Here is a 142899-nt window from a genome sequence, read left to right on the forward strand (position 1 = left end):
CTTTAGAACGCAGATGGCGAAACTTGGTGACGGCCGCGCAAACCAGAGTGTTTCCCAGCAAGGTGGTGAGGATGAGCAGCGAGAGAAAACAGCCAGTTAGGACACGACTTGATGGCGCCTCATCCAAAAACCCATTGTCGATGACAGTTGTAAAGTTCATGGGATCCATCCCTGAAAGTGAGTGTGTGCTTGGGGAGGAGGGGGTTCTTTGCTTATGTCATACTGAAGAGTCTTGCTACATTTTATCCACTAGTTTCTATGAGGCTCCTGTTCTCCATTACTGCGAAAAGTCTCCATCAGTTTATCGTCTGATAAATCACGAAAGATGAGACATTTCAGGCAAATGCTCTCTGGGACAGTCATTTGCCCTCTGACCCTGTAAAATAGATTTGACATCATCTGAGCTGCACTGATGGAGAGGTAGTTGTACCTTAATTCCTCAGTGCAGTGGTGTAGTCACTGATTCTCTTCTGCTTGTTCTGTTTTAGCCCCAAACCCAATGTAATCGCAGGAATCCTCTGTCTGCTTACAGAACACATCAGTAGCCCTGGGGATTAAAAGAAATGAATTAGTCTAGAAAAATTCAATATTGTGTAAGATAAAAGTAATCATAAATATGCATGATTTTCTAAATGTTATATATCTTTTTTGTGGTTTGTTGTGTTGTGGTTTATATAATAGCTCTGATTGTTAATATAGCTGATTACGCAAAAGAATATTAGGGCTATTTTAAGTAAAAGGTAAAAAGATTTGGGGGGGAAGGGGCTCATTCAGCCTCATCACACCCCAAGCACCATTAAATGGCCCATGATAGAGCACAGTTTGGACAATAATAATCAATCATACCTTTGCATATCTCTTTGTAGCTCCTGATGCCCCAAATTTCACCTCATCAAAATCAGTCTCCTTTTGAATAGTTTCCAGTTATAGTTATGTATTTGTAGAATTCGGATACCTCTCATAATGTGGTAAATCCGGGCTGAATCAAGGAAAGACCTATTTGCATAAATATAATTGTAAAGTATTATATTTAATCAGTGTTCTAATTACTATTCCAATCTTCCTCCACTAAATTTATTACTTTATCATTATTATTATTATTATTATTATTATTATTGCAATGGCCCCAATAAACCCTCGTACAGCTGTAATTTGTATTGCCAATGATCCGATTTAGAATAACACACTGTCTGGCTGGAGCTGTGAGAGCAGGATTTTCCCGTGAGCGGGCTGTAATTATTAAGACGTGACTCAAAACAAGAGTCACATCCTCCTACATATATACAAACTGTGTTTGCGGTTTCTCTATTTTACTGTTTTAGCACCAAATTCACTTCTTACTTACAGATAAAGTGTGCGGTCAGCTGCAGCTTGATACCACATCTAAAAACAAACGTCCCGCCGCTTCCATCCGAACTTCCCAGTGTAAAGTCCCTCCAAAGAGCATCCAGACCCCATTTCCTGCAAACACAAATAAATGCACAGTCCTGTGTCCTCCCTGGAAGCCAGCTCGCTGACTGTTGCTGTGATTTAATAGTACACACCACCGGATTCAAATGTCACTCAGCGCTCTCGCTGCGTCCTCCTGCAGCCACAGTGCGCATCTGCGGCCAGATCCCGAAGACCTCTGGCTCGCTTCCACACCGGCGCTCTGACGTTGTCCCATTCAGGAGAAAGTGCGATGGGGATGAAAGCGCGTGACTGTGGGCCTTTGGCGACCGATCTCGGTCACTGCTTTATGACACAACAGGTTTCACGAGAAAATCATCACGCATCCCGTTCCCCGTTAAGCCTTGCTGTAGTTATTTTCCAGAGTCTTATTTAAATCTGGTGAAGTTTATTCAAATGAAGAGGTAGATTATAAAATCATTGCAAGGTCCGTTCAAGTACATTGGGTCGCTGAGGCCACCTGTTGGAGAAAGAAAAGAAATGCGGGCGCAGCATCCTGATAAAGATTTTTTTCTGCATTCTTTCGTCACATTAAGATAAAGAAGTATGTTAGTTGTATATTTGCTTTTAAAGTATATCCATTTTTGTTTAAACTGACCCCAAATCGATGTAGATAAATCAAATTCTGACGTCCTTTCTTTTCTCTATTATCTATGATTATCCATATATTAGTATTAGTTCATGGGTGGCTAATTTAAAAACAAATCATTTCGATTAGGATATTTTAAGTGTATTCCTTTGGTCCTTTCTCATCTCTTTTGAGGCTCAGGCTCTCTGCCTGGCTGCCAGGAAATTAAAGACACAACAGGCAGGGGTAAGAGTTGAAAGGGTCAGAGAATAAATAGACAAGTTGAGGTGCACTGTTGCCTACATTTCTCTCTCACTGCATCCTCCTCTGTTGGTTTTCTGTGTTCAAAGGTGCACCTGCTACTCATCTAACTCATGTATACTTCAAAGACACCACTCCAAGGTTGCTGCTGTCTGTACTGTGTGATTTCCCACACGTGACAAGTGCCACGATAACCTCTTTATCTTACTTGTCTTTTCTAGCAATATAATGAGTCACTAAGTTACTCTTCAGAAAACCTGATGTGACTAAAAATGTGTGAGACTAGATTAGCAGAAGTCATCTGTAGATCTCCTTTTCGCAATCTTGATGTGCTCTTGTGGGAACCTAAGGAAATGTAGTTTTCAATCATGAGATCTTGGGTTAAAGTCTTTTTAAAGTTGTGAGCTTTTTTTTTTTTGAAGTCGTGAGAAGGCTCCAGAGTGTTTTGTTCCTTTTTTTTTTTTTTTTTTGCTTGGTGATGACCCACAAAATATGCAAAAGCGATAAGTAAGATGGCTAAGAGCAAAAAACAAAACAAAAAAACTGCCATTTTAGGAAGCCAAAAAACCCCCAGCCCTCTTATCACACTCCTGTGTGTTAGTGTGAGTGCAGTGTTTATCAGACATGCCTGTCTGTGCAACTTCATGCCTGTGCGTGCGTGTTTTGTGCCCTGCCATGCAAGCTTGTTAACTTTTACTTCTCTAAGGGAAGTTAAAAAAAGAGGCACTTCTGTCATGCTTTTCCCACTATGCCTTTCACCGAGTTAAATGGGGGTGGGGAACTTTCTGCATCTTCTATCCTCCAACACATCCCTTCCCACTCTTCTTAATTAGTCTTTTATCATCTATACTTGCAATATTTTTTTTTCTTACACTTATTTTACAAGAGGGATTATGAGACTGATTATAAGATGAGGATAGATAAAATTTTATTAATAAATGTGGCAACTCTTTGCAGCAAAGTAGCCTAAAGTAGCTTTACTGATTGCTTAACAACTGGCTTAACATTGACAGGGTTAAACCAGGTTTATATGGTAAAAATGTACTCTGTGATGCATCTATAATCATTATTTCAGTTGTTATAAAAAGGTTGAATCAGTGGATTCACTTTGTTAGTGGTTGAGTTACACCAAAATAACTGGGTTAGGTTTTGGAAATGATTGTGCTTAAATTATAATATGATAAGCGAGACTACACATTTGAACCTATGCATGCGTCATAGGATCAATGGTATGGGCTGTGGGTTTCTGTGACAAACCAGTAGCCTTTGACAGAGTGGTATTATCTAAGGACCTGGCCATGAGAACTGACTCACTGATCAGCAATAAACCTTTATTACGACTTTGTAATATGAAATGCTAAGTAAATAGCATTAAGAGTTTTTACAAAATAAATTACACCAGAATTCTTTTAATCATTAATTGATTTTTAAAAAGTGTAAAATTGTGTCTTAAATGTTATACATGCAGATGCCATCAGAACGTAACTGCTATAGTGTACAATACATAAAACATAGCGATCATAAAACTGTACTGTGTGTATAGTTTGACTCATACCTAAAGATGTAGTACTACTAATGATCCCAATGGGTCACCACAGCAGAAGGCATTTTAATTTTGACTGGATGCCCTTCCTTGTTGTTTGGTCAGAATCCACTTGTTTCAGTTCCTCTCACCACTGCCATTGCTGCTTCTACACCATTGACCTCTGCTGTTTCCTGAGAAGGGCCCCTCATTCTCTCTGCCCACTTCACCAACCTCTCCGTTGACACCTCACAGCCCCCTGAGCCTCCGGAATGAGCATTATCCCCACCAGAGCCTTTCACGAATGAGTTAGTAAAGGCCTAGGGCTTTCTAACACTATGCTGGTATATAAACAGTTCATTAGAATGTATGCCTCTGATTAGATTGCGCTTGTAACTAATCTGAAGCAAGGCAGAGCTTTATTATGGGCACAGGCCAGAGAAGAGTTAACTTACTGAATTACTGAATAAATTGAAATGTATTTTTGTTAAGGGAACCAGCGCTGATGCAGCTCAATCTGTAAACTTAGTGTGGCTGATTATTCAGTGAATTTCTGGATACTGGCTGAGGAGAGATGCTGGGAGGAAAGGCACTCAGAGAAGCTTTTTTTTTAGTTAGTAACTTGATCTGCTCTAAGTCTGAAAAACTTAAATGCAAATGTTTTATGCAAAGACCTTGCTCTTTCTTTGCCTCCCCCCAGATCATACAACTGTGCCATAGATGCCTTACCTGGTGTTCCTCCCCCCACTGGTTGTCTTTACAACAATGGAGAAATACTTCCACGAAAGCAGGTATCATTTGGCCATCTTCTTCTCCTTTGGCCACTACTCTTTGTAAAGAAAAAAGATGGAACACTCCATGCCTGCATAGATTGCCGCAGTTTAAATCAGATCACAGTAACAAACAAGACTCCGGCACTTTGCTCCTCTTGATGCCCCTGTGGAAGATGAAGTGATCTTACTTTCCTCATGTGTCATTGGGTCTCTTACCTGGGAGATCGAGACCCTCATCCAATCTGCACAGAAAAAACAAACCTGATCCCAGAGGAGGTCCACATAATTGTCTGGGGTCCAGCAGACCATTCGTTTTTTTGCAGTGGCACTTATGGCCTAATCTAGAGACTTCTGGGAGTACATCGGTGAGTGCACCATGTGCGCCCAGAATAAGACTGCCCACAATCCATCTGCAGCACTCCTAAAACCTTTACCTTTATTCCCAGCAGGTCCCTGAGGTCATGTGACCAGGGCTTGCTTGCTGTCCAACACACGAGGCTGAAAACAAAAGGCGACAAAGCTTTTGGAACTGTGGCCCCCAGATTGTGGAACTCTCTCCCTTTGAGCCTGAGATCTGTGGACTCAGTGGTCGCTTTTAAAAAACAGCTAAAAACCCATCTTTTTAAACTTGCTTTTAGTTGATTTTTATTTTTAGGTTTTAGCTTCTGTGAAGCACTTTGTGATTTTTATCTTGAAAGGTGCTATATAAATAAAGTTTTACTTACTTACTTACTTACCTGCTCCTAGGCGGCCATGGTCCCACATCTCTTTGGATTTCGTTACCAGACTTCTTGACAGGTAACACTGTCATTCGAACAATGACCTTACACTTCAATGACTAATATCATGGCAATGAGTATGCTGTGTGATATGCACTCCAAACTGGACTTTCATTGTGATGCATTAACAACCAGGTTTTAGGTAGTCTATGGGCGATCTTTAGTTTAAGTGTTATCATTAAAAAGTACAATGTCAAGTTAAAACCAAACCAAACCAGTTAGAACTACCTCTATATCGTTGTGACTGTTTAAGGCTTATAACAGCTCTGGCATCATGATGTCAAGCTAGACACTGCAGCATACATGTCAGTGTTCACCCACAGTATTATTTCTCTCAATAATTCCTTTTATAAAAGAAGAGACGGCCACTGCAAAGTTTTCAGAAATGTTCTATTCGTAAACGCTCTCAGCTGGAGGCGGTAAATCTCAGAAAGACAACTCTTTGTTTCTAAACTCTTTATTCCACAAAATTTTCACTATTAGTTCAAGGAAAACCACAGACCTCAGTGCTTAAAAAAAAAAGACAAGAAAAGGCAAAACAGCAAACAGTGTTACATAGTCAACTGTTACCATGTTTTAAATAAAGGCTTTTAAACAAACTAATTAGTTGAATAAATAAATAAATAAATAGACAATAAAGTATAGACAAGTTAATTTACTGAAGACAGCAGTGCAGTCCTTTCTCTATACTATTTTCACATGGTGAATATTACAACAGTATCACTGGGAGGTAAGGTCGTCAGTTGCATACAAAACAGTAAATTTTAAATAAATAGATATAAATATGATGAAATAAATACATAAATATATGGAAGCGCTTTTTTTAAATATTCAGAATTTGAAATTTGGAAAGTTAATACGTCAAGGGTTAGGAAGGAAAACTTCCTGGACTCAAGCTACCTTCACTTGAGGTGCTGTTGTTGTGCTTTTCAAGATTTTAATATTATTTGAAAGTACCTTGGTGTTTTTGGATAGTTTAGACTATATTTCAGATATATTCCAAGTTGCCATCATTTTATGTTAAAAGTTGACCTGCATGTAAGCGAAATCAGGTTTAGATTATTCTGTTCCATTTCTTGAAGAAGCTTTTGTAGAAACGAAAGGTTTGATTGGACATGTGTTCAGCTTTCATACAGCAACTGGGATTCTGGAAAAGGAAAAAAGAAGCTATTACATTGCATGTCATCTGGATGGAGATGTTGACATAAACAAGCTGATCTAAACAGATCTTGTTAAGAGTTGTTCTGGTTGTCTTACGTTGGCATCATTGTGACGATGTGGCAGAATATTCAAGTTTTTCAGAAGCTCTTGTATATAGTGTTCGTCCTCTTCTTGCACAGTCACGTTGCTGAGAAGTTTCTCCAGTTCTTTAATGACCACACCTGAACAATTGTGCTGCAATGGTAAAATGATAAGGCATAGTTCATTTATCATAACAAACGTAATGCATCTATCATCTGAGGAGATGATAATGGGCCTAACTTACGGGCATTTTTGATGAACATCTTGCAGGGACTTTAATGGTCGCACTACCATTCTGAAGAAACAGAAAAATAAATCAGTTAATTGCATTATGAACTGAATATTATAACATTGTAATAAACATCAGTGAAGCCACGGTACACTTTGTAACATAGTGCTGCGAGTGAAATAACGAGTTGCGATAAACATTTCGAGTACTTACATATGTGAAGTTGACTTTGCTGAGACTTTCGAGTCCATGTATGATCTCAGTAATCAAGTTAGTGTCTGACTTAACACTGACACAGAAATGCAACAAGGCGAGAACAAGGACGCACTTCATCATACTGCAGCAGCTTCTCTCTCTCTTCCTCAGTAGCGTCGTTCAGCTGTAACACTGATGTGATCAGCACCTCTGCCCATGCGTTTTATAGGAGGAAAGCGGAAGAAACCCCATACACACCTACGTAAAATTACCTTTCTTTTTTTTCATAGAGATGCGACCGTTTAAAAAAAGATTACTGTATGCCAAAAGTTTTTTTGTTTTTTTTTTTCAAAATAGCGCCCCAAAGTTTCACTTCTGTCTCAGTATTGCAGACAGATTGTTATCTTTCAACTTTTGTAAACAATAAATTCATGAAGTAAATACATTTACTTTATGAATTTATTTGCATTTGGTTTAGCGAGTAAAAAGCTACAACTTGTGTAATGCAAAATGAGCATAGCTGTCTTCACAGGCTTGGTGCAGTGTATTGCATGTGGTCTGGAGGTGATGCAATTTATCTATAAATAACCAGTATAAAGAACCAGCTTTATTATCATTTCTTTCACAGCCCTCATATGTAGAAAGCTGACATCATAGTGAGAAATCAAATGCATGCGTTGTTTCTCTGTGTCAGAGGGTTACTACATTTTAAATTCCACTGGTTGGTGCAGGTGGTCTTTTGACAAAAACAAATGTAACCAATAAGATGACTGCAAATGACACCAAAATATATAAGTGGTAGGATGGAACTGTGATGTGGTGTCCCACTTGGCAGAGACAGGAAATAATGTGTCTATCTATCTATGTATCTATATGTATATATATATATATATATATATGTGTGTGTGTGTGTGTGTGTAGAGAGAGAGAGAGAGAGAGAGAGAAAGAGAGAGAGAAGAGAGAGAGACTGAGAGAGTTATATACAGATATAGCAGGTTTCATCAAGTAAAAGGAAGTACATGCTTGAAGAGTCAAGGAAACTGATATGGGCACCCCTCCTTTTTTTTTCTCTCTTTAGCTCCTGTCATCATCAACACACACACACACACACACACACACACACACACACACACACACACACACACACACACACACACACACACACACACACACACACAAATAATACATATGTATATATTTATGTCAGACTATTCCTCAGCATTTTTCGGTGACCTCACAGTTTCTGTGTCGCTTAGATGTGTCACTAGAAGATGTGTGACTAGGAATTTCTTAAACGGGAACTTTCTTAAAATGTTGATGTTAAAGAGGGGCCGTGATGTGTGGGGGTGTTGCCTCTTACCACTGACGTGGTTGTCGATAAGGTTCACGCTTTTCACAGGGAAACTCCTCTGAATTATTTAGGGTTTCGCTGGTTTTTGCACATTACACACAGTATTTGAAGATTCGAAGGTTTGAGAAGGTGCAGGAGCTGAATACTACAAAAATAACAATAAAAAACAATATAAAGGTCATGTATTATGGTTTACCTGGTTACTCTGGTTTGACTATTTTACAGCTTGAAATTAGTTAATTGCTAGGATCAAGATTTCAACCAACTAATAACAACATTTAAACAACTTTGTGACCATGGTGACTGAATTAAATAAGTTAAATTCAATTTTATTCATATAGAGACAAATCACAACATAAATTGCCACTAGGTGCTTTGTATTTTAAGGCAAAGACTCTACAATAATAAAAAGAAAACAGAGAAAACCCCCAAAATCAAATGACCCCCTATGAGCAAGTTCGTTGGTGACAGTGGGAAGGAAAAGCTCAGTTTTAACAGGAAGAACGACGTTTAGGGAGAGGCGGGCAACTCAGTTGCCTGAGGGGAGGACGACGGGACAAAGACATGCTGCAAAAGAGAGTCAGAGGTTAATAAGACCTAGTGATTAAATGTAGAGTGGTCTATGAACACATATGAGTGAAAAAAAAGTTGAGTGAATAAGAAAGACTCAGTGCATCATGGAAAGCCCCCAGTAGCCTGGTCGACTGTGTTATAACTAAGGGTCAGCTTATCCAGCCCCAACTATATGCCTTGTCAGAAAGGAAAGTTCTGTCATGTCACTAATGAGTCACTAATCACTCACACTATTAGTGAGGTATTAGCAAGTGCTTAATTCATCATGCATGTGTCATTGTTTCTCCTTAGTATGTCATTTACAAACACAGATATGTTTATCCATCTGTTACTGTTACAACATGTACAGCTATCACTGCCAGTAATAGTCATAATCATAGTCATATTCATATATATGTATTTATAAAATGACATACAAAGGAGGAATAATGCTTTATGATGAATTAACCCTTTCATGCATGAATTATGACAACCTCAATCTTGATTTTTTTCTTAAGTATTTTTATTAATCTTTAGGCATGAAAAAAGATTTTTTTTTACTTAATTTTTTTTAAAAAGCATGTACTTTTTAAAGAGTTTTTTACATGTCCACTTAGGTGGACAACTGATGCGTATGAAGTGATACATCAGTGTCCAATGTAGTGGTTTATGTGCAAGTATACCATCAACCCTGACACAAATACAAGGAAACAGCCTTTGAATAGCTGTCCACTGTAGTGACCACTGTGCGTGAAAGGGTTAAGCACCTGCCAGTACCTTGCTAATAAGTTCACAGAGACACTGGAATCAGTGCTCTCCAGCAACTCTACTTTCTGAGGAGGCTGAGGAACTTTGGCATGAATGCCAACATCACCTCAAATTTCTACAGGTGTGTGATCAAGAGTTTGCTGATGAGCTGTATTACAGTTTTTATGGAAGCTGCTCTGCTAGCAGCCATAAATCACTACAGAGGGTGGTGAAAGCAGCAGAGCACATCACTGGCATGAGGCTTTCAGGACATCTATCTTCAACAGTGCCTCCGTAAAGGACACAGCATCATCAAGGACCACAGCCACCCAGCACATCGGTTGTTCTCCTTGTTAACATCTGGGAGACTTTATAGGAGTCTGTCTGCTTGGACTAAAAGACTTAAAAGCAGTTTTTACCACCAAGCCATTGGCCACCTCAACCACAACCCTTAAACACACACCACAGGATGCACACAGAAGCTGTCCTACAGTTTCACAGGTACATACTACACTCTGCATTGGTCACCCCATTTTTATTAGTATTTAAATAAAAATAAAAACCCTTACTGTGTGCAATACTGTATTAACTGCCACTCTAAAATCGTGGACTCCAAACCATCAACGTGTCTTTTAGACCCCATTCCTACAAAACTGCTCAAAGAAGTCCTGTCATTAATTAATGCTTCAATCTTAAATACGATCAACCTTTCTCTAATAATCGGCTATGTACAACAGGCCTTCAAGCTGGCAGTAGTCAAACCTTTACTTAAAAAGCCATCTCTAGACCCAGCTGTCTTTGCTAATTATAGGCCAATCTCCAACCTTCCTTTCATATCAAAAATCCTTGAAAGAGTAGTTGTCAAACAGCTAACAGATCATCTGCAGAGGAATGGCTTATTTGAAGAGTTTCAGTCAGGTTTCAGAGCTCATCACAGCACAGAAACAGCTTTAGTGAAGGTTACAAATGATCTTCTTATGGCCTCTGACAGTGGACTCATCTCTGTGCTTGTCCTGCTAGACCTCAGTGCAGCGTTCGATACTGTTGACCATAATATCCTATTAGAGCGATTAGAACATGCTGTAGGTATTACAGGTACTGCACTGCAGTGGTTTGTATCATATCTATCTAATAGACTCCAATTTGTGCATGCAAATGGAGAGTCTTCTTCACACACTGAGGTTAATTATGGAGTTCCACAGGGTTCAGTGCTAGGACCAATTCTGTTTACACTATACATGCTACCCTTAGGCAGCATCATTAGAAGACATAGCATACATTTTCACTGCTATGCTGATGACACCCAGCTCTATCTGTCCATGAAGCCAAATAACACACACCAATTAGTTAAACTGCAGGAATGTCTTAAAGACATAAAGAGCTGGATGGCTGCTAACTTTCTGCTTCTTAATTCAGATCAAACTGAGGTTATTGTACTCGGCCCTGAAAATCTTAGAAATATGGTATCTAACCAGATTCTTACTCTGGATGGCATTACCTTGGCCTCCAGTAACGCTGTCAGGAACCTTGGAGTCATTTTTGACCAAGACATGTCCTTCAATGCACATATTAAACAAATATGTAAGACTGCTTTCTTCCATTTGCACAACATCTCTAAAATTAGAAATATCCTGTCTCAGAATGACGCTGAAAAATTAGTTCATGCATTTATTACTTCCAGGCTGGACAACTGCAATTCATTATTATCAGGATGTCCTAAAAACTCCCTGAAAGGCCTTCAGCTAATCCAAAATGCTGCAGAGTCCTGACAGGGACTAGAAAGAGAGAGCAGATTTCTCCTGTTTTGGCTTCCCTTCATTGGCTTCCTGTTAAATCCAGAATTTAATTCAAAATCCTGCTCCTCACATACAAGGTCTTAAATAATCAGGCCCCATCTTATCTTAATAACCTTGTAGTACCATATCACCCTATTAGAGCACTTCGCTCTCGCTCTGCAAGCTTACTTGTTGTTCCTAGAGTATTTAAAAAGTAGAATGGGAGGCAGAGCCTCCTTTTTGCTAAAGCATATAGTTAGGGTTGGACCAGGTGACCCTGAATCCTCCCTTAGTTATGCTGCAATAGACATAGGCTGCCGGGGATTCCCATGATGCATTGAGTTTTTCCTTTGTAGTCACCTTTCTCACTCACTATGTGGTAATAGACATCTCTGCATTGAATCATACCTGTTATTAATATTTTTCTCTCTTTTCCACAGCATGTCTTTTATCCTGTCATGGCAGATGGCCCCGCCCCTCAATGAGCCTAGTTCTGCCAGAGGTTTCTTCCTGTTAAAAGGGAGTTTTTCCTTCCCACTGTCACCAAAGTGTTGTTGTATTAAAAGAATATTATGCTAGATTAACTTGAATACTCATATAGAAATGGAGGTCTCAACATACTGCAGTCCCTCTGGCTGAACCAATACAAAACAGTTATCTGAAACACACAACACATAGTACGGTATGAGTTATGATAAATCACAAAGTAAAGAGGTTTTAGTATGCAGGTTAACTTGAATACTCACCTTACTCAATGTTGGGGGATAAGTATTTGTTCAACAGGTCGCTTTTTTCTGCAACTCTGTCTATGACCAAGTCATTGTCAAGGGACATGAGGATGTCTTTCTCTGTAGTCATAAGCATGAAGGCCTACAGGTGTTCTTGCAACTGTGTGCTTCTTATTCTACTTTTTATGTGTTTGAGAACAGAGAAACTTCTCTCACATGCTACCTGTGTCACAGGCAGAGTAAGGAGGTACCTGTATCCCCAGCCAAGAATATGTTAAGTATGTGTGAAGAGGTTGTATCATTTCAGAATCTGATAACAACAGACTGGGCATTCCTTGCAGGATTTGCACTGTTTGTTTAGTACATCTGTGTTCTCTTCTTCGTCACCATCACAGCCAACCTCTACCATCCTGACCTTGTACTCTTCACAGCCGCGTTTTGCATCGTTTCTTTCCACCATCTTCGCTTCCTACTCCACTTCTTCTTCTCCTTGCCTGGGGGCCACAGCCAATGCAGCTGGCATCCAACTTAGAGGTGCAGTGCTGCCCCCTAGAGCAGCGGTCCCCAACCTTTTTTGCGCCACGGACCGGTTTGTGCCCGACGATATTTTCACGGACCGGCCTTTAAGGTGTTGCGGATAAATACAACAAAAATAAAACTAGTACCGGTACCGAAAAAAATAAGATATATTCATAACACACGTGAAAAGACTCAGGAAAACCGAGTTAACAAAAAAAAGATAACAAAATAACGCTAAAAACCGATAAAAACCCTGAAAACCATACATTTCACACCCGAGTGTCACTCTCGCAGCCCGGTAAGCATGCGTGGAGAGTGTTGTTGTGCGCATGCGCCGAGTCTGCGCAGAAACAATGGGTAGGATGTTTTTTCAGGTAGGGTGGATTCCCAGATTACCCCCCGGCCGTTCTGTGATTCTCCAGAATCCACAGATGCCCAGTCCGCGGCAGCTGCTGAGTGACTTGTGTTCTGCTCGTCAAATACATGTCATTGCAATGTTGACACTGTGCTAACTTGCATATGACAAATAAAACTGAACTGAACTGACCTTAATATTGCGTTATAGTGTAACATTATTATAAAGCGCTACCTAATTTTAAACCTAATCTTAAAATTAAAGAGGGTGTCTTATGCCTGAATTTCAAATGGGGAGCAGAGAAGGGACCTGAAAGCTGAAAGCTCTGCCTCCCATTCTACTTTTAAATATACTAGGAACCACAAGTAAACTAGCAGTCGGAGAGTGAAGCGCTCTGTTGCGGTGATGCAGTAAAATAGTAAAATAAGATATGACCTGAGATTAGAAGTGTTTGGCCCCTTTTATGTTTATATCCGCTACCAGTCAAAAGAATTTGTACACACTCTGCATTCAGACAGCTATTAGATACAGCTGCTTGTATCAGTAAATTCAAAGCAGCTACACCGCCAATTTTAAGCTCTAAAAAAAGCCCAATAGGAGAGTTATTTAAAAAACAAAAAACAAAAAAAGGAAATCAACTCATCAAATCCTGGCATTATGAGGGGTTAAAATAGCAAGAAACCAGGTTGTAACATTGTTCATTTCACTGCTGAAACTTGACATTTTAATGGGGGAGTTACTTAGTTTTGGAGACACCTCAAGTCTACATTGTAGGAACTGAGTTCTGGCCTTTCATTCCCTTTTTCAGCTTTTCAGCTTTTTCAGCTTTAACATTAAATATTTTGTTTAACTCATAGACTAGGATCTTTTGTTTCTTTGTTAACAATGGTAATATTAATAGTTGCACGTGGAAATGTCAAATGAACTGTCCTCTCTTTGGATACTTTTTAAATAAAGTGAGTGTTTCCCTTGATAATTTTAGGTTTTGTTCAGCAAACCGTGCTTTAAAATGACACTTTTGTTAAGAATTTGCTCCTGTTTTTATTGCTTCCACATATCACATGGATACTAAGACAGATGTGGTCAGACTGTGATATACTATTAAAGTTGTAACTCAAAGCTATTTAATCATTTACATCATTACATTGTATGTTTTCAGGTCAACTGAAAATTGACTGACATTTTTCAAGTTTCACTTCCTTCGGTAATTTAGTCTATATACTGTGACAGAGGCCACAAAGACCAGTTAAAATCTCATGCAAATGGTGTACTCACATGCATGTTGTGAAACATATTAATAGCTTATGAAACATGCATGAATGATTGCATGATATGATACTGGACAGCACAAGTCCTGGCAAATTCATCTGAGAGCAGTTGTGGTTGAAAAGAAAGATAACAAAAGATATAATCAAAGAAGAAATCACGGTTTGAAGAATTCACATCGTCTAATTTCCAAAAAACATTTATCTACAAAATAAGCATCTTTCAAAAGTTACATGTCATATCTTTTTAGATCTTTGTACTGCCGCAGCCTGATATGACTCATTGCATCTAAGATGTGTGATGATGCTGCTGCAGCGTTTTGCACCTTTCATCATGGAAGTTAATGAGGCGCCTTTGTCTTAACACCATCAGTGAATTAACATTGAGATGACTGTGCAGGTGTCAGTGTGAGGAGCACTGAGGGGAACATAAGAGCTCTTTCTTTGCACAGGAGGGGAATCTTTATGCAGGGCAAATTAAAATCGGCACTCTTGGTTTACAATCAAAATTCCCAATTCCGCAGAATGTTGTTAACGGAAGCGGATATAAGCATTGATAGTTAGGCACTCATAGATCTGATGAAACTCATGGCTGTCCTCTCAGAAGTGTTCTAATGTCGTTAATCCTAACAGTCGATCCTGAGATGATATTCACTGTATCATTCACCAGGCAGTTTCTTCTTTAACCTCCTAGGACCTGGCGTCCACATATGTGCACATCACATTTTGGGTTATTTAGACCAAAATAGTAAATTTTGCTCTACAAGGGCCTACTATCCACTTATGAGGACATTATACTGCTACTGTCCTATCGAAGTTTTAAACGAATATGCTTATATGTGGCTCTCATTTTTCTTAGAAACAAAAATCAGGTAAAAAAAAAAAAAAAAAAGAAATCAGGTAATTCTTTGCTTTTACATTCATCAGGTCCCAATCAGCCCAAATATCAAAGAGAAATTAAAAATGCAAGCCATGAAAGAGTCCAGGTCTTAGGAGGTTAAAGCAGTATATTTAGAGTGAGGATGCGTTTCGAGATGTCTTTCAAAACCATGAAATGAAATACATAAATTGTTGGCTTTCGAGACTCATTGTTCCAATTCATAAACAAATTGTGTGTCAGTAGTGTGAGGAAAATAAAAGGTTTGTAGCAGGTTTTTTAACACTGACCCATGACTTCATTCATGATCTGTCTACCTGGTTCTCCCCTTTTTTGTGGTGTGGAGTTTCAGAAAGGAAAATATTGCCAACGCTGCATTTGTGTGTACAGTATTTACTAATGGAACAATTCACTTGTGTCTGTCATCTCAGAGCGGGACCTTTATGTTGCGATGGCGAAGTTACTGTGGGTGAACTTGAGACTGCTGACTGCGAGCTCGGAAAACCTTGGTTAGCTCATGAAAAGATCGTGTGCTGATAAAAGGTGAATCTTTCCGTTGAGACAACATTCCACCTTGAATTTGGCACATTCAAAGCTCATTACACTTTCAGAAAGATGGCGGGGAAAACTCACTCTCTACCATCTTCTTGAAAATGTAACGAGATAGTGGTTAGTGAAATGAGTTAGTGGCAGTTAGCTTTACATTACCTGTCTGCTCTGTTACAGCAGGCCCAGCACCATCGATGACAGTGTGATCCGTATGATCTGAGCGCCTGGGCGTCTTCGTGATATCAAAAAAGGATTAGCTGTTGACGTGTTTATATAATAGGTCACCAAAGGGTCATTTTAAGATTGTGTTTGATATTCCTGAATTTTAAAACTTGCTTTGATGACTGTTGCTTTGAGGAAAAACACAGAGGTGACAAATGCAATGTAAAAACGTACATGTTGAATGCTAATGCTATAATTGATGAATTATTGTGGCATGACAGTTGATTTGTCCCCTTATGATAAAATAACATCATAATAAGGCAGTTTTTTGTCCCTCATTTGTACTTGCAACAAAACTGAACCTGTCTGAAATAATCACAAATTGCAGGCTGCTATGACAATTCAGCTAATTCTTCTGTTCAATATATGGTTTGATCCACGAAAGATTGCAATAGTCATTCAAGGTTTCATGAGCTCTATCCATATCTATTTTCTGCTGCTTATCTGGGTCTGACTCATGAAGGCAGCTGACTGTGTATTTAGGCGTGTATCTGTACTTTTAACCCTGGCATGAGCGAAAATCCAAAATAAATTCAAAGTTGTTCACACAGTGCTTTTTTAAAGGTCACTAAATATATACACTGTGTAATCATTCCAACCCGAAAAAAGAACAGTTCAAAGAAATTACTAAAATAAAATCCCTAAATTCCCATTACATTCACGCCTATGACAAGACAATCTAAACTTCTGACCCCAACTGTAATATTTCCAGCTTGTGCTGGGTTTGTCCTGATGCCTCCTCCTCCTGGTAGGAAATGTCAAGAATTCGTCACTTAGCTTAGGGCTCAAATTAACTTAACTTAATCAGAAGTTAATAGTTTATTTCTTAGACAATGACCGACTCTAAAGTATGAAACCCATTTGGACATCCTGCTTTGTAGTGTTTTACCAGACCTATACTGCAGTTGTCGTCAGCTGTCTTTCTGTCTTCAGTTTTGTCCTCAACAAATAAAAAGGTAATTTGCTCAGCTTGAATCAGATAATTGACTTGGCTACTGCAGAATAGTACATTTCTTTTCCTTCAGCAACAAAAGGAGGTTGACCTCATTATCTGTCTAAAGATTTTTCTGGCTGTGACAAATCTGCCTGTCCTGTTTTTTAAGCTGATTGTGCTTTTTTTTGTGTTGAATCTTTCCATATTAATTTCTTAAATGATGATTCTTTTGGAGATTGTGATTCACTTCACTGGATGGTGAGAAGTGTTTTTTTCTTTCTTTACCATGGAAATGTGATCATCAGTCCCTGCTGTCTTCTTCAGACTTCCTTAGAAAGTACCGAATGATTGACTTGGCCACTCCTATTATTTTGGAGCTCACGTACAGTCTGTTTCACTTGCGTCGATACCGCAACTGCTTCCATATGCAAATACCAAACCAGCTTAATTGTTGAAGAAATCGTTTTAAAAAAACACACTATAATAATCCAACTGTGGAGAAATCAATTGTCTAAAAATGTGAATTATTCCACTCTTTCAGCCTACAGAAGAGGGGACTATGTATAAACATGGTGGTAACTCCTTAACAATTAAGGAGTTACAGACTGCTTTGAGCCGATATGAAACACCCAGTCGTTACAGCACAGTTATGCCGAGATTTTCCTCTGCACAACTCTGTAGTGACAACTTAGTTGCATGCCTTCTGTTGTAGCCCATCTGCTTCCCACCTTGATGGGCACTACATAAACAGAAGACTGGGTGCCACTGCTTCTAGCTAAGAAAAGAAAACCGAGGTTACAGTTCACCCACAATCACCAGTGGTGAAAAGTAGACCATTGGAAAAATCCAACTTTCAGATGGTAGGATCCAAATTACGCGTAAACAACATGAAAGCATGGATCCATCCTGTCTTGTATCAATGGTTGAGGCTGGTGGTGGTAGTGTAATGGTGTGGGAGATGTTTTCTTGGCCCACTTTGAGCCCCTTACGGCTAATAATAATAATAATAATGGATTGGATTTATACAGCGCTTTTCAAGGCACCCAAAGCGCTTTACAATGCCACTATTCATTCACTCTCGCATTCACACACTGGTGGCTAACTGAGCATCATTTAAACAAACTTCACAGCTTGAAGATTTGAGTTCAAATACCTGGGTTCAACTATTCAAAGGAACAAGAGAGGTAAAGAAGAGAATGCAGGTGGGATTAAATGGGTGGAAACGAGTCTTTGGGGTGATTTGTCATATACAGTGGGCCAAAAAAGTATTTAGTCAGCCACCGATTGTGCAAGTTCCCCCACTTAAAATGATGACAGAGGTCAGTAATTTGCACCAGAGGTACACTTCAACTGTGAGAGACAGAATGTGAAAAAAAAAATCCATGAATCCACATGGTAGGATTTGTAAAGAATCCTACCATGTGTATTTTTTTGTAAATTTTTGGGTGGAAAATAAGTATTTGGTCACCTCAAACAAGGAAAATCTCTGGCTCTCACAGACCTGTAACGTCTTCTGTAAGAAGCTTTACTGTCCCCCACTCGTTACCTGTATGAATGGCACCTGTTTGAACTCATCATCTGTATAAAAGACACCTGTCCACAGCCTCAAACAGTCAGACTCCACACTCCGCCATGGCCAAGACCAAAGAGCTTTCGAAGGACACCAGGAAAAGTATTGTAGACCTGCACCAGACTGGGAAGAGTGAATCAACAATAGGCAAGCAGCTTGGTGTGAAAAAATCAACTGTGGGAGCAATCATCAGAAAATGGAAGACATACAAGACCACTGATAATCTCCCTCGATCTGGGGCTCCACGCAAGATCTCATCCCGTGGGGTCAAAATGATCATGAGAACGGTGAGCAAAGATCCCAGAACCACACGGGGGGACCTGGTGAATGACCTGCAGAGAGCTGGGACCAAAGTAACAAAGGTCACCATCAGTAACACACTACAACGGCAGGGAATCAAATCCCGCAGTGCCAGACGTGTTCCGCTGCTGAAGCCAGTGCATGTCCAGGCCCGTCTGAAGTTTGCCAGAGAGCACATGGATGATACAGCAGAGGATTGGGAGAATGTCATGTGGTCAGATGAAACCAAAGTAGAACTTTTTGGTATAAACTCAACTCGTCGTGTTTGGAGGAAGAAGAATACTGAGTTGCATCCCAAGAACACCATACCTACTGTGAAGCATGGGGGTGGAAACATCATGCTATGGGGCTGTTTTTCTGCCAAGGGGACAGGACGACTGATCCGTGTTAAGGACAGAATGAATGGGGCCATGTATCGTGAGATTTTGAGCCAAAACCTCCTTCCATCAGTGAGAACTTTGAAGATGAAACGAGGCTGGGTCTTCCAACATGACAATGATCCAAAACACACCGCCCGGGCAACAAAGGAGTGACTCCGTAAGAAGCATTTGAAAGTCCTGGAGTGGCCTAGCCAGTCTCCAGACCTCAACCCCATAGAAAATCTGTGGCGGGAGTTGAAAGTCCGTGTTGCTCGGCGACAGCCCCAAAACATCACTGCTCTCGAGAAGATCTGCATGGAGGAATGGGCCAAAATACCAGCTACTGTGTGTGCAAACCTGGTAAAGACCTATAGTAGACGTTTGACCTCTGTTATTGCCAACAAAGGTTATGTTACAAAGTATTGAGTTGTATTTTTGTTATTGACCAAATACTTATTTTCCACCCTGATTTACGAATAAATTCTTTACAAATCCTACGATGTGGATTCATGGATTTTTTTTTCACATTCTGTCTCTCACAGTTGAAGTGTACCTCTGGTGCAAATTACTGACCTCTGTCATCATTTTAGGTGGGGGAACTTGCACAATCGGTGGCTGACTAAATACTTTTTTGCCCCACTGTAGGGGACAGCAAGTATGAAAGGGAAGGTTTACAAGATGGTAGTGACACCTGCTATTATGTATGGTCTGGAGACTGTTGCACAAACAAAAAAATGGAATTTGGTTGCGGAGTAGAAGGTATTTAGATTTTAATGATGAGTACACCAGTGGTACAGGTCCGGTTGAGCAGACTAGAGACAAAGTTAGAGATTTGAGACTGAGATGATTTGGCCATGTGCAAAGGAGGGATAGTGGATATTTTTGACAAAGGTTGTTGAATACGGAGCTGCCAGGCAGGAGCAAAAAAACACTGAGAAAATCCATGTATCTAGTGAAGGAGGGCATGCAGAGGGTTGGTGTGACAGAAGAGAATGCTAAGGCTAGGATGAGATGGAGGCAGATAATCGACTGCGGCAACCTCTAAAGGGAGCAGCTGAAAGAAGAAGAAGCATACTTGAGTATTGTTACTGCTACTGTATGACCACAGTGTACCCATCGCCTGAAAGCTGCGTCCAGCAGATAATTTGCCATGTCACAAAGCTTAAATCGTCACAAACTGGTTTGTTAAATGTGACAATGAGTCCAGTGTACTCAAGTGGCCTTAACGGGCAACAGATGTCAATCCAGTTGAGTACCTTTGGGATGTGATGGAACAGGAATTTCACGCGATGCATGTCCAGTCATCAAATTTGCAACAGCTGAAGAATGCTGCACGAAGAATCACCCACTACTAGTGATGTGTACCTAATGAAGTGGCTAGTGAGCACATGACACCAGGTTGATGTAATAATGTTGCGCACACCTTAATAACACAAAATAACATGACTTTGAAAGCGTCAAATAAAGTGTGAGCATTATGAAGCTCCTTATTATGATTTTTTTTATATATCGAATCTTAGATATGCGGTTTCACTTTATTTTTTTTCTTTCTTAACAGACACGATCACAGGAAACACAGCGTTCAGTAGTGCCTGCTCGGTATAATGCTGAGACAATGAAGGAGGGTGTTGCTATGTGTGCGCTCTGCCAGTCAGCACTGGGCTTTCTGTTACTTTTGAATTTGAACGTTTGATTAAAACGTTCAAATTAAAAAGTAACAGAAAGCTGAATCAGTGCCGTCCCAGATTACAGCTTTTACCCACAGCGAGCAAATGCTTTAGGTAGATCCTAGCTTTTCAGCAAATATAAACACCACACTTGCGTTGCCCTTTTTGCCACCAATTTTTCATGCTGCCATATTTGGCTCACACTTTGTTTTTCTTTTCGCTGCCAGTATGACTAAGCTACGAATGACATGTAAGATGAGTGAAGAGCATTTGCATGTAAACATCATTGCTTAAGCATTGTGACTGACAGGAAAAAGACGCCTTAAAATCTTCAAATAACGTAAATGGCGTGCGTCACAGGACTTTGCGTGGATTCGGAGATGGAAAAAAAAAATACCATAATATTTTTAATGTCAGTTACTGGTTTGCTGCATAGTCAGTTTTAGCAAAAACAATGAGCTCATTGAGTTGAACACAGAAAGATAAGGAGCTCTAACATTCACTGTGGGGCCTTTTGAATCCTGAATGCAATCAAGTTTAAAGTCGCGCACCGAGTGATGATAATAATGTTTCCTGGCAGGTCTTGCGTTATTTGCAGACCTTTGACTTCTAAGCAGTTTACCCATTATGTCTCTTTGCAATTCCTGCAATATTTTCTGCGCTCATATGTTATCATGGTTAACTTTATGACCAGCATCATGCACCACATACTTCCTCTGAACAAATGCGTGCCATATAATGAAGCAGAGGTTAAGAAATAGCTGGTAGAAAGGCCGTGTCATTTCACATATATTATGTAATAACACAAAAGACAAAGCATTGAAAGTAATAGGATAAAGACACAAATACACAAACAGATAGAAGCCTGATATTGAAAGTTGTGTATTAACGTTTAACATCCACTTCCAAATGTCCACTGCTGCTTTTGGAAAGCATTCAAAAGTCATTGCTGGTGTTTCATCCTCCATAAGAAAACAATATCAAACTGCATCTACAAAATGTATAAAATTGTAAAACTTCACCTTCACTTCTGTGGCCATAATGCATCACATTCATTCAGCATTTATCACACAGCTGAGCAGCCACAACACAACTATTTGTTCTCTTTAGCCCCACCAAGTGTTTTGAACATCATCCAGCAGTAAAAGGAACTTATTTATCCCAAAAGGGTCTCTTATGGAGGGGAAATGTGCTATAAGACCGCTGACAGGAGGCCTCGCGTCCTTTTCAAACTGAGGCGTATAAAGCTTTTATCAAGCCAGGCACTTTTAAAATAGGTTCAGCGTCAAAGGTCCTGTTATTTAACACTGTTTTATTTTAACAATGCATTGTCTCTTTACCCCTTCTCCTTCAGCACTTTCAGTGTAATGGTCAAACCTCCAGCATCGCAGAGCTGAAACTCTTCCACCAGAGCTTCATCGTGTGGCTGCTGAGCAGCGTCAGCGTGCACACAGTCTCCTTCATCATCGTCCTTGTCCTCAATTTCCTCAAAGTCATCTGGATAGTCAACTTGTTCTGAAGTGTCAGGGATCGCTGGAAAAAAAAAAACAAGATTCAAGGGATGACACACGTTTGGTTTTAATAATGGCGTTGTAAGTCGGTTTATTCTCAACAGACCTGATATAGGAGAGCTGTTAACATCTTTCACACATTGTTTTGATCACCAGTAGTGGATTGTTTCATTTTCACACATCACAGATGAACAGAAGGTCCCACTGGAAAAGCAGGTTTTCCCTCAGTTTATCAGTTGATCATTCTGTTCATCTATCCCTTTTAGCAGAGGAATCAGCTATTTAACACAATGTTGGTAAGTAGCTGAAAAAAGTCTAGCATCTTTCTCAGAACACATTGTAGTGTTTTCATTTCCCCCCAAACTGTCTACATTATTAATCCATCCATCCATCCATATTTTTCTTATCCCAGCTGTCACAAAGACCTTTTTGGTGCATGGCCACACTGCTAACCACTGTACCACCTCTGACATTATTAAGTTGGAACAGATAACGGTAGACATGTTGCACTTTGATGCTGCTGCTGTAAAAGATCTGTAATAATAACTAAATAACTAAAAATGGAATTTCACATTTTTCTGGCCTTAAACAATAATCACTGTATTGTTTGGTAATTTCTGGGTTATTCCACTTTTACTATGCTGCTGTCATGAAACTACACACTGACTATTGATCCCTAAAGTGCCACCAGAAATTCTCAGATTTAAGAAGCTGAAACAGTTGAAGAAATAATATTTTGCTTGATAACACACACACTTCTACATAAATGTTACAAATGTGTTTTGACAGTGTTCAGACAATAACCATAGCCCCAGATAGTTCTTACGTTAGGCTAATCAGTTCACTATAAGAGCTAACAAAAAAAAGTTTAGGATTTGATAGAAGTTGCTCAATGAACAATTAACAATATGTGACTGAAGTGATTCAGCTTTAAATCAAGAAATTTAGCCACAATATTACCATTTCCAAAGGCCCAAACTAACTTTAAATATAAGGTTTACTTTTAATACAGCCAATGAGTACATGAAGTCCATAACCTGTGAATATCATCATTGAGGTGATAAGTGGGTTTATCTGCATTCAGCTTTGTCTTCATTAACTGAAAAGCTGCTCTACTGAGTTGAAATCAGGTGACTGAACTCTTGGGTTGCTTTTGCACTTTGCTTTGGTTTGATTTGAACACCTGCAGTTCATCCTGCTACTTCCATTAGCAGTCACAGCATCAATAAACCCCTGAGACCCGATTCCACCGGCGGCCACATGTGTCAATGCCATAACGCTGCCTCCGCCATGCTTGACAGATGATGCGGTATGCTTTGGATCATGAGCTTTTTCTCTCCTTCTCCGTAATTGATCCACAGATTCCTTTTACAGAATTGTGCAGACTCGTTTAGATGGGGTTTTTTTTTGACAGACTCTAATCTGGCATTCCTGTCCTTTAGCGTAAAAGGTTTTCAGCTTGTTTTACACCTGCAGTGTTTCCATTTACAAAGCCATTTCTTAATTGTAGATTTTGGCAGTGACACACCTGCCCTCTCAAGAGTATTCTTAACGTCATTCAATGTTGTGAAGTAGTTTTTCTCAACCTCAGAAAGACCTGTGTGATCATCCACTTTAGTTTTCTTTGTGGTCTCTCAGGCTTTTTCTCATGCTGAGCTGGCCAGTACATTAATTCTTGTTAGGACAGTACTACATAACTGATCTGGCAATTCCCAATTTTTTGTTTATAGACATATTTTGGGTTTTTTCAACCTAATGACAGCCTGTGAATCTTTTACGTCATTTATTTGTCATAGAATAACACAAAGCCTCACTGGGCTATTAAATTACTCATCGGTGAATTTTCCAGTTACTTTCAAGCCTTTGAAAATGGAAGACTGTTTATAAAAATGTTTCTAATTCCTAAAGAGTTAATGTTTTTTGTTAAACTCTGATTTAAACCTAAAGTTGGCCTGTCAGTCACATCATGATTGCCGGATATAAAATCCACTGTGGTGTTTTAATGTTTTTTTTAAATGTCATATGCCCAATGTCTGAATACTTATGGACATTGGAGGGACGCATTACCAATGGACTCAGCAGAATTGCTCCTCATTGCCAACCCAGATTGTTTACTTTGTCCCTCCAGAGAAGACAAACTTCCATCATCATCAAAATCCTCAGGATAGTGGGATTGGTTCTGTTCATCTTCCTCCTCTACATCTGCAGAGGAGAAACTGACATCCATACTTTGTTCTTTCTCTTCCCAAGAGTAGGACTGACTGGCGAAACAGGGTTGAAGTGTTGTGTTGATGTCTTCTTTTCTAAATTCCACATTAATGTGAGCCACAGGCGTGGAGCAATCTGTCTGTGTGTCTTTGATAGATTGCAGGTGATCTCGCACATAGGCACTGCTAAGTATACAAGCAGCACTGGGCCTGTTGTCCGGATTGAGGTTGAGCATGCTCTGGATTAATGAGGAAATACTATCTGAGAACAAGTCAGGCACCGGGTGGTATTCTCCTTTGGTGATCTTATTGAACAGACTCAGGAGATTTGTGGCTGCAAAAGCAGGCCTGAGAGCACAGAGCTCATACAGGAGACAACCAAGAGCCCAGATGTCAGACTTGCAGCTGTACGGGATGTCCTGGCAAAGCTCAGGACTTAGGTAGCTGGGTGTCCCAACACATGTGGAAGCCATATCGGCTGTGTTAGTCATTATTCTGGATATGCCGAAATCCCCTAACTTTACCACACCTTGCTTTGTCAGCAGCACATTAGAGGGTTTGATGTCCCTGTGAAGTATTTTGGCTGTGTGTATGTAATTTACAGCCATAGCGACCTGGACAAACCAGCCCATCACAGTGTGCTCTGTGAAGAACTCCCCTGGCTTCCTCTCCTTTACTCTGTCATCCAAAGTCCCTCCATCGCAGTAGCTCATCACAATGTAAACGAACCCATCGTCGGAGTTCACAAAGGCCTCGCTGCATTTCACAACGTGAGGATGCACCAGCCTTTTGATAATTTCAGCTTCGTGGAGAATGGCCCTCTGCGTTTTTGCCCTCCTCGTGGTCTCCGCCTTTATCCTCTTCACCGCGTACAGGCACTTCCGCTCTACGTGCCTCATGAGAAACACGTCTGCCGCTCCTCCGCTGCCCAACCGCAAGACCCTCTCGTACTTCTCCATATTTGTGTCATAGAAACAAAAACACAGAGGAAACACCCAGACTGCAGCCCGCACGTCACGAGCCGTTTGTGTTCATTACGTTTCCATAGTGACCCATGACGCTGTGAGAATGGGTATGGGGCCAGTCAGCGGCGTCGGGGTGTGAGAGTTACACATGCGAGTCCAAGCATTAGTGTGGTTTCTAAATGGACACACTGTTTTCTTTATTTAGCACCTGTTTCATTACCTCTGCCCTGCACAAACTTTTAAAAAAAACCTTTAATGTTAAAACTATTTAAACTGTGGTTCGACAATATGAATTTATTAATAAATCAAAATATTAAAGCTCGCTGTGCATGCGTGAGCCTTTATGTTGGCAAAGGGGATAACATTGAGTGCCGTCAAATGACTGTAAAAAAACAGTCATTGGTACTGTCTCATAAGAAAAGGAAGAAAGATCTCATTAGCTTGTACATGAATGAACCGCGTTTATGGTTCTATACAGTAGATGGCGGTATATTGTGTCAAGAATCTTTGATCTACCAACGAGTGGCGAAAGAAGAAGAAGAGTTTGGGTTCTCTGCGCAGGTTTATGCGCATGCTAATCACAACATAGCAAGTGTTTGATCTGTAACTGTTATTTCTCATTGATTATTGTTGAGTTATAAGTGCACGTTAGCCTGAAATGCCACCAAAGGGAAAAGGGGGAAAGGGTGGTAAAGGTTAGTGTCCTATAACTTACTAACTGTATATGTATTCTATAATTAAAGTCAGCTAATAACTTTTCCATGTGATCCCAGAAGCGCCTTTATCACAACGGTTACTACTACAGTGCAGTTTTAATGGGTTTAACGGGTGCTGTGGTGTGTTCATCTGCCACCTTGTCACTATGTAGGAGCTGCTTCAGGGAGTGCAGACACCGACAAGAAAGAAAAAGGCCCAAAAGGAGGGACCGCTGTCAAGGTAACGTTACATTGAAGACAAAGCTTAACTGCAACATTAATGACAGATTTCATTCCCTTCCCAACAAAAATGTGACTTTTGGGGGAGTTGAAAGGAGAGCACAGATGAACGAGTCCATGTCGCGTGCAGTGTCCCGTACGATGCTATTTTAATAATCCAAACCTTCCTGCTTTAACAGAAATGTCTGAACAATTGTTGCCTTTTCTTGTCTTTTTAATAATTATCCTTTGCACAGTATATAATTCCCGCCTTATTTAGGTACATTCAGAGAGACTGTTGTTAAACGTTTTTGTTAAAAAAAAAAAAAGGTTTTCTGTTAAGAAATATTCTGTGAAAAAGCACTTCATAAACTTAACTAAACATCAAAATTTAGTACCAATAATATCAAAATCTGAATCTTTTGATGTGGAGAAATCTCTGTGCACAAGGGCTGCGATCTTCGAGCCCTCAGGAGGCATAACGTTGAAAAAAAGGCTTGATTCTGTCATGGAAATCACTGGCTCTGTCATGCAAAGAAGAAGTCATGTGAACATGATCCAGAACTTCCCTCGCTCGCTTAAAATGGACCGAGGGAAAGTGGAAAACCGTTCTGGGTTGAGACGAATAGAAACATGAATATTTTTTTTATTTTTGGAAAACATGGATGCTGAACTAAAGACAAAGAGCGACCATCCAGCTTGTTATATCATCACTCGTCTCTAACACTAGCTTCTCTGATGGCTTGGGGGTACAACAGTGCACTCCTTGGGAGCTCGCACATCTGGAAAGGCACCATCAATGCTGAAAGGTATATACAGGTTTTTAGACCAAAGTGTGCTTCCATCTAGACAATGTGTTTTCGAGGGAAAGGCTTGTGAGAGAATGCTAAACTGCATACTACTGCAAACTGCAAAACATTTAACACATTGTGAAATGAAAAATAAAAAAGACTCAGGGCTATCGGGCAGCTAGAATCATATATCAGACAAGAGTGGGACAACATTTCTCTCCCACAAGTCAAGCAGAATCATCTGTTTTTGTTTTTTTTCCGCAGGTCCGGCATATCCTGTGTGAAAAACATGGAAAATGCATGGAAGCAATGGAGAAACTGAAGGCTGGAGTTCGTTTCAGTGAAGTAGCTACACAGTATAGTGAAGACAAAGCCAGACAAGGAGTAAGCGCTTGCACTCATAATCAGATGTGCGGTGTTAGTTTCCCTTTATTGACAGTCTGTTTGTTTATAATGTTTAACTGAAATCATCCCAGTCAGAAGTAACGTAACCATGGAAAATTTGTCATATGATTCCTTAGTTATCATATTACACAGTACGTGGCTTAGATGAGGTCATTGTTGAGAGTTTTTCTTGGCTCTGGCAGAAATCTATCCATTTTAGTCCTTTCTCTTAACCATTTGATAATTGACATTTGGATTATATTAGAGCAAACGAAATCCAAACTAATAGAAATGTTTACAGATTGCTTTTTGCATTTCCCCAGATGCATATCATGTGATCTCTTCATGACTTTTATGTTTGTTTGTCACAGGGTGATCTAGGGTGGATGACGCGAGGATCGATGGTCGGACCTTTCCAGGATGCAGCATTCGCCCTCCCTGTCAGCTCCATGGATAAACCAGTCTACACAGACCCTCCTGTCAAGACAAAATTTGGGTACCACATCATTATGATAGAGGGGAAAAAGTAACTCGGGCCAGTTCAACACTTGAAATCAAGACATGTAAATTCCCCAATGTGCTATATTCCTAAACTTCTGATGATTTTCTTATATTTTTCAAAACACATGAGAATAAAAAAACATTGATGTAGAATTCTGTCAGATTTGTCTGTGATAAATGTGCTTGCCATACTGAAAATTTAACTTGAGGGAGAAGATATGCATTTATGTAATAAAGAAGTTTACTGGTATGACTGAGAGGGTATAACAAGACTGCTAGAAGTTAGACTCATTATTGAAAAAGATCTAATGCCTTATTATCTTTTAGAAAAGGGGATTTATTTTTCTTTAACGTGATGTCTTTTAATTCTTCGCTTCCATAAATAAAATTACCATAGTAAAAAAGGAAATTCTTCAGTGGGTGTGAATATTGGATGATTGAGTGTTAATGTAGGAGTTTCTATTATTGTGTATCCCGAAGAAGAGTTTCATTATAGAGAACATTTTAATTATAGAGAACGTCACATGAATTATAAATCATCAGAATTGTGTAAAAATGTATAAAAGATGCATGCTAAAACACGAACCCTTGAAGCAGAGTTATTACTGTACTGCACATCAGTAATGTATATGGATGGACAGTCTGGTAGACTCCCACCTTATCATCAAGAATTGGACTGCATGCTAAATCTCAAGTGAACAGACTGTAAATATATGATATACAGTCCAGGGCGTTTCTTGGCTCAAAACAGGCTGTAAATTTTCTTGGGTTTTTCAGAAGGATAGGGGGCAGATGTTCACCAATCTTCAAAAGACTTGAAAAGAAAAATTGTAAAGACTTTGAATATTTTATCATCTGCCGTGCATAATAAGGTCTTAAAAATCAAAGAATCTGGAAAATCTTTGTGCAAAGAACAAGGTTGAAAATCAGTATGGGATAGCCATTATCTTTAAGCTCTGCATCGACACTACATTATAAACAAGCATGATCATTAGATGGAAATCACTGCATGACCTCAAGAACACTTTCAGAAATCACTGTCTCTGAACACAGTTCCCTGTGCCATGCACAAATGAAGGTTAAAGCTCAATCATTCAAAGAAGAAGCATATGTGAACATGATCCAGAGACAGCACATTCTTCATTGTGCCAAATTACATTTTAAATGGCAAAGCAGAAAGGTGTTGTGTGATTAATTGAAATTTCAAGTTTCTTTTGGAAAACATGGATCCAGCGTCCTCCAGACTAAGGAGAAGAGCGACCATCTGACTTGTTATTGTGCATTAGTGCATATGGAATTGGCTAAGTTATTACTGTACTGCACATCAGTGGTGTATGTTGATGAAGAAGTCAGTGAATTTTAGTATTTTATAAACAAATAAATGGAATAAAGCTTGAGTAAATGAACATTTTTGTACTTTTGATTGGTTTTTTGCTTTTCCTTTCAATGGAAAACAAAAACTTCTTTCATGGGTGACATAATGAGGGGCTCAAATACATCCAAACCGCTAGGCGGCAGCAGCCCGCGCAGCTCGCGCCTGCACGGCTGGAATCAGGAAAAGACAGTTGACGTTGTTAGGCCTTGCTAGATGATTGGCGAGGTAAGATGGCGGCGCCAGAGGAGCCAGAATTATCCCAGGCGCAGACTGAAAAACTCCTCCAATTTCAGGTAGACAGCTGATATTCCGCCTCAACTCGTGCCCGTTTGAGACCTCGTGTGGCGATGCTCTGTCGTCGATAGTAACAGGGTGTGAACGTAGTGTGGCCCGCATGTTTCAACGCTTTTTTGCACAGTCAACTTCGATAACGTTACCCCCAGCCCTCACCCGTCAACTTGAGTCAGAGCTAACGTTAGCGAAGCTAGCGAACACTAGCTAGGCTGGCTAACAAGTTAGCAGACTTTAAACGTTTATATATTTGTCGCGCGGCTCTCACGCGGGTATAAACACTCCAGCTAGGTCAGTCCGTTCCACCATTACCTGGTGTTTAATGTCATTTTTGACTCAACGTCAACTTGGGCTGAGGCTAGCTTTTCATTGACGCTCCCTACATAACACTTGCTGAGTTAACATTAGCACAGCTGCCACTGAAGTTTCTGAGCCACACAATAGTTGTAGCTACGCGAAGTCACTCTGTCATTATATGATAATAAACCAAATACATGCGATATTGCTCCATCTCCATTTGTAGCCTGCTCTAGCTTTCTTTGGCCGTTGGTAAGCTAACTGTTGGAACCACTTGAATTAACATTACATACCATCGTGCTTTGTTCTCTAGATGATTTATCTTGTTTTCGAGGTCAAATTCCTCCCCAAACCCCGTTAAAGGACACTAAATAAGATAGGCGATTCAGACTATTATTGTGTCATTGTTGCTCATTCTTAATGAAGAATTTGTGAGAGACAATCCAAGCTTAGAGACGACAATTTTCTTCTTTTATAGTCCACCTATGGTCTTTTTAATCTTTCGGGGTTTTTTTCTGTTTGTTTGTTGTTGTTTTTTTAATAGGATTTAACCGGTTTGGAATCAATGGACCAATGTCGTCGAACATTAGAGCAACACAATTGGAACATAGAGGTACAGGAGACATGCTTTTTTTATGATTTTCTATTGACTTAATATACATATGACTGCTGAAATAAGAACAACTGGCTTAAACATTTGTTTATTTCAGGCTGCAGTACAAGACAGGCTTAACGAGCAGGAAGGAGTTCCCAGTGTGTTTAACCCTCCACCATCCAGACCACTTCAGGTCAATACAGCAGATCATAGAGTATATAGTTACATCGTGTCAAGGCCACAACCCAGGGTAGGTCTGGAGACTGGTATCTATTGTTTCACTATACAAAAATGGCATACTAGATTCTTTTCAACTCTGGCACATACTTCACCTGTTTCTCTTGGAAATAGTGCTACTTATATGCTGTGTGTAATATTACGTGTGTAACCTTTAAGTGTCTTTGAACAAATGTTCAGTCTAAGTGATTTTGTAGTTTTTAGTTGTGTTTTATAGTTAAAAAGATAGAGAATCTCTCATTTTGGCAATGTTTAAGGTGTGATGGATTGCACTGGTGTTTCTTTTCAGGGGTTACTAGGATGGAGTTACTATTTGATAATGCTACCATTCAGATTTACATATTACACACTTCTGGACATATTCAGGTAATTAGAGCCTTTAGGTTTTTAACTCACAGTTGCTGCATAAAGCAAAATTCCTGATTGCAACTATTATATAAAATGTTTTTTGTTCCAAGGCTCGCCCTGCGGTTCATCAGGCCTGATCCTCGTGGTCGTGTGACAGACCCCGTTGGAGACGTTGTGTCTTTCATTCATAGTTTTGAGGAGAAGTATGGGCAGGCACACCCTGTCTTTTACCAGGGAACATACAGCCAGGTGAGAACATGGATATGGATGATAAAAGTATATTTTCGTTTCTGAAGTGATGTTAAGACAGCTTAAAAGATAAAACCGCCTTTGCTTATTGTGATACTTGTAGGCACTGAACGATGCCAAAAGGGAGCTCCGCTACCTATTAGTGTACCTTCACGGAGACGATCATCAAGACACTGACGAGTTTTGCCGGTATAGTTTTTTTTTTTTTATGCCCACATCACCTGTAGCCACTATAGGTCCCATACTGTCTGATGCATGTGTTGTACAGTTGCTGGTGTACAGGTACATCTGCTTGCTTTTTGCTGCATGATGTAAAGACACATCCTTTCTTTATTAACAATTAATTAACAATTTATTTGTTCTAAGCATATACACATAAAAAACATGTTTTTATGGTCCTGATTTGTCACATTCCAGCTCCACATTATGTACTGAAGAGGTCATTACCTTCCTCAACACACGAATGCTCTTTTGGGCATGTTCAACAAGCAAGCCTGAGGGCTACAGAGGTATGCATGTTTGTTGCTTATTACTGAGTTGCTGTGATAAATGGGAAATAAAGTATAAAACAGGTTGAAGTGAGGAAGTGCCCTCCTTGTTTTTGACTTAAAGAATGATAAGAAAAGAGAGCACCATCTTTGTTGTGTGGAGGCGGTCTAGTTGTAATAAAAAAACGCTCAGTTTGAACATCCATGTGCAGTTTTATTAATCATCATTAATGGAGATGTTGTTTCTAGAAACGGTCACATGCTGAGTCTGTAATGTCATTTTTGATGCTTGGAGAAGCAACAAAATCCCTTTTATTGCTTTGAGCTGGCAGTGAAGGGTTTAAAGCCTAATTTGAATAGAAATGATTTGCCTGTGAGCTGCCACATGTTCGATGAGGTAGGATTCGTTTGTCCATTTGTGCTTGGTGTGAACTGACTTTTAATTAAAATGTAGTGTCACTGTTATTACAGGAGATTTGACAGTGTAATTTCTTTTTAAGTGTCCCAAGCGTTGCGAGAGAACACCTACCCATTCCTGGCCATGATAATGCTGAAGGATCGCAAGATGACAGTGGTCGGCAGGCTCGAGGGTCTCATTCAGCCAGAGGACCTTATCAACCAGCTGACGTTCATCATGGATGCTAACCAAACATATCTAATGTCAGAGCGCCTTGAACGGTACAGAAAATTGATTAACTAACACTGACTTGCATGACTTTAAAAGATCTTCTCGACACTTAAAAAACCCCATTATGTTTTGGGGTCTTTGCCTTCATTCGACAGTGTAGTAGTGGAGAGTAGACAGGAAATGAGAGAGAGAGTAAAGGGCTCTGGGTTGAACTCAAACCTAAGCCGCTGTATTCAGCCTTGTGACATATGGTCGTCCATTAACCCCGTGAGCAAAACTGCTCTCTGTTTATGTTTAACTTTAATTGTGTGATAGTTTTGATTGAAGTGTGACCATCACAAATTATTTCATCACTTTCTTTCCCCTGATTACTGAAGGCAAAACTGACCATTGTGATGTTTGTGAAAAAAGATAATAGGCAACTAGTTAAGCTCATCGTAAAAGCTAATCGAAGCCCTGTGGGCTCGCCTTTTGAGTGCTGATTGGTTGTTTGCCAACTGTCAGTCACTTGTGTGTGAAATGTCTGTGAAGGTTCTCAGTCATCCAGGTCATCGTAGTCAAAGGAGCTTGCAAAGAAAAGCGTCTGGACTTCTTTAAGTTGCTTGAAGACGTTTCACCTCTCATCCGAGAAGCTTCTTCAGTTCTAAGGTCAAATGGTGGGGAGTCCCAGATTTAAACCTAGTGGGAGCATCCCCCCAAAGAGGGACAAAAGGACCCCCTGATGATCCTCTAGTCGCCTTAGCCAAGGTGTGAAACTGGGTGTGGGTCCCAATCAGCCAGGGTTTCGGGTGAGCTCATTGTGAAACCTGGCCCCACCTTATCCCCACCGAATTCCTGAGGTCAGATGGCCCAGGATGTGAGTGGGCGTTCAGGCGTCTGGGGAGGGAACTCAAAACTGGATTATAGATGGCAGACAGTTGGAGTCGTAAACCCCCGCCTCTGTTCAAAGATGGTTGCTCACAGTGGACATAGATGACTTCTTTCACTCCTCTTTCAAACCATCTGTCCTCTCTGTTCAAAATGTGAACATTGGCATCCTCGATGCTGATGGCTGCTTGGGACCCACACCCAATTTCACACCTTGGCTCAGGCGATTAGAGGATCATCAGGGGGTCCTTTTGTCCCTCTTTGGGGGGTTACTCCCACTAGGTTTATATCTGGGACTCTCCACCATTTGACCTTAGAACTGAAGAAGCTTCTCGGATGAGAGGTGAAACGTCTTCAAGCAACTTAAAGAAGTCCAGACGCTTTTCTTTGCAAGCTCCTTTGACCACTGGTGTGTGAAGTACTTCTGCCTTAGACCTAGTCCACACATACACTAATATTTTTTTTAAAACAGTTTCCCCTTTCTCAAATAAGTGTGCACATGAGAATCCAAAAACACAACTTAGATGTTGTTCAGAGCATGCCCAACCAGTAGGAGGTGATATAACCCCAAAATATAATATTAATACAGAGAAGTGTACACATATTTTTGCCTTAGAAGGATTTCCAAAGGTCAGTTTTGTTAGTAGATGAATGAAAATGGAAAAGTCCAATTTCTGAAAAACACCCATGTTTGTTTTGGTAGGAGGCCCATATTGTTTAATTTAATTGAAGTGCAAGGACAAGGACACAAGGCTAATTTAATGACCACAGCTTATTATGGCATGGACAATGATGTGTAGATGTAGATGTGGTAGTCAGAGATATCGACATGGCCGGCATTTGCGGATATACACAAAACAATAGTATATCATTCACTGCTTAATGCCTCACTTTGTGTCGGATAAAGACGTCACCTTTTTGTTTCAGCGAGGAGAGGAACCAGACCCAAGTGCTAAGGCAGCAGCAGGATGAGGCCTATCTGGCTTCGCTCCGTGCCGACCAGGAGAAGGAACGAAAGAAAAGGGAGGAGCAGGAGCAGAAGAGGCAAGAGGAGGAGAAGGTCCGACAGAGTGCTCTTGCTGAAGAGCGGAGACGACGAGTGAGTCCTGTTTTGCATTGATGGAAATAAGAGATTTTTTTCATGTTTGCATTCTGAGTTTATGATTAATGTTGTCACTTTTCCAGACACTTGAAGAGGAGAAGGAGAGGAAGTCGGAATGTCTTCCTCCAGAGCCTCCTGCAGATGATCCTGAAAGTGTCAAAATAGTGTTCAAGCTGCCCAACGATACACGAGTAGAGAGGCGATTCCTGTTTGGCCAGTCTCTGACGGTGAGCATCACTCCCATTTGCCCTTGCTTAATTTATCTACTTTTAATAATTGTTTTGGCAAAGTGTCAGGTTTCTAGTAAATGATGTTTTGTAGCCACATGGTTTAGCTTCCTTATTTGGTTTTCTCATCTAATTGCAGTAATTCAGTAGTCAACAAATTAATTTTTACATAATTTCATGTTATTAGAAAAAAGTTTCTTCTCTTGTTTCATTATGAAAGCGTCATTTTGTTATTTTTCTTTCACAGGTAATACACGATTTCCTATTCTCTTTGAAAGAAACTCCAGAGAAGTTTCAGATAGTTACAAACTTCCCTCGCCGAGTCTTGCCCTGCCTTCCCACTGAAGAGCAGCCCAACCCACCCACGCTGAAAGAGGCAGGACTCAGCCGCTCCGAGGTGCTTTTTGTTCAGGACCTTACGGACGATTAATAGAAAACATACCTCTTCTACAGCGAGGAAACATTTTCCTCTGACACCAACCCATCCTTTTTTTCTTTTTTCATATTTTGTTCAATGGCCATTATGCATAAGGGATCATTGAGATAAAACCCTAACCTGGAAAAAAAAAATTAAACCACCCTACATCTCTAGTCCTTGTTTGGTTGTGTTTACAGGGTTCCCAATAGCCTGGAAAGTCTTGAATTTTATCAAATAAATATTTCTTGAAGTCCTTCCTTGAACTCATCTATGTGTGGACAGAGTTTGATTTCCATCACTTGTACTTGCCCCGGTTAATTCGTGTTCTTTCACACCAGTATTTGTTGCAGCACCAGATTAATCATCTAATGAAATGTTCTGAAACAGCACAATAGCTTTGTGCAACACCAGAATCATAACCCAGTCGTTCTTTTGTGGGCATTTGACCCACCAGAATGTGTTAATAGTTACATTGAGGATGCAGAATGGAGATTTCTATGATGGTGTGTTTCCTTAGCTAACTTTTTTTTTTGGTCAAAGTTTTGATGTTTGATCCTTGTCCCCATCCAACATCCTTTCGCCTTGAGTTTGTTTCCCCTCACACTGACTAATGAGCACAACAAAATCAGTCTGAGTTGGGTTTGTTACCGCTGTGATTGTTAATCCATGTGGTTTGAAGAACAAATGTACCTACTTCAGGGAGCAGGTTAGTGGTTTTGGACTTTGAGGATAAATGGGAACCCTGTTATAAATGAGCCATGACCTGTACATAAGTTAGCTATTTAAAATCCCTAAATTTACCATATGTTTTGTTTGACTCCTTTGTGTCATGAAATGACCAAATGCAGATTGGTTACTATGTAAAGCAGACTGCCGCAAGCTCATGAAGTTCAAAGATACATTATTTAACAAGAAGCCACAGCTTTTACATGTGGCTTTATCTAGTATAGTGCGAGTCTGCTCATAGTGTGCCTGTGGTTACTCATAGATGCCTGTTCGCCTGTAACATCTAAATGGGCTCATGTAAAGATGTAATTTTCCAACTATAAATTAAAAACATTTTAAAAATGTGGGTTTATTGAGAATGAACAACACTTGCATGCAGTGATGAGATCTTATTTCTCTCTTCTTTTTTTTTTTTTTAGAATGACCTGATGTTATTTAAAGTACAATGAGCCATATATCCCCCCAACCTTGAATAGCGAGTCAGATGACAGTTGTGATATTGGTATACATCATACATTTATTAGTGAACAACCCTCTCAAATCAGCCACAACAATTAAAAAAAAATATGATTGCACTACTTGGTAAAGCATAACTAGCAACTTTTCATTTAAAAAAAGTACAAATCTTAAAAATTTCAAACAGTATACAGATGTGTATATATATAATACACTAACTAGTTATGTTAAATGCTACAAACAATATGATTCCAATGGAATGAAAAATTATAACATTAATAAGAACCATTTCCTATATATAATATATATTAGTTGTTTTCTCCCCCTCCCACCCGCCCCAATACAAACATGGAAAAAATGAGGTAACTGTAAATGTGCAAGTACCAAAGCAAAATATCTGCCTAACACAGAACACATGCCCCTGGCTCTGTTGGTGGGTGGGTAGTCTGGTGTTCAGGCGAGGGCCCCTAGAGGCCAAGGAGAGTAAGAACAGTAAACCACTATCCCACCACAGCAAAAAAAGAAAAATCATTGGTAAACAATAAATGGCGTCTACGGAGCAATCGATCACAAATCCTAAATAAATTTTAGCTGCTTATTGGAACACAGTTTTCCACCACACAAGCTGTGAGATTATTCAATAACTCTTAACAGAAAGACTACAAGACTCTATTCTCAATTGTCGTTAAAAATTACTTCATTACCTAGGCCTTAATGGGAGGTTCTTTTTAATTAATAGGGTAACTGGATATTGTCAATTAAATATTTACTCCAAAAAGAACAGTGCTAACATTAACATGAATTAAGGTAATCTATATGTGAACAATATATTTTTAAGATATTGATACACTGAGAGCAAGAGCCTGATAGGCAGGTACAGTACTACACTGAAATAAGTATGACAACACTTTCTTTTTTTCCTTTTTTCTTTTTTTTTTTAAATCCCTTAAACTATATTGGTTTTCACTTACATTGTTTAGGGGTATTGGTATAACATGCTTTAAGAATACATGGGATCCATGACAAACTATTGCATTCACGCAAGTGAGTTTTCATACCTAAAAGCAGAACATCTAGCACCTTTTCACTATGGCTTTTGATAAACTACAGTAGTTTCAGAGCATGTAATTTTCAGTCGTCAGGGCAAGAACAGTAACACAATGTATGTAAGAATTTCTGGATTCAAGACCAGTCTTTTTTTTTCTCTTCTTCTTTTCTATAAAATGAAATTAGCGCAATAAAATCTTGTAGTCATTCAGTTCTATTACAAATGTGTGCAGTACAATGCATGGCAGTTATCAGCTGAGCGTTAAGATCCAAACCCCCAGAACCCGAAGCCAACTAGAGCTAAAAATCAGTTGGGATCTGGTTGACAAGCATGCATATTGTGCACCATTAAATAGGTCCCGACCAGATTTTGAGAGATCCTCCACTATAACACTTGTTTTTACTTTTTTTTCCTTCTTCTTCTTGTTTTTTTTTTAAAGTCATGCAAAACACCTCTGAAATAGATCTGGGAGTGAATTAGGTAGGATAGTGTGCACTGTGGCACGTTTAGAAATGGGATCACAACCGCTATGTCTGAACATATGGTTTGAGTACAAGAACAAAAGTCAAACAGGTTTGAATAATACACTTGTAAATGAGTTGCAGTGTACATTGCCTCTTTTCAGTGAATATTATTAACATATTTACTGATCTTTTTTTCTTGCATGCCTGTCTTTAAATGATGTAATATCTACTATTTCAGACAAAACTGAATATTATAATTGATTACATTAAATTATTTATGGTCTGAGGAAAATGACCAAACTAAATTCAGATATACCCTTTTCATGGCATCCTTTCCATCTGAAATGGACTGTTCTCCTTTATTTTTATATACTGAGAGGCCCTGAGTGATTTTTTTTTTTAAACTTACAATATATGCCAGCGAATAGATATGTACACATAGGTTAATTCTCAAAGCTGTGGGTTTAACTCATTAAATGGCTTTTTTTCTCTTGAAGGTGGCACACATCAACGACTCACATTCACGTAAGAAACAAAATTAAAAGGAAAAAAAAAAAAAGGCAAGATCCCTTTACACATAAAAGCAAAGGTTACAACCGCCTGTTAGTGCTTAGTGGGGCAGTTAGGAGGCAAGAGAGAATTAAAAGCAAAAGTTCATATGTTGCTCTTTTCCCTCCCACCCCTAATAGATCCTGTTTTCTTTTTTTAGCATCAACGCAAGCAGGGAACTAGAAGTCAAACAGTGTTTCTACACTACTGAACACTCCAGCTCCGTGTCATTTGAAGCCCGCTCTGATCACTGTAGAGCTGGTGGAGTGTCATCAGTGACTTCTACAAGGTTTTGTCAACATTCTTCTGTCTTCAAACGTTTATCTAAAAGCATTCACACTGAAGCTATACATACAGTTGGCTCTTTTACAAACACCATTACCATGGCCTAAGACAATGACCTGACCGAGTTACCAGATTATAACACTTACACAAACATTGTTAGTGCTCTAACTGTTTTCTTCAATGCATTTTCTCTAGAACGTAAAACCAATAAATAAACCTTAAAAAAAAGGAAATAAAACAGCATACTTTCAAAACAAGTGGAAATGACATAGTATTTTCAGGATTAGTAACAGGTTTGTGCTTGTCAAGGTCATAAAAAGGCAGATCTGAAATCTTCAACAGTAGGCTATATATGTATATAGGATTTGGCTCACAAACAATGAAATAAAAAGCCCAGTCTTCCTAAAAGGGGAAGAAAAATGTTCATTTAAAACTCGCCACTCACTGCACATATTGCTTTCTGCACAGGTCTCCAGAGCACTATGGCATCAGCATACCCCTCAGAAGAGTACTCCCATACTTTAAATACACAGCCATGGTGTATTCATTCACATGCTAAGTCTTCTCTCATGGCGCTTTCTGAACAAGCAAGCAATTCATTTAGTATGCTTCTTTGTCTTTTCTATTTCTTTAAAATTTGATAATTTTGGTGGCAATGCTTGATTAAAATATTGCTAGTCTGAATCAACAGTTCATGCAAATCCTAGCATGCTGCCCTGTATCCAGTGGTTACACAATGCATTGGCTCTGTGAACAGGACAAACATACACGCACAATATGCACACACGCGTACACACTTTGCCAGAGGAACAATGCTGACGTGGAGAGTGGATGAAGCACTTGTGCAGTTATGCCGGATGACCTCGAAAAGACGCAGTCCATTAATCTACGACTGCTTTTTGTACAGATCCGTGTTCCAGAGTGGATTATCTGGGGTAGAGGATACCCCATGGTTGCAGTCCATAAACCTCAGGCTTAACAGAATCTGCACTGAACCACAGCAAGTCACACTTTCACAATAGCATCGGCAAAAAAACTAAAATAAAAACAAACAAACAAAAAAACAACCCTAAAAACAAATAATGGATAAAACCGTTAAAAGGATCAATACATTATTGCAGAACATACATTATTAACAAGTCACTTTGCCCAACACCTACACAAACATGCATCTATGATGGTTAGGTGTCGCCTCCAAACACAGATACCCATGTTGAAGTACTCCTATTATTTTTCTGCTAATTGCACACGGTGTCCAGCCATCATTATCCAGGCTTCCGACTCACCTCTTCCAAAGCAGGACCCCCACTTTTCACAAACGCCCCAACCAAATCCATCAAATTTAAAAGAAACCCTGTAAACAAAAGCAGCAAATAATGCATTGTAGGGAAAAATCTTTGGAATCTGCAACGAGGGGGCAGAGAAAGAACTGGCTGGCGATCCCAGATCTCTGGCTATAGGCTGCGATAGGCAGTGGGTTTCATGTGACTCGGGTGATGAAGCACAGCAGAGGTACAACAGGCTCCAGAAACAATCCTGGATTGCTTTTTATTTAGGAAGGGGCAGGAGTAGTGGGTTGGTAAGCAATAATTACTGGAGGACGCAGGGGCAGGTGTCCCCAGCTTTGGGGCAGACTCTGGTGTGTGCAGCTTTCCAGTTCAGCACTCAGAGACAGTTCTCACTCCACCTCCCGGTGTACGTCCGAGGCATCGGCTCGGCAAATAGGACAAGTGCGATTGGTCTGAAAGCCAAACAACACTCAGTGTAAAGACAAAGTCTTCTAAACAAAGTGCTAAAAATATGCTTTTTAAAGGTTTAAGCAGACATCCGCTTACCTTTAACCACTTGTCCACACACTTGGCGTGGAATTCGTGGTTACACGGTAATACACGAAGTAGCTGCCTACACTCAAAGTCACTAAAGCACACAACACACCTGAAGGGATGGAGGGGACTGGTTAGTATCATTAAGCCAATCTACACTTACTGAATCCTACTGAAAAGTGAGAGATGATCTTACAGCGTTTGTTCAGATAGATGATTCTCTGAGTTGAATCTATAGGACGGAAGTTGCTCTATATCTGCTTTTGTGAGTCCTCGTGGTTTTGCTTCACCCAACCTCTCTGCCAGATTCAGTAATGCCTAAGAAGAGAGAGAGAGAGAGGGAAATTATGTTGATGTTTTTGGTGTTCCTTCTAGGTTTTTGATCCACATATAGAAATGAGAATTGTATTTTATAGGTGTTTTTCAGCACTTGTACATGAAGTCAGAATTCAAGAACAATGAGCGCTATGATGCATTTGTATTACTGCAACCCTTTGCTATGTACCGTCAATTCAGCGTGGAAACAAGTTTACATGTGACAAATGAGCGATTAACAAATTCACTAACTTCATAGTTCTCCATCTCCACATCATCCACATCCAGGTCTAAACTGATGGCTGGGCCCACTGCTGTTGGAGGCACAGGAAGCATTGACCTGAGCATGCAAACACACAGAGACAACAGGTGTAAGAAAGAACTGAACCCAAACACATAATTTCTCCTTGTCAAAAGGCAGCACATGCCGTGCAAATACTAGCACTGAGTGGCAGCTACATTGAACCTCCATTTATTTTTAGACAGCAGAGATTCAAAAGTCATTATCATCATCAATATCTGCATAAATTTAAAAAGGATATGAAACACTAAACATATTCCTGTTTGAGTGCAGCTAGCCAAACAATGTAGAGCCACTTACAGCTAAAGAGTAAGTGGGTGAACATGGACAGTATATCCTAAAACACATTGTTGCAGCCAGAGCCAGCTGACTTTTACTAATAGTGTCGCTAGTTTCCTCTGAGTTATCAAATCTGTCACTAGTTCGCTAATATAAACGAATGTAAGTCTATTAATCCACAACCAACCACATGACTTCACACTCCAAACTGACAGAAGATGGCGCTAAACATGTTTTTATAACTTTAAGTACTTGTTTCTGAAATCCAGCTTCACAGAGTTGCATCTATGTTAGTTTTTGAGAGCAGGGCTCCTTTATATGTGTAGCATTTCATGTCCCCTTTAACCCTGATGTAGCTGCAGTCAATCATCAAGCCCATGCACTAAAATCAGTGTAATCAGGCAGTTTTTATTGAAAAAAAGTATATGATTAAAACTGCTATATTTCATCAAGAGGTGTGCTTTTCCTGCAGATACTCACAGGAAGTAAGGGAGGAAGCCTGGGTAGTAAGATGGGGGAGGGGGAGGTGGGGGGAGAGGCTGCTGCAACCGGTATCTCTGTCCACTCATTCGCCGGGGCAGCATGTGTGGATATGGCTGCAGAAAGACACACAGTGTCAAACAATTCAGTGTTTAAAGTTGTACCTTTTCTTCCATTTTACCTTCAAATGACAGTAAATTCAGTATTAATATTTTACAGAAATTAATTTTCATGCTTTGAAGTTGATGTAAAGCAACATTTGAAACAGCTGGAACAGAATGTGACCAGCTACTTTTAAGCACAGTAATAATATTACATTTTCTATGTTAAATAAATAGGGAGCCAATTATTACAATTTGCAAGTAATGTGCCTAAAACTGCTGATTATTCAGAGAAATTGTTCTCATACCAGTCACAAACGTGAATCACATGAATTACTATACAGTGCAAAATGCTTGAGCTACACCCCATTTCTTTATATTTCACTAGGAAAATGGGAAATAGATGCAGTGATTTATTAAAATGCGCAAACATATGCTGAAAAAAAAAGTTTGTACAATTCTAACAGGCTTGAAAGTCAATATTTGTTTGTAGTTACAGTGCATATGGTGAGTTAATATCTGACAGTACTTTTCTCTGTTCATAATTCCATCAGTTAACAAGATTACCAACATCACAGGCTCAAATGCTGCTCCAAATGACAACAGGGCTTCCACTGTGTTCTACAGATTGATGTAGACACTGTACTGCTACTCTTCTGACCTCCGTGTACGTATTATACCAAATCTTTCAAATTTGGGTTCACTCCATAAGACCTGTTGCCACTGATTTTCAGTCCAGTTCTTGTGTAATTTGGCATACCTCTGTTTTTTCTCCCCATTTCGCTTCCTTAAGAATGGCTTCTTGACAGCCATCCTTCCACTGACACCATTTCTGATGACGCTTATGTAGATGGATCAACTGAAGGGCCAGATGCGTCTCTCAAGTGTCTGTTCTTTGCTTTTCCCTATTTCTTAAGGACACAACTTATCCTGTTCATCTGCTGCAGATAGTTTTTTAGGCATGACACTTTTTTTGTCCTCCAATTACCCTTAATTTTTAAGGACACACTGGACAACATGTCAAGAAATGCCAAATGTTCAACTAATAGCTCTTTGCATCTTGTTGGCACAAGTGCTATTTTATGCCTGTCAAACTGTGTTTTCATTCTGCGACAAGCTGCTAGTAACAAAATAGCTAAAGATAAAATTTAAAATTGGTTCTTTGCCAAGTTTTCTATTATGTGTATTGAGTTAGGTATTTTCCTTATGCTTTAATGTTTCATAGGTCAAAAAAAAAAAAACTCATCTGAAAATAGTCAGGTACAAGGAATGGACTGAAAACGAGTGAAAAAGGAGCAGCTTTGAAAGACCTACAGAAAATACAATTTACAAATTTGTGCAAAAATGTGTTCAGTATTTCAAAAACTCAAAAAGGATTGTTTCAGTTCAGACTCTTACTTTGTAGATATGAACACAATGTGTCTGTTTTTTCATATATACATGAACACATTGTAACCAATATAAGTATTACTACTTTAGATTTCTAACTTCAATTTCACACCTCAAAAATCTTAATCTTCTGTAAAGCTTCTGGCATACTTAAATGCATCAGTGTGTATGCACCTACTCAGATTAGAGCACACTGGCGTGTGAATTTGAGACGCTTTCCATGCTCTCTGCTCAACCCAAAACCACCAGGGCATGTCAAAAACTAGGAGATCATTCAGTGGATTCATATTTTCAAAGTGGGAAAAAAGTTTTTCTAAACAGACAAGTTAGTTCTAACTCAATTGGAATACACGCATTTACCAACTACTGACTTTATCTTGACTTATAAATATAAATATAGCTGGTAAAGGCAAAAAGTACATAACGTTCAATCAAGACAATGTAACTGTAACATTGGAAGGACTCATCCAACTTTTTGCAGCAGTAAAGCTAACATTAATGTTAGTTCCCTAAAAAAATAGAGCTCCAGTTGTTAATCTGTTTAACTGTGCGAGTCACAGGCTGTCTTACCACTCCAAAGGGAAGCTCCTGATGCAGAGGCTCTTGAGGAAGATACTGAAGGGGCAAAGAAGGAGGCAGCGCTGGTGGGTGATGAGAGGGAGGGTAGGAGAAGGTGCCTAATGGGTGCTGGTCCCCTCTTAGGTCAACTTCATTGTCTACCCTCTGTAGAGGCTGCCAGGAGACAGAAAAGGTCAGCATCGGGTTAAGCATGCAGACTGACCAACAAGCGACAATATTCTCTCTTTTTCTAGATTTTTATTATAGAACAAAAATATACAGTGCAGTACTCACCATGCGTGGGTGCTGAGGCTGTAAAGGGACAAACTGGCTCAAAGGAGTAAGGTGCGGTGGCTGGTGGGGTGGTACAGATGGGGTTGGGTGCAATACAAAATGTTCGCTGGAGATCAGGGGTGGGAAGGCTTGATAAGACACCGGTATATGCTGCATGGTACATGCCTGTATGAGCTGAGGAGAGAAAACACCACAAGAACAAACATTTAAGTCAATTTAGAATCAAACCCAGTATTTTGAATAAGCCTCCACTTAACCAAAGCAAATTTGCTCCTTATATTCACAATAATGCAGCTATAATGAAAGCGTGTAGTGAATAGAAGCAATGTGCTGCATAAAGCCACACCACTGACATTACTAACACAACACCAGTCTGCTTAATAACAGTTAAAAAACAACAACAACAAAAAAAAAATTAAATATGCCAAAAATCTTATTTCACACTGCCTGACTCATTTTTATGCTAACATGAACACTAATTTACAAATCCAAGAAGCTTGTTTGCTAATCATGAACAGTGACAGATTGCATGGCTGTTATGGCGTGCTACATGGATGCCACTGACATTTGGGCTCTTCCTTTTCAAACTCACAGGAGGAGGAAGGCAGCAGAGCAGAGAGAGCTGTCCGCTGAACATTACCGAGCATGCTGGGAGCTGCTGAGTGTTGCACCCTGGAAGGGGCTGCCCGGTGTGCATGGGAAATCCGTGGGTCGTCACCGTCGTAACAGTGTATGATATAGGAACCGATCCCTGGTGCATCTTTTAAGGGAACAAAGTAAGGGGGCAAGATGAGGCAAAACAAAAAAAAAAACAGATGTCTGTCTGTTAAAAAACATTTATTACATATTAACCCACAAGAGACTTAAAATAATATATTACTGTGAATACATCCAGTTAGATAGCACAGCTTAACACATTTAACAAATGGTAGAAACAAGTTACTCTCACTGTTACCTGGTCATGTAGATCCACCATGATGGGGCTCTGCTGGGGCAGGTGAGCAGCAGGGTGAAGCATGCGTGGTGCTGTGCTGGTGTGGCTGTACTGTCTGGACTCATCTAAAGGAACCTGTTGGTGGTGTTGGGAGAAAAGCAGATGATGGAAGTTCTCATCCTGGACCGGCGAAGTGTGCAGTACAGGTCTGTCTCGTCTCCCCCACTGGCGTCTTATTGGTGGGCTATATGTCCATATAGGGAAAAAACAAAACAACAACAAGTGATTGCTACAAACACTGAGTACATTGTATGAAGGTATATGGTCTGAAATTGTTCTAGAAACCATTTGACATGCTTGATGCAAAACTATACTTCAAAAATAACTCAAAACAACAATCCTGGAAGGAAAGACAGGGCTGAGAGTTTACCTTCTCCTGAGGTGCACTGGGGCGTTGCAGGGCTCTCCAAGGAACCTCCTCGGGTTTAAGGGGGCTGTTGGTGGCAGCCTATTTACTGCTATTTCCCATGGTCGCATTGGTGACGTCGTGCAGACGAGTCACGCTCTGGGAAAGGAAATCGTACAGTGGAGGCACTTGTATGTTGCCTCTGATTGTCTTAACCCTGCAAAGAAAAAAAAACACCAACAACAAAAATGCCAACTGTCACGTTAATAATCATGATTATGCTGCAGTGCTTATTGCTGTGTCTATTAACTGAGCATGCACCAATGATAAGTGAAGTTTATGGGTAGAAAATAAAACGAATATTAACCTTTTTAAAAGGACCCTCTATGTAAGATTCACAAAGATTTCCAGGATCTTAACCCAAATTGGATCAAAAAAGAAGGCTGATAACAGGATCACTGACACTATCTGCACACTGTTTTGGTTAGATTAAATATGAAACAAGAGCATTTTTATGAACTAACCTGTAAATTTCATAATACAAGCAACATAACAAGATATGTGACTTAAGAAAGTGTCTGTAACTTCATGTTTTACTAAGGCACAAGAGGATTTAATTGCTCCTAGGCCCATATCTCACTGCTTTGTTTTAATGACCTCATTCAGGACTCAGAATTTATGAAAAAGGAGCTAAAGTATATTCACCGCAGCTCCCTTTATTTAAGTGCTAAATTTAAAGGGAAAGCCAACATAGCAGGGTGTTGGGCCACCACGTGCACCTTTGGTGACCATTCTACAAGTCCCTGAAACAAATAGATTAATGGAAAACCATTCCTCCAAAAGATTTTCCCTCATCTGGTGTTTTGATGATTTTAGTGAGAGAGCTGTGTAACACGCATTCACTGTGTCGAGATCTAGTGTTTGCAAAGGCCAAAGCTTATGAGTCATATCATTTTCATACTCAAACCATTCAGTGATCCTTGTGCCTATTGGATGTGGCCATTGTCAGGTTGGCAGCACAATAGAACAGTGCTTTTCCAGACTCAAAATGGGCCTTTGGTAGATAAGAAAGCCCACAACCCACAAAAAAGTATTTTACCCTCTTTTTGTCAAGAAAATTCATCTTTAATTTGCAAGGCCAGATAAACCTACACAACAGATTCCACCAGTTAATAGCAAATGTAACACACACAAACACAGTGTTGTGTGAGGAGGTGCAAAAGTAATCATCAATTTCACTGACAGTCATTCTTGATGCTAAATAAATCAGTATGTTGTCCTCACACACACACCAAATTATTTTTCCTCATTAATTTCCAACTTAATGACATCAATGTATGACTTTAAATTTGGATTGTTAGCCACTTTTTAAAAAAATACCTAGAACTGTCCTATGCTTTCGCAGGCACTGCCATCTGACCAACAAGGTTTCATCCCAGGATAAAAGATATTATTCTGAACAACTTTATATTGATTTTCAGCAGCCCTACCTTCCAAGTGAACAAGCAGAGCCAAAGGGGAAAAAAAAAAATCATATCAGAATGCTCAGATCCCTTTCATTTAAAGTAAGGCTCAAGGTTCCTTTCCTTTTCCCCCTTCCCCTTTAATTTGCTACCGGGCTGTAAACTAAAACTGACAATTTCTATAACTCATTTATACATTATCGAATAAATATCACTTGAGCTAAAAAATAAATAAATAAAATCTGTATAAAATAGTAAATTCTAAACTACACCTCTTCTCTGAGGGGCCTCCTGTCTGTTTCACTTACTGTTGCCTACTCCGAGATATGAAAATGTAACAAACACATCATGTTGCTATTTACAGGTGCCTAACTGGACTAACAGGAACTGGATAATTACATCCAGCGGTATTGCCACTAATAATGAATTGTTTAAAAAGCCAGGTCGATAATATACACTACTTTATTCCGACTTTACTGCATTGTCTGTATTATACGTGGACATGACTTGAGTTAAACTACAATAATGCAATATCAACAGCTAAGGAATGTGCAAGCGGTGGTGTAACTGATGCGATTACATTGTGGGTGCTGATAAACAGGGGTCGCTGCAGCGTGCATGAACAAAAACATGGAAAGCCATGTGCTCATAAGACAAAGCAACAACAAAAGATGTGGTAGGTAAGCGGGTAAGCTCGCTACTGTGCAGCTTGTGAGGCCACTGCACCACAACATAATTTCACAACGACATTAGGTAAAAGCCTTACACGCATTGCTGCAAGATGAGAAACAATGATATCGGGGCATCCGCCAGTTCCTTATAACCAGGGCAAATCAGATGTCCCCTGCTGAAGGAGAACAGCTAACTTTAGACGAGCTAGGCTAACGCTTTGTCCAATGATGCAGCTGCTGCAAATAACGTTTGTTAGCTAGCATGCTATTACAAGATTTGGATAGATATTATTACAACTGCACATCTAAATCCACATAACAATTCTACACCACAGACAGACACAAGTATTATTCAGCAATGAGTTTGGTCACAACACACTGCCCATATCTTACTTTTTTTTTTTTAGCTAGTCTGCTTGTTCGACGAGAAAGGGAGATGTCAGGTGTTTCAGCCTTCGAAATGTCGTGTCCCATCAAGTTATCCTTGCACGTAACTGCCTCTAAACGACCACCACCATCGGCAAAAAACAAAAAACAAAACCCAACGTTAACGGACTTTCAATCTTCTCTGTTCGACAGCTTTTTTGACACTGAGCCCGACGAAGCTGCTATTAGCTTGCTAAAGTTAGCCAGCTAGCACACGCTTTTAACAACTGCATAAGGAGTCCGTCTCTCCCCAGAAGCCGCTAAAATGGCCCGTCGGTTAACCGGAGCGTTTACCTGAGCAGGAAATACCGTTAATTGTGTAACAAAGACAACGTTAGCTACCATAAGACAGAAAACATTCCTTGGCGCGTGTATGTTCCTTGAAATGCATTGTTATGGCGAAACCACGCCTCCTTCGCCGAGCGGCCAATCAGCATTCAACAAACACAGACGGCAGACATCCTGACAGTCTTAGCTACAATGTATCAAAACAAGCAGCCGCGCTTCTTACTTGTAGCTTATAAACAAAACGCCGCCGGAGGGGTCGCAGGGAAAGTAGTGCAGATGACCGGAAACATTCAATTAAGTGTTACAATTAAGTGCAATTTTGAGGTTTTACACTATACTTTCAAAGATTTTTTACATATAGATTGACTAAAAACTATGATGTATTCATTTCTATTTGTTAAGCTACCCACCAGTAAATACAGAAACCCCATCTCGACCTCCACAAGTTGCTCATTCAATAATGCATTCGCAATAATTCAGCAATATTCGGTACATGCATCGACCTGCTATTATTTGTTAATGCGTATTGCTGACTTTTATTCTTATTTTTATTTATTTATTTATCTTACTCAAGTAGTAAGAACCACTAATTTACATACGTCAGTTTTCCACTTTTCTCACTTTTCCTCACTTAAAAATGATTGAATATTTAGAATCAAATTACAATCAAACTTAGTCTACTAATTTTTTTGTTTGTTTTGTTTTTGTTTGTAGAGCACACTTTTTGAACTCAACAACAGCACTGTTGCACACAGTCTGTTTTGATTCTCATTGGAGGCCACCATGTCCTACTGTAGACTACCCAGCCGGTTATGTAATATTGCACTTGCATGATCAAGTCAGACATAATAAGGGATTTTATGTTTCTGTTGGCGACTGAATACAGCTGCAAAACATTTTACGTGATGCTGCACTTTAAGATTACCAAGCTTAAATGGGCTCACAGGCTACCTATTAGGCCCAATTTGTCCTGTAAGAATAGTAAATAATACAGGGCGTTTTGGGTGCTTCAAGGCACAGTACCGGAGCATTTCTGACATTTTGCATGCATTCGAAGGGTGCACCTATGCAAAGCTGACTGGAGAGTGCAGTGGCCGTATGCAGCATAGACTAAATGTAAACATTACAACATCGCACTCGGTAGCAGCAAAACAAGGAGGGGCTGGAGGTTGAGCAGGATGACAGCCCCAATAAGCCGTCTAACCATCTCCCGTTAAAAAAAAAGCAGCGCAAATCTTCAAATTTGAAAGCAATAAGAAGAGGAGATGTGTCGTTACCTGATTGTTAATATGCAACCATCTAGTTATGACTGATATTTCCCTTGTAATGTTCACATCTCGTTAGGCTAAGTGCGGCATCCTGTGGTCAGCTGTTCCCGTGTGGAACATTCCGTGGATTTCACCACTGCTATTAAAAAAAAAGGTGCTAAACATTACACTCTCACATTATCGGCAAGTTCTGTGTATATATTGTGCGCATTTGTGGCTTCTCAGCGGTCGAGACTGATTCCGTTGGAGCCACCTTTTCGTTTTGGAAGTGGCAGTCCAGCCCCGTGTCTGTTTTGACTTTCTGCAGTTCCCTGTTACACCCCCATTTTTGCGTATTTCAAGAGCAGAGAGCACACGGCGCGCTGCCATTTTTACCGTAATGGACAGAAAAAAGTGTGCCAGTCTGACTAGGAAGTTCATAGTTTCCCTACATAAAGTGTTTTATTTGCCTTCTGGGATTTGTGCGAAAAGGGGGGAAAGACATCTTCATCATCTTACTGAAAAAGGTTAATTAGTTACTTAAGATAACTAATTAACTCTATCCTTCAGTTTTTACATAACCTAAGACATCTTAGCCTGGGGCAAGCAAAATTGCCTAGAGAAGTAGTATGGAATAACTTTTTGTATATAATGTACAAAAAGTTGTTCATTATGTACAGCATTTTGCAAAAGTCTTGACTCACCCATCTTATATTTTCCTAGCAAAATGAAAATAGGTGAAGCGATTTATCGAAAGGTGCAAACACATGAAAATACAGGTTATAAGGCAAAAACAGAGTTTGTACAATTCTAACACTTTTGAGAGTCAGTATTTAGTTTGACCATCTTTACGCTTCAATGCAGCCTGAACTGTCTTAATAGTAATATCCTTTAGTAGTCGAATAGTAGTGGTTCACTGTGTGTTTTTCTATCCAGCTATGCTTTTAGCCACTAATCAGAAGGTCGGTGGTTCGATCCCAGGCTGCCTCCTGGCTGCATGCCAAATATCCTTGGGCAAGATACTAACCCCGTGTTTGCCTACTGGTGGTGGTCAGAGGGCCCGGTGGCGCCAGTGTCCGGCAGCCTCGCCTCTGTCAGTGCGCCCCAGGGCAGCTGTGGCTACAATGTAGCTTGCCATCGCCAGTGTGTGAATGGGTGAATGACTGAATGTAGTGTGAAGCGCTTTGGGGTCCTTAGGGACTAGAAAAGCGCTATACAAATGCAGGCCATTTACCATTTTAGTGCAGTGAGAGTGTGTTTGGGATCATTGCCATGCTGACAAATAAGGCTGCTCTCAATCTGACAATATTGAACCATGATCTGTGTTTTAAAAGTGGCTGTAGACACTCTCCTGATCTCCTTTGTACATATTAATGATGATTTGAATAAATAAAATACAAATTAGGATTCATCAGTCCATAAGACCTGTTAGCACCTATGTCTGTCCAGTTCTTGTGTAAGAAGGCATACATGAGCTTTTTTTCCCCTTGCTTCCCTCCCTTAACAATGGCTTCTTGACAGCCACCCTTCTACTGACAGTATCAGTTCTCTGCTGGATTTTCCCCCAATGTTTTAAAGAAATGACTTTCATGTCCTGCTGAAGTTAGGAGATGACCCGAAGCTAATAGGTCTTTGGGAATCTTCCAAATGCTTGTACCAACAAGGTGAAAACACCTATCTCCTGACCTCCTCTGTACACATTGTCTGCAATGCATAACAGACACCTATTTCTTCCCTAGTGCTGTTACTGAACTAGGGAAGAAATATGTCTACACATGTAGGCACAACACTAGTTCATTCTTTGAGTTCTTTGACTATTTTATACTATAAATTGGCTTAACAAACAAACAAACAAAAACAAAATTATTGAAAATTGTCAAAAAGAAGTACTGGACTAAGTGAAAATCAGCCAATGCCCATGGAAATGTTTGAAAGACCTTAATAAACCTTTGGGAACTTATTGCTCAAGACCATTTTAAAAAACTATCAAAAACGTCTGGCTTCTGGGAAGGAAAATATAAATAAATGAAGGGTGGCTTGATGTAGGAACTAAATAGCATGAAATCAGATATATATATTTATATATATATATATAGTACTATGTTTTAAAGCATGTGCAGGGTTGTTATGAAAGCAGACATACATACATGATTCAGAACTGCCAAGTATTGCACAGGGATCAAAAGTTGTATTAATATTTACTCAATTTATGACTCCATCTGTGGAAAGAGGAACCCTTTCACTTTGTAACTATGAGCCACTAGAGGGACTATTTTACACTGAGCATGAGGCTTGTGTAGCCTGTTGTTCCCGTTTGGTTTGGCTGCCTCTGATCATGTTTTTGTGACTCAGAGCTCTTAATCAATGGTTTAAAAAGACAAAACAGGGGAGAAATCCCACCTATTAACCACAGAACAACACTGCTGGCTGACCTTGACGTCCAGTGCTCTGGCTATTTCTTTATCACAACAACCTGCCAACCTGGGCCGGACTTCCAGATAACTCATATGTCTTTTCCCAGTGTCTTTTTGAATTTGAATTTTTCATTCACATTTTTTCTTTCCCTCCCTATTGCATTAATTCCAGCAATTCTCACAGTATTCTCAGAGTCCCCCCAGACGATATATTCCCAGGACCTGAATGTAAAATTTGGTTGCACCAGATGTGAAAATATGTTGCAATTACAATAAAAATCCTTAAAAACACACACACACACTCACATCTGTACCTATCTTGTTTTTTTGTTTGTACCCAAGTGTTTTTTGTCCAATACCCTGAAATCACAATTTGTCTTATTCCATTTTTAAAAAGTAAAGTTATTAAAAACATACACAATAAAATCAAATAAAACAAACTGTGGTACATTGATCTTGTTTCTTGAGAAAACGAGGAAACGAGAAGTCAGAAAAATGTGGGGGGAAAAATAGGACACCATTCATCCAACAAGGAAGGTATCAAATTAGGTGAGAAGAAAGGGCTGATTTGTCCAATTTTTATCAATACTCATATAATTTCCTAGAAACCTGTCACTGCAAATCGATTTTTTTGTTTGTTTTGGAATTCAGTCATTCTCTTGTCCATTTTGTTACACAATCATATGCCTTAAATCATGATCTAGTTTATCAACATTTATCTTCTCAGTATTGGACTGTGTGGGTTCAACAGTTTGCGTAACCCTGAGATCACTCTTTTTTCTTTAAAAAAAATTATGTTTCTGTTTACTGGAATTGCTAAGGAAGAGTTTTATTCTGTTACCGCCCATTCATATATTTCTATTGCTGCTCAGGGAGTGGCAGTGCTGTGTTAAATGCTGTAGGTCATAAACCAAAGTCGAACTGGATAAGAGTCTTGGAACAAATTCTTTGTCGCCAGTATCTTGTCTTAATCACTTTATGTCAGCCTGTGAATTATAATATTGCTCTATTTTTTTCTGCATATCATCGTTTGACTACACGTTTGCTTAAATGAAGAGTTTCACACATTTTTCTTCATCATAAAATAAATCTTCACATTTATATCTATTGAGAACAGCTCCTGGAGGACTGATTCTTTTTCAGCCTCTGCTGACTGTCCGCTGACTTCCTGTGACACTATCAAGAGGCTGACATTTATGTTTTCTGTAAAAAAATAAAAATGCAAAGTGTTTCTTTTCTACCAGATTTGGCTTAGCCACTCTTGTGGCATACAGGATAAACTTTGTGAACCTTTAAGCTACCACAAAACTAACACCATGTAATAATATGACGAAGACAATACCTGCTTAGCATTAGCATTTTTAGCATCACTATTGTCACTGGCATTATCATTTAGCTCAAAGCAAACCAAGTATTTGGAATAATTTTTCATCAATGTTTTTATAGTTACTGGTAAGCATCAGTAATTCAGTGGATCCAGTGGATTAATAGTAGACACAGACAGTGAGTTTAGGGACAGTACTAGCATGATAACATGCCAAATCAATATGGCGGCCGTGGTAAGCTTCTTGAAAAAAACATGCATTCAGGACTTGGTGGAAAGCTTTTCTCCTTTATATATCTTAAAAATTTCAGTTGCTGTTTATTTTAAAATGTTACTTTTCAAATGACTCTTGGAAAGCTGTAGCAAACTTCTTTTGTACTAATATGCAAATATTTATTTATTTTTTTGCTTATTCAGTAAACCACTGAATAAAGTCAGTGTTACATTAGATATTACCACAAGTAAGATATATCTTTAGGCTGTGTGTTTCTTTTTCTTTAAATTTAATTTGTTTTTGACAGAAATAAATAAGAAACTTGTCTGATATATATAACATGTATATCAGGAATTTTCTTTTGAGCATTCTGCACATTTGTTCATGCTAGTGTTTTTCAAATGTATTTTTATTAATAGCCCCATTCTCAACACTTAATTTACTGGCATTTGTTTCAGTCACAGTGAAGATGTTGTTTTCAGTATATTGCCTCATTATGAATGAAGCCAGTGGATACAAGAGAGCATAATCCTTTGTGTGATACCCTTTAATGAGTAGAGTAGACTGGATGGGTTGTGGAGCTTCACTGGGAAGAGCTCATTAGGGCCTGGAACTGTAGTTTCTGGATAAGGGACTGAATCTCTGATTGGTTCTGAAGGCATGGGCATTAGTAAGCCCTGGGTTTCCAAACCTAAGCAATCAGAAGAGTATTGTTGCCATGACAGCAGCACCACTCATTTAGACAAAAGGGCATTTCAGATACTTGTGGGGTTCTCGTTTGGACACTTGTGGCCCAGTATGGCTCAGTGCCATTTGTTACTGGTGAGGAGCTTGTTTCTACGCTTAAACAGCTAGCGTGAAGTCATAGTTGAGACCAGCTTCAACTGTGTGAAGTTTTTCTGTTTTACTTATTAGAAAACAGTTAAAACATTTTTTTTCTTTTTTAACAAGCAAACAAGGAAGTGGATTAAAATGCTATCATATTTGCTGGACGTCACTGGTGCATGTTAATCATTTATATTTACTGCTGCGAGACGACAATCACTAAGAGGAACAAGAGTCAAAGGTCTCATCCAGACATCAGTAAAGAAGAAGCCCTCTGTGAATGTTGGCTGGTAAGTTTGTCTTATGCATTTGGATTTATTTTTTAGAGCATTAGTATATGTATTTAGTTACTATGTAATTACTATATAATGTTTAGATAATTAAGAAAAGAAGAAGATAATAACGAACAATACGTAATATCAATCCAGTGTGTTGCTTCGAACACCTGAAACCTGAAATAAGCTGATCAGTTTTTTTGGTGTTTTTTCTTTCCTAGAACAGTAGCGAAAAAAAGTGGTAAAGCCCTTAAAACAAAGGGCTTACATATTCAAGTAAAGACTTGTTTATATGAGGTCATTCTTAATTTTTATATCTTAATTATTCAAGGTTATATATATATATATATATATATATCATCATCATCAAAGTGTAAAACTGCCAACCAAATTTTTTAACAGTTGAAAATGAACTAAACTGTCTTTACATCTTTTTTTAAATGTATGTAAAATTACTTAAAGCTTAATGCAAAGTTCCAAAGTAGGTTTTTAAAAAATAGTCAAAATACGGTGTCCACTTTTTTAAGTTAATATAAGGGGACAGCAAAAATGTAAATGTTTGAGGTTTCATATTATAAAAAGGTTCTGCTGTGTTCTCTCTGTAAACAAAGATTTCCAGGTGTTTTCACCACCTGCTATGCCGTGAACAGTTTGGGTGTGGCTGTAATAACAATTGGCTGCTGAATTTCAGCCTACAAAAATCAGGACAAGAGCTGCGTACTACCAGCGTCATCCAGTATGTGATTCACCTTCTTATATTTCTGTTTGCATCATGACATTTAATGATTTTGTTGTTTTTCTAAAGATTAAATTTTTTTTTTGCCTCAGCTAGAATTTGCGATTAGAACTAATAACTAGTAAGGTGGTCAGTGTAAAAACCAATAACTGAACATTGTCATTATGAACCTGTTAGCATACTGATAAGTGAACTGAGCAATTGTCTTTAAGGTTTTACCATTTCATGGTGACACTAAGAACAAAAATCAAATATTTGCTACTTTTATAAAATTGTCTCTTTTGATTCGCAGGCATGGAGCGGATTGCAGGAAGCATACTGTTATTATGCCTGATCAGCCTAACTAATGGTGTGTGTTCATTTGATGTTTGATGATTCATTTTTGCTTTTCTTATCTTCATGTCAACATTTAATCTTCAAATCTTATGCAGCAAATAGAGGTCCTGAATTCACCGAACTTGTTTATGAAGTGTGTGAAGACACCCCTGTTGGTATGTTAAATTTGTTTTAACTTCTTTTTTTTTAAACATGTTTGTAATATGTCTCTTTTGCCCATTTTCTTTTAATATATGTTTCCATGTTGTTGTTCTTCAGATCAACCGGGATTTACTATAACTGCATCAGATCCAGATGGTGACATACTGACTTACACACTCATTGGGCCCAATGCTCAAAACTTCAGAGTTGAAGAATCTACAGGGGTTGTATCTGTTGCAAGGCCTCTTGATAGAGAGGTGTGGCAGACATAGAGCAGCGACCCTTTATTGGAAAAAACACAATTTCGGTTAAGCATGTGCACTTATACATTTGATCAATTCTCTCTTCTAGATTTCTCTAGGGTATTTGACACTTGAAGCTGGTGTTTCCGATGGCCCTAATTATGTAAGTGACATCTAACTTAGTAAAATTTATTTCTTTAATGCCAGTTTGTCCATTATATTCACAGAGTGCATCATGTGTTACAGAGAACCGGAGACTTAACCATAATATTACTTGATGCCAATGACAACGCACCCATCTTTCAGAGGCCTTCTTATGACACAAGTGTTCCAGAAGTAAGGCAAATATATTTAAATGAATTACTATACAAATGGTTTTGTGATTTTTTTTTCTGTCACAGCATCTTACTTGTTAGTAAATAATGTCCATTTAACCATTTCATGTTGCTGTGAGAGAAAAGCATTCTTTGGGGTTATTCTAGCTCAGGAGGGAGAGCAGGTCATCTCCTAATTGGAAGCTTACCGGTCTGATCCTTGGCTGCTTCAGGCTGCATGCCAAATATGCTAACCCCAAGTAGCTCTCTGATTCATTCATTTGAGTGTGACTGCACTGCAGCATAGGAAAAAAGTATTTGTATGAATGGGTTGCATGTTTTATAAAGTGTTTTGAGTGCTCAGATAGAGTAGAAAAGTGCTATGAAAGAAGCAGTCCATTTACCACTGGCTCATCATCAAGGAAAAAATAAACACAATCATTTGTTTACGAAGTGAATAATTTCTGTTTTTATAATTCTGTTTTGTTTTTCTGTTTTATCAACAGAATACTCCTGTAGGCACAACTTTGTTTAAAGCATCAGCCACTGATGCTGATACAGGAACTGCTGGCATTGTTACATACGCCATTGATGAAGTAAGCTTCCTTTAGGAAAACATAAAATGTAATGATATTCAATAGAGGTGTTCCATGAACCTGTAAAGCACTGTTTACCTGTTTTTTCCAGGTAATCCCAAATGATGGGTTTAGTCTGTTCAGCATTGTAAGAGAAAGTGGTGATGTCAAACTGATCAAGCCCCTGAATTATACCTCACTGAGTACTTACTATCGGCTGAAGATCAATGCCAGTGTAAGTATGATTGTTCAAGTTTAAACATGCGTTACCTTATGATACTAATATTGGTTAAAGAAAAGTGTAAATAGCAAAGGTTGCCCTAACGTTAAAGCAGCTTTGTATATTCTTGTGGTTCCTAATTTCTTAAAGGAAAAGTTTGGCATGTTGTGAATTTCCCTTCCTTGTATCTGTATCAGCCAGTCTTTTGTTCAAATGCTGCTTTTTATTTTTACATTTTAGATTGTGGATAGTAGATAAATAAATATAATTAAATACATTGTAAATCATTAAATTATAATAATTAAATAAGTACACAATTTAAGTGACCTTTAGTGTGATGGGTTGGCAGTTTTGTGACCTTTAGACCGCTACTGGTTTAACGAGAAGCACGCTAGCTGTTTCCTTCTGCTTTGGTTCTTTGACCCACTCTGGTGCTGCTGAAACATCATAATAAACAGATATATGACTGGCGCCATTTTTCTTATATAACTGTTTGATAAGAAATCGATTAGAGATGTTTCCAAAACAATTGAAACATAACTTTATATGTGTCCTCCTAAATAAACCTGCAGCTAAGAACACTAAAACAACTAACCGCTAACGTAACATAACACACGGGGGCATATTGTAACATCCAGAGTCAGATTTTTGTTTGTTAAGCAGTGAATTGCGCTGTTATTTACTCCTAATAAGAAAGTGTAAATGAAGCTAGAGCATTCAGGCATAAAAAATTATGTTGCTTTGTCAGTTTGATAAAGAGAAATGATGAATATTCACTATTAATTTAATTATGTGAAAGTCACAGTCACAAGCCTTTGCTTATTGTAACAGTGGTCATACTATTTACTTACTTTGTTTGTTTTTTATAATTTGATAGCCCTGTCAAAAGTGAATAACACATTTTCAGCATCTTTGAGTTTAGGTGTCATGTTTATCTGTTATATTTAATCTGTTTTAATGTATTCTAGATTTATCTGATCATCAAAAAAACTAAGAGATTTTTAAAAATGTTTTCTAACAGGATGGTGGAGGCAAGTGTCATAAATCTGATACAGAATACTTGTCGAACACTGTTTATTCCTTCGTTACTGTTGAGGATATCCCAGATCTTGACCCTCAGTTCATCGGCGTTCCCTATGTTGGAAGTGTTAGAGAGCATTCACCTGTGGTGAGTGCTGCTAAACCTGACCAATGATTTCAAAGAATTATTGTAAGGCAAACAAAGATTTTTCTGATAGTACAATATATGACCCAGTGTATACAAAGACTTTGACAACTTTTTGTTACAGTTTGTTTGTTACTATTACCACACTTCTGTGGTAATAGAAGGCACTGAGCCTGCTTTGAGTTGACATATTTTTTATAAAAGACTTTCAAATGCTTCACATTTCATAAACATTTTCTTTCCTTTGATAGGACACATCTGTGCTTAAAGTGACTGCTGTGGACCCAGACATAGGAGTCAGTGATGCAATCAGCTATAGCATTGAAGGTAAGCTACAGTATTTTTTTTGCTTTTAGCTTGTGAGTGGTAGTATAATATGTAATTTCCACATTATTTTACAGAGTCATCAGAAGCTGGCCTGTTTAAAATCTCAACCAGTGATGGTGTCATATCTGTACTGTCAGAAATTGACAGAGAAGTTATTGGTGACACTGTAACTCTGACTGTGAAGGTACATTTTTATTTCATTGTCAATTTCCTTCTCTCTGTGTGTGTTACTACAGTAAGCTTGTCCATTAGTACTAACTAAAGTTATCACATGAAGTTCATACAGATTACAGCACATTACAGTTTCACTGTGACCAAACTGAGCTTTCTCTGACATTTTTCAGTCACTCATTTTTTAGTTTTATGTATTAAGATTTAAAGGAATAACTCAACATTTTGTCAAGACTTAACACAGAACAAGACCACTCCCTAGAATCATTATGACGTATTGACCAGCAAGTATAAAATTCTCTTATCTTAATAAGACCTAGCAGCAATGAAAGGCAGGTTGAACCTCTCTGTGTAGCACCAGAAACTTCCTTAAAGACGGAGCGTCTTTAAGAACCCAAATCAAAGGTTGTTTTTACAACTCAAGCAAACATGACATAAACTGTGATAAGACCATTTTGAAGGTTGAGGAAGACAAATCTTCACAAAACTCATGAAACTAATGGTGACAATGTTTTCTCATTGTTTTGGGGGGATTTTTTTTTTAACTTTGCATAACAGTTTTTCACCAAAGTTGCACTAGTAGCAGTTTTTGAAGGTGTTTACAGTGACCTTAGAGAGCACATTCAAAATACAGATGGGAACTAGTGTGAGCAGAATGGGAGGCTGAGCTCAGGGTCGCTGAAAACAAAGAGCAGATGGTGTCATGGTGGAACCCACCATTACACAGGAGCAACTTCTCAATGATGCAAGAAAACCCCCCACAAAAACATTTATGATCTTCTTCTTTAGACCATTTAATTTAATATTATTATTATAATTAATCATAAAAAATATTGAGAAATATTAAATATATTTAATCTTTTTAACAATATCTTGAATATTGAAAAAATAAAATTCATTTTGGCCTATTTAAGGCCACTGAGTCTAAAGAAAACATCCACGGGGTTCGTGCCAGCATCACAACAACTGTGCAGATCAACATCCTTGATGACAATGACAATAAGCCAGAGTTTTACAAGTGTGGAGACTCAGGGGACGACTGTGTAACAGCAACTGAATTCACTGGTGAGATCTTGGAGCACTCACTGGGATTTATTAACATCGGCATGACTGTCAAAGATCCCGACAAGGTAAGGAAACAGACCATTCATCATCTATAGGATGAGGTCTCCAGTCCCCCCCCCCCCCCCCCCATCAATATCAGCTCTGTGTAACATTATGGATCAAACATAAAACTTTTGGGTCCTGGGATTTTACAGATTTCCAACACTCAGCTAATCTTGGATGGAGAGGACAAAGCCGTGTTTTCTGTGGAACCTCAATTTACCACTGTAGACAGCATCGTTCAGATCATGATCAGGCAGCCCGAAAATCTGGATTTTGAAAAAAAACGGCAAATGACTTTGCAGGTAAAAATGTAATTAAAATAAGCCATATATATACATACAAACCATTGCATGTGCCAATACAGCTCATGTTTGTGACTTTTAAAACTCTTTACAATTCCAATGAGTTGCTCATATCATGGTGCAGGTGACTGCTGTAGATCAATATAAACCCGCCTTCAGCTCCACTGCTCAAGTCACTATAAACATCAAGGATGCCAATGACAACAGTCCAACCTTCAAACAGGACACATACAGGTTAAATGTGTCAGAGCATTCACCCATTGGGACAGAATTGGCCATAATCACCGTAAGTTCCTTGCAGTCTGAATTCTCTCTCAGACATCCGGAGCTTTTATTCTTTTGTTTCAGAAACTCTCACACGTTGTTTTGTTTTCTCTCTTTTAGGCAGATGATCCAGACACAATGGATAAAGGCAACCTGACATACAAACTTTTTCCCGACAGCATGTACGTCTTCACTTGTGGCCTGCTGCAGTAATTCTGTCTTTGTCTTGCACGCAACACCTCTCCAACAGTCTATGCTATGTTTCAGATTACCTTACTTTGACGTGGAGTCACGCACAGGCAAAGTTTATGTGAAAAGCCAAGAGCTCCTGGATCGTGAGCTCAGATCTCTGTATACAGCGACCCTACAGGCCAGAGACACAGATGGCAAGCCTGGCTCTACAGTACTGGAGATCACACTGACTGACATTAATGACAAGCCTCCAGTCATGAACAGAGATTCTTATGTGGCTTTTGTTAGAGAGGGCCAAGAGCTTGAAGTCAAAATAGAGGTAAGTTTGGCAGGGTGAGCACTAAGGACAATAGCTGTCAAATTAATTTTGATTAATTTATTTTTTTCATTTTGGGGGGGAAAACAGCAGCAGGTGGTGGTGGTGGGGCTATCAAATAATAGTGTAGTATAGTCTTTATATGCATTAATAAAGGCATCCCCATTGGCTGGCAGGAATTAACTGCTTAAAGGCAATGACTTCAATTCCATTCCATTCAATTCAACTTTATTTATATAGCACCAAATCACAACAACAGTTGCCTCAAGACTTCTCATACATACATTTACTTATCACTTCTACTTTGAAGAGCCTAGAAGACATGAACACAAATAACAGGTTTCATGTTGCTGAAAAATGAAAAGCGCTTTATTGTGCATGTTAATGTTGGTAGGCAGAGACAGCAAAAAGTTCATGAGGCTGCAGCTATGGTCATAATTTTCAAAGTGAAGGGTTTATATGGAACAACAGTCACACTGTTAGAAAAAACATCTTTAAAAAAACAGTAATATTCCGGCAGCTGGGCGCCAAAAAACAATACCATAAAATAACAGAAAATAACTTACTCATAAAAATACGGTTATTTCCAGTAATGAAAATACAATTTGTTGCCCTAATTTTACATGGGATTTTGCTTTTTTCAAGTGCTTTTAAACATTAAATTAGGAACAATTTAATGTGATTAAACAATGAAATTACCTATAAACAAGGTCAATGAATGCGGCAATATGAATAATGATACTTAAATGTACAGAAATATACAGTTAAGAGTTGGTTTAAATAATAATGGATTGCATTCATATAGCGCATTTTGAAACCCTCAAAGTGCTTTACAATTCCACTTTATAATTCCCCTCTGGCCATCACCAGTAGGTGGTAGGTGAAGTTTCTTGCCCAAGGACACAATGACCGAGAGTGTCCGAGCCGGGGCTCGAACCGGCAACCTTCTGATTACAAGGCGAACTGCCAACTTTCTAAAAAAAGTTTATAAGAATAATTTTATATATTTTTCCATAGCATTACATTTGAATTTAACAGTCCAATCTTTCAAATAACGGACAAATATTTGTGAATGTATTTTAACAATCTAAATATGCATATGTACAGACAAATACATTTAAAAAACAAGAAAATTATGTTTTATTACATTACAGTAATTTTACGTTAATTTACATTTGAAATGTGAAATCACAGTCTATTGATGCAGATTTAATGATATTCTAGAAGAACAGTACAAAACTGTAAAATACACAGTAAAATACTTTTATATTAGGATATTTTTTTTTTACAGTGCATTGTATCTGACCTTAAACTCTTAGTTCAGAGCTTTTTAATAACATATATATATTTTTAAAATCTGCTAAATTCCATTAAAATTAAGAAATATGGATTTAGCATATGTATAAGAGTCTAGTGAAGTCTGATCCAAACATACATTTCTGGAGAAATTTGCATCACCCAATATCATGGCCTGTCATGTGACATGAATAAAGTGTGTAGCCAGGACTAAAATATTATTTTAAAAAAACTTTCCAAGAAATTGACAGGGAGTTATAATTTTCAAATGCATACACAGTCAAAACATGTCATCATAAATATGAAACATCACTTTTAATTTAAAATAATTTAAATGTGACTGAAATAAATTATTAATTATTAAGGAAAATATGCTTGGTATAAACTAGATGTATACCAATCAGGTACATTTCATTTGACCAGATTCCAATAAATGTTTTACACTGTTTTACACAATGTAACAACATTACATCAAAAATGTACATTTAATCAAATGACTTAACCCTGTCAAGGCTGATCCATGAAATCATTTCCAGAAAATTGTATTTTTTTGAAACTGGAATGTTTGTTGGACCTTCTGACAAATTATATTAAAAAAGAAATTACATTTCAGGTTACATATATGAGGTTTTGGTCAATATTGTACTTTTGTAGCCTTAAAAGTTTATACGATACATGGCATTACTGGATTAAATTCAGCATTTGGCCATAAATTTTGTTTTCAGGCTTTATTGCATTTTTGCAGTATCAGCAAAGAAAATCATCTTCCTAAAAGTGTCTCTTCTGATGTTTCTCTGCTTTGGACAGGCTACTGATGGAGATGAGCCCAATACTCCAAACAGCCAAATTGTGTATGGTATCGTGTCAAGCACATACAGTAAGAACTTCACTATAGACCCTGAAACCGGTGTTTTGACAAACCATGTTGAACTGGATCGTGAGGCCCTGGATCCAATGCTGGAAGGGGAGATTAAACTTGTAGTGACTGCTACAGACCAGGGTGAACCCCCGCTATCCACCAATGTCACAGTTACCATCAATGTACAGGTAGGTATTTTAGCAAGTTGACAGTACCAAGTTACAAGAGATGGTATAAATGCTGGTACAGCTGATGACTGCCAGTGTTTCTTCTTCTTTATGATCCATTTCAGGACATCAATGATAACACGCCAACAATTTTTGCCCCATCTTACAAATTCTCTGTTAAAGAAGGAGAAAAAGGCAAGTATTTCACACCGCAAAATGTTTTAAGTGTTTACAACTTAACTTGTCAGGGTTTTAATTCATATTTATCATTCATTCAGGTGCATTTGTTGGCTCTGTTGAAGCTGAGGATTTGGACCAAACAGCAGAGTTTAATCGCATCTCTTTCAGCATTGTCGATGGGAGCTTTGGGAACTTCATCATTCGAACCTTCGCTGCCACAAGAGGTTTCATGGGAAACATCACTGTGGACCCAGACATTGAGCTGGACTATGAGAAAGGCCCCAAAAAGTTTAATATGAGGGTAGAGGCAGCAGATCTGGAGTCAAATAAAGCTACAGTGATGGTGGACGTAGATGTACTTGATGTAAATGATGAGCGACCTGAGTTCACGCCAATAGCATCTATGACAGTGAAGGAGAACACCACAGTAGTGGAAGCTGTTGGGAGTTTTAAAGCGGAAGATAAAGACGGGAGTCATTCTCTGGTCTTTGAGCTGGAATCCGTCAAATGCAGATGCAATAACAGCCTGGATTTCTGCGACTTGTTTGTCCTGGATCCAAACGGAGAGGTCAGGGTCAACCCTAAGTTCACGGTGGATTATGAAAAATGCGACCAGGCGATTGTAGAGGCTCAGGTGGTGGACATTAACACAGAGAAGGGATATAACAACAGCGCCACGACAGGTCAGTAATGGGTTGTTTGCTGATAATAAGAGTAAGCCATTAAAACAAACAGCTTACATAAAAGCTGGTTCACTGTCATTTCTCTTCAGGCCTAATGGTGATCAACATTGAAGACATCAATGACAATGCCCCAGAATTCATTTTCTCAGACAGTCAGGTGTTTGGTGAGTCCTCTCGTCTGCAGTACTTACCAACAGGGCCACGTTCTTTCACATATCGCCCTAAATTTTTAAAACATTATATGAGTCCAACGCTGATTTTTTTCTTCTTCTTTTATAGTTGTGGTGTCAGAAAGTGCAAGCAAAGGGACATCAGTTGCAGGGGTCACTGTGAGTACGACTGAAAAGCAAAAACACCTGACCTCATTTCGGCATGTTAACGATGCATGAAGCATGATGCTCTACTTCATGTCTTTCATAGGCTACAGATCGTGACAGTGGCATAAACAGTCAGATCGAGTTTAAAGTGACAGATGTGAAATTCCAAAACACCAACAATGAAATAAGTGACAAGGGGGCACTGTTTGAGGCTGTCACCACACAGCAAAATGACCGCTATGTTGGGATTATTCAGTGAGTACAAAATCGTCTCCTGCAGTCACAACTCAGTCTGCTCTGGTTTTTCTCACAAGTGTCGGTGTTTTTACTTTTACTTATATATTTACATTTATACTCGAGCAGGGATAATAGGAGCCCATGCACGTGTTGTTTTTTCCAAAATGATATTGTCATGGGTGCATTTTTATGGTTCTTATGGGTGTGCTTCCCTTCAACTATCCACAGATCTACACAGACACTTGATTTGACACTGAAGGGGAAGTATTTGGTAACAGTCTCTGCGACTGATCCCGGCGGCCTGTCCTCTAGCACCGTGCTGGATGTAAGTGACGTGGGATTTGCTTACCCTGTGTTGTATATTGAAAACAGGCTGTAAAACTTGCAGCACACACCAATGTTTGCATTCTTTTTATAACTGCAGATTTTCACAGTCGATGAATCCTACAAAGTCGAACTCAGGTTTGCAAATAATCAGATTGAGGTTGAAAAAAAGCTCAGTGAGATCAAGAGGTAATGTCTGAATCATTAGTAAAGACTATATCTGATCTAATCTGCTAATTTTCATTCAGTCACCACTTAAATCTACCCATTTTCTTCCCCCCGTCATCTTCTGGGACTCTTAGAGCACTTATGACTGCCACTAAGGCTGCTGTTGAAATTGTTGCTCTTAGGCCTTACAACAGTGAGACATCCAGGTAAGTTCCCTTTCATATCTCCTTGCTTACTCCTATGCTTTGTTTTTCCTCACTAGGTGGTGCAATTGCACATGTAGACAAAATGTCAATGGCAGCAACTCCAGGTTTTAGGTTTTAAACAGCTGAAATGTGTTGATTTAATTTATGTGTATGTGTGTGTGTGTTTTAATGGTTCTCTCAGGGCTACAGAGAAAACTATTGTGGTAGCTTATTTTGTCTATGCCAATGGAACGGCCCTTACCTCTGTTCAAGTGGAAATAATGCTCTCTGATGCGGAACACTTTCCTAAGCTGATAGAGCTTGGGCTAGATAACATTGTAAGTACGGTTTTATTTTTTAAACACGGCAAAAAAAACCAACTATTTTTCTGCCTCTTCTTTATATCTTCTTGGTCATTTTGTCATCATTTTTTTTATTCTTCTTTTTTGATAAATTGCTGTTGGCAGTCTAATACAAAGTATTTCAGAGTCAGCACAGGGGCAGGGGATAGTTCACTGATTCTTTTCACCAAGTTCAATGTGTGCTCCAACAAGCACTCTGGCTCCACCAGAAGGTTAAATTCAGAATTGTTTCATGTGTATCACTTTTAAAAAACATGCCTAATTTTCAATAATTTAGGATTTATATTTATTAAATATTAAAAGGCATTTGATTTCCCATAAAGGTGGATCACGTGATCTTCAGAAACAGCCGTAACTACGTTGAGATTAATGACTCAGTGTATGTAACATTACAGTGTATGTAAGGGATGGTGCATTTGAATTATATTGGCTATATGGAAAAATTACTTATATTAAATTACTTTAATATCAGTGTTGACCCCCCCCACCCCCCCAAAAAAACATCAATAAAAACCAAAAAAAAAATGTAACTGATTTTTTACATGTACATTTTTTCATGGAATTTTATTACGTAAGTACAATGTAAAATGCTACATTTAATGGAATCTTGTCAAATGAAGTCACATTTTTTAATTATTTGAATAAATAAACCTTTTTATAAATTTTATATATTACAGTTGCATTTTACTCAAAATTATTGCTTTGTGTATATTGAGGGTGTAAAAACAATTTTTTAATGTAGATTTAGAAAAGTAAAGTAAAATATATTTTACAGGGATAAAGACATTTAAAATCTGGTTAAAGGAGACAGCAGTAGCAATCCCTTTGGTTCATTTTACAAAACAATTAACTCCAGATTAGTAAGAGGTCTGATAAGTCTGATCAGTATTAAAGGACATGTGAAAATTGTGAGGTTAGTATAAATATAATCTACATATGAAACTCGAAACCTGAAACCTCTGTTTTTAGGGGACTGCTCCCGAGGAAGAAAAAACGGTGGACACAGTAAAATATGTCCTGCTGGGGATTGTGGCAGGCCTTGTCATTGTACTTCTTGTCCTCACCACTTCACTCCTCTGCACTCGCAGAAAGTAAGAAAATGTGATACCTATGATTTCAAACAACTATGACCAGCAGGGAGTCTGTGTACTGACCACTCATCATTCCACCCTACAGCTACAGAAGGAAGCTTAAGGCTGCTAAAGCTGCAGAATCTGCATCCAGTATGAATTATGACAACCAGAAAAATGGTCTTATGCTACCTGGAACCAACAAGTACACTATGGAAGGGTGAGGAGACAAAACCTTATTCAGATAAATGAAATAGGCAATGGTATGAAACCTAATGTATAAGTTTGCCTTCTAACATGTGTCACTTCTCTCTGATAGTGCTAATCCTGTGCTCAACCTGAACATCGACACAACCATCGAGTTAGAAGAGAGCAGCTCTGATGATGACAAACACAGGTAAAACAAAAACAACAAGGAAACAAAGAACCCTGTCTGTAAATCGGTCCACTGCCTACAGAGAGCAGTTACTGGCTTGATCAACACAGTTTGATAAGGTGGCTCACGGTGAAACGCAGCTGCGCTCACCACTCTGTAGCTGTGCTGGTTAATAAACCGGGATGATTTCCAGGTGAACATTTTGCCACAGAGTGCCCACTACAGCATGTTGTGACAGAGCTGGCTCTGTGCTTCCAGCAATGCCATGTGATTGTTGTTTTTAAATCAAAAACCTTGAAATGATCATTTGTTCATATTGTCTCCCTCTTTCTCTTTGTTTTTCCACCAAAGCCATCTAAGCTTCAACTCCGACGACTCTGACTTGGAAAGTGCTCGACATCCGAAAGAGGATCCACCAGGGTACACTGAGCCTTTGCATGAAGCACTGACCCTGGCTGACCAAAACCAAAGCACTGACAACCCCCTCATGGGGTACAGCAACCCTGTATTTGACACCACAGATTTGTAATGTAAATAGTGAAGGCCAGATGCCTCAGCTAGACAAATGTAGCTTCTTTGTAATCAGGCATACCAAATCAAACTTATTATATAGTTCTTGATGAAGACTTCATCTTCAAATAGCCATTTCTGTATTACAGATTTAACTTTGAAGCCTAAACACCCTTTACAAGCATAAAACTGAACCAAAAGGGGGATCCTATTTTGTGAAAAAGATCTAATTGTATAAAAGTGTAATGATTTCAAAGACCTTATTCCAATCCAGTCAGAGAGCTGAAGTATGCGAACTGCTTGTTTGCTGTAGCCTCATAGTTTGTACATAGGTATGAAAGTGAAATCAATATCGATGGCCTAAAAATATCAAACTCTTCCTTTATCTTTCTGTAGAGACAGTTTCAATCCATGCAGTATAAAAAAATGAATAGCAGCAGTGGTTAAACACACAAACTTCTTGCTTGATGCACATGTGAATCACTTTATTTTTGTTATTATAATAAGCAGTGGTTTAAAAAGGGTTTGAATTGCTTTTGAAAGAAACTGTTTCTTAAAGTTATACCAACACAGAAATCAAGAAAAACAGATAAATTAAAAAAAAAAGGTTTCAAAATGTCAGTGTATGAATGAAACCCTTATTTATAACTGTGTGTCTGACAAAATCTCGCTCTCTCTTTCCCTGTTTTAATTTGTCAGTGTTTGCTATGAAATTCTTGATGAAGAGAAAAAAAACTCATGCAGAGTGACTTCCAACAAGCAGCAGATTGAAAAGATTATTCACTGTTTACTGACACCTAAATGAATGTAACACAAGTGCAATCCATGAATAAATTCTGATCCTTTGAATGTGGACCTGAAGTTAATGCTGGTGAACACGGACATTCACTGACACTGTAACAACCGCTTGTTTAAAACACGCTTAAAATCATTGCCTTCGCATAATTTACAACAGGATCACAGATTATGGCATTAAAATACTGTGAGCACTCATGACTAAAAATACCCTGATATCAGGAGTCATTACTTTCCTTGAAAGGTGATTGTACGCGTCATCAGTTTTTTTGTCTTTTTTTTTTTTACACTTTTCACAATACAAACAAGTCAAAACACTGCCAAATCTAAAGCAATATATAAGACATACAAAAGCCTGCACTGACAGTAGAGACTCCTCTTACAGAGAGATCAAGGCAACACTTAATCGATTTAAATATCCCCCAGGCCACCAGGTCACAAATCACACTCAAAACCTGTCATTACACTATCATCTCTCTCTCTCTGTCGAAGCTTAACAAGCTTTTTAGCAACCAGGAGAAAAGCTGGTTGCCATGGCTTCACATTGTGTGAGGTGAGTGGAAAAAACAACAACAAAAAAAGCACCAACAGCTAAAATGAGTCAGTGGATGGTTTCAGCGAAAAACACTAAAGGAGGAGAGCCAGGCTGATGATGACGCTGACGCATCGCTCTCATTTCCCCAAACGTCCATCATCACTCTGTCGGTGTGTGCAGAGAGATTTGTGAATAAGATACCAATCAGCGAGGGTGGGGTGTGTGGGGGATAAAAAGAGAAATCATAATTTATGGCTGCTTTCTCAGCGGTTAATGCTTCTCGGCGCAAACTTCATATTAAATGCTTTTGTGCTTGCTTGTCTTGAGCGAAGGTGTGAATTTTGTCCTTCTTTTTCTCACACCATCGAGACGACGTCATTCAGTGGATGCACTGGATAACAACCACGTGTATCAGATCCCATGTAAACTTTCTCTCCTGTCACTCAGTGGTATGAGCTCTGGAGCAACAGTGTGGCTGCTGCATGTTCTCCATCAGCAGGCGGAAGGGGTTTCTTCTGCGTCGGCCCGCTTTCCCATCATGCTCCCCTCTTCTCCCTGCACGACCCTTACCTGAACCCCCCTGGGCTATCTCGGGGGTCAGGGGTGTAGCTGTGGGGTTGAGCGGAGGAGGCGGTGGCATGGAGGATTGCCTCTTCTGCTTCTTCACCTGCTTCTCCAGGTGTTTCTGGATGGCAGAGCCCAGCACGGCTACTTCCACCACAGCTCCGTACACCTCCCACGTCATCCCCTTCTCATCCCAGCTCACCTCCTGCACTGGCTCCTCGCATTTCTCCTCATCTTTCTCCTTACAGTTGATTTCCTCCTTTGTGTTCTCTTCAACTCCCTCCACCTTTCTCTCTTGGGTTACTTTCTCCTCTTTCTCCTCCATCACCTCCTCTTTCTTTACCTCTTTCTCCTCCATTGCCTCCTCTTTCTTTACCTCTTTCTCCTCTGTCGCCTCCTCTTTCTTTTCCTCTTTCTCTTCCGTCGCCTCCTCTTTCTTTTCCTCTTTCTCCTTCTTTGCCTCCTCTTTCTTTTCCTCTTTCTCCTCTGTTGCCTCTTCTTTCTTTTCCTCTTCCTCCTCCACTATCTTCTCCTCTATGCTAGGCTCCTTCATGACCTGAGGGAAAGTCATAATCGTGGGAGTTCTTGGGGTCATGGGTGCGGTAGCGACAGAGCGAAATTCCACCTGCTGACCCACCTGCAACTCAGCATCTTTAGTCTCTGTGCCCACAGCCCCACATTTTCCAAAAGAGGTGGGGAAATAGAAGGCCTGGTCCCCCTCAGGTGGGGTCATGGGGCTGGTGGCCACAGACTGACACTGTACTACCTCCAGGCTCACCTGTGTGCGGATGTTATGGCAGCCAAAGGGAGCCGGTGATTCAGGGATGGGGGATTTTTTTGCAGAAACAACTCTCTCTTCTTCACGTGCATCTTTGTTTTCGACCTCTGACTGCTCGGATCCTGTGCATGTTTTCGGATGTTCGCTGACAGCAGCAGAAGGTACTTTAGTTTGTGGATCGTTTGTGCTCCTGTGAACACTTTCACTGAAGGACTTTCCTTCCTTCCTCTTTATATCACTGCAGCTTTCTCCAACCTCATCTTCATCTATTTTGACCATCTCCGGTTCAACAGAATAAAAAAACGACTCAGCCTCGTCCGTTTCTTCCTCCTCATTGTTGCCATACTGGGTCACCAAGATTGTAATGTCTTGATCCATACTTCCCATCCTCTGCTGCTTACACTGCTGATTGCTACCCTCCACACTTACATGTGCGCCTATTAACTCAGCATCCACTCCATTGGTGGAACTCTCAGTCATCTCCTTTGATGTAGTAAATTTTAAAGTTTCAGTTGTTTCTGACACAGCATCTGCTGAAACTTTTTTCTCCTGCTGACCAGTCTCCCTCTGCTCCTCATTCTTTTTCACTTTCTCGTCCCTTTGCACTGGCTCTCTCCCGATAACCTCTGGGAAAGCCATGCTATATGGGGATTTGGGGGTCATGGGGGATGTGGCGACAGAGCAGAACTCCACTTGCTGACCCACCTGCAACTCTGCATCTTTAGTGTCAGTGCCCACGGCTTGAGGTTTCCCAAAAGAACTTGGGAAGAAGAAAGAATGGCTGCCCTCTGGAGGAGTCATGGGGCTGGTTGCTGCCGAGCAGCACTGGACCACCTCGAGGCTCACCTGTGTGCGCATGTGGTGCTGCCCAAAAGGGGCCGGGGAGCGTGGGTCATAAGGGTCTGGAGTTGATGGGACAGCAACTGAGATTTTCTCAATTCCTGCATCTTTTCCTCTGTTGAGATTTTGATCTTCAAAGTTTTCCTCTTGAATTTCAGGTTTTCCATCTCCATCACTCAGAAACTTGATCGTCACCTTTGCATCGTTATTTGTAGCTGCTGTCGTTGTTTTATTGTGCTCTTCTGTTGCAGGCATGGCATCGATCTGTGTGCAGTTTTTAACTCGTTCAGTGTCTGTTAGGTCAGCATTGCTATAATCCCCCCCTGAAAGCACTTGATCTTTAGATATTAGGTTTTTCTCTTTCTCCTCAACAGAGCTGACATTCCCCTGTAGTGCCGGCTGATAGTCCCCTTGAGTGGTTGACTCTTGACTCCTGTACAGTTGAGGTTCTTCAGGCGCAGCAGTGCTATCTGAGCCTCCCGGACGCCCCCCATTATCCGTCTTCTCGCAAGGCTGGTGGTCCTCCGTGACACCTCTCATCTCATCCTTAAGGCTTCCCATTCTGTCTCCGCATTAAAGGGCTAGAATTACCTGCAGGAATAACACAGCAGTGTGAAAGTGTCCGCGCAGTTAATCATCGGGAACAAGCACAAGCACAAGCGGAAGATAAAAATATTCTGTCATGCGATACGAAACGAAATTGATATTATTCAGTTATTCAAATAGACACAGGAGCATCACTGCTACTACTTGATCAGAATTGTTTGCACACTTACTTTAATATCGCAGGACTATCTTTTTAAATACTTTAAAAAGAGACAAAGTCAAATCTTCATGCCCAAAAATATCTCATTATCAGCTCCTGTCTGAATTCTATTCTAGTCCATAATTACATAACACAAACAGCGTGCACATGAATTCAGAGTTGTTTTCAAAATGTAACTATAAAACAAGCATGATTACAAAAGGAGATCTCAGAAAATTAGGACATACCTCAGCAGTCTAAAGTCAGGCTGAAGCCACTCCACAACTCTTCTTCAGATTTGGGTCAAACATTGCAAATCTCAGCACCGATTGCGACAAACATCTGTCCGTGCATCTCCCCCCGGTGATTGATGCTGATTGCAGTGGCTACAGGTTTGTCTCTAGAAGAATCTATCTTAGGCAATCCTCGCTCTTTAGGCTGTGGCTGTGTCTATTGAAAAGCTTCACATTTCCAGTTTCCCTGGAAACCACGGTCGGGTTTCTGGCAGTGAGTGGTAATGTAATGGCAAAATATCTCTACAGCTCTCTAATCAGCAGTAAATCATAGTAATTAACTTCAGGTTCTCATAGAAACACAATGGCAGCTACGTGCACAGAGGTAAACCTGTGAACTGGCTAATCTGGAGAAATTTTAAAGGAGGCATAAATTGGTGATAAAACTCTCACGTCATTACAAATGATCATGAGGGAGGGAGGGTGAAGTATGCAGAAGTGGGATTTCTCTTAGCAATAATGAAGCAGGGTTTTGAACTAAAACAGCAGTGTCTGTGTGTGTGTGTGTGTATGTCTGCATGTACATGTGTGCGTCAAGGCCACATTTGCCTGTTTGTTTGTTTAACAGAATCTTAAGCTTAGTAAAAAAGAAAAAAAATAAATAGATAAATGCTTAAAACATGTCCTACTTCAGGAAGACAGATGATCACAGGCTCATTACAGGACTTCCAAAAAGTCTATGCAAACTCAAAGCTTGTGGAGAACATCAGAGAGATATTAGTAACAGTGGTTGTTCTGCAGCATCTGTACATGAAAGACACAACAGAGAATTTAAGCTGAAGGAGCCTGGAAGCAGCAGCTTCGCCTCCCACACAAACAAAAACTTGTAAATCACCAAGTATTTTATACTCATTCGTCATTCCCCTCCAACCTCCCTGCTTTGCGACACATATTTCTCTAGAGCCTCTCTAATTCTGCTTGCCTCTAGTGATTGAGTGGGACATTTCTTTCTTTTTTTTTTGAGAATCTCTAACCGACTTGCTTGTAGCATGGCAGTGGGCTGCTGCGGCTTGGCCAGAACACCGTGTACTGACATAAGTATTCTCGCCGTTAATTCGAAGGCTGCCACAGAGTTCTGTTGCTTGGCAACCACGTAGTGGGATGCAGGGGAGGTGTGCTGCTGAGGACCAAGGTAGACGGGCTCTGATCACACTCTCATCAGGGGCCATCAGCCTGCCAAAGGCCATCTTCTCAGCAATGTGTTGGTAATAATGATGACCGTGGTGATTCACTGATGAGTGCGCTCCACAAAGCAAAAAAACAGGATGCATCATAGATACCGTGCCTGCAGAGCAACTAACAGTGTTAAGTCTCCTGAGTGTGGCAGGATATCACATTTTACGAACCCGTAAGAGGTGTTGGAATTCATTTATTTCGCAAAAACAGGCAGAAAGCAAAAAAGAAAAAGAAGAAAAAAAGCACAAATGGAAAATTAGAAAAGACAGTTTATAAACATTTCTTCTGGAATGTTAGCTACGTAAAGCCATATGTCTCTTTCTCTCTATATATGTATCTATCTATCTCTCTCTCTCTCTCTATATATATATATATATATATCGATAACTATAGTTTATATCTTTTTAAAAATAGTTTATATGGTTTGCATAATTCCATCCCAACAGTTTCCCCTGCCTGAAGGGGGTGATCAGACAAGTTGGCTTAACTTTCAGCTACAAGTGTCCATTCTTTAGGGATCATTTAGATTCCATTTTCTGCCCAAACTCCTTGATGGTGTCCGTGGCCTTGCCCGCAGCTTTTCCTATGGCTGCTTGAGTCTGCCTGCTGGTTTCTTCAGCAGCTTTGATAAGTCAGAGCAGAACAGAAGAGAAGTAAGCTAAGCAACAAATCCTCTAATATTCAGCTAATATTCAACTGGATAGAGTTGAATAAAAAATATTCAACTAATATTTTCACAGTGCATTCATTTGTATGATTGTCAAATATGATATTTCTCCACATTTCAAATTTTTCTAATAACCCGAGGAATTATTTCTAAAACTAATTTTAAACAATATAAAATTTGCATTTTATTCATACTGTTATAATAATTCCAATATTTCTATTTTGACTGCATTCATTTTTACAATTCATGTTTCCTTTTAACTGCTCTGCTTTTATTAGCAATTAAACATCTAATTTGGCAGTAATATGACTGACAGCTTGTGTCTGCCATCCATGCCTCAGTAAACACCAACTAATTACAGTATATGATGCTAGAAAGAAGGAATGTGCGCCTTACCTTTGTTGACTGTTTCTTTGGAGGAGTCTGCCACCTGCTGCACGGCTTCCTCAGCTGCCTGCACTGGAAACGCATCACAGGTTTTTAAAGTGACTGACAGCTTTTAAACTTCATTTTACTGCAAAATCTCTTAGAAAGAAAAATAAAATGCTGTATTAATTGCAGTACAACTCTCTTGATTCCAGGTCTGATGTCGATCGTATCACCTTGTAGCCACCGGTCTGTACCTGCAGTGTCTGTGACTCCTTTAGCGGCTGAGTGGCTCGTGCTTTTCAGGCCCTCAAAGGACTTCTTGAATGATGCCATGGCTCCTGTCTTTGTCCCTGCAGCTTCCACACACCCTTCTGACCTGAGAGCGGCAGGAGCAGCTGTTTAATACCCTCGGCTTGAGCCCGGCACCACCGAGCCTGCACGTTCCAGCTGGATTAACCAAAACAAAACCCACCCAAAGAGGCACGATCAGACTGGAATCCCAAATATGGCACCATTGTGCCAATGGCCAGAGCCTACTCAGCAGATTTTACACATCCTTTAATCAAACCCCAGACAAGAGTGAGCAAAAAAGATAAACATGCGAGGGCGACGCATAATAGATTCTTATTGAGGTCAACTTTAGAAAAGATTTAAAATGCGATGAGCGATCAGCGCAGTAAATGAGTTTGCACATTATTAAACAACGCTAACAAATGTGTATTTTTTAACCTTTTATTTACAGAGGATTTGTATGTCTGGCTTAACATGTAACCCTTTATATTGACAAGTCCTGCAATTTAAAGCACATATTGTTATGACAACCATTATGATTCCAAGACATAATATATTGACTTTAACTTGATAAAATCTTCAGTACACACAAACAAACACACACACACACACACACCCACACACCCACACAAACAAACGTGTACACTCTGTCAGTTTCTAACAGATAGTTTACTGGAATGATTTCACAAGCAATCATAAAGATACAATGTAAAAAACTCTTACTTCAAGAAACGTTCAAATTAAACTTCCAAAGAAATGCAAAAAGAAAAATAGAATTCCACAAACAGGCATTGTCGACACTTAGGAGGATATTATTGTATTCATATCTGCTTGCAACCGGTCATATTTATTTTTTACCACTCCCAATGTCTCATTGGAAGATGATGAACATCTATTGCACATTTCTAAATACAGATACACACAAGTACAAAGTCACAAGCCCTGGTTCTGGTCTCATTTCATTGGGAGGGAATCAAGGAAATGAGACCGTGAGGACAAATCCTACATCTCAATAAATACCTACACCCAACACATTACATTAAGAACATGACATTTACAATATATAATAATAAAAGATTTGTCTTGAAGGAAGAACATTTTTCAGTGGGAATGCTTGTCTTTTTTATTGTTTTTTTCTTTTTTTTTTGCAACAGGAATATAATTGTAATAGTTTCAGCATTTGTCCTTTTTATTATTAGAAATATTATTGTGCTGCTGGTTGGACGGTGGCTTCGACTGATGCTCTTATGCTTCTGGCTCGTAGTCCTGGCTCTCCTGGGGAAAAGAAGAGCAAGTTTTTTTATGAGGATGGCCAGTAAAATTTGCAGCACACAGAAGCTCTAAAGGTAAATCTACATCTAAAATAATATTCAGCTTTAATGTGATTTAGCAGAATATATGATACAGAGTTTATTAGTCTCAGCAGACGGTAATGATGTCACTTTGTTGAAGCTGAGCTCATCTGTTCCTTCAGTGCTTCTCTCAAGCCTGCAGAGGGCAGCACAACACTGCACTTACATCGAGGACGCGCATCGTGAGCACACTCTCCATATCCTTGCAAGCCTGCACACGCCTCCACCACACATGATCATAAAAAAATAAATAAATAACACAGCCTCCAACAGTCTTATGTCATCTAATGTATTCACAAAGCCTTGAGTGATACTGGATGACACAGATTTCTTTTCAGATCCTCCCAGTGATGGCTTCGTTCACTCTGCAGCACTCAGACTCCATATTTACAGCAATGCAGGGAGACCCTGACATTACCCACAATGCATGAAGGCAGAGAGCGTCATCACCACACCCATTCAGACCGAGCTTGCACACCGCTGGTGTAGCAAAAGATGGGGGAGGGGAAAGAGACACGGAGGAGTAGGAGGACAAGGATGATACACATCCGTGGAGAAATTCACTTTGAATTTGGATCTCAGGGAACGCCTCGGGTTTACTCCTTTTCCCAACTAGTGCAAGACTCCACTGATGCAAAGGATTATTAAAGTAAACACACAGAATATATTATTATTGGAAATCACATAAAATCTCAAAATAAATCTTATTTCACCCGCTTCAGAAAACGTATATATTCAGTGGCAATAACACAGGATCAGTGCTCTCATACTAGCACGATCAGCCCTTTGACATTATGTACACTGTATGATATTTTTATATGCTACCATCGCTATTTAAAATCTGTACTCAAAGCCATCAGTTCTGCACAGTTTGTCTCGCCCCTGACAGCCAAATTCCAAAAATAACCATCTGTGTCAGATTCACATACCTCCTTCGTGCACACGGACACACACCCAACGCTCAGTGAAAGTAGGTGGTGCTATATTCACTGTACTAGCTGCGTGGCAATTGGCTTGTTAAGTCCTCCGTTATCATTTCCACAGAAAGGAAAAAATTACCTCAGCGTGAGCTGTAGTGTTTGTGTGGGACACAAGTGGAGGGCAAAAGTGGAGTGCCATTGAAATCCAATACAGCTAAAATGTGTATCCATGCAGAGCTCGTGAATACTGATGAACCTCAATCTACGGTAAGTGAATGGACTCATCTCTGCCTGATGTCCACTACTCCACAGTTTTTTTTAAAGGGTTTTACACAAAAATGATCTGTAATGTAATTATAGTCCAATTCAAAAGCTGATTCTTGTGATACTTTGATGACAGAGCAGAGCCATGTGTACACTTTGCGTATTGTAGGCTGATTACCTGCTGGGACTCATCATATGTCTCCCCTTCTGGCTCCAGCATTGCCTCTCCTTGGCCCTCCATGGCCTCCTGCCCATACTCCTCAGGCTAGAAAATGAGACAAACATAAAGAGATACAGAGAAGGAAAGATTTACAGAAACAGAAGCAATCATACAGATACGTCGTCATTAATACACTGTCAACCTATTTTTTTTACCATCAGGGAATTCTCAAAAATGACATTTTTTAATGCTCTTTCAAGGCACAGTTAAACTGGTAATAATTAAATCATAAAACGTACTGCAAGTATAGCCGTACAGTACCATTTTTTCTCAATTTTGGTTGTCTGTTCTGCAAAAGACAAGGTTGAGAAAACTACATTTCTTGGTTTGTCCAATTTCTCAATTCTCTGAGGAGTCTAGAAATCACTTCTGAACAATTAGACAACCTTGTGGGATTTCAGCTAACTGAAGAGCTCTATGGGTGACACAATTGCTCTGCCTGACTCACTACTTTGAAACTTTTTAATGGACTGCAATAGAGTTTTCTTTAGATATTTTGTCCCCTACAGATTGACAGAATCCCATAAAAAACATCAATCTGAGTCATATGCTGTGCTTCATGAAACAACCCTGTGACAGTGGTGTGACAGTGTATTGAAGGTAAAAAACTCTTTCTGGAAAGTCAGAACCTTCATAATATAATATAATATAATATAATATAATATAATATAATGACTCCAACAAACAGCCAGAAGCTACAAACAAAACATTTGTCCTGTTAACATATTTAGCCAGCGTTTTCCGTGAAGTAGGGACTTGCTCTATTTTTGAGTGAGATTTGTTTGACAGTGTGAGCATAACATTTAAGAACCCTAAACGAAAATGGTGATCAACTGCTTGAAATGAGCACATTATAAAGAGTATATGCTATATATGAGTTTGTGGCATGATTCTGACTGTAGCTTTTTGGCCATACAGAGCTGTTAGTATGGATTTAAAGTCTTGGTCTTGTTGCAAGTCTATTGCAGACACTGAGCTGTGGGACTGGAGTGTGAGGAAAAGGCTGGCACAGTGTGCAGATAGAAAAGTCCATTAATCTGTCAGTACTTCCTTCTTACGGAACCACCCCGCAGCAGCTTGCACAAACAAAACTGTCTCTTTCTTCCACTTAAAAGTGAATTTCAAAAAAGAATCACTTTCTAAAACAGCCCTTCTCAATGGTGGGTAGTAGTAAACTCACTCAAACAGGAACAAAACAGGAGAAAAATATCAAATTTGATGGGGACTATTTTCAGCTGTGGGGAACACACACCTGAGTGATACTTGTTTGTAAGATCAGATCATTGCTGTTTTGCTTTACCAGCAATAAGAAAAGAAATCTGTATAACACAGGTGTAACACTATGGTTTGTGTGGACATACGACATGTGATGAGTGCTTCTGAGAGCTTTCTTAAACAGATAAAGCTCCACTGAAACAAAGCTAGTGGGTCAGCACCACACATTTATTTTTAAACCCAGCACTAATCAAGTCAATTAGGTCAGGAAAGAACAGCCTGTGATCCTGTGTGCTGTCTCAGGCTTGTTATTGCTGTATGCCCACCAACACGATTAGCATGGTCGAGGTTGCACAATGGGAAAACTATCGCTAGAACAGCCCTAATCAGATGGATCATTGCCTGAGAAAAAGTGAACATGAAATAGACTGTTTGCATCTGTATTTCTGATTGGTCACGAATTTTAATTCAGTCAAGGATAAGACAAGGCAAGGCTTTTATAAAATGTTATAAAATGTGACACCTGAATGGGTTGTGCAAGGGAAATTTTGTGATTAGAGGCCAACAGAGCCAAAACTGAACTCAAAAAGTAGCTGTGTGCATTTGATCACAGTGTCAACAGTTTAGCAGTCTGTTGTGAGGGTGCTGAAATGAGGAGCTTTATCACTCAGATAACGCCTTCGAGAAGCCTATTAGAGCAGGCTGTCAGATTTACTAGATTAGCGAGTCAGTGGAGAGGGTCCAGCTCTGAGTGATGAAGGCTTAGGACCGGATGAGGACCTCACTGTGTCACTGACAGTCTGACAGAGATAGACAAAATGTCAACATACTGACAGCGCATCTCCAGGTCATTAAAAGGGAAGGAAAACAATAGAAAAGAAGCATCCTAACACAGCACGTGCCACTCAAATGTCCAAACTTTGCTATAAGCAGGTTTCACCGCTGCTGTGTCAAGTCAGCTTGATTTTGTGCCTTTCCTTGCATAATAATATCAGAGTGCCTAAAAAAATGATAAAAGCAGGGGATAGAAGGGGTGACACTGAGGTCAATGGGCAAGAGCATTCGGTGATGTTAGTGGGGGTAGGGCATTAATGGAAAAGCAGTGTTTGCTTTAAGAGAGGTGATAGTCCCACAGAGAGATTGTTTCTGTCATAAGACACCTGAACAGTGATCTGCATCCTTAATAATCATTGAATGCAGCTCTGTGTGCAGAGCAGACTGGAGAAGTCCTCTTCAATGAAATGAGTATATAGCAACAAAGCCCAAGTCTATTTCAGTCATCTCCAGTTTTTTTCTTTTATAATAACTGTATAAAAGCAATTGCCAGTGTAGTATTCATCCTCAGCAGATGGAAAACTATTCCTCTAAACCAAAGACACGAGCAAACTCGTGCAGACAGGAAATATACATTTAGTACAGTGCATGCTTTTGCTGACAGCGGCAGAATGAAACAGTCCAAATGCACACTAGTAATTCTGTTTTGAAGTGACATGCAGATTCATCAGATTTGACCCTGCTGTCTAAATCTGGCTCTGCTGTCATCACGATCCTATCCAGGCTTTTATGAGTGCAACTTGGCGCAAGTTGCCAGCTCTAATTGAGGCATACGTTTGGAACAGATTTTTGTTTTCCACTTGTTTTCCGGCACATGTGCAGACCTAAATAAAGCCGGTCACTTATAAGAGTAAGTTGCTGCATTGTTAGCGCACACTGGGTAGTTTGTCATAATATGAATATCTTTAAGAGTGCACCCTACTAGTAATGCACGTTCAGTTTGATTTACTCATTGAATGCCAAACAACCTGTAAAAACTGTACAGAATTCCTTCTAAAGATATCAAATCTCAGCTTGTGCTCAAAGATCAAATTTCCATAAAAAGCCAGTTTTTCAAAGCAAAGTTAAGTTGGCAGACACACATGGATAAGAGAATGCATCATAGGAAAATTGAGGCTTCCCTACTTTTGGACACTAGAATGATGTCTTCTGCTTTTATTTTCCTTTTTAAGTCCAAGTCTCTTAAGTCCACCAATATTGTAGAAATGAACTGCTGTATTGCAACAATAAAGCTTGATAAAGAATAACATAAAAAGTAAGGTATATCATAAATAAATGTTTTAAGTGTATCCTATTAATCTTATAATGGATGCCTTCTAAATGAAAATGTTATTTTCTTTTTTTTTTATGCTTTATTTTGCAGGAATTATGCAAGCTGAAGTTTTGTTTTTTTTAATGAAAAAAAAAAATCAATTTAAAGACTTATGACATTCATATAATAGTTTAAATTTTTTTTTCCACCACTTGTTGTAATGCAATACTGATCCCACATAAGGCAACAATGCTGTACTCCTAATTCAAGTTCACAGGTAATTTATTTCCTGTGTGTTTAAACACTATGCAGTGCTGCTATTCTGCCTCACTGCAGGCAACAAAGCAACGTGTTACACTGTAAGGACGTGCAGCACATACGTTCATGTCAGCTGGGAACTCGTCCTTCTTCACCAAGCCGGTAGCAGCGACGATGTTCCCGACAGCTCCGGTGGTCTTTTCAGCCACTGGAGACACACACACAAACACACACACATAGTGAGAGAGAGAGAGAGAGAGAGAGAGAGGGAGACAAATGCAGATAGATTAAAAAGATGCATGACTGTGGTCCTCCGTTGCTTCTTATGTCACTACTGGACATAACAACCACTTACACATGACAAATTAGCCGTTTTCCAGTTATCAGTAGTATTTTACTACTGTAATGAAACCAGGCTTCGAACTCCAGTTAACAGAAATTTAAAGAGGTAACGAGCAGATGGGAAACTCACCTGTGCCCACGCTGTCTTTGGCCTTGCTACCTGAATTGAGAAAAAGCAAACTGTAGTCAGAAAAGGCACAGATTCTTTTACAAATAATTAACTATTTGAAGTTTGGAGATTAGTTTTCTTCGTGTGAATGTGTGTGTGCGCATGCGTGTGTAGGTGCTATAACTTTACACTTCTCTGATGCTAATGACAAAAGCAATGCAACAAATGGCTTTAAATGAAATCATCAAAATGATTGTCAAGTCTGAATCTGACTGCCCTTATTATTTGTTAAAATTTGTCATTTTTAAGCGATGTACTTTTCTTTACTACTGAAAAGTAAAAAAACAAAACAACAACAACAACAACAACAAAACAAAAACAAAAACGAAGAGGGCAACGTCTCTGCAACTAGGTAAGCTCAGTGTTTGCCCAGTGATTGCATTGATTTTTTTTTCTTTTTGCATTTGGCAAAATAAAAAAAACTGGTGACCAACTGTTAAACTGTGGTTGTGTGAAAACCCTTAACTTTTGATAACATAGCGATTGCACAGATCAGCTGGTGGTAAACAACCTCCCTCCAAACAGTTGTGGTGTGACTCAGATTGGCTGCAATCACTCTCAGACAGATTCGCAATTGTTTGCAAATCATTTTTTATCTATTTAATAAAAGCAGTTAGATAAGCAACATGCTACAATCAGCACCGATGAGCGCAACTCATCTGCAACACATCTCTTTTCAGTAGGGCACTCAACCCAGCTGACCGTACTCTGTATATATTCCTATACAGAAGCAATCATTCGTATCATTTTGCAATTAAATCATGGTTCTACAGCAATTACATCACTATTTGTGGAAGATTCGGAGTCTCTGTGTTTGTACATGGCAACAGAGGTGTGATTTTTGATTGTTTATTTGATTTAATTAATTATAACAAATAAATTGCAAACAGTTGCTAACTTGACCACATTTGCAAACTAGCAGCACACTGACTCCCTCCTGTTCCCTTTTTATTGCATCTTGATGCACCAAGATCCCTTTGAAGACAGCAACTGACTGCAGCTGGTCGTCGACGCAACTGTTGCAAAGGCAATGAGATCACAGGTTCACTGCACATGCTTGCACTAATTTGGTCACACTGCAGTCTCCAGCCACTGTTTTCCTACTGTGAGTGTAGCATTATCCACCTGATAGCACAGTTCCTAATATACTGTTCCTCCAGTGCTATATGTCGACATGACAAAAAGCTGCAGTAAGTTCCAGAGTCCAGAAAACCTCTTGTGATAAACTGAAATTGAATTAACATGATTACATTTGGACCATCACCGCCAACCAATTACTTTTCATAAATACTGTAATATCATTTTTGTTTATCTTTCACTGTTTGCCTCAGGTCCTGGAGAACAGTGGTGGCTACAGTAGTCGGGCTTCTTGGTTTATTGTAAGGACTTATTAAACCACAACCAAGCCACTGTTCAGTCCTCTGATCCATATTCTTTGGCAGTTGTCATCCATCTACACGCTGTACTCCATCATGCTATTGGGGCAATCTACTGCAGGCCCCATCCAGTTCTGATCACTCAAGCCCTGTCATCCTCTTTATTGTGCAACAGTCAGTGGACTTATTGGTCCCCGAGGGCCTTTAAAAACCAACAAAAAAAGAGCAGAAATAATGAAGTACAGAAGCCACTCTTCAAAAGGCGAGCCTCAAAGCAAAGCATACAGTACATCTGAGTGATGCCTCCATTTAAGTTTGGCTTTGGTAAATTGCAGCTATTGCGCAATGGAGCACAAATGGAAGATAGCTGCAGGTGTGATTGCCAAATGATATTAGAATTATTATTCTTCACAAACTGACTTTGGATATTTTTAGACTACGGATTCAACAAAACATCTGCAACATTTTCCATCATCAGGAAAAAAGGGTTGATAATGATTTCTTGTAGTGTTTAAGTAAAAAAAAGAAAAGAAGGATGGAACAAATTAGCACTAATGAAATGATATAGTTGAAACCGATTACAGATAAACGCTATTTTTTTTGAACTGCAAATGTTAGCAAAAGCGATAACTGTGTAAACTAAATTTCCATATGGTCGGACTGATGCTGTGTGACTGCAAGGGTCTGCAAAATAAAAACAGTTTTTAATGTGATGCTGTAAAAAAATACTAATTTGTCATAAAAAAATAGGAAACAGATGCTTTATGAATAGCATCCTATACTATAGGGGTTTCTCTTTCCCACCTCTGCTTGCCTTTCTCAGCCTGACTGCTCAGTTCAGGTGGTTGGGTGGTTTGCAGCTGCAGCAGCAGTAGCAGCTGTCAAAAGGTGGGCCACAGTCCTATTAGATCACTCTTACCCCTCCTCCATGAGGGACTGTCAAGCATATCACATACAGCTTTCTAGGGCACCACCATATTCAACAGCGGCATGTAGAACCACAGAGACACCACAGAAGTGAGCCTTTCCTGCCATTGCGTTAACAAGGACATGATGAAATTGGTTCTGCACATGTTTTGACTACAGTCTGATACGTTTGGTGGTGCTGATCAGTGACAGGGACACTATGCTAAATGTGTAAGATAATGAGATTCCACCGAAATGCGAACACATTTGACAACCTGTGCTGGATGTGTGCTCGATGTTGTAACCCATCATATTGTTGCGGAATCAATTATACAAGCTGGTGACTGTAAAACAAGCAGGAGGCCTGTCACTGGAAATTTGGTTCCTCTCACAACAACTCAGCAGCTGACAAAATAAATTCCAAGCAGGCCTGCTCCGCGTCTCCTGAGTCACACTGATCTCCCGACTAATACGTAAGTAACTATTTGTCATCACAAACAAGATGGGGAAAGTTGCAAATAAAGACTGCTGAAGTGCACCTGATAAATCACTTTGTCGATCAATGGAAACTCATCAGCAACTCTTTTGATTAACAGCGCGAGTCACTTGTGGCATCCTCTACCAGTCGTGAGGATTTGCTGCTCTTCTCATCTTATGTATTCACACAGAGAACACGTTCTGGTTTTTGGTATGTTGATTAAAAGAAAGCAGCCAATCTGAAGACACCAATGTAAATTTTAGAATAAAAGATCATGGAAACTGTACAACTCAAATGAGTAAAATAAGAACAACTGCTGAAAATGTGACTTTTGATTAATTTTTTTGAGACATTAAATCATCAGATTATCAACAAAAATGCTGGGATATTAAATCTTAACTGACACCAGTACATAATGAATTACACTGATTACTTGAGTAATTTATTAGCACTACCTTTACAGCATAACAGAAAATGATTTAAATGTTTTAAATGTTGAGAAATACCGTATTATCACCCTCCATTGCTACATCTATTTAATTAATGATTGAAACCAAGTGATATAGATTGGGTTAATGATGCAAGCTGCATATCTGACAACTACACTTTAAATCAGCAGACAGATTTGCTCGTTAGTTGCAGGCTGTCAATGACAAGTTAGCCAGCACTGAAAAGCACAAAAAGCAGGCCTGCTCCTCCTAGGGTCTGTTTGTCCCTAGGAGGAGACTGCTGACACTGTTTTACAATCTGCTGCTATCCAATCCACAGGCATGTTGCAGGAGCTGCTCCCACCATCAGCTGCCCCACCCCCACTCCTATTTCCATCTCCTTCCCATAACCTAGACAGGCCACAAGGACACCCAGATTCCTTGTATCACACACTTCTACGTCACAACGAAATACTTTGAAACAGAGTTCACTACTATTATTCTGCTGAAATTGAGAGTCAGGGCTGGATTACTCATTTTTTGATACGCTGTGGTATTTTACACCAAATCGGCTTGCAACATTAGAACAAAAATATTGATCAGCTCAGAGGCTGGCTGGTTCATTATACTGCCGCCACTCAAGTGAACGACACTGGATTTATCAAAGGAAGGCACTTGGATGCACTTTCTGCACACAATGAGCTATGGATAGCTGTAATATTGTCCCTTAACTGTGAACTGAGAACAAACAAAGACAAACATATATAGGCGAACAATGCGTTCAGCCTCCTGCTTGTTTGTTTCCTGTATAAGAGATTTACACAGTTAGTAAGAAGAGCTACTGTATAATTGAAGCATTTGATTCAGGATGTATACTGCATGATCTAAGTCATAAAATATTCCTTGAGCTTTTCTACAGCTGCTCCTGCATGTAGCGGGACGATAACAGGCGTGTGTACAATTTGCATGCAAATAATCTGCAAGCATACATTTGTGATCATCTTACCTACAAACATGACTCCTTCCTTTGTCTTTTCAGCAGCAACTGCAACTCCTTCCTTGGTCTTCTCTGCAGCCACAGCCATCCCCTCTTTCGCTTTAGACAAACCCTTCATAAACACATCCATCTTGGCCAAGCTACTGTGGAGAGAAGCACCATTAGCTGATGTCAGTCAATGTGCAGCCTTTGTCTTATTTATACACATTTAAAGCCTCATTATTAATACGGGAGGGTAATTATTTTATTCCCATCCATTTTTTATGAACCTTTATATATTCCAGTCTAATATTAGAGCATACATTATGAGAAGAGAAGGCAGCACCGCCTCCTGTGGTGGATCGTGACAGCCACACTCCAGCCATCAGGCTGTAGTAAAAACCTTCTGTTCACTCATGCATTCAACCCCATTTTTCTCCCCCTCACACCCTCCTCGATGCATGAAATATTCAGAGGTAAAAATATTTCAATGAAATGGTTAACCCAGCAGGCAACTCATTAATTATTGCTCGTCTGTAACGCTACTCTTAGTAGCAGAAAGATGACAGGATGACTGCGCCGGGCCCCCTTTTTTAAAGGACTGCACGGCGTATTACGATAGAAGGTGGCATCTATTTCCAAGAGCTACATGGCGTTGCTGGGGGAAGGGAAACGCGGTGTAAGATAGGATTTCTGCACGAATAACGGTTTTAGCGACGAATTGTGTGGTGTGGAAGCGATACGAGGCTGCCCGATTACACGCGGGGGGCACATCGCGATGAAGCAGACTAACAGCTGGTATTCTTCATTCTGGCATTACACACGTCCCTCCGAGTCCCATCCTGGATGCTGCAGGTCAAGGATGCAACAATGATTAAAATATGCACCAGTTCACGTCGACCGATTCCCACGTTCACATTCCGCCCCTGGCTTTTGTGTCTTTTGTACGTGCATTATCTTCCACGTACAAACAAACAGTACACAGAAAAAAAAAAATCACGATCATTACTAGTATTTTTTTTTTATGCATTTAATAGTATTTCAAGCACGGTGCAAACATTCCAGTGACGACGCTCACATACATGGCTCTCAAACGGAGGTGACCTCTACATGTTCAGGAATAATAATAATACTGGATTAAGCAGTAGAAAAACGTGTTCTTACCTATTTACAAATAGCCTTCGACTTGTCCCCTTCTGATACAGTCGAGTCAAACTACCGTCTAAATGGGAGATATCTTCAAATGATCACTAGGTGGGCCTTCCTCGGGCAGATCTCCACCAACAGGGACGGCCCCCTTCACAGTGCGGCTGAGACGATCACGCCCCCCCCCCACACCCCCCTCCCCCTCTCCTCTCTCCACCATTGCCTATTGATCCCCTCATGTGTCACAGCAAGGAAAAAAGGGCCACTCCACGTTACCTCGCCCACTTTTTTTGCAATAGTTACACCATGTGTCATTAGGACAATAAATACATGAAAATCTACGTTTCTTCTCTGGACATACTACATACTCTGCTGAGCATATCCATCTATCTATCTATCTATCTATCTATCTATCTATCTATCTATCTATCTATCTATCTATCTATCACTTTCTGTTTGTGAACTTTTATTAAATGAAAAACTGCTAGAGCTCAGTTTTTCTATAGCTGGTCTCCATTTTTGATTTAACTGCTGGAACATCTCACCTTCCACTTATCCAAGAGCCATTCTGACTTGTATTAATACCCAGTTAACAATCGCCAGAATATGTTTTTAATCCCCTATAAATTACACATCTTTAACATAAAGAACAAGACAATATGATGCAAATTTCAGTGGATTAAATAATAACATGGCTAATCAAATACAATTTGAATATTAAAAATTAGTTATATGTAAAAAAAATAAATAAAACTTTTGCTTATCTGTTGTTTTTTCTATATGTTAAGCAGAGGCACCATTGTCTTATATATTTTGGATGCAATTAACCTGCAAATTTAAGAATCTGCTATAATCTTACCGGAAAATGGTAGGTTTGACCCATTTTAATATATGAGCTTTATATATGGGATGATCGTGGCTCAAGAGTTGGGAGTTCGCCTTGTAATCGGAAGGTTGCCGGTTCGAGCCTTGGCTCGGACAGTCTTAGCTGTTGTGTCCTTGGGCAAGACACTTCACCTGTTGCCTACTGGTGGTGGTCAGAGGGCCCGGTGGCGCCAGTGTCCGGCAGCCTCGCCTCTGTCAGTGCGCCCCAGGGCAGCTGTGGCTACAATGTAGCTTGCCATCACGTGTGTGTGAATGGGTGGATGACTGGATATGTAAAGCGCTTTGGGGTCCTTAGGGACTAGTAAAGCGCTATATAAATATTTACCATATAATATGTCGAAATATTTCTTATGCAATGTGCATGCCTTTGTACTCTTATTTGTACTGTTTAAACTATAACATGTACCCGAAGTGTTTTATTTGCTGTACTGCACACCACAGTCTGGCATATAACCATTTAAAATGCCTTAAGTGACAAATGTAAGGCAAGGCAAGGCAAGGCAAGTTTATTTGTATAGCACAATTCAACAACAAGGTGATTCAAAGTGCTTTACAGAGACATTAGAAACAAGAACAAATAAAAAGCATGATTTAAAATTGAATAAAACAAGCAAATAAACTAACTAACTAGTTAACAAACAAACAAACAAACAACAGTATATAAAATCAAAACAGATAAAATCAGAACAGTAGATAAAATCAGTAGTTAAATGTAAGTTTTGAAATTTAAGCTTAAAGTGTGGATTTGGTGCTTTATTCAAATGCAGCTGAGAACAGGTGAGTCTTCAACCTGGATTTAAATAAACTGAGTGTTTCAGCTGATCTGAGGCTTTCTGGGAGTTTGTTCCAGATATAAGGAGCATAAAAGCTGAATGCAGCTTCTCCGTGTCTGGTTCTGACTCTGGGAACTGATAAAAGACCGGATCCAGATGACCTGAGGGATCTGGATGGTTCATACTGGGTCAGGAGGTCATTGATGTATTTTGGTCCTAAACCATTCAGAGCTTTATAGGCCAGCATCAGAACTTTAAAGTCTATCCTCTGACGGACAGGCAGCCAGTGTGGACTGATGTGGTCCACTTTTTTGGTCTTAGTGAGGACTCGAGCAGCAGAGTTCTGAATGAGCTGTAGTTGTCTGACTGATTTTTTAGGTAGACCTGTAAAGATGCTGTTACAGTAATCAAGCCTACTAAAGATGAATGCATGGACTAGTTTTTCCAGGTCCTGTTGAGACATCAGATCTTTTATCCTTGATATATTCTTGAGGTGATAGTAAGCTGACTTTGTTATTGTCTTAATGTGTTTTTCTAAGTTTAGGTCTGCATCCATCACTACACCCAAATTTCTCGCCTGGTTTGTGGTTTTTAGATGTATAGATTGAAGTTCTCTGGTGACCTGTAATCGTTTTTCTTTGGCGCCAAAGACTATTACCTCAGTTTTGTTTTTGTTTAGCTGGAGAAAATTGTGGCACAACCAGTCATTGATTTCCTCAATGCATGTACAGGGCCTCGGTCTCCTGGTGACATTGTGATATATATTTGTGTGTCATCTGCATAGCTGTGATAGTTTATTTTGTTGTTGTTTATAATCTGTGCCAGTGGGAGCATGTAGATGTTAAACAGAAGGGGTCCCAAGATGGAACCTTGGGGAACTCCACATGTGATACTTGTCTGCTCAGATGTGAAGTTACCTATTGATACAAAGTATTTCCTGTTTTCTACGTATGTTTTGAACCAGTATTGTGCTTTATGGATTTCTGCAACTTCAGCTGTAACTGTTTTCTGCATTCAGCATTCAGCTCACTTACAGTAATCTCAGATTACCTCAGATAGATAAGACTAGACTCTTGTCTGTAATCTAACCATTTCTTTGGCATATTGGCATGCTATGTGCAACACGAGTGTGATATCAGGGTGATACCACTTTGTGCGAGAGGTAGGGGTGGACTGATTCATGGTGATGCTTAATGAGATCGTGCCCTATTTACCAGAAACATAAAGAATAAAGTTAATGATATTCTCAGAAGTAAAACATTTTTTATGTAGAACTAATTACTGTGAAAAGTAACTCAACAGGACGACTATTACGCGTGTCTTAGTATAACAGTTTTTTTTTTCCATTTAATTCAATTATTTTTTATTTTATCATGGATGTTCGGATTTTATGACTACAGCAAAAGATCCTCAGCCAATCAGAGTCACGATGACCTCAGATGGACTCGTGATTTTCCTCGAGCAGTATATTATATTTAGGCAATTCACAGGCACAATTTAGGGGGGAAGGGGTTAAACACCACCCCTCCCCTTTTACCCCCCTTTCTGACGTATTTGCGCTGACGCGATTCATGTTGTAATGGGAGAAAGATTGCGAAATCCTCCTCCCCCCTCCTTCATCCCGAGAACCCCCCAACCCCCATTCTGAGGAAATCCCACATAGCCGCATCTCTTTGAATCGTCCAGCTCTCTCACGTTTGTTCTCGGCTGTGGCTTGTGTGAGAAGGTGACCCTTAAAGAGCCCGCAACGCATAATCAAACAGTAAGGTTATCTCCTCCCACAACTTACGAACTACACCATTTAATGTGCGATCTACTCCTCAGTTTTAAAAAACAAACAAATAAATAAAATCCTGTCCTTATGTTCAAGAGTCACGGGACGGTGCTGTCCGTGGTGCTGAAGGGAATCTCTGTCCATGGTGCTGAGCTGCTTCAGTCAGTATTGACACAGCCCCGGAGGACGTGGTGCAACATAAAAGAGGATATAAACCCCCTTCCAATCATCCACAAACAGACTTCAATAATTTTTACATACAGTCAGCCCAGATGTCTTTTTCTCCATTTTGCTTTCAGCCTCAGAGGCTGAGCAGAGGAACTCACATGTTGGTTTCAGCACATGGCTGTTTGTAAATGTAAGCCACATCTGCCCTCTTGTGGTCTTAAGGACATTTTCAGCAGCAAACATCTAGGCTGTAGGAATAATTAGCATGTACATTTAAAATAAAAGTATGTAAGCAAGTTACATTCAGCATTAACAGTTTGTTACAGATCACTGGAAGGCAGCTTTTAAAAAATTGTTCTGGTAAAATAGATGTCACTCTGTGGTGTGTAAAAATAAAAGCTTAGATTTTGCAGTTCATGTCCAAATATCCACAACAAGAAAGAAAGAAAGAAAGAAAGGAAGAAAGAAAGAAAGAAAGAAAGAAAGAAAGAAAGAAAGAAAGAAAGAAAGAAAGAAAGAAAGAAAGAAAGAAATCCAGTTCTTTCAGGTAAATCAAACCAAAGAATTAAGGTGGCTTTTTTTTTACACTAAGTGTTTATAACAAGTGAACATGTTGTTTTCATAATACAGTTTATGCAGTTACATCTGTTTCTATGGCTTTCTACTGGCTTCATGCATCACAGCCACTGGACACAGCTGAGCCCCAAACACAGAGAGCAGCACAACTTGAGATTCATCTCTTCAAAGAGAAGACGGTTTTGTTGGAGTTGGCAGATTTGAGGCAAGGCTCTTTTTTTTAAAGTCCCTGAAGGCTTTATAAAAGTTACCAAATCAACTGACACAGTCAATAAAATGCACAGAGAGGATTTAAGTCAGGTCATATGGCTGATACATGTTTCTTATAACAATGGAGGTGATCATTACTAACTATGTATGTCAGTACTGATCATTTAGTGATTCATATACACTCATATACCTTCTAAAATGACTCATCATCAATCTAACATGTTTGGTTCATGGCTATTAGCATCCAGCAACTGTTATTTCATGCTGACTTGACAGATTTGGTCTGTTGTTGCAATAATTAATTTTTTTTAAATACAAAAGCTAATCAGTGCCGCTTGAGCTGTGATGCTAACAGATACAGTCAGACTGGGACTGCGAACAGATTTCACATCTGTGATCGTGGTGACTAATGACTGTAGGCGTACTGTTAAAACGGATGCTGAGATTTAAGACCTGCCACTCAACCATACAGGAAAAGACACAGATGCCCCTGTCGTTTAAGCTCACAATAAGGTAGGCACAATGACATTAAGAACTTGTTAATTTCAGTTAATTTCTTTTTTTAAATTAAAATATTAACTTTTAACATGTTTTTCTTCCACAATTGTTACTTGTTTTGTTATGGACTGATTTTCATTCTGAAAAGCCCCCCCCCCCCCACACACACACACACACATGAAAATCCCCAATCAACCAAGCAAAAAACAAAACAAGACAAAACAATAGAACATATAAAAGAAAATAATTACCCGATGTAGGACCTTACCTGAGTTTTTCCGTGTTTTGATTACTTGATAGCAAAACTGATGCAACTTCCTAAATGATGAATGTATTATTAATATTAGATTTCTGCAAATTGAACCAATTAAAGACTGAGTGTGAGGGGTTGTACACCTGTGATCTGGAGTGAAACCTGAAGATCTGGGTTCCCTGGGAAGGTGTCTGTTTTGCTTTTTTGTTAATCCAGCTTTGCTCAGTTATCCCAGTAAACACATCACGGTTGGATATACCCCTGATTGGCTCCCCTCAGTGAAAACTTCTGAAACCCCTCCAGTTAACAGCACTTTAATGAACAGCAGCATGTAAAGTCTCCTCTCGGTAGGTTTACCGTATTTAAATAGGAGGAGCTTGCTGTTTGTTGCTAATAAGGGTCCAGTGTTCAGCTTTTGTGAACATGTTTTTTTCCAATCCACTTAACAAATGCCCCTTTACTACACCACATTACCTCGCACGACACTTTCAAGAAAACAGCTCTCATCCTTCGCTGCAGTTTATCTGAATTCAGAATCGTGGAAATTGAATAATATCTGCTCCTTAGCCTGTAAATGTTGCAGAAGACATGCTCACTGCTCGCAGAACATTGTGTTTGTACAGCTTTAGTGCCCACAAGTTTATGTGAATGAGTAGCAGGCCGTGTTTGAAGTAGACTGTGCAAGCGCTACAGACCCAGCAGGCCAAAAATAAAGGTGACTCACCATGCGTTATATCCTGCGAAATAAATTGTGACATAAAATGTTCTCTGTGTGCAGCTCCAAAATCGCTAGCACAGTCAGATTTCTCAGCCTCAGTGGGCAGCGGGCCTTTCAGCCCCCAGTGAACCCGGCTTCTTTACGACTCCAGCTCCTGCACGATGCTTTTCCTTTTACAGAGCCATTGAGTAGAGTCAGTCAGTCACGGCAAGCATTATATAATTCTAATCAATCTAAGTAATAAAATGTTGACATAGACTGAGGCCACCATGCAGTTGAAATTTACAGCTGTTTAGACTGCAAGTCATTTCCCTATGGCATGCGCCTACATGCTGCATCCGCCTTCTCAAGCTGAGTGAAAATAAAAGACTGCATGTGAAAGTCTTCAATTCTGAGTTTTACTCCTTCTTTGAAGCAGCTGTGAATGACTGTGTACATTTACCGCATTGGATATTTTGTAGTCTGCCACAAACTGTCAGTAAAAAAAAAGTAGGAGTGTTTGCTGTGGGTCTCTGAGTCAAGAAAAAAAAGCTTGATGTTTTTAAGAATGATGAATAAATTTACGAAGCAGAGTGGCAACACCTCTAGGTGGCAGCAGAGACTGTTTGTCTTCTCAAGGGCTGTGATTACTATTCCCGGCACTAACCAGGGAGCATATCAGCTCAGGACATGCATGAATCGATTCATTCTAATGTATATGCGCCGTTGCAAGGAATGAAATATTTCCTTGTATCTGCCACTCGTCCTCGGCAGCCAGGGTGCGCAGCTGTTAGATGTGGCAGCGATGCTGCTGACATCACCTTGAAAAGCCTTGGCTCTCGGTGTCTCACATCTGCATGTGTAAGAGCAGCAAGTTTAGCGTCAACATCCAAAATGGCACAAGATAAACTCTTGCCTCACAGTCAAGATGGACGGAAGGAGGAAAGCACATCCTTCGGCTCAAATGGCTTTGTTTATATCACACATAGTGTAACACTGTGGCGTGTTTACAGCTCTTGGATAGGGTTTATGTTCTATTTGTTTTTATCACACAGGTTTGTGTTTGTTATACAAAAACTGTGCCAGTAATCACCTATAGCTGTCCATATCCCTTAAGAATACACCCATGCTTTTGATAATGTGTGTTAATTTATGTAACATGATATATTTGTATTGACGAGCCCCCATTCACTATGTACATTACACACACGCTGCCTATAGTCGACTGATTGAACTATCCTTTGGGTGTAATAGCAGGCGTGCTAAAATTAAAGGCATTATGCAAATTATACATACAAAGTGCTCAAAGCAATTCTCCATCTTCTTTATGCGCCCGGTCTCGATGAATCTGTGTGAGAGCACTTTCACCAATGATTGAACTCCTTATACAGCACCTGAACGTAAGCCAAGCTATACAGATTAACAATGTGACATACTGGAAGCAATATTATGTCATAGCAATTTATTAAACTGTCTCCAGGCTGACCACATGAGCGGCAAAGGAGAACTTGTGTCTCGTGCGTGCCTTACTGCCTCCAGTAAGGAGTGAATTTTCCTCCTGACTGGAAAAACATTGCTCACTTTCCTTTTTTGACTTGTCAATTTTGGGCAGTTATATAAACCCATCACAGCTGGCTGGTTGCTTGCACAATTGCCTGCTATTAATTGTGATGCATAATTGCATTACATAATGTGTTATGCTGCCTTTTAAAAAGACTCGAACAGCTGTGGCTATCGGCTGTCTCTGCTGTGCATAGAGTCAAGCTCTCTCCTTGAATACAGTCCCAGACAACAGTCTGATCGTAAATGGAAGCTGTCATAGGTCATTGTCAGTCTCAAACCATATCAATAGGTCTTTTGTAACTCCTACAGCACTTCAATATATTATGTCAATGAATTGTAAGATTTTGAGTCCGGGGAGATTTGATTCATTTACATTCTCTTATCAGACTGCCGCTAATTTAAACACAGCAGTCATACAATGTCATCAGTGACAGACAGAGAAATCAATCTCTGTTATAGAAAGAGAGAGAGAGAGATGTGCAAGAGGGACAGTGAGCGGCGATCGACTCTGCCTGTAGGTTCCCCCAGCAGATGGTAGTGCAGCATCATGGAGGAGCTGCTCTCAGAACAGCATGAAAGTGGCGTAGGGAGATGAGCAGTCTGCAAATGAATGCTAAAGATTCTGAGGCATGGACATTAATGGGATAATAGGATCATGTCTTACCCACACACTCTGCAAGATGGCATATTTGTACAAAAATAGACAGACTCACGAGTGACAGCAGCGTATCTTTCAGTATCTCCCATATGGTGTACCCAAGGGGAAGATTAACCCTTACATATTGTTCAGGTCATATTTGACATGTTTTGATATTTGACAGCAGCAAAAATATCTTAAATCTCTTCTTTTTTTTGGCTTTTTCCCAAAGTCCCTCAAATTTCACAAAAATGAAAAGAATTAAAGATTGTATACTTTTGTCTAGATGCTATAGATTTTTGTACACTGAGGCTGTTCTAGACTGAATTTCATCATTTGCATCTTTTGATATGGATTTTAAATCCACCAGTTTGAAGTCAAATAAAGGAAAATGGTGGTTTTATGGGTTTGTGTGTATTTTTTGTGAGACAGTGGTGGCAGAGGTCATGGGGAACCTTGACATAAGAAGTGTTTGTGTTCCCTCTGTGTTTGTCCAGGTTTTTGCAGAGAATGGCCTTTGTGGGGTCATGTGGTATCCCGAAAGAGACAGTAACACAGCTCAGGAGTGATCATTTATGGTGTACATGAGGAACAGAGGTCACACGGAGGTCAGTAGGTGACTCAACACAGACACAACATCTGTACCCGCAAGCACAAGCACCGACAATGTCGTTAAATAATAATAATAATAATAATAATAATAATAATAATAATAATAATAATAATAATAACCTAAATAACCTAAAAATAAACAAATTTCATCCATCCATCCATCCATCCATCCATCCATCCATCCATCCATCCATCCATCCATCAAGGGAGACACTGAGTTGTTCCCAACCTAGCCAAGATATATAATGTCTCCAGCTTGCTCCATGTCTGCTCTGGTGTCTCCTGCCAGTAGGACATATTTGAAAACCTTAACCAAGGTGGGATCCAGTGTCCTGGTCAAAAGCCCGAACCACCTCAACCATCTCCTTATAATGTGCAGGAGTAGAGTCCCATCTCTGAGATCCTCCTGAATGTCCATATCTTGCTTGTATTAACTTGTATTCACAAAATATATGAAGAAGAGAAGATTACTGGGCATGGTTACCCTGGTCAGGGTAACCGGGGTGCTCAAGGGACAGCACCTGGTGGCCATGCTTTAGCCAGTGGAGCTTGACTGGGCCCAACCATAAAAGCTACAAGATGGACCAACACTCCCAGGAGGAGTTGTAGTGGTTCTGTGCTTTTGTGGATCAGGAAGCTGAAGCCCTGTCGATCTGACATGGAAAAAACCCCCCCAAACAAACCAAATCCATTTATTCTGATGTAACTGAGATTTATTTTAAGCTAATTGAGATTAAACTCACTGAGCGCTAACTGAGATCAAAAGAGGGGTTGTCATAAGATTATAAAACCACCTAAGCTGCCTTTTCAGTGAGTGAGAAAAATACATGCACGTCCCACACACGCATGCACTGTGAACACACAGCCTTGTTTGCAATAAACAGATTCTTATGTTTTGTGTTTTACATGTTAGATATGAGAAGGGTTTTTCTTAATCAGAGAGCTGTTGATAACAGCTGTAATGTTTACACATGGTTACATAATGAATGCTAGAAGTTCCAGAATGTGATTTTCATTTTCATGTAGTTAAATCAATGTGGCTGATATATTTTCATGTCTTAGACATAATGGGACATGATAGTGGGTGATAATAGATTTATTTGTGGCAAAAATTAATTTAGTGTCAACAGTATGTAAAGGTTAAAAGTGGAGCACAGGGCGTGTGTGTGTTGCTGCAGCTTTGTATCCGCTCACTTACGCAAATGAATCTCTGACTGAGTGCAAGAAAAATATTCAAACAGCAGATAAAATACTTGATTCGGCAGGAGCAGAAAGTAAACCCAAAACCAAACAAGGACCAGAGCAAATATCAAATATGCTCAGACGTGATGAGCCCCCCCCCCCCCCCCCCCCCCCAAAAAAAAAAATCTCCATAATGGCTTCATTTGCATAACAAAGAGTTTTTTTTGTTGCAACACTTTGCTTTGCTGGAGTATTGCTTGTGGTATTACAAGCATTATGTAGTCAAATATAAAGTAAGACTGAAGCGCATTACTATTTCCGAGTTGGCCTTTTCAAAATTGCCACACTGTAAATGCATGCAGAAGTGAGATCAACCTGCCTGATTCATCTGAGATTCCGATTGTCTCTGCCCCTAAACACAAAGTGAAGTATTGTTTCTGCGCTGTATTGTATTCCATTTGGGAAATATCAAATAGGAGCAGATAGATTCACCCTCTCATAGGTGCTTGAAGAAAGTGTGGTGAAGGAAGTTTATCACACTGTAGCAGAAGCACAAAAAAGAAAGAAAGAAAGAAAAACTCGACTCAGAGCAAGGAGTGCTCGTACATGACAATGTGACATTTTCTGTGCTCCCCTCCACCCCACACATAAATGGAAATAAGATGTCAAGGTCTGTTGATGGACGTTTTCATTAAGGTGAAACATACCTTGCCCTGTATGTTCTGACACAATACAGAAACATCAGCCTTTAAGTTCTGAGGCATAACTGTGTCCTTTGAAGTCATGCAAAGTGGCTCTCATCAGATGAGAGCTCTGCAGACGGAGCCATACAGCATATAAAAAAATGCTGTGATTGGAAACCTGGTAAGCTAATGAGTTTGCACTTCTATCTTCTCAATTTGTACAGGCTTTTGTGCCAAGGCCTTTGAGGCTTTTCTGTGCCAAGTCTTGTAATAGTGTTCTCATTGTTCGCCTGAGAATCTGACACTTTTTTCATGAAACTTAGGGGGAATCTATCTCTGAACTTTTTTTTTTCATTTCTTATGGGAAAGACAAGGAGACATTCTCTGTGAATTATGGATATTACTGCAGTGAAATTAAGATGACAAAGAAATGGCATGCAAAAAAAAGAATCTGTCTTAACGGCTCTAAAGAGTGGACACTTTGCAACTGCATCTGAGCTGCAATGCGGCATAACAAGTGACAAGTAGCTCTTGTTAAAGACTAATAAAACCATATAGACATTTCACCTTTGTTCTCACTTTATGTTAGCCAGAGAGCCTGAAAACATACAGTCTTATACACAATAATTACCTATAACTATTAGTTATTAGTTTTGCTCTAATATTGCGTATATCAATAACAAAATTATTGTCATAAAAGCTCTCCCTCGCTCCCTCCTCTCACGTTTTGGTCTCTTGGTGCCTTAGCAAACCACATAACTGCTGTATCTTCTAAATGAGCTACAAATTAGAAAGGGCTTTTACACTCGGGAGTTGTTCAAAGTCTACGGAGGGCAGTGACCACAGTGCTTATCTGGGCTTAAGATGGGGGCTGTTGAGATTTGCTGGGAGCGGAACTAGAGGCTGGTTGAGTCTTCAGGCATGTCCAATCCTACCCATTCAACCATTAATGCCCAAGAGTAGACCGGAGGAAACATTACAGCCCTTAGATCCACTCTCAGGCAGATAGGCCAGGGTTCCTTCTCCTCCTCATGCTAACTGCTTCCTTTTCCCAGCTTTAGTAGTGAAAAAAACAGTGCAGAACATTTTTCATATCCTCTTTATACAGTAGATTCACCACAGGAATCTCCTGCACCCACAGAAATACAGATTTTTTTGATGAAATAAACAGCTGTTGGGGGGGGGGGGGGGGGGGGGGGCGTTAGATAAACACACAGTAGTTACTCAGCACTATGCACTTTGTTGTGAATGCAAATAAATGCTCATTCACAAATATAATATCCTACGGGTCAATCTACTGAAGAGAGGCACCCTCAAAAATCATTTAAAGTCATTTTGGGGAGAACTTATAACAAATATGTCCCGTAAAATATTATGATTTCTTCTGCACAGATCAGGCGCGCGATGGATTCATTCACACACAGAGACAAGCACACGCACGCACACACACATGGGTGGCGATTCTATGCAGCTCAAGGTTGTTGCGCTTATTGAATATATCAACTTAACCACTGATGTCATTGATCAAGAAGCCAATTCCAGTTCTATTATTGTGTTAGAGGGTAAAACAATTGCCAAACGACTTTGTAAGGTGCACTCACTTGGTAAACAGATCTCAGATCCATTAAAGCCTTGGAGATTATCAAGCCTTAGTCCAACAATTTGTGGGGACCGCTCTAAACACCTTAGTGCTGACCTTCCTCATCCAGTTGAAAGTCAGTGGGAAACGTGGCAAGGAGCCCGTCATAACCACAAGCACCTCCCTGCACTTTAATTACGCTGCATCTCGATGGATGGCCATTTCCTTGTCCTCTCGCCCCCCTTATATAACCATGTGTTCTTATCAATACCTCAGACCCACTTACCATATTTGCCATATAGGTTTAACAGCCCCCACGATACTGCTGGCCACAGTTAATCACAGTATACTTACTCCATGATAGATATGGCATAGCATGAACTCCATCACATTGATATTGCTGCCAGGACATTGTGTTACCTGCCTCTCTGTGACCTCTGAGTGAGGAACGAGGATCCTTTCCATGTGCTTAATCATAATGCACAGTGCCTACTGCATTGATAGGTTAATGTACCCGAGAGGATCAATGCAGTCTCGAGGACGTCTAGTACAACAGACATTCAAAGGTTTGGCAAAGGCTTAACAATGAGCGCAGTCTGGCTATGGATCTGAATACAACTTAATTAAATGGAGTTGTGTGCGGTCTCGTGACTGGTGTGACGAGCTACTGTAGATAATTGGCAAGCACAGCAATTCCAGAGAATGCAAATTTGACCGGAAGCTCATTAAAATCACATAAACATTTTCTACATGTTTGTTTTGGAAACTCATTCTTCAGATCAGCTTCAGTTCAATACTTTGAACCCCCCCTCCCCCAAAAAACTGGCACAGTAATGAATGTTTGTAACCTTCGGGGACCAAAATAAGGTTTAACTCAAAGCTGTCTTGATGTGGATTTCTATCAGTTATATAATGTCACAGTGATATTCAGGATGTTTGAAGATATCTGGCAAGGCTCGCAAGAGATCAACAGCTGAAGCGTGTTTGTACTTGTAATCTCCATAAAACTTTATGCAAATCTCTTTGGAGAAAAAAGAGGCCTCACATGGAAAACTCAGCAATAATTGAAAAACAAGTCAGAAACAATTTTTTATCCCTCTCTGTCAAGATAATTCTTTCAGTTTGGTATTTAAAGGAAGGTTATGTGGACAGGAAACATGAAAAAGTCTTTCTTTAGAATTTTTCTTTTTAAATTTTGTGAAATGCTACCTAGGTTACTGTATCTTTGTCCTCTGAAGGGGAAAAAAAGCATCCGCATGCATACAGAGGAAAACATTTGCTCCCAATGAATAAATAATGAAAGGAAATGAGGTGCTTGCATTAATTTGCAAAGCATAAAATGCGAAAATATTTCACACAGTTTTTAAGCCAAGGTTTTTGGGTGGGATCATTATCCTCGCAGCGGGGTGTTACAATATGCAGCCAAAAATAGCAGCACTTTGGAAACTTTAAAAATGCAGCGTACTTTGACATTAAATGAAATGGAAAGCATTCTACAACCTTTTTATTTTAAAAGGAGCAGTGCTGAATCCAAATGTAAACTAAGACGAATAGCTGAGTGTGCTTTGAGTTGAAGGATGCAGAATCTAAAGTGCGAGTAAAAAGGTTTTTGGAAATGTGCACATTTTATTTTTTCATCTGTCCTTCCAATATCCATTTTCTGAGTATTCATTCTCAAAAAATTTGAACTTCAAAGCTGTAACATCAAAACAACTTGCCTAATTTTGTGTAGGTGCCTCCTGTGTCACCAGAACTTGTCAGGGGGGCCTAGTAGCAGAGGGTTGGCAAGTGAATCTTATAGCTCGCAGGGTCAATGGAGTTTGTTCCTGCACATCTTTTTTGGCTGCACAACTGCATTGGAATCTAGGAGCGTTTGGAGGCAATGGGATCTTTGTTGTGTTCCTCGTGCCACAGTTCAACAGTATGTTGGAGTGTTCTCGGCCTACAGCAATGTTCTTGTGGGTGGCTCATGTCAGTGTAACATCCACATAAATGCCGGGACCTGAGGCTTTCCCAGCAGAACACTAAAACTGTAACGAGATGACAGACGCTCTGCACTTCACCTGTCGGTGGTTTTAATGTTGTGGCTGATGGATGTAGTGCTGTTTGCAAACTTTGCTAAAAATTCACTGAGCAGATCTGCTTAAGACAATAGTGAGTCATTTTACAGAATATCACTGAGCATCTGCACACCAATTGTCTCTTTTATCGTCTAGAGTCTGGCATGCCATAGCAGAGCTTTACGGTCCAAGAACAGGAAAGCTGTTGTCTTTTCTTGATGCAAACTTGAAAACAGAGAGACTTGTGTGCCAGTGACTGGTCAGAGAGAGACGCAAAAATTCATCTTTGGTGCACAAGCACTATTCTAACCCGCTGCAAAGACAGCAAATTATATCTTTTTGCCAAACAGCTCTGCTGGATAATAATTAAAATGTAGCTCTGGGCTTGTGTCTCAGCAGGGGTCCCTACCTATTGTGTGAGTGTAGAAATGCCCCCAGCAGACACAAGTTCAGCCACCTCCAATATTGGGTGATCTACAACCCGAACAATCAGCTCTTTCCTCTTTCTTTAGCTCTCAGAAGTGTGTTCCTTAGCACTGTCTGCTGAAGAAATCATGATATGGAGGTAAAGATTTCCCTGGCAAGGATTTGAGAAAGCAGAATAAATAACAAGAGCAATGATCTGTCCCACATGGAAAATTATTTGTGACTATGAAGTATTACATCACTTAACGGTGAGACTCGGGGAAAAAAGAGGAAGAAGAAAAAAAAAACTTAATTAGCGCCTCCAGAGAGCAGAAACAGATCCAAGATTTCAAGGGTAACACTCAGCCAAAATCTCAGCCAATACATTATCTCTCACATTAGCTGGTACCCTGCTGCAGGAGAGCGCTCTTTTAGAGATATACAATATGGCAGGCCCTGACAAATAAATATGAGTCCTGGTCGTAAGCCTGAATATCTTCTAGGTTTAATTAACCAAGCTGTCATCAGGCTACTCATGCTCTACTTTTACCTGAGTCAGACTTGTATCATTGCGTGTGGCTGCCTGCAGAATATATAACAGAACTCCAGAGAGAGACAGAGAGAGAGCGCCTTTGTTTTTCTTTTCTCTTATTTTTAAGGCAGAAAAAAAAAATACTACAACGTCTGCTGACCTTTTCGAAGAGGAACTAGATGTGTTTCACACTTGTTAAATACGGTTGAGCCACACAGCTCCTGGTTGGAGCCGAAGGTCTTAATTGGCATGTGATTGCCTGTCATGAGTCATCACGGGAAATGCTGGGTGTTTTTCAGTGTCACTGACTGTGTGCAAACACACGGATCCAACAGATGGCAACATTGTTCCTTCTTCACCAGAACAGGTTACTTGGCGATCTGCCAGTGAGGTAGGGGTGCATCGACGAACCCTCAAAAATAAAAACAGCCATCAAACGCAAGTGCGGGCGATGACGATGTGACTAATTGTTGCCATGGTGATCTGGTCTTTGAGATAACGTCTAACGGTAAGGGAAAAGGAGCGAGCTGTGTAGACGGCGGAGGAGAAAATGGGAATGAAAAAAGAAGGAGGAGATTAAGGAGCACTAATGTTGAGTGTGGGAAAAGTGAGAGGGGAGAAGTGACCTTATAATGTAAGGTCAGTTCAATGTCCCCCAGCCAATTCAGCGATGTAAATACCTTGCGGTTCATTTATTCAAGAACTGGTCTTCATCCTCAGAGACTATCATTTCTCATTTCGGACTTACTAGTGTTCCAAATGGATTTTAACTGTACCCGGTCACCACCGCCAAGGTTAATGTTAGCAAGGGTTTGTTTCTGTGAGCTCAGGAACACCAAAAGGTGTCGCAAGTGGCATTTAAAGTTTACTTTATTTTTGTAAAATGCCTCTTCGGGTGCATCTAAATGATTATAGTCTCAGCTAATAACGGCCATGCATAGCAGTATAAGAAATGACCTGCTTTTGCATTTCTGTCAAAGAAAGAAAAAAAGCAGGATGTATACCTGCAGTTGCAGGTGGAGCGTGCACTCATCCTTTCAATCACCTCCAGGATCCTTTCATCAGGCTGTGTCTATGAAGCAGCGTGCTGGCATTATGTGTGCTGTTTGCTCAAGCAGTGTTACCCCACAGCGAGTGCCGAGTCAGTGTCTGCTGTGTTAATGTTGTGCCAGCGAGAGACGCCTGGCCACGGACTGTTGCATCAGCCTTTCCTTTTGTTTAACAGGACAATGAACATGCTTTTGGATGCTAGTAAAAACAAGACAGGGAAAGAGTGAGGCAAATAATAGAGAGCGTGAAAAAGAAGAGGCTCTGCATAACACATCCCATCTCTTTGTTAAAAATAAATCCAAATAATCCAGTTTTCCCCATGGTCAAGGTCAGCTCTTTAATAAGACAGATATAAATCATCACTGAGTTCATATTTCCCCTCAGTGCTATCAAGACCCTGCAGTACTGTTGTGTTGTGTTTTATCACATGGGTGCTGCCAGTGGTGTGGCAAACTATGTTGAGCTGTGGCTTGTCACAGAGCTGTGTGTCATATGACAACCCGCTACCTGGCAATAGTTTCCACTGGGGCTGAGCGATAAGAGGGGTGCTGCAGATAAGATGCTTCCTATTCTGGATATGCCAGGAGCCCCTGCCATTTACAAGGGAGGGAACTGATCATTTTTAAAGCAGTGTAAGGACTGCCAGGACTCTGTTTCACTCCGGGTCCCACGGCACAAGCTGGATTTGTTTTTCACAGCCGGGATCAGCCTTTTGTAGCGCGTTTGATGTCACTCACCAAAAATGTCATTAACGGCAGGAGCTGCCATTGCTGGCATCTTTTTTAGTATTGACTAGTGAATAGCAGCCACCACTGTACGTGACTAATCGTTACTCACGCCTCCGACTGCAGTGTGCCTGATAACGACGCAGGAATGTGGATTTGTCTTCACTCCCACACAGGCTGGTGCTAAATGACAGTGAAGTGACGAGTCCTGACGATTCTGACATGATACATGTCGTCTTCCAACGAGCCAAATTCGTCAGTAACACCCATCACAGTGCCACTTGTCACTGTGCTCCTGCTACTCAGTGATGTGCCTGTCACTGTGATGTTGCAACATAAAAAGACGGCCCCATTCCCTGCTCCACGAATATATAGTTAACTGTATCACCTAATGTTCTGTGTAATATACAAAAATGTTGTACCATTCTGACATACCTGCATCAACCAGTCAGGCGGCACATGCCATACATATAGGCTATTATGCATAGCCAACAATTTTATAGGTGTCACACATAACAGTGACCTGTGACAACTAACATCTAATAAAGTCTTCATATTTTAAGAAATTCCCTAAAGGTGCTACAGAGATTTCATGTTGACATGAATGTGGATTTGAGGTGAAGACATAAAGTTCCTGTGACCTTAACCTTTGACCTTGATGGGCTTATGTGGTCGAGTGGGGTGTCCTCTAATTACGCAGTCCTGAATCCCGAATGGTCGAATGTTTAAAAGCCCTCTGTGGGACCTAGCAGAAATTAGAAAGAGCAGTATAAGTGCAGATCATTTATCGTTGTTCCATTTCACCAAAATCTAAGCAGTTCATTCTCGAGTCCAACTGGGCATTTTTGTGTCGAATTTAAATGAATCCCTCGAGGCTTTCAGTAGATATCCTGTTGATGAAAATACATCAGAATGAACAGGCAACATTGAAAAACATGACGCTTCAGGCCTCTGCTTTGTATATTTTCTAAAGCAGGTAAGAATATTGCAATTTTTATATTATTTTTCAGCCACAAAAACACATTCTCGCATGAGTGTGAATGTGTTTTTGTCATGTAATGCACCCCTGTGTCCCCTCTGCTCCCTTGCTATGTGTACAGGACAGTGTGTTTCTGCATCAGTCTCTCAGCAGGAAATTAGCGGGCACAAGGATACAAACCTGTATCTGCAGGCCTGTGCTAGAGCATCAGGCAGGCTTTTTTGTGTATATGTGCATGCATGTATGTTAGCCTAAACAAGGCGCTTACAAGATACTCTGCATAACAGCAATCAGCTAAGGATTCATTAAAATGTAAATTCTATCTAGGCCTCTTGTGAGTCTTTATAGTGCTTCCAAAATAACTGTGCGAAGGCCTTCTGGGGACTTAACTTATGATCTAATCTGTATGTCTTATCTGAAACCCCTTCTTTCTCTATGCAAGCAGAATTGGAGCGCCCCATCTGATTTGGGGGAAACAGAGCACTTAGAACCGATGCCTGGCTGGCTTTCAGACTGTCCCGCTTTCACTGTTTGTTTGCTTTTCAAGAGCAGCACAAAGATAATTAGACAGCTGGTGCTGAGCCAATTTGTGTCCCTCAGTCTGTTGTTTACCCACTTTTTGCATAATGCAGACGTGATTGTTGACATTGTACGGTGTCGCTGCACGGTCACAAGTGGCCATTTGGGTTATTTTTCTTCGTGTAGCCCGGTGTCAAGAAGCTGGACTTTTTTTTTTGGCTTGGGGAGGCACACATATGTCCATTGTGTGTCTTTGTGTCCTGAGTGGCTCATCTATTTACAGTTAGCACCGATGCACAATTAACCACCATCAAAAGAGATTACAATACCATTCTTAATCAACTAGCCACATGAAGCCCACTCACCGCTATACAGTTGCAAGTGGCTCCTATTTCCTCCTCAATATTTTCAGAGAAAGTTGCAGTGAAGACTGACAACAATTAGTTTTGGGGGTCAGTAAGATCTGCCGCTTTTGAGGACCACGGTGAAAGGCATTTTGTTTTGGGGCTAAATGTTGACTTGGACCTAATGAAAAGCTGATAACATTTTGGTGATCAGAGGCCAAAGGTCACTGTGACCTCACAAGAACACTTTCTGGCCACGATTTCTGGACATTTTTTCAGTTCTATAACTGCTTAAATAGAAAAGAAAGGAATTTATGATAATATATGGGAATATTTGGTCTGATACTATTGTCATAGCAATATATTTGTGATTCATCAAAATTAGATTTACTGTTTACAAATAAATACATTTAATACAAAGTTTTCACTGGACTGATATTGTGTGTAACACTTTCCAAAGTGAGTTTTTCTCCAATGCAGCAATCTAACACATCACTCTACTAAGTTCAGTAATCACACATAAATCTACTAATCAAACGACTGTTTGATTCATTCCTTGTGTTACATGAGCTCTTCAGTTATCTCACTGATGGGCAAAAAAAATCTCATCAAATGTTCCCTTTTCCTGTACTATAATCACATCACTTAATAAAATATAAAGTGTTTTAAAACTTTTGAGCAGATATGAAGACATGAACATTGCACATTTTTTATTTTTTATCGCACAAAAGGACAAGAAGGTAAAACGCAAACAGGCCCTAACAGCATCGGTTCTTTCGAAGTATTAGCAAAGTTAACAGACTTGCCTCTTATGATGTTGAAACTAAGGAAGACGCAGAGCAGTCACGCTAGATTTTTTTGTAACACAGTTATGTAACATATTATCGTGCCAAAATTGGTAATTCAGTAAAAATTTGGTTACAGTTACAAATATGCAATTACTTGTATTCAGTTATCTGCAGGCTGGGTGGATTGAAAGAAAAACCTGCACTACAATCAGTTTATGTACAGGAAGGAGGAAAATGGTGATGTGGCCTACATCTTTTTTATTTGCATTGAACAAATGACTTTTATTTTTGTTATTTTTCACCTTTATTTTTATTGCAACGCGACAGTAAAGCGCAGAGTGCTTCCAGGATTGAAATAACTGCATTATACTGCTCTTTATAAGCATGTACATATACTAGCATGCTAACACAAAGCTAGCCAAGAGCCCAGGGTGATGTTAAAGCTGAGTCTATGCTGACCCCATCCCAGCAGTCAGAGCCTGATCTATAACTGGTTTCTACCTGTCTTTCTACAAAGAATTGCGGTGGTGATTGCTTCGTGGGCTTTTATAGGCTTGTTTTTTAACTTTGCTTTGTGTTGTTTGAACATTAGAAAGATTGTATGCATGTCCTCATTAGAACCTTCATTAGGGATTTGTCAGTGTGTAACCTAAGGCTTATATTGTAAAGTGGTAATTACGTGACAGTGTCTTTCGGGGGCATGTTAACGAGTAATGCAAAAGTGACAAAACAAATAGTGCTGCAAATTACTTTTTTCTGGAGAGTAACTGAATAATGTAACATTACTTAAAACTGATCAATGAATGATGTAGTCTCCATCAGGTATGACTGCTTTTAAGATGTGACTGATACATATCAAATTAATGCACATGGATTTCTAACATCCTTCTTCTATATCATTCTGCTACCCAGAGTTTCTGAAATCGTTGCCTGTAGGTATAGTACATCCTGTACAAATCATGATAAATTAAAAAAAGGTAAAAAAAAACATTTCTTCTTGCAGTGTGAGATGAAGGTTTAATGCTAAATATACATTATAGGCTTGGATATTGCAGAGATGTGGAAAAAGTAAAGCTTTTATACAATAAAATATGAAAAATTGTGCACATCTGCATTTTGTTGCTTTGTGTCTCACCCAGCTGAAAAGCTTAGCTTGTAATGAAGTTGCCAGTTGGCTTCTGTGTTGGACAATAAATCACTTGGTCACTCAGAAGAAATAAAATCCCTCTGGTTTCCAGTGTGCTTTTGTAGCATAAGCTGTGTTCGTTTTTTAGTCAAATGCTGGTGAGAGCTTATCATGGAAAACAGAGAGTATGACAAAGGAGTCATGAGAGACATTACTGATTAAATCAATTGTAAATTGCTTGCAGTATATAGGAACAATTCATTCCACGAGGGTCAAACATCACACTTATACTTTATCCACTTCCTCTGTGACAAATAGGACATTTGGCTTGAGTGTATTCGATTAAAAGAGCGCAGCACTTGGGAGTGATTAAAGTTTGATGAAGCATGCATCTGCTCACAGACAAAAATGTTGTTTTGGGGCTGTTGCACTGGTGCTTCTGCCCAAGTGACACAGAAATACAGAAACGCAATACTTGCATTGGCAAAAATCTTTATTCATACAACAGAAATGTCTATTTAGTGTGAGTAGTACCAAATTCAAGATGAATACTTGTGTCATTTTTCTTTTAAGAGGTCAAGTGTGCTTTTTTTGTTCAGATTATGTTTTACATTATACTGCAGCTTTGGTGTAGAAGATATAAATCTATGGTTGGAAGATATGAATTTGTCTGTCAGTTTGTAATATTGTTCATATTAAAAGAGTACATTTTTCTTCATTAAATTTATTGTCATTCTTAAATTATCATTAAGTATTTTGGTAAGACACAAAAAAGAAGAAGACAAGCAATTTCACAATATGCAGCTAATAAGATCCTAAGCTACTATCTCTAAATCAGGCCCCCATGAGAATATGTACAATAAAACTTATAGCACTAAAAATTGGAAAATCAGCGTGACCATGCTTTTTTTTTTTTACATTTAACTATCTGTATGCACTACTGAGGTGTTTTCACCTTTGGTATGGAAAAGATAAGATTTCTCATCTCATCTCATCTGTCAGTGTCCGGGACCCGGGGGTGTCTCTGTGAATTTCACATTCCCGTGGCAGCGTGCTAGGTACTTGCTCGGACGTTTAGGGTTTTTTTCACTGTAAAAAGAAGTTTTCTTCTCACGCAGTGTACAGCAGAGGCTAATGTTTTTGTAACGTTTTACGGAATCAAACTCAAAGTAAGGTCAGTATTTCCATGCTTTAAATGCTGCACGGCGATGCTCTCTCCCACACTCGATAAATCATCCATTGTTGATCTGCAAACGTCTGTTACCACGAACGCCGCACACGCTTGCGTCATTGTCATGAGACACTCTCGCAAACAAAATCATGGTTTAGTAATGCAGTAACCGAGTGAGCTTACGAGAAAATAACAGTAATCTAATGACCTTTTTTGCAATAGTAATCCCTTACTTTACTCGATACTTGAAAAAAGTAATCGGATTAAGCGTACATAAAATATAAACTATAAAATAGACTTCTGGTCCTCCATAAAAAACAGCTATATATGACATGTTTGGCAGATGATCATGAGTTTCAGATGCAGCCAAAGTCTTCTTGTTTCAGAGTTTGCTTCATATTAAATCAGTGAATCTGTGACACCAGGAGTGCAGGTCAATTCCTGTGACGGCACAGACAGGAGTGATGTTCTTATTTTGAAGCCTCACAGATTTTAGCAAGACTGAAGTAATGAACAATTGTGCTGTTTGAAAGGTCAACAAGTAAAAGAAAACAGAAAAAAAACAAAAATCTGTTTACCTGAAATATATTTTTGATTTTATATCAACATTTTGGTTTCACAGTGTAATGTTGGCTCACTGATGTTGTCCTATAAACTCATACCAAATACAGTTTAAAAACTCTTTCTGGTATGAGTAGATGTTACAGTTAGGCAAGCAAATGTAAAGCGGGAAGTAAAAATTTGAATATTTTATAACTATTTGCAAAATTTCAAAGACTTTTAACTTTTAACAAAGTGCTGTTGCTATGTTGCTTGTAGTGTAACTCATCTGCAGTTCTTTTTATTCATTTTTCTTATTCAGGGAGAAATCTAGGCTGTACAACCCACATCTTCTGAGTATGTCTCATATGAGTGGAAAGTTCTTCTCTTTGAGAAAAGAATAAAAATCTAGCAGTGAAGCTGATTTGAAGTGCTCTGCTTAGCGAATTAAAAGTGCAACAAACTGTTTGTGATTCAGTGCTCTTTCCCTGATGAAGTTAACTATTTTAGCAACAACAAAAGGGTTCATTTTTAGAAGTGACTTACACCACACTCCCTTGGTGTATGATACATTGAAAAAATACGAATTACAGTTCTGGGTTCATTTCAGTCACTTTATTTTGCAGCTGCTTGAAAAATCCAGTATATTTCTCTGGCAGATTTAGATGGTCATCGGTTGCACCACCTGCCAGTTTCCTCCATTTCGGCCCAACCTATAGGGGTAAACGGGGGTAAAATGGGGCAACAGGGAGTGTTTTGTTACCCTCGTGAACAAAATACTCCCTGTTGTAGTCCCTTTCATTGCTGCCAGCTCCTCTGTAATCTCAAACTCTTTCGCTATCCCACATACAAAGAAAACGGGGCTGTGCTGTGGACATCATAGCTCTTGTTGAAAGTCAAGAAGAAAAAATACAAAATTTCCACTTTGTTTCAACTTAAATTGCAGATTTCCCACAATGTCCTTGATCCATATGCCCCTCTCATGGTTAGCCTAGAGAGGGGCATATTCTCAAACGTTTCTTTCTTCTCCGGGAATATTAGCACAGCAGTGTTCACCAAAACTCCCCATCAGAGAATGGCTTACTGTTTGTTTGTGATTTTGTGGGAAATTACAAAGCTGGTCCTGACTGCTTGGATGTGTAAAGCTTGGTAAAAAGTCCTGCAGCTTTTGAAGCTTTCCTAGCAAAGGTTCAGATGTCTACTCCCGCTCTGTAACAGTCAGGTTCTTGTATTTCTCTGCGTGTTTAGTCTTATAAAGGTGAGGATTCAAAGGATTCAAATTGTAATCCTCAAAAACACCAAACTGCTCTCCACAAACTAAGCACACAGCTTTACCTCTGACCTCAGCAAATAAATACATAGAAAACCATGTCCTGCTAGAAACTCCACATTCTGTATCAGTCTTTCTGTTTTGAATGTGAGCTGACATCTATCAGGTCTAGCAACCTCACATTTCTCAAAAATGTTGGCTGCACTGCATGAGAAGCTGCATTCAGTTGCACACAAGAGCATTTTCTACATTTAACAAAAAATAGCAGTCCTCTTCAAAGTAAACGCAAAAATCTTGTATTGTGAATTCCCACAAAACGGCAAAGAAACCCATTAAGCCATTCTCTGATAGAGTTTGTCTGAAGACTGAAATGGGACAAACTGAATGATGTATAATAATTTATTGTCAAATCCTAATTTTGTATTGATCACACACAGGCTAATCAGTAAAAACCAATGGGCTGGATGTGGCCTGATGATGTCCAGGTCTGCTGTAACAGGGTTAAAGTGAGACATACACATATGCAAACGTACTAGATAAAAAACAAACAAACATTAGAACTAAACAAAAAACTGTTTCACTGATTTTTCCACGATGTGTTAATTATGTAATGACATCATGAAAAATACAAGTATGCATATATATTAGTAGTTCCCATTTTTTTTCTTTCTGGAATTCCTGAAACTACTACTACTTTAGCAGCTGAATAGGTACACAAACCACACACCAAACAACAAAAAAGGACTCCGGTTGACTCTTCCTTCAAAGCTGCGGCAGTAACATCAGCAAATATTCACTCAGCTTCTGTTCATTTTATACCTAGTTTCCTGAGCCCCACCTGTATCGGTTCCTCTTTAAGTTATAAAGATTGCTTACAATCAAAGTCACCCACATACACCCACTGAGACCATCCTGCCAAACAGCATGCTGCCAGTTGGTTGAAAATTCTTAAATCTGTGACAACCGAAGCTAAATTTGCATACAGAGCTTTCCCCAGTGCAACGCTAACTGAATGAAGACAGATCAAGAAGATTTCTTTCCTCAAAAGGGCTTAGTGTTGCAGCCTCAAGAAGCGTTTGACTGCAATGAAATTTAGCGCATGTATCGTGTTCTGTTTGTGATGTGCAGCTCTTTATTTGCTGCAAAAACTACTGTTATAGTACTTTTCATGCTACCCCACAGGGAAAACACTTCTTTGTGTGTCAGGAATGAGTTTGACATAAGTGTGATTAATGGTGCGTAGTTGTGCTGCTGCATACTCACCACCCTGTTATTTGAAGTGCTGCATGGATGCACATAGCGTAAGAATGCTGAACGTATACACCATATGTAAGATGACAACATAGTCTCTGGTTTGCTGTGCACGATGTCAGTCCTGCTGGGCCAAGTGAACCAGTTATATATCAGTGCTAGTAGATTATCTGTGCTTCAGTTGTCCCATAGTTAGTTATTTTTATTGTAAAGCACTCGACGGTTTTTCTGTGCTTTGCTTATTATTTTTAATGTCTTTTGTCTTGTCTTGAAAGATTTTCTATTTGTTAGCACATAAGGGAAAATGAAAGCAAGCTTCATTTTGTTATGTACAGTACAATCCAGAAAAAGTGTCAGAAATAAAGTGGAGAAATCAGAAATAAATAGTTTAATAGTGAATAACTACTGGCTCGGACCAAAGCGTGCTTGGATGAGAGTTGGCATATCGAGCTGGGGAGAAGCTTCAGACAAGGGACTAATTGGTTTCTTTGGGACATGTGGCAGGGTGTCAACTGAAAGGTTAAAAGCGGCCATCAGACATGCAACTCCCCAGACCAGCACACGAGTGACAGTTTTTAAGAAGCCCTCATCATCTCCCATTCACATCATGTTGATCACTTCATCAATATCACCACAGGTGACTCGAGAGAAGCCAATGCCTTCAGATGCCCTCCATGCGGAAACTTTCCTTTGCTGTGGCAACTTTGCAGCCAGTTCACTTTTAGCTCATACATCTGAAATAATTGCGTGTGGCATCAAAAAGATCAAAAGGAAACAGGATAAAAGTTCGGAGCAGATGGATTCAGAAGCCAGCAATAATGCAAAAATAATAAAGGATGCACAGCTCTAAAGGAGGGTGTTTACTGACTTGTTTGCCTGTGCTTTTGGAGTGCATGCAAGTGTGTGTTCACGTTTTCCTTTCATGCATCTCATAGTCGGAGTGAACGAGATGAAAGCCGTGTTTGGATGTGCTCTTTGTTTAAATGTAATTCTTGATTTCCTTTGTCAAGGGGGAGTCAGATCGCGACCCCGTGCTTCTGTCAGTCATCTCTTCAGCCCGGAGGGGAACAGTCTGTCTTCATCATCCAAGCCTTCCATCTACTGCTGTCCTTTTGTTTCAGACTCTATTCATAGATCATGAAAAGAGAGATGTTGTGCGCTTGTCTTTTGCCTTCTTTAAACCTATTTTTGTCCTTCTGAGGCTTTATTAAGTTGTCATGTGAAGGGGCTTGTAGTCTCTCATGGCGTATTCAACCTTGAAGAGCAATAATTATCAGGACACATGCATACACACGAGGCTACAGGTGGGTCGCTCTTGTCACTTATCATCAACAAACAAAAATCAATTAATGATCACGCGTCTCTCTTATCGAAGCAGGCTAAACAGCCTGACACAGCAGCGCTCCAAAAATGTATTTATGTGTCTGTTCGCACACGTGTTCGTGTATCTGTGAGTGCATCTGCCCGGTTGCATGATATGCCTGTGTGAGCCATGTACAGTATCTGCTCCCGGAGTACTTAGCCAGAGGAGCTGTCTGCTGTTTGAATAAGGGCAGTCAGGCACTAAAGAGAACATTCATCAAGCACTTTCGCAGCTTACACCTGTTTCTGCTGGCTAAGACAGGCAAGCTGGGACGGCTGTTGTGCCACATCACTCTCTGCGCGCTCTCTCTCAAGTGTTCCTGTGTGGGCTACCCACACATATTGTTCCTGATGTTTTTCACATTAGCACCCTGCAATGACCATCGTCACTTATGGGTAAATAAAGCTAACCTGACTCGGTGTGACAGTGGAGCGAGTAAACGAGGACACTGTTGTTTTTAATGTCCTTATATCATAAATTCATCCGCACCTGCAGCGATGATGTGGTCCAGAACAACATTATAGCATGATGTTGTTATAGTTGACTTGTGCTGTGGAGAGGGAGGGTGTGACCTCACACACTGCCAGCGGTTTCGTAAAGTCGTTGCCAGCAGCAGCAGCGGCAGCAGGCATGGATGCCTTCTGCTCAGTCTTGTACAGTAGGCTATAGCACTGCTTAATTCCCTGCTAATATGACAGATGTGTTCTAATCATGATAAAGAGCTGGCTTAGCTGTGTGAAGACCCACTGGTCTTACTTTAGTGCTTAAAGCACTCTTTCCTTTTTCAGCCATGCTGCATCACACATAATTGCCTTACTCTATTCTGACATGGCCACTCGGTGGAATTAGACCTTTCTAGCTTCACGTATCACCTTCCTTATCTTGGCGTGGTGTGTGTCTCTCATAATTTTACAGCATTCACTTCAGTGTGCTTGAAGAATATGTCCTTAAATGGACAGACTGGGCATTATTAGTGTTATCCATCAGAGGATATGCGTCACTACTTCATATCTTCTTTCCAACCCTCTCAGGTTTTGATATTACACTCTTATCTTCTCCTCGCGCCTGTTGTCTGCCGTAGTTCAGGGGAAAAAAAGAAGACGAAGAAAAAAAGAAAGCCTCCCCACTCCTCTCGCATGCAGTACACATTCACAGCATTATCGATTTCCTTTAAAATTGTATTTGCAGTAAACAGGAAGAATGTAGGCTTTAATATTTCCTACTCTCTGCAACACCTGGTTTGGGTTGCTAGGTAACACGTTGCATGGCAGTGTTTGATGTGTGTGTGCTCTTTGCAAATGGCTTTGATCCTCAGCATACTGACAGACTCTCCACAGAGTTACCTTCCTCTGGTAGTTTTGGCACCTCATCACACTGCGGAGACTAAAATGTATCTGAAAGCTCCCAGGTGAAATGGAATACCTAGCTTGTTAAGCAAAGTAGAAAAGGGAAGCTGTCCAGAAAAGTTTTAGCTTTAAACTCTTTTCATTAAGAATTCTACAGGACAAGGCAGGGAGCCTCCGAGTCATGGAGCCACGCGGGAAATGGACAGAGAAAGAAAACAGCGCCAAGTTATTCGTTATTCTTTTTTTCATTCAACTTTTACAAGAATTCCTATGTGAATTACAGCATCCCTACACGTATATACTGTAATGGCTGCATAAAGCATCAAAATCACCATAATGAGACGCTCCTTAAAAAGGAGCACGATGCGAAATCTTCAAAGTTATCTCCCCCACAGCAGTCCTTGCGCATGATTTTACTTTTACACTATGACATTTTATTTCTTCGCAGCAATAAATTCTCTCTCTATCCGAAGCACTGAAAAATTACAGACAGCGAAATCAGTCAAATTTAGTGCTTAAAAGCACATTCATACACATTATAGCATCTGCTTTGAGGCTGATGATAACATTTTTACTGGAAACCATTCTGGAGATAAACAAATCCTTTTAGTGCATGATTTACAACAGATGTTTATTCAGGGTAGGTACACAAACAGGTTCATAAAAAGTTACCCGTGTCTTACTGAGATTGTGTACAGTGGCGGTTTTCACAAAGATGTTTTTGCGTAAAATTGTTTCTTTACTGTACACCAAAGTGGGCAAGCTGAAAGGTATCTTTTGGCCTCCGATGACACAAATGAACTCTATTTTACATAATAGCTTACTTTTAATGACTTGGCAACATACCTTGCTGCATTGAACTGCCATGTGAACTAACTTGAAAATTATAGTTGCAGGTGTGCACACTTTGAAGTCAAATAACTGAGGCTGAAATTAATCACGCTCAGTATGCACATGTACATTTGGACAAAGTGAGACAGAGCGAGCGAGAGGGAGAAAGAGGGCGGGGGGGAAGGGGATGTGCTCTGGCTGGCCCTGCACACGAGTGCATTTCAGGTTGTGTGAGGTTATTACAGGTTTGATTATTGAGTTCCACAGGGCAATTGGCTCAAATGAGGGCTGACAGCTTTGGAGGGCAGCAAACAGCTGGAGAGCTCGTCTCTGCCAGCAGCCATATTAGAACCATTCCACTCCCAGGTGCATCAGCTGCTATGATCTCTGATTAAGGCATAACTAATGAAGAGTTGATGAAAGTAATCAGGTGCCACTGCATTTGCAGATGCTTTCAAGATGCTGGAACTGTATCTTCACAGCTTTAGAGGGAAGAATAAAGCCTAAGAGGAGGCGTGCTATTAATGAGTCTATATTTAGAATTTAAGGTGGAGCTCAGGCACTGAATGCATTCCTTACAAGCTCTTCAAATATTCATTTCAACATTAAAGGCTAATTACAGCACAGTGAGCTAATCTGAGCAGCTATTTAAATAAGTGGCAGCATGCTTATTATACAAATATCACATCTCTTTATTTATTAGTATACATCTATAGCTAGCTGGGACACAGAGCAGTCAGTCTCACTGCTCTGTACATCTCTGTGTGAACTTTGTAATCCATGTCTCTGTGTATACTATATAGACAAAAATATTGGGAAATACCACTTCTTCCCACTGAATTCTTTGAATTCAGGTGTTTTCAGGCCTTTTGCCTGGCCTAGCTATTCAGTTTGCCTTTGCAAACATTCATTAAAAGATGTCACCATTGCAACAAGACAGTGTCTAAAATGTAAAGTGTTAAAGCTTGTTGCTTTTTACTTGTGAGAGTTGATCCACAAAGTTTACATTATTTTCCTTGACATCAACAGTGAAATGCACTCATCTCCTCTACTACTCTTTATACCAAGCGTTGACAGTTTGTTGAGTTTTCAGAGAGCATGGAAGCTACTTCTGCTGTTACACCCCCTACTGTTTCTATACGTAATTATTTCTAATTGGCTCTTGTCTCTCCAGAATATTATTATCTGACTTTAATAAGATCATGAACATTTGTCCTTGTGCATCATTTTTGTGATTTTTTTTCGTCAGAAAAAAAGGTCACTGACGAAAATGATGTCTATATAGGTTAAAGAAATTAACACTGGTGTGTAAGAACTGCCTGTGGTCTGCTGAGTAAATAACTCCTGGCATTAACATCAGCACCGTTAGCTTCATGGCATGGGTTTCCAATAGCTGAGCAGCTCCCATTGGCCTAGTGTGTAGGTGGTGCAGCGCTGTTAAATTTTGACACTATGAGAAAGTTCTTTGGTGTTAGATTTGGCTGAGTCCAAGTGCATGAATGATTTTGAGCATTATCACTTGCTGTGAACTGATGTCAAAGCCTGTAGGAAATGTATCGACATATTATCTCTTTAGTGCAATATGTAAAAGCAACCACTTACCGTGGCAAAATAAAATTTGCCCTAATGCTACGCAATTTGTTTGTGTTCGGACCCCTGAGCACCTTGCAATTGCATTTCACAATGGTTTTTTTCTTCCCCCTTACTCTTTTTTTGTGTCGGCATGGGACCTAATGGAGAACTGTGCAGAAAGGGATGTATAAGGTGTTTAGCAGCTTCAAAAGATTTGTGTAATTTCACCTGTTACTTCCAGTGTGACTTTGATGTAAGCGACTCCACAGACATCCTGTCTTTTGGTAGGCAGGGGGCCTATACACACACTGAGATTTTCAGGTTTCATTTATCATTTAATTCTTTGGAGATGTCTCACCAGCCTGTCACCTGTTGTGCCAACAGTAAACAAGAATGAATGATGAATTACAGAATTCAATTAGATGACAGCAGCTGTCACTGAGGCTAGTTAAACCATTAGCAGTGCTAATCTTGTGAAAGTCTTGCAATCTTTTTTTTTTTTTTGCAGACCTGCTTGTGGTCTAGGCTCCTGTTGACAAATGCTACATCACCGTAGAGGACAGGAAGCCGGATTGCATCTCAAGGCTGTTTCCATGTAATATTCATTGTCATCTGAGAACACTGCAGCCTCAAGTTTTAGATCAAAAGCATTTCTATTCAGCAACAAGGGAAGGCACTTGAGTGTGGAGGAGGAATTCACAAAACGCCTCGGTCTGCCTTTGATATTGCAGCCTTCTTTCGGACCTTTGCCAGTTAAGGAACAGAGTCCATGTTTCTCAAGCGTGTAACAAAGAACTGCATCTTTAGGGAGTCAAAAAATCAATATTCATAGCGTTGTATCAATAAGGTCTGTCGTAAAGCAGGGCCGCGTTTTTCCAAGTTCTGCGCTTCACTTCACTGAGAAGTTATGAACATCACACTATGTGCACATGCAGCAAAGCCATAGTTTTTTTCTTTCTTTCACTGACATAGAGTTTGATGCCATATCCCCCCCCCCCTCCCCCCGCACAGCTGTGCTACCATCCATGCAACAACTACAGTGATGCAGCTTCACATAGAAGTGTCATGAATACCAACTCAAACTGTTAATTATCATTAATGAACAGCAGCGATCTGATCGTGAACTCATGGGAACTGAAACCTTGTGGTGCTAATATGTCACATCACAGAGGAATTAAAAGAAACACACTAACAGGTGCAACACAGATTGTGTTTTTGTTTCATTATGAGATAAAAGTGTTGTCAGCAACACAACCATTGTCCTCAGAGTTCTCTCGGTAAGGTTCCACCTTTGTATCTGAGTATGTACAAAACTATCTAACTTCTCCTTTGTAGTAATTACTAACCTTTTGTCTTTCACTTTTGGCTAAAATTTCTTTAGGAAATTTCTTGATTGCACAGATGTGCACGTCCTGCAGTGACAGCTTGAAATCCAGTCTTCTCATCACATATCCATTCATGATTTGCCGTACTTGTGCAGATATCTACAGTTCTGGTGGTTTTTATCAGGCCTGCGGCACTTATTCGCTTTGCTGAACAACTGACTTGTTTGTTAATTTAACATGTTATTCTTTTGATTTTCATGATTTGACTTTATAAGCTATATGTTTATTGTGACAAGACAAAATGATCAATTACAAGTACTATTTGCACTTATAACTACACTACAGGCATGCATGACAAGATTTCACTAAAAACTGTTGAGCAAAACGTATTTACGAACAACGACGTACATGTAGAAAACATGTAATGTCACAAAGTTCATGTAACATACACGTAACATCACTTTTTGATTTGATATCAGCCACTACACACAATATATATAATTTGTAAGGATTTGAGTGTCATTAAAACAATTCCTAAAAGCTATATAGATGCTGATAATCTTGGTACTCTAGGCAGTTTATATGGTAAGTTTCATGTAGATTGATTAACATGTCTAGTAGGAGTTAGGGAAGAGACATACATTCATACACTATGATCATTACAGTGAGATTTAGCTGCCTCTGCTGCTGCAGCACAGAACAGAAATCAATCTAAAGGGAGATACAAAGTGCGGTAGCCAGTGAGTGGGCACGCTCACCACTCACATTTTTTATTACAGTTCACTCACAATTGATCAGGAGCTCATCTAATTAACACTCAGAGGACATCGCTAATACAAAAAAAAAAAAAACAGCATCAGGAAGTGCTGGCACTAGAGACGAATACGCTCTTAAGTGTCATTGTACAAAGAGACACCAGCTCAAAGCTCAGCTGGAAGATCAAATGTCTCAGTCCGATAATTCCATGCAGGAATCCTCTATTTAGAGCAGTTTTCCTGTTTTACATTTGTAATTTGTATTTGTTTAAGTTATTGCATATTTAATTCATTATTCTTGCAGTAATGATGCAAATGGCCCTTTTATGCAGCAGTGGTCAGCGAATTAAAACAACCTTGACATCACTGTAAATCTTCACAAGGCCATGTTTAAGCTCAGGGTGCACACTACATGTTCCTCCTCACCAGAGGAGAGTTGCAGAAGGCACTGCTGTTGGATTTCAAAGGAAATACCTATTTTGAGATCCAACACTAAACCGATTCTACAGCAGTAAACACAAGTATTTTGCCTTTCTGAACAGCAGCATAGAAATCACGTATTATACATTAAGACATTAGTCAATGGATTGCCGTGGTGGAAAATTACATGAGTAATTCAACAATAGCTATTCTGGGATGGGAAAACATATGACAAAACAGCACAGCACTTCTAAAGAAATATAATGAATGGATGGCTAAGAAAAGAAGCACCGTTATGATCCAACAGCAGGGAAGACAGTCAATTCTTTTGCGCTGATGAACACACCAAGGTCTGTTGTACTGATGATAGTCTATAGTGTTAGATTGATAGGATACTTGGGGTGTGAGTGAAACACACCATTTATAACAGCCTCAGTACAGCATGGCCCCGACAGTGCAAATTCACTTAATAATCCTTGAAACCTAGGACAACCTGACAAGCGCACTTAAACCAATTTCATTTTACAGGGTTAGCATTAGGCTATACATTAATCTTCTCAGATTATTTCATGTGCAAGATCCTCTTGCTGTAACCCCGTAAATACCATGAAGTAATTTACACAGTATACAATATCTGCTCACTTGCAAGTTAAATCCTTTGGGATTTTTCCTGAATTGATGAATACATCTGGCATAAGCAATGTCTTTTCACACTGCATACTTACTTTGGGCCTATTTCTTAATTTAATTCAGTGCTACAAGTCCTCTGGGATGGTGGAAGGCCAACACTTGTTGTATCTTAACTTCTTTGTCTCTGCAAAGTGGGGTTATGCAGATAAGCTCATGCTCCATTTTGGTCAGTTCAGTGTAGCACAGAGTGGGTGATATTAAGTAATACCCTGACAAATGCTGACAGCAGCTTAGCAGGGAAAAAAGAGGTTAATGGGACCCCTCACATTCATATGCCAGTATCTAATAAATGTGTTAGACAGAAACAAAGTTATTAGTTTATCAGTGGCATCTCTCAATGAAAGTCATTTAAATAATTCCGAGATGTTGTTTTCCTCCCAAAAGAGCAAATGTGAGTGTGAGTTGCAAGGCAATCAGCCCTCCTAGCACTGAAGGCTGGGGTAATAGTATGCATGATCCAAAGGGACAAAGACTGTTTCAGCCGTGCGCTGCCTTGAGCCGGATTTACAAAGCAAGTAAACAGCTGATTGCATGGGTTGAGGGCCTTGATATGTGCCTCACGTGTAATCCGTGCACCATGCAGTCAGTTTCCTCGGCTCTCTAAAGACACAAGAGAGAAAAAAGCATCTACATCAAAAGCAAGAGACAGGTTAAGAGCCTTATGAGTACACTCATACACTCAATTTAGGGTATAACATAACATATACCCCAGCTGGGAACTGGTAGAGAAAGTATGAACTGACAGTGCATGAAAGTTAAATATTGTCTTGGCAAAGCAGAGAGCCAAGAACAGGGCGTTTTTAAGATACTTCAAGTAGACCTGCCGCATCCAGTGGTTGAAAACGGGGTTCATATTGTGACTCAATAAGGACAGACCCCAGAGAGTCTGGAGACACTCAGCTGGGATCACCGATAAAACATGATGAGGTAAACATAGATAGCTGCCAACTAAACTGTGAGGATGGTTAGGAAACCTAATTTTATAATATGGTTTTTAGATCATTGATTTCCTAATATTAAGTTACTAATGACATTTCAAGTTAAATCACTGTGGAGTTTCAAGTTTAATTTAAATCAGTAATTACAAAGAATAATTTAAGAATAGATATAATAAATTTGTTGTAGATTTGTTGTAGCATAATGTCAAAGTGTGCTATTTTTTCACAGCAGATGGCTGCCTCCCTGAGCCTGGTTCTGCTGGTGGTTTCTTCTTGTTAAAGGGGGACTTTCACCATTGTTGCCAAGTTTTCCATGATTGACCCAACCTGTGACAGCTATGGTTGAGTCATGGGCTATGATAGCTGGAATGGGCCCCAGTTTGGCTGTGGTGCTGAACTGGACAGACTGTTAAGAAAATGGATGGATGGATGTTCAAACTATGTGTTTCTGTGCAGTACACATGTAATACTGTGGCAGAAAATTACTTGGGTTCCTATATTGCACTTGTAAATTTTTATTTTAAGCTACTGTCAGCATGGGAATTAAGATTGGCTATCATCAAACGACTTAGCCTCTGAGGGCAGTGGCTAATGTTTTGCAGGCTTTCAGCCAGTTGATGTCCAGATAGTAGACAGATATCTGGGCCAAGACGCAGAGTCCTGGTCATTGCTCATAATCTGACTCTAAATGCAAATAATTTTTATAGAAACAAAAAAGCTCATAAAAAGCTAAATTGTGGTAAGGCAGTAGCTGAAGACTTCAAGATTGCTTTTTGGCTAATGCCTTTCCTCCCCTCCTACTCTCTGACTGCCCCTGCATACAGCTACAGTAAATCCTGTGCAAATGTGATTGATCAGTACTTCACAGAAAGGTTCTAATATCACAAATCGAATCTTTCCCCTACTGATTCAGCATGCTCATGTTTACTATTCGCTGCCTCTGATCCACATTACAGAGGGAAATATTGTAGTACCTTAACCTAATAAATTGTATCTGTGACTAGTTACAGCACTTTACAGACCATAATTTCATTTTAAAATAGATCCTCTAAAGCACAATTCATTGTTCAAAGACTAATTTAGTACATATTGTCCTGTGAGACTTGTAAATAAATCCAACTCACACCATCAGAACATTTATATTTAAACTGTGTGGAGCCAGAGAGGTAAAATTATCCAACATTTAACAAAAAAAGTTAATTAGCCATGATCCAAAACATAGGGAGGATGCTGCTGACACACTGATACATCAGTATTTATATTTTTAACAATCTAGTTATACTGTTTTTATGGTTTTGATGGAAAGAGCATTAAAAGTGAAGGATTTTGCATTGAGGTTTAGATATTTTTATTAGAGTACAGACATCTAAACTACTTCCACTGCAGGTGATAATAAGGGATGTTGTCTCCATGGTGCTGTGAGCAGGAATCCTGTTAAGCTGTTGCAGTGTTTGTATGAATAATGTTGGCCTCTGATGTTGACAAGCTTACCTGGGTTATAAAAGCTGACAGATTCAGCTGATAACTATATGATCATTAACCATACACCTGACTGAATCAGGACATGGAATATTGGAAGAATTTAGCGTGATAGTAAAATCTGCTTGTCTGTAATAGTTGGATCTTAGAAGGGTTCAACAAAGAGTTGAGCTACAATGGAAGGAAGAAAGCACTGCGCCCTGGATGGGGCAGCAGGCCAAGCTACCTTAAGGGAATTCACACCTCTACAACTCAGTGAGAAAGATGGGGGCAGAGCTGGAGTTTGACGTTTCTTTGAGCGAGATAGGTTAAAGCTCTCTCCTCGAATAGATCGCAACCTGATGCAAACAGGCCTGTCAGCTGAATTGGGATGAGACTGTCACAGTGAAAGGAGGCTGAGGACTGCACAGAGGATAGTGTGGTCAAACGAGGTGAGTATACCTTGTCCAGCATTTACTACAAGGGAAGCTAGCTCTTTGTGCATCATCTCTATCATACTTCACATCCTAAGAAAGTCGATGTAGTGCTTTAAGGAAAATATCAAAGCACAGCTGTAGGTATGTCTTTCCCACATGGATGCAGCGGCAGCAAAAGCATTGTTTACCCATGATTTGTTGGACATTTGCCAAGCTGATTGACGAGGCAGATTGAGCGTGCGCCCAATGAAGAGAGGTTTAAGTAACAACCAAAACACAACCTGCCAAAACTTACTAGCAATGCCTACCCGGCAAGTCATCGAAAAAATGACATTGCTGGCTGGCAGCAAACATCTAAGCACAGCAGAGAAACAAAAGGTCAGCTAAAGAAACCCAACTCTCTCTAGTAAGTCTAGGCCTAGTAACTCTCCCAAAGTACACCAACAGTTTAGCTCACAATAAAAAGCTTAATCTTTAAATAAGGCTTGCACTGGATGCCTAATTGTTTAATTTAATCACTTTCATGATTAGTTATTTTTCATTTGGTCATTAAAATTTTCCAAAATTAGTATCAAAGCTATAGCTTCCCACAAGTAAAGGTGATGTCAGATTTTCTTATAAATGTGCAAAAACTTAACAGAGATTATAAGCTTATGATGCTAAAACTTGAACAACACAAAAGTCTTACATTAGCAAAAACAGACCAAAATAGAATTTTGTCTATTTTTTATATTAGTATGTGGTAAATATGTTTGCATTAATCAGCAATTAGTCCAGATGTAATCAGTTTGTGTTTTAACCATGTAAATTTCTTTTTTCTTTCTAGCAATATGCCTGTAGGATACCTTGATTGCAAGGGAAAGTAATTACTTTTGCAAAATCGTATTTTTCTCCTTTTTCCATTGTATGCATGCATTTGTATCTGCGGCCCCCGTGGATCAGAATTTGTTCCTGTCCATGACCTGGATTATGAGGATGTTGCGTCATGCTTGAGAACAGGTTCTGCTTCAGCTGAGCAATTTAGCCCTTGGTAGTTGTCAACTGTTCTTCTAAAAAGCTCGATATACAATTACGACAACCTTCTTGCTTCATATATTCCGCAGGCTGTGTATTGGAGTGAGATTATGAGTTTGACAGATGGAGGAGGAGGGAAAAAAAATGAAGAACTTCCCTCGGGGACATCTTAAGGGAATCCATTTTATTCTATGACTGCATTTCTAAATAGAGAGAAATGCAATGAGCTGACACATCAAACATTATCATGGAGGGCTAAAAGCAGAGTTAAGCTCTTTATGTTTACCTCTATGGTTTGAAGTTTTGCTGAACCCTTTTCAGTGAAGCCATTCATACTGTAGCGCATGTTGATCTCCTGTTCCCCATCAAATGAGACTCCCTTTCTTGCGCCTTTAAATATCAAGTTTGATATACACAAGTCTTTTTAATCACTATTATTGCATGCGTATGAAAGCTTTATGTGTGACAACACTATGAAAATAGCGCTGTTTATTAGCCTGGTAACCATGAATTGCGACGGGAAGCAAAGAGCAACATTTCAGGATCTCCACAGAGGAGACTCTAAAATGCCATAGTCGACTAATAACTTGAGAAGCATTTATCTCCGTGTCAGGAAAGTGAGGAGAGAAATGATGAAGGCCGACAACCTGTAGAGCTGCTCACATTACACCATGGATTTCCGCAGCCCTCAGGCTAAGAAGGGGGGGGGGGGGGGGGGTGTCGAGGAGGGGGGGACTTTGAAAGGAGCAGAGAGTGAAAGGAATAAAGGCAGGGTCTTGAGACGGCATGCCAAATAGTGAATAGAGCTGAGACCTTTTGAAAAGTCAGACAGTTAACTTCTGACTGATTCACTTCATCTCGATCGACATTGTTTATTTATGTGGCAGATGGGTTGCATAAATTTCATCGCGGAACTCACCGTTATAAACCTAACTCAATTAGCCAGCCGGGGTGTTAGCAGACACTTAGTCGGATCCATTGCAGCAAATCACAATAGGCAGAAGGGTGATATTTTTCATTTTTGGTGGCTAAAGCTCAAACCCATTATTTTTCCTTGTTTGTGAGTGCCTGACTCATTGAATAATCAGTTTGATTAATAAAACCAGTCACTGTAGGCATAATGTATTTGGCTCACATGAGTGTTTCTGTAGTAAGGGGGGAGCCTCTGTGGTACACTATGTGTTCATGTGCTGGATGAATTCTTTTTGTTTTTCCGGCTCTCTAACACCGCTACAAATAATGTGACAAATTCATCATTAATGCTCAGAGCTTTAATTCAGATTAACTTGGCTCCCCACATGATGTTTTCTCCACCTTTCGCCTTTTGTCTTCAACTTAACCCCTCATTATTCTCTTTCACTGCTGCTTCTATAGTTACTGCTTCCGTATTCTCTCTAATCGATCTTGCCCTCCATCATTTTTCATTCTCATTTTAAATATTTCTCACATCCCCACTTCATCTACATACCAACCTCCTCTGCCCGCCTCCCCATCCATCGCTCACTTCATATCTCCTTCTTCTCTCCCCACCAGTGAGCCCACCCTGGCAGCCTTGGCCCTCTTAAATGCATCATTTCTTCCAAGAGATATCCTTCTGCACTGACCTCTGTGCTAGCTGGCTGACTGCCATCTTCACTCAATGGACTCATCAATCCATCTTGGTTCTTGGATGGCCTTGATTTTATTGTCTCACACAGCCCTCTGTCATCCTGTTCATCTCTCATCCTTAATGTCATCCTTTCAGATTTTAACATGTCTGCATTTTCTGAGCATACAGCGTTTGATTACATTGAGCTGGAATGGCAGAGTCCAGGTGGGCTATTGTTGTCAAGTCCTTGCTGGGGCAACTGATATAGAGTCATGGATGTGCCATTTTTGTAGACTTAATCATCTGGGTGGAAGCAGCAGCTACTTTGAAACGATTTATTTTTCTACGTATTATTACTGATGACTAGCAGCACCTTTTAATGCATTAATGCTTTACATTAAACAATGCTTGTAGACACTTATCAGTAACATTTAAGTGACAAACAGTATTGAATTTTTTGTGTGTGTATATGTTTCATAATGAAACATTAACCTTGTCTGTTTGTAGTTTGTAGAAGAACAACTGTATATGGCAGGTTCTTCATGGGAAATACATATATTCTAGAAAGCTAACCTTCCTTCAAAATACTTACACAATAGAATATAGGCAAAAACCTCCATATTTGCAAACACTCGACAACTACTGTCTGTGCGAAAGTGGAACTGTGAAATGAGTAGGGCTGCCACGATTAGTCGACTAGTCACGATTATGTCGATCAAAATCGCCGAGGACTAATTTAATAGTCGACGCGTCGTTTGAAGCTTTGTAAGAATAAGTAGTAGGATTTAAGCATGTAATAACGGACTGAAACAGAAGATGGCAGCACTGCATGTACAAGGATTCCAGCTGCCGTTAAACCCCGAAGAAGAAGAAGCTGTGTCCCAGAATTCCTAGCGCAGCCCTTCTCAGTTTCAAACAATGGCGGCCGCTAATTAGTTTTAATATTACTCTTATTATTCTTTCTGGGTCACAAAATAAACGTTTAACATATTTTCAGGCAAGAATGTAGCTGTGTAAACCTCAAATATCTGCTCAGTTTATCAAGACACCACATGTTTTCAAAAGCGCTCCGACCTTTTCGGAGACGTCTGTTACCCACCAGCTCTTTAGCTAACCGGGGTTCAACGCTCACTAGAGCCTGTGAGAACACCGGACTCCCGGCAAATCGTTTTCAAACCCACTGCCGTCTTTTGCTACTCAGGTTAAACATGATATATAAGTCACTTAGATAACTTGAAAATTTTCAGTATTTTATTTGTTCCTGAGTAAATCGGTTTGGCTGAAATTAAAATTATAGTTTTTACACAGCTGAATAAATGTCAAGCAGACAACTGATTATCAGAAGTGTGAGATGCTCGAGAATATACTCCGGTGTCCCGTTATATTTTAGATAGCAAGGAGCAGACGGCTGAGTTTATTAAACTCCACCAAAACAATTTGCAAATTTCATTAAAATTTAATAAACTATCATCTTGTCTTTATTTTTAGTTAGCACATACCTTAAACACTTAAAGCTGTAAGCTAATGATATTTATATAAGAGCAGATGCTGCTGGTGCAATAAGCTGTACGTTTTACGTCCAATGGATGCACGATCTGATTAGTCGACTAATCGCAAAAATAATAAATGACTAGTCGACTATCAAAATAATCGTTCGTGGTAGCCCTAGAAAAGAGCAACAGAAACTGCTAACTGAGTTATTTTGAGGGCTGTTATTGTCCAAGTAAATATGATTTTTAAAACATTTTGGCTTCAGCTACATCTCCAGTTTAGAGAATTGTTAGTGAGTGTCTGCAGACATGTCAGAATCCTCTATACTGATGCAATCATAAGGAAACTTTTGGTGCAGCGCCCTCTTGGTAAATGGTATATGGACTGATTCCTATATAGTACTTTTCTACTCTCCCAGAGCACTCAAAGCACTTTATATAGCATGCCTCATTCATACAAGCACTTTTTCCTATGTTTTTAAGTGTTTTCTATCTAACATTCACACATATTCAGACTTGGGGTTAATATCTTGCTGAAGGATATTTGGCATCCAGACTGGAATCAAACCACCAACCTTCCGATTACTAGTTGATGAGCTCTACCTTCTGAGTTACAGCCACCCCAAACTAAGCTTTGCAATCCATTTTATCCAGTGACAGCCATCAAGAAATACTCACCAACCAGTCCGGTAATAATCATTTCTCCTCATGACTGGTGTTTCTATCAAGTTCAATATGGCAAACTACTCTTGAAGCCACATCAGCCTGATGTCACATGCAAAACCTCAATAAATAAGAACACAGCATTCCACCCTCTAATCCAAATATTTGTGTAGTTTTGATTTGAAGTCTGATAGCTAACTTTTTTTGGTTAAAAGCTTGAAAAGGAAGTTTCTGGAAATAGCTTTTGTTCAAAGAAATTTGGAACTCTAGTTTGCTAACTAATCTCAAGAACATGTTGCCTGCCTTTATTATTTTTAGCCTCTGTAATACAGCTGAGATATATGATTTCTAAAAATCATCCCAAAACACAGTTAGACACGATGTGGTAGGATATGAGCAGAAATCTGAGCTTTTAGAGTACTTCCCCAATTGAAAGACCCAAAAGTAGCCAGTAGAAAAGTAGATATCAGACAGAATTTCCAGTTATATTTCCAATATTTGTGTTGACTCAGTATTGAATAAGAAAAACTGAAAATAATCATTTGGAAAACAGTACAGAATGTCCGACTGTCTCAGTGCCTCTTAATCAGGCGTGTGTGAATTTGTGTTTCCTTTACATAAATAAAGCCATTTCTACCACAAACTGATGCATAAAACCAACCATAAAATCCAGGAAATAAAGTGTCAAAATGTCCTGAAAGAAGACCCGAACAACCCCGCATAATGTGATCCCCCAGTGCTCAAACCAAACCTACGCCGATGTGTAACCCTCACCTTGCAGATGGTAGCAGTTTGAGTCTCCTTGAAAATTCACTCTGAATAGCAAGAGTGTGGCTCAATTGCAGATGAAGCTAGCTATATTATAGAAAATGTTTAAGCACAAGTCAAGATCAACGCACAAGGTGTGCTTAGTATGCATTACAGAGATCTGTCTGATCACTGGGTCAAAAGCCCTATTTTCGCTGCGCTCTGGGTGAGCCGGGTCACGAGCGGGATGAATAAATGCACAGGCGTTTATGCTGCGCTCGTTATTTGCTGAGAAAAGCGTTTGCAATTCCGGATCAATAAGTACCCTGCCGCACAACCAACTTATGGCCAGGTCTGGGGATTTTCTGTTATATATGGACATGCTAAATGTCAGTCATGCTTCCCCAGCTCTCCAAGGCCATTATGAACATTTGCTCTGCACTATTTATAAAGAGTCCCAGCATGTTTAGTCATGAAGAACCTGACCCTTCAAATCATAGCCTACTGAGTTGAGGATGGAAAATTTGCTGGTATCTTATCTCTGAAACAGCAGCAGCATTAGGCCAGTAAAATTCATACAGATAAGGTGAGTAAAATGTACATTTTAAAAGGGCAAAAGTGTCCTTCACCTTTCCCTTTTCTTTATCAGTCTTTTTTATAACATTCTCACTCTTTCAACAATACCTTTTTTCTCCCTGAAGGTCCACCAACTCCTGGCAGAGCTTGTTCACTGGAAACTGCAACACCCACTGAGGTGTGTGTTTGTATTACTGCCTTTGTCTGAACCTTCGGTTTAGACCTCACTCCCCAGTATATTCAGGTTTACCAGCAACCCCACGGTGGTGAGCAAACTTCACAGACAGGGGACAGAGACGGAGGGCACTTACTGTCTGCACACTCAAAAGAGAGCCTCCTTTGCTTTTAGCTTGATTCAACTCGTGCTCACTCATAAAATTATTTAAAATGTGCTCCTGGCATTTTAACACCCACTTTCAATTTGAATTCGACTACACTTTTGTAAATGAATGGCAATAATAAAACTTGCATATTATCACAGCAACTCAAATGCGCTTTTCTGAGGGTTGCATGAAAAATCTATGAAAAGCAGAGTTACTTAAAATGAAATCACAATTTGCTGCAGATGCATTGCAGTGGTTTTTGTAATCACACCGCTGTTTTTTTTTTTTCTGCCAACAAAGGCAAAATGGCATTTAATTGCTACTGCAAATGTACATCTGTGTGACTGTGAATATAAATGAGTCTGCTAGGCCTCTTGTTCTCATGGTAACACTAGCAGAATGTGATGTGCTGATTGACCTTGGGGGGTGTGGAGTTTCCTTTTCCTACTTGAATCTGGCTGCAAGGTGAGAGGTTCTGGGCGTCTGCAAGGAAACAGTCTTGCCGTTTGGGAACACAGACCATCAAATGCCGTTTTTGTTAGTTCATTTTCTCTGCCTGCATATGACTCTGAAGAATTCTAATAGTTTATGTAATGAGAAAACAAGTCTGTCAGAAAAATAAATTGCATTCATTTCACTCACTGCACTTATCTTATTAGGAAATGACTGCAGCCATTCAGGTGATCATTGTGTAATGTTTCAATTTACACATGCAATGCATTACAATGATACATAGATCAGTGGGTGCTGCACTGCTGCTGTGTCAGCAGGCCTGTGGGGGGCACTCCAGCACTTTCACCCATCATCTGTCGCTCTCTTTCCCTCCATCTCCACTTTTTTCCCAGCTCTCTATCCCCATTTTCTGTCTTCCTTTTGTTCTGCGACTCTATCACTCCTCAGTCTTCCTCTCTCTCTTTCTTGTACTAATGTGCTCTCTCATCACTGCTTCTCCTCTTTGCTCGCTCCCTCTAACGCACACACACCCTCTCTCGAGTTCGCCCTCCTCCCGCTCCACTCTTTCACTTTTGGTGGGCGCCCATTTTCTCTAGTTCACTCCCTCTTTCTTCTCCAATCCCTCATGCTCATTTCTATCGCCCGCCTGCCACTTTTTGTTGTGGATTTTTTAATCGATACCAAATCCTTCACTCCCTCCTCTTCCGTCTCGTCCAAATGAAATAAAATGTACGCACACTGGCAATGAGGCATAAAGCAGGCTGACCTTCTTTCTGTCGCACCTATTTCTCTGCACTTACAAAATGCGGCAGGGTATAAGTGCACAGCATATCACACAATAAGTTACCTTTTATGTCAGTTTTTTTTTTCAAATATGCAGGGTGATCATTTTAAATTGAAGCTTTTTAGTTAAAGAACTTGAAAAAAACAATCTCTAATATGACATGAGCTGCAGTCTGCTGAGGGATGTTGTTGTGATTTACTCCTCTGCGTCTGGTATTGCCATGGCAGCACATGATGTCACCAACACCAAAGAGACACCTCAATGCATGTTTGAGACACCGGCAGTTTGACAAAATGGCAGTGTTTGACACTCTGGAAATGAGAACAGGTTGGGCCTAATTAGTATGGCCTGCCATACAAGAGTATTATCAAGATGCTGTTAAAGCATCTTGATAATGGGGAAAAGGGGGGGGGGGATAATGACAGTAGTGTGATGACACGGGACGTTCATTTTTTCTGGCATGAAATAGTCATCTCATCAGTCACGCCACAGATTCTCCTTCATTCAACGTGTTAATTTATCTGGCTGCATTGGAAAGATAACTGGCCATCAAATTAAGGGAACAGGTATGTCAAACTGGCAGAGGCATGAAATGTGCTAGATGTTCTGAGACTTGTTAAAGCAGAAGCCCATGTTCGATCTTTTCCTCGAGTAAATCCACCTTTCTCTTTACGAGGAAGAGGCAAATATATAAATATTTGATCTTTTGCTCTTTTATTTCAGATCATTTGCAGATTCACAAACAATTGCCCGGCCATTTAATCTTGCCGGAGCTTCAGGCTTAAAAGTGTTTTCTCAAGTAGACAGATATTTATCTAAAAAATGTCATAGTGTCAAGAGTATTTGCTCATGCCAGGAGTTACAATCGTGTTGACAGTATCTGCACCTGCGGATTAAGTGAAAGAACAGCAAAACCATGGGATGGATTGGGCAAAACATAGTGAACCTCACTGCCTGTGGATAATAAGAGCCATTTTAAAGTCTCTCCTTAGTGCAAACGGACTGTCAGCCATACATCGAGAATTCAGTGTATTCCATTAAAACAGTATCGATTTCTCCTTTGTCACAAATTATAATAAAAAGAAGCGGTGTCAAGAGACGATAATCAACGATTAGCTATTATATCTTTAACTCTGTCTGGAAATGACTGATAGCTGCTTGAAGGCTGATGGCCATGACCTTGTCAGGGATAATTGCCAGTGAAGGGGCAGACCAAGGAAATAGGTTGCATAAAGCAGCCATTTCTTAATGATTGAGTTATAGTCCATTCATGGTTCGTGGCTTCAAGCTGCAAGACCACACAGAACATTTTCAGCCACTTTTTTAGGTTTATTCATTTTTTTTTTAGCTGAATCCATAGACTAGTGGATCTTTTCTTACAACTCTCTGTGGATGAGGTAATATTAAGGATTCGAGGGATAATTCATTTGCTGTTAATGACTTCATTGGCATTCATGGTAAATTGAAAAGTGGCATCTATCCGTTTAGTGACACGGAGGTGTAGGTAATTGTATTATAACCACTTGTGGGGGCTGCGCACATTAAATAAATGAGTGACCCTATTTTAAAGCTAAATTTAATCACTTTGGTGTTTTCAGTGGCTGTTCTGAGAGCTAGCTAACCAAACTAACTAGGTAACAGCTGGTATGTTCCACTGGCACCTTGAACATAAAGCAGCATGATGAAAACATCATTAAGTTGTTGTCTTACAGCTGGTCTGGTTTATTTAGGTGTTGAATGTGCTAAGGCTGCGTTCACACATAGGAACGCAGGTTTTTAATGACACTGAATGACAGTATTCAGCCGAAGTAAAACATTCACATTTACTTCATCAATGAGCTTATCAAATGTAATTATAATGTATGTATTTACATGAATGATATACAGCAACAGCAGCTTCAAATGGCATAATGCAATATAATAATAAACTTCATGCTTCAGTGGAAAAACCTTTTAATAGCTGCATGTCAGTCAGAAAACTAGAACACTTGCATTATAGTGCTGAAATAGTTTGGCCAAGAAACACTTTCTATCAAGATCTAATAGTATTAGTATTCCTGAGCAGCTTCTTTAGAGTGAAAACTGTTTGGACAGCAAATAAATATACCTTTGTCTTGGTGAATGCTCAGCCTTACAAGTAAGAAAATCCCAGAAAGTTTGATTCTGTTCGTCTGGACGTAGCTTTTTAAGTGGGACAAAATGTGCTCTCTGCAACTTCTTAAGACTCTGGAGGTTCAGTCCCAGAACCCTGCACCCAGATGACCAAAATCAACAATCTGGCAAATATGCTGATTAAATAAGGCCAGCAGGACAGGATCCAATCGCAGGTGGAATTGAACAAACCCTTCACAGTGTGCAGCATCAGTGCAGAGTATATACACAGACACATGGAGATGTTTTGAATTGCCTTCATAGAAATGGCTGAGTGGACATTTACCAGCCTTGTGATGGAGCAAAAACCTGTTCAGAGTGTACCCTGTCACTTGCCGAGTGTAAACTGGGATAGGACTAAATCCTGGGTAGTTAAGCTGTTATGGCATGAGTTCTTACCATACTACAGTAACAGCTAGTTTTTGGGGTTTATTTTTAGCTTGCATAGCTGTCACTCAGTGGGAAATTAACCAGCTTGCTGTTGGTTATATGGTGGAAGGGAAGCTAAGAACACCAAACCGCTGTGTAGTCAGGGTGAATCAATGCATTCAAAGGTTGATGTATAATCCCCTCCAAACTCTCTGGAAGTTATAACTGACATGTGGAAGAAACTGCAAAGTGGCGTTTATACTGGAAAGCAAAAAAAGTTCTCTAACAGCTTGCTTTTCTAAGCAGGCAATGGAGTGGTCTGGGGCAATACACTGTAGTAGCAGTACCTGAGTGCAACAGGTCAGGTTGATAGCAATGTTACCCAGTGGCTGTCATATACAATACATTTTTTTCCTTTATTTTATCTATTTTTTTTTTTTTTTACATTCTTTTTAGATTTGTTGCAGCTATTTATAGCTAAAGCCCTTTGACTTCATGAAACAACAATAGCCCTACAGAGACACATTAAAATATTGAACCTGTCTGGCAAATAGTGACAAAATTTTTATACATTATATCGCTGAAATACTGAATGTATTTGGAATTTGAGGTGATTTGGGGTAACAGACATTAGTTCAAGCACAATTGGAAAAACAGTACTTCAGTCTGTTTAATCACTGACTAGTTAATTCACTGAATTTGCATCCTTAGTCAGTTTTATTATAAGATAAGATTTGCTAGGATAAACTAACAATCCAAATATTGGATTAGAGTTTAGAGTTTCATCAGAGGCGGTTCTGTAATATCAGCACTTTGGGGTCTAGTTATGAGGATAATTCATAATGTATACAGTAGTTCATGCAATTAAGAACAAGACAGCATAAGTAATTTGGAGACTTTACTCCTCTGCTAATTTAGACAAACTCACAATGGGCCTGTCATTTAATTAATGAGATTTCACAAATCTGTATCTGCTGATTTGACACACAGTCATCTATCGTCAATCTATTCCCTAAAGAAAAACAGAAAAGAAAAGGAATATTCATCATTTATAGGCTAATATAGAAATGATCATTAACCACATGCAATGCTCAAATTGCAGAATAAAGCAAACCTAGAAAAATGGGGAGAGGGGCAATCCTCCATGGTGGTTAACATGGCCCAGTCCCAGAATACGGATCAACTGGTGAAAGCATCAGAGGTGGATAATGTCCGCTATGCAGTGAGGGATTATCTTGTCAAAGCATGGACTGCCTGCCAATACACAGGCCTGTGCCCACATGGCGCGAAGCTTAACAAAAGCACAGAGACAGGTTATCAATCTGCTTTATTTCAGGCTCTTTATCAATATTTCCCCAATAATGCAGCAATTAGTCAAATGCATTTATTTCATCCACTCACATGAGAATTTGTGTTATTGAATGTGCATGCATTGTAAAGAGAATATAAAACACCAAATGCATACATATTTTGAGTGGACGGGTAAGAGGTGCTGGAAAATCTTTTCTGTAAATCTGTAGCACAGCCATTCTGCTCCGAGGAGCTTATCCAGAGACCAGCCTTGTGAGTAGGAGGATATTGTACAAACAACATGCCACAAAGCAAACATTACACTTAGCAAAACGCAGCTTTTTGTCATGTGTAGCATTTGCGACAATTATATGCAATTCAAGTGGGAGTAGAAATTACTGAGGTGACCAAGGTCAGCAGAACCTCCCATTAAATGAATGACAAAATGAATGATAAAAGCAGGGGACCCTAGCTCCTGGGAGGCCATTTGTTCAAATAACCCTCTTGGGGATATTTAAAGCGTTTTTCTTATAAATTGAACCACATGGAGGGTAATGAAACGGTTTTTCTGTCACTTTAAATGGAATTTCCAAGTCTTTTTAAGCCCATGTTCAATGTGTCTATTCATTTTGATTTAATCTTCACTAACTTTTTAAAATCCTTCATTCCTTCACAGAGCATAAGGGCAACATACACAGAAAAAGGAAGTCACATGCCTTTGGATACACAGTGCTATAAAAAGTATTTGCCCCCTTCCTGATATCCTCCTCATAGTTTTTTACATATTAGTCAGATGTAGGTGTTTCTGATAATCAAACAAGTTTTAAAATTAGACAACAATAACCCAAGTAAGTAAACATTTTTAAAAGATGATTTCTTTTATAAAGAGAAAAAATCGACCTGGCCCACTTTGAAAAAGTAACTGCCCCCCTCCCTTGTTAAACCATGAAATAACTCTGATTACACAGTTTTGGAAAGCTGAGTTATCCACACCCCAAATGTCTTAAATCAAGAAATCACTTAACTAGCAAAGCATCATGTCATGATCTAAAGAAACTCAAGAACAGATAAGATACAAAGTCACTGAAATATATTAGTCTCGAAAGGGTTACAAAGCTATTTCTAAGGTTTTGGGAGCTATTTGAGAGCTATTATCCACATATGGAGGAAGTCTGGAACAGTGGTGAACCTTCCCAGGAGGGGCTGGAGAACCAAAAGTATTCCATGAGTGCATTTATGACTCTTCCAGGAGATCACAAAAGAACCGAGAACAACATCTAAAGAACTGCATGCCTCATTTGACAATAGGACACCAGCAGGACCTTCTCTGAATGGTTAAAAATCCCCAAAATGAAGGTTCTCGAATGGCCAAGTAAAAGTCTGGACTTAAATTTAATTGAGATGTTAGGCACTGACCTTAAACAGACCAGTGAAAAGCCTCCAGTGTGGGTAAAATAATCCTGCAAAGAAGAGCAGGCCAAAATTCCTCCACAGCGATGTGAAAGACACATTGCCAGTTATTGCAAATGGTTGACAGCAGTTTGTGCTGCCAATGGTGGCACAGACAGTTTTTAGATTTTAGGGGGCAGTTACTTTTTCCCAGGTGGGGCCAGGTAAGTTTGGATGGCCTTTTTTTTCATTTTTTTCTCTTAATAAATTAAGTCACCATTTAAAAAAACTGCATTGCATTTGTATATACTCAGGTTAGCTTGATCATCTGAATTATATGAGTGTGACAAATATGCAAAAAAAGAAAACACAAGAAAACAAGAAGGGAGCCGACACATGTTCACAGCACTGCAGATTCTTCAGAACACTGTAGCACAACATTCAACTAATTGTCTTCTTGTTCAGCGCTCCCAGTTTCATCTATTAGCGTTAGGATTTCTTCTCTCATATGCTTTGTTAAAATAAAATCAATTATCTGTGATTAAAACAATCCAGCACCCAGCAGTCCCTAAAGCAGGAGGTGATTTAGAATTATCTGTCAGCTATTTTTGAGAAGAGATGGCAGAATGCCATCCTGCTGGTGATGAATCTGGTGGAATACCAATAGAACAGGGAAAGCTACAGCACAGAGAGGAGAGAGAGTAGAGATATTTGTGCTGCACGGAGGCACACTGCTTCACATTTCTGTGCTGCAGTCCCAAAATCGTGCAAGAAAAAAGAAAAAAAAAAACACATGCACGTTTCAAGCTCATCATACTTATGTGGCATGTTTCTCCCCGCGCAGTGTAATGGCCCTCTTTGAGTTCACCCCATGTCTGTCATAAGATGCTATAATCACTGCTCCACCATAAAAGGCTGACCAGCCTTTCCCCCATCCTCCGCCTCATCTCTTTACTAAAATTGGAGCAGCCATACTATACTGTCATTTGTTTTTTGTACCGAGACAAAAAAGCCTTCTGGGTAACACTGTTTGAATGTGGCCAGCTCAAATACACTCTCAGAACCAACAGAAGTACTCACACAAAATCTCATAGTCAGTCCCTATTATTGTGGAGTGCTGCGCAGCTCCAAATAATCAACATTCTCTGTAGACCCCTGCAGCACAGTGAATCAATGAGGTAAAAGTACATAAAGATTGTGCCAATGTCTCACCACAAATCAAAGCTTTTATGGCTTTACATCAACAAATTTTCTCATCTCAACTGTTTGTAGAACTCTTAAACTTTCAGAAGTTAGTCGCTTGGATTTTACTTTGTGTAAAATCTGGAGCAAACAAAACACTTCAGTTGATGTACAACTGATAAAACCACAACAATGTTGGCACACAAATGCGATTAGCTGCTAATCATTCTGAACAGTGAGTAGGTGCGAAATAAATCAAAGTCCTGAAACAAAAGTCTAGTCGTGTTTGATTTGTCATCTCCCAAATAACAAACCTGGGCTTATTCTTGATATTAATGCACGTCGCACTGAGCCATATGAACAGCGAGGCTGAGTGAAAGAGAGTTGGGGCGTCTTCAAAGTCTAATTGAAAGAAATGCATTTCAGCGGGGCTCTTAGCTCTTCTGCCTTTTAGTTGAAAGTCTGGGCTCTGAAGCCAGCAGGTAGGCTTTTACACTTCTCATGGTTAGCTCATTAGTTAAGATGCTTCTGCCAGACAGAGCAAGAGCTCTGAAAACATGCCAAAAATCAAAGTCAGGACCAGCTAAAGTGACTTTATTGGCAACCGGCTATTCAGTATGTGTGTTCACACCATGGTAGTTGGCTTAGATGTGGAAGCTGTGTTTGTGTTCAACCACTAGATGAATCTCCTTCAGGCTAAATGATTTACTTTAAAAGGATAACCGAAAATACATTATGCTCATTTCCTTTTTAGTAGCATTATTACACCATTATTATTACATCATGTTTATTTCCTGTGGGCATAATTTCCAGGTTCAGATTATTTTCTAATGTATCCAAAACGTCAGTACCTCAACCAGCAGTTTGACTGATGACAGCAAGGACTTCTGACCACCTCTGTGACCTGTCTTTCGTTCACTCTGGTTTTCTTAACACTTTTTTAGATACAGTACATGTCTCTTTGGTCAGTTTGCCAGCACTCATTCTGTAGTGATTGTACCCACTGTAAAGTTATGTAAACAGAAAATAGCAGTGCTTCCTTAATTAGGTGGAACAGCAGAATGAATGACTTTTTAATGGACATAATTTCCCTATCTTGTTTCTTCTCAGCGCAAAGAGATTCGTTGCACAGAACTTAATTTATTTCAAAAGTTAACCCTATGATTAATAGTTAGAAGCAAAACAATTATAATCCACACCAGTGACTTTTTTTTTTTGGCTGGCTGTAATGAATATACAGCATCAGCGACTTAATTTGTTTTTCAACCACAGAGTCCTAAACGTGTCAGTGTTAGATTAGTTTTGGAGACCAAAACGGTAATGAGCTTAATGTTTTTATTCAATTAAGAGTTGAAAAGGAACTCCATAAGACAGCAGATTTAACACCAGAAGAAGCATACAGCATCATGGATTGATTTTAAAATGATACGGTAATTTATAAAGCTACTGGGGTCTTGTAATTTACTGAATCCACTTAATTTGTTGACAATTCAACAAGGTCAGACTTTGATTCTGATGTATTTTAAGATGACAAAACACGTGTAAAGCCTCATTACTTGTGCAGACTCACTGCACTTGATATTATTCAGACAAATTTCCATCCATAAAAAATTCCAACAGAGACCGTCTGACCCCTTGCCTGCCCCGGACAATAACAAGGTCTCCTGTGCAGCCGAAGCTGAGTACCCACGGACAACCTCTGTCCTGTATCTCATTATCAAACTGGCTTTTCTTGCTCTTTTTCTAAAATTACAGAGTTTCTCCGCTCCCTGCAGGATCACTGAAAGGCACAGGCTCTGTGATTCAAGCCTGCCACTTTTTCTAAGAGGTAAAGGATCTCTCTCATTTCCTTTCTTAATAATGCATGCAGCGAGTCGTAGTAGCCAAAGAGTAAACGTTTTCAAGACAAAGCGCTGGAAATTGTGACTCACTTCAAGTCATGCATCTGATATACAGACGTTATCACAGTGCTCACCACTTTTATCCCGGCAGACAAAGGCACCAATACGACCAGAATAGCTCATTGATAAATGTCCAAAATTGATGGAAAAATCTCACATGAACAGTGTGCTTGTACATAAAAAAATGATTAAATACAGGGGCACAAAAACAACAATAGCCAGCCATGAAAAGATCAAACATTATGAAAAGAGAACAGCTCATTAGCCGCAGTAGTTTTGGTTCTTCAAAACAATGTGTCACTATACTTAAAATGACAACCTGCTGAGACAAACAGACATTTCTCCCCTGTCACTGTGCTTTAGCTAGGAGAAGTAGAAAGCTACAGAGATGCCATAATCTTCAAGACTTCAGTGTCTCTCTGAAAAGTGTCTTTTTTTTGCCCCCCCCACCCCCACCCCTCAAAATGTAAGCTTTTTATCTATATGTGCACGTACAGTACTTATGAGCTCACGTAAAGAGCTTTAATTCAGCATATTTTAAGGTGACTGAAGCGACAACAGTTTTATTCAAAACAAACAAGGAAATAAATAAATAACCAAACGGCATCAGACTAGTTCAAAGCGTTGCTTTCTAACCTCGGCTCGCTGATCGAGGAACTTGAAAAGGGGCCCCAGGAGATGGTGGGTTCCACAGACCAGCGTGATTTATGGCCTTCCATAACAAATCAACAAGTTTAACTTTAATTGTTTTCTTTGCGATGGGAGGTGGGGTAGTTAATACAGAGCGATGATTGATGGAACAGGGCACCGTGTTTGGCTCGGCACTTTGTCTTTTGCAGTGCAGCTCAGGAATTGAACCAGCTGATAGAAGCAATTAATTTGAGGATTGTTTTTTTATTTTTTTTATTTCAGAAAAAACAGGTTCTAAAAATATCCAAGATTGTTTTGCCATCAAACTGTACAGTACGTGCTACTTTAGAGGAAATATATATCTATATGTAAAATAAGTCTAGATTGCCTAACAACACCTTTCACATCTGGAATTAATGTGACTTTACACCTGCACACATTAGTATCTGAATATTGGTGAAAAACCTCTGTAAAATCAGAGGGGCTGACATTTCGTATGGTTTAATGAAGTTAGCTTGTGTTTCAGCTACATTAGTTTGCTAAGTAAATGAGACAACCATTTAATTACATGCTTTACTGATGATGCTTCTCTTGGAATAGTTGCTGTTAACCATTAATCTCGGGTGCACACCTAATTTACAAGGACAACATTGTAGGAATGGGACCTGCACAGGAGAGGAAATGGTCACATTGTTCCATTAAATCACCTTCAGCAATTACTGTAGCTGGCAGCACGGAGGGCATTGTATATATAATCATAGGAGGACATAGGAAGAAACTACAAATATTGCTTCATGTTTGCTTGCCTTTGCCAACATATTAAGTTGCAATTTACATTCATGTCTGTCCAGACTCCTATAATATGTTTGGGGAAGACTTTAAATCAATTTAATTGATGGGTAACTCAGATTAGTGTCGGCAATTCACCCCAAAAATGTGAAATGTCGTCAGTCTCTCCTTGTTTTCCTGAGTTATAGCACTGAGTAATGGCTATAACGGCTGGATACAAAGTTTAAGATCTCATGTATATCTTACATATTACATATTCATTTTATGAAATTGCCATTTTTGGCATATAATTCTCATATTACCTCACCTGCAATGTGCACACTTCCATTACACTTTCATCAGCTCAGATGTTTTCAAATAATTTTTTTTAGTAATTTATATGAAAATTTGCCATAATTATAGAGCGAGGTTTTGAGTCATGGTCAAATTTTTGGGGGCTATGTGTGGTAATATTGGCCTTTGACTAGCAAAATGCAATCACTTCATCCTTGAGTCCAAGTGAATTTTAGTGCCAGATTAGAAGAAAGTCCCACAAGACATTAAAGTGTTACGACGATCAGGAGAATGGGACCAGCTGACAGAAGGAAAAATCAAAAACATAATTTCTCTGGCCACAGCTGTTGCCATCACAATAATATATACCAGCTAGCATTAACATCTGACCAGCCCGCCATAGATCATAGCGCTTTAAACAGACTTTCCCTCTGATAATTTTAGCCGTGTAGTCTAAAGGTGCCTCTGAGTGTGTCACAGAGTAACCTTGCAGCTCCTGCCAGTAACTCAGGGCATGCCAGAGTAGGTCTATTTATTTTTTGCATTTGTTCCAGCCTGCTGGCGACTGATGCAATAGACTGTAGATGATTTACTTCTGTTGATTATTGAGTCATGGAGGAAGAAAAAAAAAGGCCTTGCCCAGAAAGATATGCCGGAGTTTTAATTAAGTTAGGACAAAAACCGGCCTTTCCTCACTCAATTCAAAAGAATGACTTCATTGTGAATTATAGTAATGAAATATGATGAGTGCAGCTTGGGAGCTTTGATTCTACTGTGTGTGTGTGTGTGTGTGTGTGTGTGTGTGTGTGTGTGTGTGTGTGTGTGTGTTGGGGGGTGTATGGCTGAAGAATGATTATGTTTCTGTAAGTCTGCACAGAAAGTTTTTGTTGTTACAAATGCTACACAATGCATACTGAAACTTCAAAGACAATAAATCAAGCATAATTGATTGCACTACTGTCTTAGAAGGCTTTTGTGAGCATCAATCACATTTACAATGTATTACAGGGACTGCTGCAAATTTCTACCACGCAGAGCAGACAGAGATGGACTCATCACAACAACTGAAATTATGTTGTTGTGTTTGGGAGTGTTAAGGTAAACAACATAAGGACTGTTCATCAATTTCAGATTTAAAAAAAATGTGAGGAATAAAATGAAAATCATCAGATTGGGCAGATATGTTGCAAAAGTGTCAGTCGGTGTTAGTGTTCTTATGTGCTACAAAAAAAGTAAATAAAATAGCACTGTTACATAAACATTACAAGTCTTACACCATACTGTGAGAAATGAAAACACATTTAATTCGCATAGTCACAGTGGATTTGTTCTGCAACCTGTGGCTGATAAACTAAATACACTTTTCTGTATTTCCCCTGCTTACACGGGGTTTGTTGGAGTTTGTGTTGTGGTTCCATCTTGTTGTGGATGACTTAAACTCTAAGCTAACATTAGTTATTCTATTCTGGCATATTTGCTTCATAAAACTCAAATATTCTGGAGTGAAATTATTAAACTGTTTTTCCATGTACACCAAAACAATTACACAATGTCACCATCACTGGTGGTTGTGGATGTTGATGGTTTGTGGGGACATATGCACACTAGTTAATGCTTGGACTTCTGCACCCTTTGAAATTAACAAGCCTTTATATGAAGATTTCTCCGGTTTTTTGCATTTGGGACACGTGTGTGAATTGTTTGGTGATTTGAAAATCAGATATGTTGGTCAATATCTATTTTTTCTGTTAGATACATTTGTTAGGTGTAGTTATTTTTGAGTCCTCACTAATATAACAATGCATTTTAAATAGACACCTTTTTTGATAGCAATAGGTCATTAATTACTTTGTGACACTCTGCACCACTGCTTGGATGAGCTGATTGTTGTGTTTGTGGCATACAGGTGTGCTACAAAAAGGGAGGTTGCAGAGTCCTCCCCTACTGGCTGTTATAAATGCAGATACGGATATATGGGCGAAAAGGTAATAGGGCCCAGTAATATTGGCCTGCCAGGATATTGTTTAACGTCTTTTTAAGTTTTATGGATTCGAGTTAGGTTAAGTGCTTTAACCTGTTAACATCTACCAGGCAACTGCTGACCTTTGAGGTTAAGGATCCTATAATTACAGATTGTTTGCTATTTTGCAAAAAATAAATAAATAAAAACTTCAAGATCAAAAGGAACATTTTGTCACGGGTAATGGGGGAAATACAGACTCAGTCGCGGAGC

The 142899-nt window shown here is 39.6% G+C and overlaps 10 protein-coding genes across 18 annotated transcripts in view; 3 read left to right on the forward strand and 7 right to left on the reverse strand.

Annotated features, from left to right (window-relative positions):
• The window catches only part of drd1a (dopamine receptor D1a), a 6037-nt gene extending 4390 nt beyond the window's left edge, over positions 1-1647 (reverse strand). Inside the window, exons 1-2 of the mRNA XM_004541091.5 lie at positions 1346-1647; positions 1-547 (exon numbers count right to left, since the gene is read on the reverse strand). The exon at positions 1-547 is cut by the window's left edge and continues 4390 nt beyond it. Of these exons, the coding sequence (XP_004541148.1) occupies positions 1-169 (169 nt within the window). The 5' untranslated portion in view covers positions 170-547; positions 1346-1647. The remainder of the gene's footprint in view (positions 548-1345) is intronic.
• Positions 1648-5857: 4210 nt separating this feature from the next.
• On the reverse strand, positions 5858-7170 carry LOC143413923 (uncharacterized). The gene is made up of 4 exons (XM_076877372.1): positions 7037-7170; positions 6839-6889; positions 6610-6747; positions 5858-6499 (listed from the first exon to the last, which is right to left on the reverse strand). Exons 1-4 carry the CDS (start codon positions 7157-7159, stop codon positions 6407-6409), a joined length of 405 nt encoding a protein of 134 aa, XP_076733487.1. The 5' UTR covers positions 7160-7170; the 3' UTR covers positions 5858-6406.
• A 14488-nt stretch (positions 7171-21658) lies between these two features.
• On the reverse strand, positions 21659-25554 carry nek12 (NIMA-related kinase 12). The gene is made up of 2 exons (XM_004541090.4): positions 24367-25554; positions 21659-22321 (listed from the first exon to the last, which is right to left on the reverse strand). Exons 1-2 carry the CDS (start codon positions 25463-25465, stop codon positions 22125-22127), a joined length of 1296 nt encoding a protein of 431 aa, XP_004541147.1. The 5' UTR covers positions 25466-25554; the 3' UTR covers positions 21659-22124.
• Positions 25555-26002: 448 nt separating this feature from the next.
• Positions 26003-28470, forward strand: pin4 (protein (peptidylprolyl cis/trans isomerase) NIMA-interacting, 4 (parvulin)). The gene is made up of 4 exons (XM_004541089.4): positions 26003-26166; positions 26340-26407; positions 27441-27560; positions 27932-28470. Exons 1-4 carry the CDS (start codon positions 26130-26132, stop codon positions 28088-28090), a joined length of 384 nt encoding a protein of 127 aa, XP_004541146.1. The 5' UTR covers positions 26003-26129; the 3' UTR covers positions 28091-28470.
• Positions 28471-29577: 1107 nt separating this feature from the next.
• On the forward strand, positions 29578-36253 carry faf2 (Fas associated factor family member 2). The gene is made up of 11 exons (XM_004541088.6): positions 29578-29729; positions 30569-30637; positions 30735-30869; positions 31146-31222; positions 31315-31453; positions 31557-31642; positions 31871-31962; positions 32442-32619; positions 34364-34535; positions 34622-34765; positions 35013-36253. Exons 1-11 carry the CDS (start codon positions 29667-29669, stop codon positions 35193-35195), a joined length of 1338 nt encoding a protein of 445 aa, XP_004541145.1. The 5' UTR covers positions 29578-29666; the 3' UTR covers positions 35196-36253.
• Positions 36254-36406: 153 nt separating this feature from the next.
• Positions 36407-49990, reverse strand: rnf44 (ring finger protein 44). Of its 6 annotated transcripts, XM_076891602.1 has the most exons (12): positions 48494-48732; positions 48119-48225; positions 45616-45808; positions 45207-45429; positions 44844-45011; positions 44252-44425; positions 43970-44131; positions 41910-42025; positions 41102-41189; positions 40731-40852; positions 40547-40646; positions 36407-40452 (listed from the first exon to the last, which is right to left on the reverse strand). In XM_076891602.1, the coding sequence occupies exons 3-12, from the start codon at positions 45720-45722 to the stop codon at positions 40390-40392; spliced, it is 1323 nt and encodes a 440-aa protein (XP_076747717.1). In that variant the 5' UTR covers positions 45723-45808; positions 48119-48225; positions 48494-48732; the 3' UTR covers positions 36407-40389. The 6 variants fall into 6 exon arrangements, with proteins under 6 accessions (XP_076747717.1, XP_004541142.1, XP_004541143.1 ...); XM_004541085.3 differs by lacking the exons at positions 48119-48225; positions 48494-48732 and adding an exon at positions 49717-49990; XM_004541086.6 differs by lacking the exon at positions 48119-48225.
• A 4497-nt stretch (positions 49991-54487) lies between these two features.
• Positions 54488-68733, forward strand: cdhr2 (cadherin related family member 2). 2 transcript variants are annotated; one of them, XM_004541079.5, is made up of 31 exons: positions 54488-54753; positions 55350-55474; positions 55767-55823; positions 55906-55965; positions 56069-56208; positions 56303-56356; positions 56440-56529; positions 57014-57103; positions 57195-57317; positions 58324-58470; positions 58719-58794; positions 58869-58978; positions 59880-60095; positions 60225-60374; positions 60499-60660; positions 60759-60820; positions 60906-61149; positions 63250-63489; positions 63594-63663; positions 63747-64331; positions 64421-64495; positions 64611-64660; positions 64752-64903; positions 65114-65210; positions 65310-65398; positions 65512-65583; positions 65765-65900; positions 66894-67015; positions 67101-67214; positions 67314-67391; positions 67722-68733. In XM_004541079.5, the coding sequence occupies exons 3-31, from the start codon at positions 55769-55771 to the stop codon at positions 67897-67899; spliced, it is 3837 nt and encodes a 1278-aa protein (XP_004541136.3). In that variant the 5' UTR covers positions 54488-54753; positions 55350-55474; positions 55767-55768; the 3' UTR covers positions 67900-68733. The 2 variants fall into 2 exon arrangements, with proteins under 2 accessions (XP_004541136.3, XP_076747726.1); XM_076891611.1 differs by having other exon boundaries at positions 55430-55474.
• An 81-nt stretch (positions 68734-68814) lies between these two features.
• On the reverse strand, positions 68815-73957 carry gprin1 (G protein regulated inducer of neurite outgrowth 1). Its single transcript, XM_076891620.1, has 2 exons — positions 72386-73957; positions 68815-71983 (listed from the first exon to the last, which is right to left on the reverse strand). Exon 2 carries the CDS (start codon positions 71951-71953, stop codon positions 69650-69652), a length of 2304 nt encoding a protein of 767 aa, XP_076747735.1. The 5' UTR covers positions 71954-71983; positions 72386-73957; the 3' UTR covers positions 68815-69649.
• A 3-nt stretch (positions 73958-73960) lies between these two features.
• adirf (adipogenesis regulatory factor) lies at positions 73961-75050 on the reverse strand. Of its 2 annotated transcripts, none has more exons than XM_076891628.1 (3): positions 74897-75050; positions 74670-74732; positions 73961-74228 (listed from the first exon to the last, which is right to left on the reverse strand). In XM_076891628.1, exons 1-3 carry the CDS (start codon positions 74973-74975, stop codon positions 74125-74127), a joined length of 246 nt encoding a protein of 81 aa, XP_076747743.1. In that variant the 5' UTR covers positions 74976-75050; the 3' UTR covers positions 73961-74124. The 2 variants fall into 2 exon arrangements, with proteins under 2 accessions (XP_076747743.1, XP_076747741.1); XM_076891626.1 differs by having other exon boundaries at positions 74876-75037.
• Positions 75051-75360: 310 nt separating this feature from the next.
• sncb (synuclein, beta) lies at positions 75361-87247 on the reverse strand. 2 transcript variants are annotated; one of them, XM_004541078.5, is made up of 6 exons: positions 87088-87247; positions 85954-86087; positions 81721-81750; positions 81371-81456; positions 77648-77734; positions 75361-76208 (listed from the first exon to the last, which is right to left on the reverse strand). In XM_004541078.5, the coding sequence occupies exons 2-6, from the start codon at positions 86072-86074 to the stop codon at positions 76179-76181; spliced, it is 354 nt and encodes a 117-aa protein (XP_004541135.1). In that variant the 5' UTR covers positions 86075-86087; positions 87088-87247; the 3' UTR covers positions 75361-76178. The 2 variants fall into 2 exon arrangements, with proteins under 2 accessions (XP_004541135.1, XP_012779429.1); XM_012923975.4 differs by having other exon boundaries at positions 85954-86084; positions 87088-87244.
• Positions 87248-142899: the final 55652 nt, after the last annotated feature.

Source organism: Maylandia zebra, linkage group LG2, assembly GCF_041146795.1.
Source record: "Maylandia zebra isolate NMK-2024a linkage group LG2, Mzebra_GT3a, whole genome shotgun sequence".
Taxonomy (NCBI): Eukaryota; Metazoa; Chordata; class Actinopteri; order Cichliformes; family Cichlidae; genus Maylandia; species Maylandia zebra.

Coding starts and splice junctions, on each gene's coding strand:
- LOC143413923 (XM_076877372.1), bottom strand. CDS start 7,159: ATGATGAAGTGCGTCCTTGTTCTCGCCTTGTTGCATTTCTGTGTCAGT. Junction 6,748..6,838: donor GATGTTCATCAAAAATGCCC/GTAAGTTAGGCC, acceptor TTACCATTGCAG/CACAATTGTTCAGGTGTGGT. Junction 6,500..6,609: donor ATCGTCACAATGATGCCAAC/GTAAGACAACCA, acceptor TTCCTTTTCCAG/AATCCCAGTTGCTGTATGAA.
- nek12 (XM_004541090.4), bottom strand. CDS start 25,465: ATGGAGAAGTACGAGAGGGTCTTGCGGTTGGGCAGCGGAGGAGCGGCA. Junction 22,322..24,366: donor CAATTCTGCTGAGTCCATTG/GTAATGCGTCCC, acceptor TTTTTTTTCCAG/CGATCCCTGACACTTCAGAA.
- pin4 (XM_004541089.4), top strand. CDS start 26,130: ATGCCACCAAAGGGAAAAGGGGGAAAGGGTGGTAAAG. Junction 26,167..26,339: donor AGGGGGAAAGGGTGGTAAAG/GTTAGTGTCCTA, acceptor GTCACTATGTAG/GAGCTGCTTCAGGGAGTGCA. Junction 27,561..27,931: donor AAGACAAAGCCAGACAAGGA/GTAAGCGCTTGC, acceptor TGTTTGTCACAG/GGTGATCTAGGGTGGATGAC.
- faf2 (XM_004541088.6), top strand. CDS start 29,667: ATGGCGGCGCCAGAGGAGCCAGAATTATCCCAGGCGCAGACTGAAAAA. Junction 32,620..34,363: donor ATGTCAGAGCGCCTTGAACG/GTACAGAAAATT, acceptor TTTTTGTTTCAG/CGAGGAGAGGAACCAGACCC. Junction 34,766..35,012: donor TGTTTGGCCAGTCTCTGACG/GTGAGCATCACT, acceptor TTTCTTTCACAG/GTAATACACGATTTCCTATT.
- rnf44 (XM_004541085.3), bottom strand. CDS start 45,722: ATGCGACCATGGGAAATAGCAGTAAATAGGCTGCCACCAACAGCCCCC. Junction 42,026..43,969: donor AGGAGCTTCCCTTTGGAGTG/GTAAGACAGCCT, acceptor GTCTTTCTGCAG/CCATATCCACACATGCTGCC. Junction 40,853..41,101: donor TGGAGATGGAGAACTATGAA/GTTAGTGAATTT, acceptor CTCTCTTCTTAG/GCATTACTGAATCTGGCAGA.
- cdhr2 (XM_076891611.1), top strand. Junction 60,375..60,498: donor AACGGCAAATGACTTTGCAG/GTAAAAATGTAA, acceptor ATCATGGTGCAG/GTGACTGCTGTAGATCAATA. Junction 67,215..67,313: donor AACAAGTACACTATGGAAGG/GTGAGGAGACAA, acceptor TCTCTCTGATAG/TGCTAATCCTGTGCTCAACC.
- gprin1 (XM_076891620.1), bottom strand. CDS start 71,953: ATGGGAAGCCTTAAGGATGAGATGAGAGGTGTCACGGAGGACCACCAG.
- adirf (XM_076891626.1), bottom strand. CDS start 74,975: ATGGCATCATTCAAGAAGTCCTTTGAGGGCCTGAAAAGCACGAGCCAC. Junction 74,733..74,875: donor TACAGACCGGTGGCTACAAG/GTGATACGATCG, acceptor ATGCGTTTCCAG/TGCAGGCAGCTGAGGAAGCC. Junction 74,229..74,669: donor CAAAGAAACAGTCAACAAAG/GTAAGGCGCACA, acceptor GACTTATCAAAG/CTGCTGAAGAAACCAGCAGG.
- sncb (XM_004541078.5), bottom strand. CDS start 86,074: ATGGATGTGTTTATGAAGGGTTTGTCTAAAGCGAAAGAGGGGATGGCT. Junction 81,751..85,953: donor GGAAGGAGTCATGTTTGTAG/GTAAGATGATCA, acceptor TTCTCAATTCAG/GTAGCAAGGCCAAAGACAGC. Junction 77,735..81,370: donor AGTTCCCAGCTGACATGAAC/GTATGTGCTGCA, acceptor CTCATTTTCTAG/CCTGAGGAGTATGGGCAGGA.